Below are 144179 nucleotides of genomic sequence, written 5' to 3'. Positions count from 1 at the left end.
ATCACACCTACCTGCCACACAAATATCTGGGAGGAATAAAACATTTACTGTCTTGACAAACCAACTGTGCCTGATTCCCACCACTGCCAGAATTCTAGCAGTGCCTAAGAGCCCAGAGATGCCATCACTGCACTCCTGCTCACCTTGCTACCTTTGCAACCTGCTGGTACAGGCTTGATGAGACAACAAAAGGGGGTTTGAATCCACTTCTTTCCTCAAAAAAAAAAAATAAATTCTGAAAGCTGTATAAATAAACCAACTGTGAGGGAAGAAAACAGTTGCATAAGAGAGATTTTTCTCTGCTTAAAATTCAAAGCCTGCTCCTGCATGCCAGAGGCAGAGACAGCATGAGCAGCAGCAACCTCCCTGCTTTGCTCTCTGAGTGCCCTGGCACTGGCTGCAGGAGGAGATCCTGCCTCACTCACCCTGGAACCACTGCCTGCAGGGCATGGCTGGACTCTGCTCCTCATGGGCTCTCAGGCTGTCCAGAACTGAGCAGATTCAAGCCATGTTCCTGGCAGAAGCTATCATTTGTCCATATGCCAAGGCTGTGCCCTGCAAGACTATCACAGCCTCTCAAATAGTAGGTTTTTCCTCCTCTTCCCTTGTCCACAAAAAGGATACTTTCCTAAAATACAGATACTTTCCTAAAATACTCAGCTATAGTCCTGCCTGGCACAAACCAGCTCAGGCCACACAGTTAGATCTTGCTGAATTTAAAACAATCTGAGAGCAAGATCCAGTAAGTAGCAATCAAACAACCCTTAAAACAGAGCCACTGAGCAGCAAAATGAAATCAGGCAGTGCCTTTATACAGGCCAAGGCCAAACAAGAACCAAGGAAACGAAGCCAGCACGTGAGAGATTCCGTGTCCTACCTTGTCAGAGCTTAGAAGGAAAGCAGGGAGTTGGGGAGACCAAGAGTTGCCTTTGCAAGGAAAAAGGCTTCAGCACACGAAGCAAGGTGTGCTCAGAAATACAAGGTTTTCTCCCCGCTCCCAGCTAACAAAGGGCTACTGGTCAAGGAAAACAGGAGATCTATCCTAGCATTTCCCAACTGCACCTAGCGGGATAAGCATTCCTCACACCATGATTTTTTTGCCCATGCTCCATATTTCCAACTGACTGTGCTGTCTGGTATTGCTAGATGATGTCCAAGGGCTGCCCTGTAAAAGTGTTATCTTTAGGGACATAATGACATGAGAAGAGAGAAGGGGAGAAGCAGCAACACAAAAGACTGACTGGTAGGGCCCAGAACAAGTTTTCAGGTGTGGTATTTAGGAAAATTCTATTTCTGATGTAAAGTAAACTAGATCTAGAAATAGAAAAAAAAGGTAGGGAAGTCCTCAGCATCAATCTTTGAGGCTGGCTTTTCAACTAAACCAGCTTTTAGGGTCATGGACTCATCTGCCAGGTGGCACATCTATTTCAACTGAATCCTCACCACAGGCAGGCTTCTAGCTAGATTTGTTCGGAAAAAAAAACCCAAAACCACCAAACAAAACAAAAGAAAACCAACCCCCAAACCCACACATGCAGCCTTTTATGTGTACATAGGGGAAAAACTGTCACAAATGCAAAGGCTTGTCATTTCATATCTTCCATAAAACAGAGATTCTTTCATAACCCCACAAACATAAGGAATCAGGGAAATGATAGGTCTGTATTACAAAACAGACAAGATCATCAAGTCCAACCTTTGACTGAAAACAACCATGCCCATTAAACCATATTTTGAGGTGCCACGTCTACTCAGTTTTTGAACACTTCCAGGGATGGTGACTCCAACACTTCCCAGGGGAACCTGTTCCAATGCTCAGCAACTCTTTCAGTGATGAAATTTTTCCTAATATCCAAACTGAACCTCCCCTGGTACAACTTGAGGCCATTTCCCCTTGTCCTGTCACTAGGTGCCCGAGGGAAGAGGCCAATTTGTGTGAGTCAGAGTGGCTCCTGTACAGGCAAAGTATTTGCTTTTAAGTATCCTACATTCAAAGCATTAATGGCAACAGTAGGTCATCAAGAGCCATATTAGCTGTGATCATCCCAAATATTTACTGGAAGTTGTGTTTTTATTTACATTTTATTCCTTTTTAACATTTAACAAAATATTCTACTGCAAAAGCTAGAGGGGAAGAGAGACTGGCCACAGTCCCCTCCTCTCCAGGCTGTTCCGTCAGTCAGCAGGGAATTGCCACACTTACCCACGTCCTTATTTAACGCTTCAGTCATTCTTCACACTCCTGGGCAGGCGATGCCGGGGCTTTCAGACAGGTCTAGCAGCAGGTGCACCAGGACTCGAGCACACTGTGAAGGAATACAAACACCAGCTAATTAAATCCATTGTTAAAACAATTTGCTTCTTGCTGGGGCCGAGTTCATCTCACAGCGTTTAAACAAGACAGGTTTCATTTCTGAGGGCAGACTGCCATCTTCACTCAGGAGCTCCTCACCCCACTCATTTTAAAGTGCAGATCAGCAGCAGAGAAATAACAGAAAAATAAAAAACGCAAGGCCAAAACTCTGAACTCTTCTTAAAGAGGAGTAGAGTTCAGTGGGAATTTCCATGATTTAGCCAGGCAGCATAAGGAACAAACAACAGTGGCGAGCAATGAGATCCACAGCACACAAATCATAAAGGTCTATTTCCAAGGAACACCTGCCCCCAAGAGGGCACTGTGACATTATGTATTACTCTTGTCTTGGGCACTGTGATATTATATATACTTCATGCCTTATTATATGGATATTATATATATACACTTGGATATTATATATATATATGGATATTATATATACTTCACCCCACTGTCTGAGCAGTGAGGTGAAGGCGCACCATCCCTCCCTCCCAGCCCAGCTCCGTGCTCTGCAGCCACTGCCAGCACAGCGAGGGGAACACCTGGCTTCTGCCTTCCATGGATTCATTTCCCTTTTAGAGAAACATGCAAGCAGGAAAGCACCAAAAACTCCATTTGCTGGAAAGCAGAGCAGCAAATGGAAAGCAGGAGCTGCTGCTACTGGTGCGAGCAGGTCCATACTCGCTGCCCACCCAAACCACCCGTCCCTTCACAGCTGCATGTGATAAGCCTCAGTCTGCCTTGGTGGTTTTCCTCTCAGGGTCATGGCTATTTTCTTGCTTGATTTCTCAGGCAGTTTCAGCTTCAAATACCATAAAAGCCTGTGCAGGGAGGTATAGAATGGAGTAAACAGATGGAGTCTGTTCCGCAAACAGACCTGCAGACGCTGTCAGCTGCCTCCAGCCTTGTTCCAAAAGTGCCTGCCTGCCTCCCTTCCTCTTTGATATGCACACACCAACTATCTGGTCCAAGATTACCTCCTTCTGCCACTTAGAATGTACCTTTAGAATTTGTCCTTACTGTCTTCCAAACCTCAGTCTGAACTTTTTCATCAGACTTGACAGCTCTGAAGCTCTTTGGTTTGCACATCTAGCCTCTAACTCCAGTCCTCCCAGTCTCTCAGTACAAGACTGGCTCACCCAGGGCTAACCAGACCTGTGGGAGAAGCCACCTCAGGCTGAGCACCTTTAGAAAAGGTTTTGGAACGTGACTCCACAGCACCTCATGAAATCAGCCTCTGGTAACATCCATACCATTCAAAAGCATTTAAACACGTGCTTCGCAGCTATAACACTTTGCCATCAACTTTCCAACCCTCTCTACCATAGGCTGTCATATCCTAATTACAGACTTCTGCAGTCCTTAATTGGCCACAAATTAATTGCAACAAGTGCCAGACAGCTAAATTTCTTCCCAAATACAGAATGCTCTCCCCAGGAAGAAATTTAAGTATTGTTCATTTGGGATAGTTAACCACAAAAGGCTTACCTGCTTTTCTAAATTGTATTTGGATTTAACAGACATTATTTGATGTGGTAAGAAAAGCTTCTCACTTCCCAACTTTTCTCTCTACCCTCATCACAACCCATTTCCAATTCCAAGAGGCATTTGCTGTGGCTTTTGAAAGCTTTGCCTTGCATAAATCCTCACCTGAAGCCCTCTCCCTCCTGTCCGACAGCCAGCCATGATGGAACACCAGCTAGCTCTGCCTGGAGACAGACAGCAGGCACACAAACACAGATAAGCAAGTCACCAGCAGTGGCAGGCATATAATCTTTCAGCTATAGGAAGAGATTTGTGGATGCTGAAGCAACAAGGAGAGCAAAGAGATATTCCCTGCTTTCAGGAGATGTGCAGCATGGAGCCCCAGTTCCTACCCACACCCTCTTTACCAGCTGTCCAGCGCCAAGAAGGATCTCAGCAGCTCCCTGGACTTTCTCCCCAGCCTTGAGGAGGGGCAGGAAGAGCAAGCTTAAAGCTTCTCTCGACCCAGCAGCCTGTCAGTGCTGCTCAGCCCTTCCCTTTGGCTCGGGAGGATGTTTGGAGGATCTCCCTGGTAAGCACTCAGGAATCAGCCACTTGAAGGCCAAGCCAAGTGTCTGCAGCACGGGCCAAGGGAGAAATAGCTTCCCAGCTTTCGGAAGGGAGGTGGTGGGAAGGAGCCATCTGAACAAAGACACAGGGAGATCAACACATCCAGCCAGGAAAGGGTGTGGTGAGCTCTGAGACCAAGTCCTCCTCTCTGCTTCCCTCTCTCCCCAGCCATGCCTTCTCCTCTCAGCAGGCATTCCAGCACCAAAAAGTAAAGCTTGCTTCCCTACACAGCTGGGTTTCCTTAGCTCTGACAAGCCAGGCATGACTTTCCACTTACCACAAGGATGGAGACATATGATCTCACTTTGCTTCCTCTTTCCATAAGAATTTTGGTGCAAAGCTTCTCAAAGACAAATTTGCTTAAAGAGCCTTCCTAATCCTCCAGAAGCACACCAATGCCTGCTTAGCCCCTTTTGTCTCCTACTCCACTCTAGTTTATTGCCTTCAGGTTTGTGATTCCTGCCAGGTGCAGCCTGACGATGCCAGCTGCAAAATCCTGTTTGCAGACCAGCTCATTAGCCCTGCCATCTTTCATCTCATTTGGCACCTACAAGGCACTCACAAGGTGCTCCAAGAGTTGGTGGTATGGCCTATTGCCACATAAATATTCCCTCTGATGGCTTACAAACCCAGTTTATGTCCCTCACACAGTTTAAATTCTTGTTTACATGAAGAGAGGTTTCTGACACATGAGGCATGCCAGCCTCAGGTTTCTCTTTGGTGTCAGAACAATCTTGTTCAATCAAGTGAATATCCACAGAGCTTGATGATGTTCCTCTCATCCTGCTGAATTTCTAGGAGACTTTGTACCAGTCCCACGACCAGCTTCACTAGTTTATTCTGTTTGAAAAGAGGGTAAGGGCAAGATCTGACAGCAAGCAGCTGTAGGAATCACAGCTGCTTCTGAACACCAGGAATGTGAGGTCCCAAATCTCCTTATCTGCCAGAGGGATAAAAACCTTAACATAGCCCAAGTATTTTAAACAGACACCAATCCCTGGAACATGAGAGGAAAAAATGAAAAAGCAAAAGCAACACCTTACCATGCACAGCTTTCTGACCACCTGCAGCTTTGGTTTTCTCCCTTGCCTGTACTGCTGTTGCTGCCAGTCAGGAGCCACAAATTTAGGCTGCTGTTGCACACATGCACAGTGCTCACAAACAAAGCTTTCCAGTTAGGTTTATACCTTTGACTTCCCAGGTCTGTTCAACATCAGTGTCTAAAATAACCACACAGACAGCTTGGTTTTGCAGGAAAGGATCTAGGGCAATGTCAGCAATTCAGCTCCTGAGGTGGCATGGATTCGGTGGCTTTTCACGGGATCTGCCCCGTTTTCCAACAGCTCAGATATCACACAGGTCAGCGATCAATTACCTTTAAATAGCTCAGTGAAGAGTTCTTGGCAAGAAAGGGGCAAATAACATCTCTAGAAAAATGAGAGTACTTGCCAAGTGTCATTTTCTTTACCGGCTATGCCCTAGGTGATGAGTGCCCTAGCTGATGAGTACCCGTTACAAGTTAGCCTCACCTTGGCTTGTTTCCTTTGGTCCTGATACCTAGAGGGTGTAGTATAGCTACATGGGATTACAGAGTAATTCTCACCTGCAAAATTTTCACCAGCCTTATGCACCTGCAGCAACCAGATGGATGGAAAATAGTGCTGTGAGCAGCACACTTCTTTTCAGGCCAGCGTTCTCTGTGAAAGGAAAACAATCTTATTGTTTAAAGGTAATAAAATCAGCTACAGGATAAAACATAGAAACTTTTGTTTAAGGTTTTCTTTACCCATTGCTGGCCAAAAGATCTTGGTATCTTCAGCATCTGCTGGGAAAAACTGTGGTTGCCCTTTGTGCTATCCATAATGACTTAGTCAAGCAAAAATGTTAACATTATTTTTACTTCTTGTGCAGCAGTTTGCCCATTCCCACGTTCACAGGGTGCTAAGCAATAAGGTCTGGTCATGGACTGGCCACAAAGTGGGCACTTAGGAATTCGTTGACCAGTCTTGAACATTACAATCCTTGGGCAAAATATTTCTGCTTGTATGGAAACAGAGGTATTTAAAGAAATCTCAAGGGCTCTTTGCAAGTGCAGAGGTTGTTCTACACATTGTAACTTACAACCTCATGGCATAAGGTATAAAAATACATTTTGTTTTGGCTTCTAGGACATCTGCATTCACAGGAGTTATATTTTGGTACACTTGTGCCAGCAGGACCTATATTATGCTCAGCAGTGTCCGCTCACATGTGAAATCCCTGCCCCAGAGGTGTCAGTCTGTCATCAGATCAATGGCAGGCATCTGAGCCCATGTGGCTGCTCTGCCCTTCTGCCCCCCATGCCAGTGGGACTCACACAACCCTGCCCCGAGGGATTGGGCACAGGACAGAGGACCTTAGGGGTGATGGGTTCACAGAGGAGAGGGAGGAGCTCCCAAAGCATCTAATGGCTCTCTTGTTCACTCCCTCGTTGGCCATACTGCATTTCATCTGCTGTCTCAGTAATTGCACTGAGATTGCGTTGCCTTGCTGAGGTTCGTCAAGAGGGCAGCACCCCCAAAAGGGACTGCACAGGCATGCTTTTAGTGAAAAAAAATCTATGGGATGATGCAGAAAGAAAAAAAACCCTCCTCTGTTACATCTCATGGCTTGTGTGTTCTTCTCTGGTTGAAGGTAGCTGTACTCCATGCAGAGGGATAGAGACCTTGAGCTGCTTTAACTTCTCAGCAAGGCTGAGTTAACTTGAGGGAAAACCTTATAGTGTAATTGTAACACACCTAGGGCCCAAAGAGGGTTAACTCAGAGCTTCTCCTGTTTCTGATGCAAGATGCCCAACACACCATGGCATCTGGTGATCAGTCCCATCCTGGGCAATGCAGGACTCACCCAAATGAACTTACTCAGAGACTTATGCTGAGTTTGTAGTAGGTGAGTTGCTCTTGGGGCACCAGGTAGCTCCCTGGGTACAGCAGCCTGGATGGTCCTTCAGCAGCTATCCTCTTTGGCAGAGGGACTAACTGCATGCCAGACTGATGCACAACCATGCCAGTAGAGTCAGAAACATCCCTTAATGAAAACCCTGACAGTGAGCTCCCATTTATACCTCTGCTGACCAGCTCCTCCTGCTCACATACCACATATTTCAGTAATTGCTGCCTGACTTCTAATTGCTCTCATTAACAAGAGCAATGGAACAAATAAGTTCTACAAACACAGCTTTGATGCAAAAAACACACTAGAAAGAGCAGAAGCTCTTATATATAAGAGCATCCTCTTATATATGTTGGTACTGAGCACACTACTAAAGTATACTGGTGTGACCTAAATATTTATATCACAGTTAGCAGTGCTTGAGGTACAAGGACTGAAAGCAAAAGAGATTTTTTTGGTGCATTTTTATACCAACAAATGTTGAGCCAGCAGCCAAAAAGGCACAAATCTGTTTCTCTGAGATCTAAGTACAGCACAGAAAGCTGAGCTCAGCTGTCTTTCCTCCCCCTCGGCCTGACAGTTCCCTACCAAACCAAAATCTCTCATCCATGCCTCTTGCTGTCTCTCTTTGGAGCTGTTTGCATCAGTCCCAGGCCATTCTGTCAGCTCTGGGGCAGGAGCACAGTGCAAGCAGGGATGCTTGCAGCCAAGACAGCTCACAGAGCTTCAGCCAGGAGTGTACAGGAGGGGGAGCATTTGCTACAATAGCTGCTTCCTTCTTGGGAAACCAGGGCTTTCTTTCATGTCTCCTTCAAGCCCTTCAGCCACCAGGATGCTCCAGCTGCATCTAACTGCACAAGGCTTTTTCTGGGCTCAGAGAAGGGCTTGCTGAGACTGAAACTGCCCACCTCAGCCAAGCTTGCAGAAAACTTCCCAAAAGCGACCTGCTCCCTCAAGCAGATGGAGAATTACCAGAAGTGCAGAGTCCACAACATTACTCCTTACCATTGCAACCTGGTCTGCAGCTGCCACTTCAGTTTTGACACAGCAGTGTGGGCACTCCCTCTTCTGATTATGTTACTATAGGGTCTTCAAAGGGGTTTCCCACAAGCAAGGATTTACCTGTAAGCCTTGGGAACATGCCTTTAATGTGACTGCCCATTCCTATTTTAAAAGACATACTGAGCATCATCCAAGCCCCTATAGACATTTGCAAACACATCTTTCTATTCGCTGAAACATGCAATGGCATTTTCCAGAGGTGCTCTGATAGTGAGGAAGGGCCACCTGGTCTAAGCATTTTCCCTTGTAAAAATGCCCAGGTTGGTTTGGTTATGTTTAACCATCTCGAAGTTTCCAGCTCCTCCAAAAAGTCCAGCTCAGGCCTCTGCTGAAGTCACTGTGGTTATGACTCAAGGGCTAAATACGTCAGGAAATCATGCGTATCCAGCAAAATCCAGCTTTCTGCATCTGGCCTACTGATTGCTAGGTGGGACTGTTCTGTGTTTAAGTAACCACAGTTTCTGAACAGGAACTTCTGGAAATGGCTTCTTTCTGATCTGCTTCGGAAATAAGTAATCTGGGGGCATTTATGTGAAGGCCCAAACAGGCTCAACCTCCACAAAGACATCAGCCCCAGGCAAGGTCCTTGCTGTCAAATGGGCCCGTGCTCTCTTTGGGGGAGATAAGAATGGACTGAGAGTGTTCTTCAGTGGCTAGCATAGAGTCATAGAATAGTTTGGGTTGGAAGGGACAGTTAAAGGTCTCCAGTCCAACCCTCCTGCCATGAGCAGGGACACCTTCAACTGGATCAGGTTCCTCAGAGCCCTGTTCAGTCTTACCTGGAATGCTACCAGGCAGGGTAGCAGGGTAGCCCCTGCACAAGAGCAAATCCTCCATCATGTAATGTACATGCTGCTTGCCTGGCCTTCTGATGGCATGTCTGATGGTAGAGCCTGATGGTCCATGCCTGGTGGTACATGCCTGGCAACCACACTTCCACGGCATGTTGAATACCCATACTCCCAACTGGCTTGTATAAATAGCTTCTGAAGTGGGAAAGTGGTTTGGTTTGGACCCACAACTTCTAGGCAGGTAAAACTCGACATGATGGTTACATTACTTTCTCTTAGCATCAGAGCAAAGCACCCCCACAGCACACATAGGCCTGTGTTTGTGGCTTTTAGCTAATTTAATTTCCTCAAGTCACCTCAGAATACTGACAAGATGGACTTACAAGAAAGATTTTCTTCCATCTTCAGCTGATTACTATTCTTCTTTAAAAACAGCTTGAAAAGTGAAACATATATTCAAAAATTAAAAATATCATTTGGGTTGGTATATAGGAAGACAGAGGTTTTGTGGTCCTAGGCTTCTTTGTACAGCTGGAAAGGACATGAGCACTGCAGGAAAGACAGGATCCTCGAGCAGCTTAAAAAAAACAGCACAAACCAGAAACAACTATTTGTGAAAACCAACGATGCAGCACCTGTAGGAAGGAGTCAACACTGGCCTGAGATGCAGCATGTGATGGGAGGGATGCTTTTCTCTGGAGTGGATGTTGTAGCCCAGCCCAGCTGCCCTCTGCTCAATTTGACAGCCACCTTATGGCAAGTAAAACTGACTAAAAGCTTTTAAAATTTCCTTTTCTCTGTCTCAAAAATATAATTTTGATAAAAATAGATGGAGAGAAATTCCAAGTTCAAGAGACTGAACAGCTCTTTCTTCTGAAAGATGCATTTAAAGTTCCGCTGTCCACATCACACAAGGTCAGAAAGTCTACCTAGTAATAGCTCCATGCACCACCACCATAAATAAGTCAGTATTTATAGCCAGCCAAGGTAGTTTGCAGTTAGTGCCAGTAGAAGTCACTCCTTTTTACCACTCTGTGTAGTTTGGATTTTAATGTAACTAATAACCTGCAGAAAAATGGTACAGGTCCCCAGATGGGTCCCTCATCCCAGAAAACTAACAATTAAACTCTCTTCATCCACACAGCCCTATGTTTAGAACTCAAGTGAAGAGGCTGAAAGAGTAAAAACTCTGAAATATCTATCCCCAGCAGAGTTCTCCCCCAACATGTGTGTGGGCACCTCATGAGCAGAGGGGACCAAGCAGACGCTCATGTCACGTCTCAAAGGTGTTGCTGCACAACATTCCACCCCATCACAATGCCTGGGAGGGGCGTGGAACCCACAGAGGCATCCGTGGAACCAGTGGTTGCCATAGGCGAAGGTCGAGAGCTGCCATGCACCAGACATCACACCTTTCAAATTCTGGAGCAAGACATGAGCTCTGATCAAGCCCATCGCGATCACAAATCATGCCAAGAAACGATGGAGGAGAAAGGCTACTTAATGAGCTGGGCTATAGGCTGGGTCAAACATTAGGGGAGGGCAGCTTCTCCAAGGTGAAAGCAGCCACCTCCAGCAAACACAAGGGCCCCTTAGCCGTCAAGGTGGTGGATCGGTCACGAGCATCCCGAGCCGTCGTGTACAAGTTTCTGCCTCGGGAGCTCTCCATCGTGCGCAAGATCCAGCACCCCAACATTGTGCACGTCTTTGAGCTCATCGAGGTCTGCAACAGGAAGCTCTACATCGTGATGGAGGCCATGGACACTACCCTGCTGCAGCTGGTGGAGCACCTGGGAAAGCTGCCCTGTGTGCCCAAGGCTCGGGACATCTTTGTGCAGGTTGTGAGGGCTGTGCGCTACCTGCACGACCGCAACTTGGTGCACCGGGACCTCAAGTGTGAGAACGTGCTGCTCACCGCCGACGGCCGCCGCGCCAAGATCAGTGACTTTGGCTTTAGCAAGGAGATCCACGGCTACCCGGACCTGAGCACCACGTTCTGTGGGACAGCAGCCTTTGCTTCCCCAGAAGTGCTGATGGGCATCCCCTATGACGCCAAGAAGTACGACATGTGGAGCTTGGGGGTGATGCTCTACATGATGGTGGTCGGCCGTGTTCCCTTTGATGATACCAACATCCAGAGCATGCCTCAGCTGCAGAAGAAAGGGGTGCTGTACCCAGAGGGGCTGCCCCCATTGCCAGAGCCCTGCCAAGCCCTCATTGCCCAACTGCTCCAGTTCATCCCGGCTTCCCGACCCGGCGCAGGGCAGGTGGCCAAGAACCGCTGGCTGAATGGAGGCATCTGAAGGAGAGCCCTCCATGAAGGTTCTGGAGGAGCAGTAACACTTTGGTGCAATAAATGCTGTTGTGAAAAAGCATTTCTGCGGTCTATTGATTATTTTGAGGCACGGGGTGCCTGATTGAACTTCAAGCACTAGCAAGGCCATGTGCTCTCAGGAAGTGGTCAGATCCCTTCCCAAAACAGGTGTATGAGCCTGCTGCAGGCTAGGTTTCAAGACAGAACAGCCATGCTGAGCTGGTGGTCAGAGCAAACCATGGGGTGCTGACACCAGCAGTGGCTGCCTGACCACAGCAGGGGCCTGCACCCCCTGTCAGGCAGGTCAGGGCTCTCCCACAGAGAGCCACATTGCCACATTGCCAGGGCAGGTGGCAAGGTGCAGCAGTGCAGCCCATCATGGTGCCTGCCCTCTAATGCATGTAATGAATAGCAAGACTCTGGCAGAGCCTCCTAACACACATAATGAATAGCAAGACTCTGGCAGAGCCATCCCTCTCTCCTGCTCGCCACCCACTGCTGCCATGTGCACAGGGAGGAGAGCTGCTCTCACAGGGGTCTTGGCCTGTTCTCAGCCTTGTTCACCACCAAAATGGATTTGAGCAGGCAAGAGCAGAGAAGTAGTGGTCCTGCAAATCACTGCTGCAGAGAAAATGTCACATTTTTTGCATGCTACTGTTTCAGCCTCACAGTGATATTCACAGCCCAAATTCACACTAGCATCTTTGCAGGCAACTGGACAGCATTACCCAGACAAAAGTTTTGGTGTGGGTTTGAAGATCCACACCTTACATTGAACATCATTTCACATATTGATTCTTAGCAACATTTGAAATGTCTGCCAAAAGATATTTGATGAGAAATGCCACTGGCCATGGAGAACCTGCAATGGGAAAGTGATAAAGGTGTAAAGGAGAACCGCTTTGCTAACACCTGCTGTCCAGCTTCAACATTGAAATTTACCAATTACTCTTAATGCAAGTCCCAAAATCTACTATGGGTCCCTACTGGCAAGTCCCATTTTCAAAGGGTTAGTTACAAGTAGGAGGTGGCATCTGAAATGTGGTTTCATGAGACACTTCAAACCTCCTTTTAAACAATCTCCAATCTAGCTTCCCCTGGAACTGAAGTCAAAACAGGAAATATCCAGTTGGGTGGTTCGATGGTGTTCATGTTGCTGGTGCCTCGTGAGCTGACACAGCACAGCCCCGGCAGCAGGGGCTGTGGCAAGGCCATGTCTGACAGGAACATGTGCACATGGTTCTGCTGGAAGAGACAGAAACACCTTTTGCAAAGCAAACATCTTGGGCCTATCCAAAGCAGCAGTTTAAAGAGAACAAGCTATGGCACCAGAGCCAGCCCAAGGCTTTTCAGCACATGGACTACAGGGAATGTTGCCACCCTCAGAATGAAGATTTATTTTGTTCTTCTCCTTGCAGCTGCAAAATAAAACTTCATAGCAGCAGCAAAGTCCAAAGTAGACAGAGTAATGGGATATGAAGGGTATCTTGGGGCCATACATGGCTGGAGAAACAGGCTTAGGAAGGATCAGGAAGATGCTGGGGTTGGAAAAGAAGGGGAGAAGTCATAAGGATGTGGGGAGCAAGGAGGTGGATTTCAGGGTAGTAAAATTTTCAGCAAGGCTCAACTCTCCTTTTCCTATTTGCCTTCCAGCAACTCTGTCAGTCTCACCTCTCTCCAGAGCCACCAGCTTCCTTTGGAGAGCTCCCAATCCATGCCCTAGGACATCCAAGTACCTGTCCATCTCCATCTACTGCCTCACTCCAGTTCTTGCTTGCCTCCAAGTACCTCCTTACAACCTGGAAAGCACAAACCTGGTGCTACTGTATTGCCTTTCCTTTCCTTTCTTTTAATTTTCTATCATTAAAGACAAAGCTAACACAAAAGGAGTCATTCTAAAACCCAAACCCTATTAATCTTCCCCCAGCACCCGCATTCTCCTAAATGATTGCATCTGTTGAGGACACAAGCTGGGGCAGACGACTAATGTTTTGCAAGGATGTACCCCCTTGGGTGGCTCGGGAAAGCAGCTGGGGTTCAAGTGGTGAGTGCTTTGAAGGAACCCCGGGAGGCTCCTCAGGCTGCCCGGCAGCCCTCGCCCTCTCCAGGCAGATGGTAATCTCACAGGGCCAGCACTAACGACCTCGGAGCAGTCCCGAGGCTGTGAAAATAGTCCATTACAAGTCTAATTATGCAAATCAAAAATAAAAATCACAATTAAAGACGCTGAACCAATTCTTATCTAATTTGCACCAGTGGGATATCAGTTTGGGAGGAGGGCAGGACCAGAGGCGTTGAGCAGGATGAGGCAGAGGCTGTGCCGACAGCAGTGGGGCCAGGGGAGTGCTCTGCCAGCATACTTCCCCTCCCCTCCTCTCCCTGCACTGGAGGGACTCCCGAGGGCTCTGTATGTGCTAAGCCTGCTGCTCTCCCAGCTTTATTTCCTCCTCAGGAGACTAGAAATGCTTTTTAACCTTCCTGAGAGGTGCACAGTCGACAGAAGTGCCCCTTCCCCGACTCCTGGCAGATGAGCCCCATTATCCCACCCACGAAGCACAGTGCCCTGCATTTACGGGAGAGCCCTTGAACTTTGAACGAGCATGTGTCAGAGGCATAAACAGCCACAGTGGGCTATCAATATCCCGATCAGTCCCACCAGACTCATTCTACACTGTGGCTCTCTCCTCCCTAGGCTGTTCAGAACGTACTGGTGCAGTGTGATCCGAAAATGAAGGGTCCTGTCTGATACCAGTCCTGAATAAATAACTTTCAGCAGGGGACCTGATGATCATGCAAGTCACACAGTAACTATATTTTATTTAATCCTTCTCCAAGGATAAGAAGGTAATTGTTCAGGGTCTGTGGGAGGCAGCTGTGTGATGTGCCACCACCCAGCTCCTGTCAGCTCACCACAGGGCGCGAACATTACCCCATCCACAGCCCTCTTGTTGACTGTCATTGTGCCCTATGTCACCAACAGGCTCACTGGAAAACCTTCCATATTTTTAGATGTGTGTCTTAAAATCAGTCAGAGGGACTCTTAAAAGGATTTTCAGCAGAATAGAGTGGTAAGTATTTTCTTGAGATATTTTCTAAGCATCTTGAAGCAATTTTACCCTATTTAATTTCAGAAGGGTGTTAATAAATTCAAAGACATCTTCCAGACCTTTAGTATAGATTTCCTCCCACTGCTCCTATGTTCAAATTCTGCATCACTTTTCCTGAAATATAGCCTTTATTTTAGGCAAATGAAAGGTAGGGAGGTAATTCACTGCATGCTGACATTGAACCTCCCTTTTCAGCTAAGCAAAATTTGCTTTCAAGATTTTAGGTCATGGTTGATGTGTCTGATAAGCTTTAGGACTCAAGCTACTTAAAAGTCGACACGTTACAAAACTCTGGAGATAAGTATATTCATGAATTGTGGGAAAATACTGCTGGGTAATCAAACACCTCACGTGTTCCTGCACTAACTCTGGGGCTGGCTCTCCCAGGGCTCTCTGTCTGTGCCTCCAGCCAAGCCAGGCTACCCAGCTGGCAGCTAATGACCTGCTTCAATTACCCTCGGCCCAGCCAGCACCAGCAGGTTGGGCGAGAGACTTACCGGAGTGACCCTGCCCCACTGGGGAGGCAAAGCTTTCAACAGGCAATTTAGCAAATAAATATACCTCGCCCTGCTTGAATACATTACCCTTTCTATAATTGCAGCCTTCGGTGCTGGCAGCCTCTTACCCAGAGACCTGGAGTCCTCTTCCCTCTTTCCAGACCATGCTGCACCAAGTTATGGGTCTCCATGCTTTTGTGTGCATCTCAGCCCTTCTTCAGTCTGAGATCTCCTCATCTTCTCTTTTCATTGTCCCTCACTCTCCAAGTCTCTACACCTACTTGTCTGCTGAAGAAACAGGTTCTTTGTGATTTTCCCTGCAGACAATAAGCTTTCTGTGAATATTTTCATTTTCACAGCACCTAGGAAACATCAATCCTCCTGCTCATAACAAGGGGTAAATATTATTCTCCCCATGTTGCACTGAGGAGGCTAAGGGGCTTACCTCACCCGAAGGGGCTTTCATTTTACATTACAGTTCAAAACTTCCCTGGCTCCTCATCTTCTGGGTAGATCATGACTGTCTTGAAGCGATAATAAATTCAACAATACTTGATAGCCTGCAAAGACATGTGAATTCTCTCTCCCAAAACTGCTTCCAAATCAATTTCATTTTATCTCATAAATGGGTGAAAGGAAATAAACTACAAACATAGATGGCTGGAGCTTCTTTTCCATGCTTTGAATAAGGGATCCAAATTTCTTAACTGCATTTAACAGTCCTTTTCAACAGTCAAGGTGGCACTCACACCACAGGATTGTAAGGCAAGCCTAGTCTGCCCAGAGAAGCTGTGGCATCTCCATCCTTGATTTCCAAGGGGACAAAGTCCCAGGCAGCCTGGTCTGATCTCAGAGCTGACCCTGCCTTGAGCAGGATGTTGGGCTGGAGATCTTTGACATCCCACCCCCCACCAAATTGTCCCGTAATCCCACAAACACACAAATTTTTGTGCTACAAGGTGACAACTGTTCTTTCTCTCTCAGATACATGGACTTCTCCATGATTTTGACAGCAAGGATGATAAATAACTGTATTTTCTAGACCCACGAAAATGTGGGACAGCAAGCAATGCCTGCACCTGCCCATTATGTTTTGATTATTACTGGCTGCTCTTATGTGAGGCAACATGACATAAGGACCTAAAAAGACAGAGAATAGGAGTGAGCATGTTTGTTAGCTGTTTCTCTTTGAAGTTAAAGAGCTACACAAGGATGGGTGAGGTGTTTGTGCACCTTCATTCCTTCTCACATTATTATCAGCCACAGCAGCAAACACCAGATGCCTTGAAAGACATTCATGGTGTTATTTTTTCCTCTCAGTTGACAGATTTTCATTATATTCAGACAGCACCTAAACATCACAGGAGCCCTATTGGGATGGGCCCTGTGTACAGGTGTTATGGATCATCTCTGCCTCAGAAGGTCTCACCTCATAAGTGAGAGACACCTTGCACCCTCAAAGAGTGTATTTACAGAGGGGTCAGAAATCACCTGAGAGCTGAGAGCTCTCAAATCCTACTAAACTAGTCTAAAGTAAATAGTAGCTGAGAGACCTGAGCACCTCCAAGCCCTTAAGATCCCTGACTGTTCCTCCTCTATATGATCACTTTGCTTATTCTCCATGTACTGTACTGACCCACTGGAAGTGTACATGGCAGCATCATTTTTTCATAATACTCTGCACAGCACTGTCATTACATTCTTCAGAGAAATGCACCATTTCCATTAAAACCTTAATTAAAAATACATCTGGAGCATTTACTGCAGCTGACTTGGCTATAGCATTAACTCAGACATCAGCATCCCCCATCCAAAGGCTGGTAAGATGTTGTAGTTCCACCACCAGTACGTGGAAGGACCTGGTGGGTAGAGGCAAAAGGGAGTTTGAAAAGAGGAGAGGCAGGATTTGCACAGCACATGGGCTGCTACCTCCTCCAGGCAGAGCAACAACCAGCCCAGAGGACACCAACAGACCAGACAGCACTCTCATTAATTACAAGCAAAAAATCCCAAAATACACATTATTGTCTCAAAAATAATGATAATCCTTGGCTCCTTGTTTGCATGTTCATTAGCATGTTAATAGGATACCCATTATGGAAGATCTAAAACACACAGTCATGCACATATGCACCCAGTCATTTATTATAGCAACAGCTTCCTCTCTATTTGACATATTTCTCCCTCTCCAGAAAATGGTTCAAACTGTGCCATCCAGGGCAAGTTGTAATTGATGAATAAATCTTGAGGAAAGCAATTTTGCCTTGTGTGCATTAACAGACAATTATCTTTTTCAATAGTGAGACCTCTATTTATTTACCAGTGATAGAGCCAGGAGAATTGTTGGAGGAAGGGCCCATGAGGAGGATTGGACCTACTAGCAACCTTCACATAAAACACACCAGTCTTCAAATAAACACATTCTTACAAATACGGGGAGAAATGTCAAAAACAAGTCCCCCACAAACAACAGATCTACAAACCACTGTGTCAGAGTGGAAGGAAACTACTACTGGTGAAGGGAGCACCATCATGTAGACAAATGGCCCAGGCCAAGACAGACCTCCTGAGCTTCTCAGGCTCAGAGAAGGATGGAAAATGATGTGACACCTGGCAGGACAGCAGTGGTGGCACAGGGGGTGGCAGAGCTCAGCCAGCCTGGGTAAGCAGGACAGTCATTTAGGTGCATGTTGAGCTGATCCTGCAATAGTTTCTGGCTAACTATGAAGATGTGAGTGAAATGCATCATTCAGGGCAGGCAACTATCTAGGACAGTCCCTGGAGAAAATTCACAATAGTGACTGTAGCCTTTCCTGCAGCCACCATCTATTCCATTTCATCTTCATGGCAGAAAAAGCAACACCATTTTTTTGTCTTCTGTTAAACTATTTCAGGCAGTGCCTTTGTGGGAGACGTTCATGGAGAGAACTGTGCTGGTGGTTTTGGGACAGAGCACCAGTCTGTCAGCAGATTAAATCTATTGCAAATGCTATTCTCAACACATCATGCAGCATCTAAACTTCAGACCAACAGCTCAGTACGAACTTAATTTCATTATGAAACTGGAGCTTTTCATACTTTGGCTATAACACTCCTAAAACTTTTGTGTTTTTCATTGCACCCTTCTCTGTTTCTTTGGCTTTACTCTACCCCTAAATTTGCTGCAAGCCTCAGATTTTACCATGGGGAAGGAATAGCTGCACCCCAAATGCTTCACCAACAAGACTCCATAGCCCCACAGCAGTCAGAGAGGGCATCAGCTGGTGACCTTCCTGATAGCAGGGGAGCAGCAGAGGTTTGGATAAGCAGGTTGGTGGGTATGTGGAATTCCATATTGAGTAAAAAGAATCAGAGGAGACTTTGGCACATAGGATCATGACTTTACCCAAATCCACACAGTAAAATGCTGACTACCTCAGTTATGAACTCTGCTGGAAGTTCAAGTATTGCTGGTCTCCAGAATGAATGGTCAGATGAAACAAATCACTATATTGAGATGTGGTTAAAATCATCACCCACAAAAAGATCCACAATGCATCTCTTAAGCTGAGCCCAGGTTGGCAAGATCTTCCCCTAAATCTATTGGCAAGAAAATTTTAAGTAACTATACATCCCTGCAGATCTGCTATTTGTGCTAGAACGGGACAGGATCTGTAGCTCATTCCAGTATCAGAGAAATACAAAAACCAGCACACAGCTGGTTTGCCAACTAGCAAAGCACACACAGTCTCACTGTGGGCATGCTAAACACGTCATTACCCAGGGCTTTTATCATCTCTGCCACCAGATTTGCAATTCATTACTGCAGCATAAGCAGCTTGGATGAAATCTTCTCTCCTCACCACCAAAAAACACACTTCCACTCATTAAACTATGAAGTTCACAAGAGGGATCTGACCTCACCGAGCGCTCCTGGGACACTCACTGGCCTCGAGCCTTCTGCTTCAGGGACAACACAGAGAGCACTGGCACAGTGGCTGCCCCCTGGTTCCCCAAGCACTGAGGAAGGAAGCTCAGGATTGTGCACTGAAGTGCTGCAAGCGGACAACATGGGAAAGGAATCAATGATGGCATAGGCTAGGCAGGGTCAGGAGAAGACTGCTGCTGGTCAGGATGGTCTGTTGTGGTGAAGATCTCAGTGTTCAGTGTTCTTGTCAGCCACAATTCAGGAAAAATGTTCTACAAAAACAAACTTGCAACACCAGGGAGCAAACTATGAGGTTCTTGGAGTGCTGGAGATTGTTTTTCACGTCGGAGGCTGGGGATCAGTTCAGCTGGGGCTGGGGAGTCTGGAAGCGTGGCTGCTTGGAGCTGGTAGGAGGAGGAAGGGTCATAAGAAAAAAGCCCAGAGACCCACGGAAGGTTGGAGAACACACACACAAAAAAAGAGCACGTTGTGTCCAAAGAAAGTTCAACAACTTTCCCAGCTCATTGGATTGTGGGAACTTCGCTTTTCCAGGGAATTACTATGCTATTTTCAGCATTTTTATTATTCAATTTGTCACGGGCTGTCTCAGGAGACTATCAACAATCAGTTTCAAGCAGCATCTGACCACAAACACTTCTCCACATGTGATTTAGAACATCTGGAGAGAAGGAGTCAGCTTTCAAAGCATGCCAGCACTGCGCTGCCTCCCCACATTTCTTTTTCCTTCCATTTTCACGCCCATTGTCAGACTGTGTATAGAAACTGGGCTCGAGAAGCCAAGTTCGGAGGCCCTGACAGTGCACTGTCATTCTCTCTTTGCTGCAAGCACGAGGGGAGAGCGGGCACTGCCTGCTTTGAAGAGGAGCAGGGTTGGGGATTGCTGGTGGCACATTCCCTGCATTGCTGAGCTGCAGTGATTTAAACCTCACATTCCCTAAGGATGGGAGATGTGATCCTTGGCCTGGAGGCGGGCCAGCCTGAGGACTCCTGCCAAAGCTTGTACACTGGATATTGCATCTGTGGACCCCAAAAGGAGGTGTGTGCTTTGCTCCATGGCAGTTGTATGCACTAGCTCTCTGATTAGTGCAATAATTTCTTCGGTAACCCACAGAAACCTTTACACCAGAGCTATCTGGCAGGTAAATGGTAAATTCACAAAGCAGTTCTTCAGCAAGCCTGAGGATGGAATAGGAACATATGAAAAGGGAATCCAGTCAAATAGCAAAGGAAATGACATTATGATCCCAGCTGGAAGCTCTCTAATGAACTGCTTGGTGTCTGCACAGAACCCTGCATGAGAATGGGGAGAGGTTTTGGCCCCTGCAGAGCCGATGAGAATTTTTACCATCATCTGGGAGGGGGAAGGTTTCATACAGTCATTAATTTTGTGTTCATCTTTAATTTCCCTGAGTGACCCACACGGATGTGGTGCAATGACACAGTAGGCTGCATTCACACAGCCTGCTGCCTTGCACGTCTGGCTTCCCTGTGCGGCTGCCAAGAGCTGGGCTCATTAGCACATGTGCTGTGGTGCTCCCAGCACTCCCCAGCCCAGGCCTGGTAGAAACCTGGTCTGGTTTCTAACAACAAAGTCAGCACCAGGGCAGGGAGAAACTTTGAACTACACTTTGAGAAGAGACGGTGACATTGCAGCAGGATCTGTATCTGCTGCTTGTTCTCCTTTATATGTCTTCAAAGAACACCTGGAAAAATTCAGGGACATGTGTCTATTTTAAGTTAGAAAATCTGGGATTTTGACACACCGTGTCTTTTAAGAGAGCTTATGAAACCCCTGGAACCTGCTATGGCCACAGAAAGCACAACCACTATCCCAGCACAGGGCTGTGCATCACACCTGAGACAGAGTCACAGATCCACCTCCTCTCCCTCTGTCCTACCCCACAGGGCTGCACAGGAACCTGTGTGCCCTCAGGGAGCTCCTGTCACAGGGTTACTTCTCTGCCCTTCCATCCCCTGGCCCCAGCTCACCGCAGGGTCCAGGTGGCACGGCTGGAGCCGCGGGCAGGAAGGGCCAGACCATGCTGCTGCAGTGGCAGGGAGTGCCCCTGTTCAGCTCATGCTGAAATGTGAAACCACAGCCTCAGTTTTACTTTTCCGGCCATTTTAAGGAAAGAAATAGCTATAAATACAGGTCTCATTTCTAGTTGCTAGGATCCATTTTGTTTCTTTTTTTTTTCCAATACTGAGAACAGTTTTCAACTCCATTAGTAGTCAGTTCATTCTAAAAGAAAAAAAAATGTGTAAAATTACTTTTTTTTCCATGAGAAAAAAGATGCATCCTTAAAGCCACAGCAACCTTTATGTCATATTGCAAGTGCAACAATCCAAAAAAAAAAGAAGAACAAAAATACTCCACTTAAATTACGGTTTCCAAAAGGGCCCAGGCACAATCTTCAAGGAACAAGATGGAAAGATCCATTAGATAGTGAGAAGTTGCATCCAGGGGCTGTGCCAGGCTGAAGATGTTCACACACCGTGCCCATTTTCATTTCTTTGAAGCATGTACATTCACACACTCCAGTTGAGGACACCAAAAGCAGTTTCTCAGGCACTACAGGGAGAGTGTTTCCTCAGTGCTGCCCTGCCACCAAATGCATTTCCCACTGATTCAAGTTGTTGTTGGCATTGAACTGAGCAATGACACGTTCCAACAGCCACCCATCAAACCTCACAAGCTCCTTGTGAGGCACCAGTACGATGGTGCCATTCTGACCAATACTCGGGTTTTGGAGCCCAGGTCTTCAGGACCAAAGAGCCAAAGCAGCAAAACCCCAAGGCTGGTGGCTGCTGTTCAGCAGTCACTGACAAGCTCCTGATGCTTGGCAGCTCACATGCCTTTTCCAGATGCCTCTTACCCATATCCTGCTTTGGATTTGCTCTTCTTTCAGAAAGAATTTCCCCTGCCCCTTCTTACATCCCATTAGGTTCTAGAAAATACCTTGCAATGATCAAGACCTAGCAGAGACAGGCAGGGAGGTCTTGGGGAAAAGGGAGCTGTAGGGCACACGCTGGGGCAATGCAAGAGAAGGGAATATCTGGCAGTGCAAAACTCAGCATGAGGAGAAAGACATACCAAGGAAAGCCTCTAAATAACACCACAGATCAGGATTAGCACAGTAACCAAAGACAGATCAAATTTACAACAGATTTTGCTCCACCCTGGCAGGATGTAGCCCCCACCTGTGGCATCCCAGGGCAGCTGGAGAGGATGCTCTCCTCTTTTTGGAAAGGGTTTTCTCACCCCCTTTGTACAGAAAAGCCTGAAGATGGTCAGACTGGATGGGGCTCTGAGCAACCTGATGTAGCTGAAGATATCCCTGTTCATTGAAGGGAGGGTTGAAATAGAGACCTCTAATGGTCCCTTCCAACTCAAACTATTCTGTGATTCTATGGGACTGAAACTTAAAGCTTGGATCTGGCTCACAGTCCCCCTTCCTTATCCAGTTTGCTCTCTTGTAATTTTGTTTGTTTCACTGTGAAAAATCCTACTTCTACCTCAACAGAAGGAAGAAAATCACCCAGGTAAGATCAAATCTCACATCCCAGGAGCCAAGCATGTGCAGGACAGCAAGTCATATCAACACAACACTGCTTTCTAAACAGTGTTCAAATAAAGGGCTAGGGAGAACAATCTCTGTACCAGTAAAGGGCTGACTGTGAGCTGAAAACAATCCTACACTTATGTTACAATAGCTTTGCTGTTTGTTTAAAACAAACACCTTTTCCCTCTATCAGAAATAGCTGATTAAAAAAAAAAAAAATCATCCCCAGAAGAGTTCATGAAAACTCAGGAACCTCCCATCACAAGGCCACAATCGCCATATAATATTAATAAGTTTGAGATGAAATCAACATTTAGGATCTTCCACTGCAAGCTCAGTCACAACTTTTGGACTTTAACACCTAATTTTTAATAATAATCAATAGCTTATGGTGAACTTGATCACCATAACTTTGAACACCACCAATGTGAGTCTTCATGGTTAAACTTACACCAGGGTCCCTTTCCATAGCTGTAGCAGCACACGGGCAAGCAAAAGGATACATAAGTGTATTCACAGCTATTTAATGCTCCTTTGCATTAGTTAAAATGAGTTCCTTCTTTTTGGCATCACAGTTTGAAACTATCTATTTCATATTCTGATGGATTCATTTTTTTCAGGCTACAAGAAGCACACGCAGCAACCTTGAAGGCCTCATGCAGTGAACCAAGCCAGCACAGACTTCAGCACAACATCACTTTGAGTAGGTCTCTCTTCTAGCAGGAAGAGACAGAACACATAGCAACAGCAGCTTTTATATTTCAGGCTTCAAGTTTGCTTTTTGTCACAGTTTTGGGAAACACTACCATAGAGCTAGCAAGTTAACTCGGCACAAAGCATCTCTCATTAAAAACAGCTCTTGGTTAGAAGGGAAATAAAACATTTCCTGTATGTTCAGCTGAAACCAACGTGCCAAGATGCAGTGGTAGATAATGCAAGGAAATAGCCTAAGAGAATACATTGTTGCTGCACCCTGGAGACATAACACCTCCCTTTATCGCTGCAGGGAACATCCGAGGCAGGAGGGAATGGAGCCAGGAGGAAATCAGAACGTGATGTGAGCCAGAGTGGGAAACGTCACCCGGCATCTCTAAGACCACCCAGTATCCAGATACTGGTAGGGAAAGGATTTGTAAAGTTGAGAGGGGATTTTGCCAGGCCAGTAAAGATCACCATCACTGTGGCAAAACCCACCACCTCCCACTTTCAGAGAACAACCTAAAGGCATTTGATGTTTCAGTGGGTGAAGCTGAATGTGGGCAGTGAAGTGCCAGGATCCTACAACAGGGCTCCCTGTAGATCCCCAGCACTTTGCCATGTTTCCAGGAAAAAGATTCCAGGCTAGAAGAATGTTTTTATGGGTTTTTTAATAATTGGAGACCATAAACAGTAGAATGTTACATAGCAAAGAGATCCTTACCTTGGATTCTTACTGCTAAGTGAAGGATGCAGCCTTGGAAATCAGTTGAATTATTAAGAGATTCAGATTCTTCAGGTTTTCCTATCATTCATGTAAAAAAACTTTTGTGCTTTGTACTTCAAAATTTTTCCTAGTCAATTAACAGTAAGGTGCCAATGCCTTAAAGGTTTAGGATAAAGGAGAGAGGCAATCTGTTTCTTAACATTTTTAGGACTCAGTGTCATCAATTGCTTATAATCAAAGTTAACTGCAATGGCCTCGAACTGCTCTAACTCCCATTTTGAGTTAAAGCCTGAATACCCAAGTCATCTATGAGTGGAAGGGAACAGGAGCAGAACTGGCTCTAGCTGATAAAGAGATTAAGTTAATATCAGAATCCCAATTCTTTAAATAGCACTGGTTCACTGTAGACAAACACCGCCAGACATAAAATAGTGATGTGTTTCCTTAAAAACAACAAATTCCTAGGAGCACTTTTTCCCTCTTTGTATTCCAGCTAATTTTTAGAGACCGCCCAATGCAAAATCACCCCAACCTATGCAAATACAGATTTCTACAACAAAGCTGTAAATTCACCACAATCTTCCAACCTTTCTATACTCCACTTCAAAAGTGTGGAAGAAGCAAGAGATCCAGTGCTGCTGAGTGAGTACCCTGGGCAGAGTTATCCTGCAAGACAGAATGTAGCAGTTCCTTGCAGTGTCTGTACAGTCTGCACTTAAAGCAGCAACCACTTGGACTTAAAATGTTTCAGCAGAAGCAATGATATTTTTTTCCACATACTAAACCTCTCTTTACCTTTATCTCCAGGAAGAAACACTCCAGTGAGTCATAGCACAGAAAGTCTCAGTGTAACTGGGACTGACACATGAATGGTGTTGTCTCTGACCCACTTTAGTCTCCTGAAACTACTGAACAGATCACACAGCTGCAGACAGGCAGCTCTGAGGTGCAAATTAGCAACTACTGTGCTGGAATGGTTGCAAGGTTGTGCTACATGCCAACAACCCTTAGTTGTGTTGAAACTGGAAAGCTGTGGGACAGTGACATTAGCAATTAGTTTAAACCACTTGATTAAAAGCAGTATCCAGAGAATTTTGATCACTTTGAGGGGTTTTACAAACACTGGCAAACAATTGTGCCTCCCACTCACAGTCATATGTCCGTGTAAGCTACAAAATATTACAATAAGAATGGAAGCTAGATAGGAGGAGAATCAGAACTCATTTGTTAGTCATGCTAGAGATTCCTTCAAATCACACTGTTCTGTATTGTTATAAGTTGGCAGCATCCCCATAGTCCTCTCCAGTTCTGTCTTTGAAACATGTGTTTGTTGGGAAGTTCTAGTGTCCAAAGCAGCATAGACATGTGCATCTCCCTCCTGCCCATCACCATCCCACTACAGTGCAATCTTTTAAAAATAACCATGACCATTTCCTACAGAATATGGAAAATTTGTTGTTCTTCTAGATTAAGGATCTAAAAGATTAAGAATTAACAGTGAAATTTATGCAGACTGGGGAAACTTTTCTCATTTCATATAAAAATTCTGAACTAAGTCTTCAATTTTTTTTCGCCAGAACTGTAGAGAAAAAGGCTTTCATTTTGGCAAAGTAAACAAACCTGAAATAAAACTGAAGATGTTTTTTCTGATTTTACATTTTAGTTTCTTTCTTCCAAAATTTGTATGATGAACAAAAACATATATAAATCAGGATAGAGTTGTTAAGGATAAAAGGAGAGAAAGAGATCACAAAACAAAACGTGGAATATAATAGGTTTGTGGCACAAAGCCGTTTTTAAAAATCACATTTAACTGGCTGTAATACTGTTCTTAGGGAATCAGTCCAAACCCTCATGTTAGAGAAGTTGAGTTTGAAGAATTTTCAGTGAAAACTATGTCAAGGAAAGACTTACACTAAAGAACTGGACTGAAAAAGGATGACATGCTGCTTCTTAAGGAATCACAAACAAAATAAAAACTTCTCCAAGTCACACACCACTGTTGTGTATATTTAACCTAAAACCCAATCACCTGCTCTTTTTGCAGTAAGACAGATACAGATATAGAGAAAGCATAGGTCTAGGAACAGAATTTTATTTGATTCTAGAAAGCATCATGCAACAAATCTCATTTTTTTAATGATCCTTGCCCAGATTTGAGATGAAAGGTTAGCATTTACAAAGTAAAAGGATGCAAAAGTAAGGTTAGCACCATAGGAACAGTCTTCTCTTTACAACTCCATTGAATAGACAGTTATAAAAGAAAATAGAGGAAAAGAAAAAAAAAAAAGCTAGGTGACCGTGCATTATTTTTGACATCCTAGACACTTAAATCTAAACATCAAGACACTACGGCTCTCCTAGCATATCTAATAATTCATGTTCAGCAAAACTTGCTCTGTACATTGAGAAAGATTAAGAGTCAAAAGGTAATTGTCACAAAGTACCAGGTAATATGCAAGGTAAAAATTGTAGAGGTCCAGAAAAAGAAAGGAAACAAAAGAAATTAAAGTGAGGAATTTGTCCTTTTTCCAGTCTTTTGTAGATATGGCTACTATGACTGGCTGCAAAAATCAAAAAAACCAGAAAGGATGCATACTGGGTCTGGCTGGGATGGGTCAAATATCCTAATGTTATGCTGTAATACCCTAATTTCATGTGCCAATTATCCAGATGTTTTTAATCTAAACTCTCCCATTTCCTACCTGCAACAACTACAGGATTACATCAGATTTCAAATGTTTGTTTTCCTTACTTTTGTATTAATTTTCAAAATTTGCTCCTTGTGGTTCTTACTGTAAAGTTTTCGAGACAGTCAACAGTTTTACAAACCCTCCAATCTTTCCCAAGCAGAAATTCTAATACAGGATTTAGGAGTTTTGAATGCTGCATTATTATGTGCTGTCTTCTTAAGGCAATGGAATAATTCCTTTCAAGTATTAATTTTGCATTACAAATCGATTCTAAAATTTCCTTCGTAAGCATCTATAATTACAAAACATGTAAAATTATTTAAATTTTGTTAAACTATTAACCTGACTCAGTTATTAGAAGAAGAATTCTAACTACAATTATATTGAAGATGCAACTTTTTCTCAGAGTTTGGGAAATATAGCTTTTGAATTACTCCCACCTTTCAAGGTCGCACGCTTGGACTTTTAACAGAATCATTAAAGCAACCACTTAAAACAACTGTTTTGTATCCAAATCATAGGAAAACTGGTTAATCCCAAAGCAGAATGTGGTATTACCCAAACCAGCTGTATTTTTCAAACTGATGACCATTAGCACTTAAACATCTTTTGCAATAAATGACGTTTTAATGCAGAGAGCAAACAATAACATTGAACTACCCAGAGGAGCCTTCATGGCCATGAGCACTGTGTCACTTCACCACCAGGAGAGTAATGAGACTATGAACTTTTCTTCATCTTTCTTTTATTTATGCTTGGACTTCCAGCACTGCACATCAGATAGCCAGGGTCTTAACCTGTCCTATATCAGACTGCAAAAATACAATGTGCTTCCTCCACTGTCCTTGCATCAACAAATCAAACAGTTCACATCCAACAAACCCTTCACTTGAATAGTTACTTCTACCTAGAAAAGCATCTCTCCTCTTAAGGATTTCAACTAATGCTTCTGGCTTATAAAAGATTAAGTGCAATCAGTTACACTGAAGGTTGATAATGCGGCTCTTGATTGTATTTTCTGTGCACGCATTTACATCAGGCACACAAGTTATATAAAATAGTCTGGAGTACAAAAATATGGTTATAACACAGGAGTACCAAACAGCACAGAATTAGAACTGTTTTATTACCATAATACCTATTTATATACAGACCCTCAAATTAAGGATTTTTTTAAAGTATTCTTCCCAAATTGACAACTGTAGTGTACACTCTAAAAACTGCAAATTAACAACACAGATCTATTTTAACCCCTACACTGTCTATGCAGTCTGCACCAATCCTCTCTCTTCCACACAAAAGTGTATTATAAATAATTTTCACAAAATGTCACGTATGTTTTATTGCACATTGTACATGCCAATATTTAAAAGAAAGGCTCAAACCTTTCACTTGATAACTAACTGTTTAAATAACTAGCATTTACTTGTGTTATGCATTTTTCAGGCTCTAATCTTAAATGATAATTTAAAAGAAAAAAAGCAGAACAGAAACTATGCCTTGAACTGTATAGCTTTTGTGAAGGAAAAAAAAAGCACTTCTTAAATTTTGCTTATTTCTACTTCATAAAGTTGTTATAACCATCTGACCTAATTAAAAATGCTGTTTCAAAATTTCTGCATTTTTTACTACAAAATTACGCATATAGCTGTTTGTATAATCACATATTCCTTCTATTTTTGCAGAATTAGATGTCTCTGTGCTGCACTGATGGAAAGGTTGAGTTACGTAGGTCCTAGTGTGAGCTACAGGAGTCGTCGTATCAGCCTCTGTTCTGCCGGTTTCCACAGCAGTGGGAAGTGAGGAGCCTGTCAGAACACCTGAACAGGTCAGTATAAAAAGACACTGGGCACAGGTGGCCATCAAGCATCAAGGCCATGTTCCTGTTAAGCGGATCTCTAGACTAAGGAATACGAGTAATTTATCATTAATATGTGGGTTTATGATATGCTGCACTAAAATATGACCGCTAAACAAAGAGAACGATTCGTGTATGACAGATACGTGCCAGCTGGTAAAAATGCCTCGCCGGATAAAAATCTGCATTTCGAGGGTTAAAACGTGAACAAGAAGATTGAAAAGTCGATTGATCAAATGTTTTGCCAAGGGTTTCTAAAGCTATTAGCCATCAACAGCTCCAGAAAGGGATGAAAATAGCAAAACCAAACAACTAAAATTGCACTATTACAAAGAAACAAGTCCATGAAAGGAGAGTCACCAGCTGCAGTTAAGGGACAGCCACTTCAAGAAGCCGATTGTTTTTTCGCTTGCAAGTTGGGATGTTGCCGTTTTTCTGGCTGCCTTGTATGAACTTCACGCACACTTTGTCTTGTTTGAACTGGACCAGAAACCTGGGAGAGGGAATAATACAGAGTTTAGTTAAAGGTGGGGAAAAAAAAAAATAAACCACATATGAAGAGCAGAAGTCTCTTCCTGTTGGTTCCAAGCATCACTCCAAAGGATGTAATTTTTAGCTCTGTATTAATAATAAAGAGTTGGGGAATAAAAAAAAAAAAAATATAGGTTATGGTACAGCTTGAATCTCCTTCAGGTAGTATCTAATAATTATTGCCTTTTGCCTATAACTGTGGACTTTTTATAACAGTTAGCTTGCTATTCCTTTAGAAAAAAAAGCAGTTTAAAACAGAATTTCTAATGTACCAGAAATGCAGCAATGACTATTTCCAACTGCTTCACTGTCAGCCAAAGGAACTTCTGTTTCCATGGAAGGAAGCTAAATACTTCTATAGCAACATCAGGAGTGCTATTCCTCTGGTTTATGCTTAATTTACTACATCTGGTATTTTAGCAGCTCTCATATGTCTAATCCTTAGTTAGCCTTTATAGCCCCCCTGCTCGCCAACTGGAAGAATTCACTTCCTTCCCAGCAATTTCCAAATTTAGACATTTTCTGCAGTTCAGGGTAAATTAATCTGGTTTTGACTCTTCACTTTTTTACTGGAAGGGAAATTTCACTGAATGTGGAGAATTGCTTTGAAAAAAAACCACCCCCAGCAGGCTTCTGTGGAGCCTCAAACCTCTCACTGATCTGGGTAGTGAGATTAAAAGCAATAAACAGGGCAGTGCTGCCTTTTGGCTCACATGCAGTGGTTGCTGACCTAAAAAGTCCTTTGTAATACAGCCGATTTTCCCTTTTAGCATCCTTAAAAAGTCCTCCAGCGGAGGCCAAAAACTTCAAAGAATTTGCTCTGCAGCCGGAAACCACAAATCAAGCTGACGGCAGAGCTCAGGGGAGGAAGTGGCCTCTGCTGCGCTGAGCTGCCCTTCGGTCCCGCTTTCCTGCTGCACAGTCCAGACACTCAGGACTTGTTCAGCGCTCCCAGCCATGCAGGCAGGCAGCTGGAAAACATGAGCAGGCCTCAGCCAGCACTGCATGCCCAACGCTGCATTTTCCTAGACCCACTGTTCCAGTATTATACAAAGGGCGTGTCTCTTACTGAACACGCCCCTTCACCAACAGTATTTTTCTTATATCAGGTCCCTTCCCAAAAAGCAGTGTAGCGTAGCCAAAATAAGGCCACATTTTCTTCCCAATCTCTAGCTGTGCTTGTATCTAAACGTTCTCTTGCATGGAGAAGAGAGTTCTGCTTCACCATCAAACAGCTTAAAATTATTTAGTCTGGATATACTCTATACAAGCAATACGCACTTGAATGTTTTTAATCTGCAAGGCAAGAAACAAAAACATCCCAAAAAGCAAGACTCCCAGGAAGCAGGCTGTTTTCCAGACCTAAGGCAGGCAGGCAGTCCAGACTAGTGTAATGCATGCTTATACTTTGATTTAGTAGTTTATTCCTTTGTAGCCATCATTAAACTAGAAACTTATTGGGGATAGCCACACTCTTTTAGAGACTAAAAACACACACACCCTTGAGCAAATTAAATTACATCTGGCAACAAAGAACAAAGGAAAATGGCAGATGTCATTTTCAAGGAAAGAGCAAAATTAGCCTTTAAATAAATCCTTAAATCTGAACAGATACCAACTGTACTCACTACCATGACTCCAGAATACACACAGTGCGGTGCAGCCAAATAAAAGGTTCAGTTTTTGCCTACAGGAATTTTACTTCACTATTGTTAAAAGGCTCCAAATTTTCTTCTATATTCAAAATGAATAAACCCCCCAAATCAACACTACTGAAAAGAGGGGCCCTTCCACAGAACAAATGGAGTGCATGACAATGGTGGACTAAGTGAGGGACTCTTACTCAGCAAGCTTTAGGAATTCACACACACACACAAACACTTTTATTCCATGGCTATAAACACTGCAAGTGCAGTCCTTACTTAAGGCCAAAATATGAAACTGTACCAAGTAGAAAGAAATACTAATTTCAGATGTAAACTTTTTTATCAAAGGAAGCTTTTTAGCAACCAGGAAGCCCCAAACAACAATAGGTGGTTCAAACACCATCAGCAGGAATTTTAAGAATATGTTTTTAACCTTCAAAAAAGAAAAGGTAGAGCTTTAAAAACCTAAATTACTAGCGCCATCATTGAGTTGGGGAGGAGCTTTGCACTCTGTTTTGATTGTTTTCAGTAGAACTTGGCACCTAGTGTCCACTCTAATCTATAAATCTCATAGGAATTTGTGAACTTTTCACTCACACGCAAAACAGTTCTCTCAAATGCAGCATCTCTTAATTATTTCTACAGCAGCAATTCTGTTTCACAAGCCTATTTGAAACTTTAGGAAAAGCACATTTTCTCTAATGACTTTAAAGGAAATAAGAGACAAAATGAATACTAGAAATGAGTACACATTGAAAATTTGATCCTTCTTTACAAGTATTCTGTCAAGAGAAAAGAAGTATTAGCTACACAACAGTGTTTTGTTATTCTAACATTAGACACTTGACTTCTTAGCATGTTGCATTGGAGCAAATCCACTTTTAAGCAAACAAGAAACATACTCATCAGATATCTCAATGTTGAGCTTCTGTTTGGTTTGGCTGAGAGTAGTGCGGTAAAGTTTAGTGGCCATTTCAATAAGGTGATCGCTGCTGAGCAGGAAATCTCCTTTGGTAGCTGCTTCTGAACCCTGAAACAGGAAGGAAACTAGTTAGGACTACCAAAACCTGGAATATGACTAAATACCAGACAAGCAAGAAGTTCTACAAAGAGTCTTCTCTTCCCAGTTCAATGAAACAACAATCTTTTGTCTTGAAAGTTAAATAGGGAATGCAGTGCAGTGTAAATAGAATCAAAATGCAATTCACTATAAACCATCTGAGAAAGGTTAAAAAAAAATCCCTTCTGACACTAAAGGAGGGTCACCTTCATTTGTCCTACAAAACTCTAGTGTTTCCATGTCCACCTCCTGGATACACCACAGCAAGCTTCCAGTATTTGCAGAAATGAACAGAAGCAAATTACCAACACCAGTATGAGGATGAAGGCGGTGAGTATGAAAAGACACTGTATATAACAGTCTTCAAATCCATTTAAGCTAAAATATAAATGCCAACTTAATGATTTTAGCAGAGCAATGCTGACAGCGCAGTGAAGCAAATATAGCACTGAACTAAGCTCTTTAGAACTCAGTAACCAAATTAACTGCGCCTTAACGAGGATTTCTTGGCATCCCATAAAGAAGAGAGAAATATTCTACCAGTATATGTAAGGAAAACACTGCTACAGGGCACCTGAACCATATTACAAATGGAAAACTCTGATCCTGAAGAGGTTACAGTGAAATATGAAGTCTGATTTTCACGAGTAAAAAATTGTTCATAATGTAATAACTGTTCCCATTTGGTTTGAACAGTTTTAAATCAAAGCTTTTGCAAATATGACAAAGTTCAATAAAGTTCTAAACCTACAGGCTAACCACTATGATTTAGTGCTACAAGATATTTAACAAACGGGTTTTACATCACTGCATGTAAAATGGTCATATTCTTGTGCTATGAAGTTGTAACCAACCTCCTTGAGGTGCACTGCAAAGAAACCATCATTCTGGGAGCTCATGGACACTTTGGTAACATCTCCCAGTGGAACCTCTGACTTGATAGTTCCATTTTTTTGATCCGCAAGAAGAACGTTATTTTTGGTTAACAAGAAAATCCTGGATGTAGCCTGTGAAAATGCAAAAATGCAAATCATTATCTACACAAAGAGAGAAGTGGTCTTCACTGAGCACCTACTAAAGCCCCAAGGAGTTCATAGAGTTAAAAAGCTTGGCCCACATTAGCAAACATGAACATTTGATGCTCAGTAAAAGCTGCAGATCAGTTAAAATCAGGTCATATTTATTTATGTGTCTAATTATAGATTGAGAAGCTTAGCTCATTTTGGCACATATGCTTAGGTATAAACAGTTCCTGTAATTACTAGCTTACAGTTATAAAATTCAGAAAGTAAAACTCTGAAACTATGCAAATCAGGATAACCTCATTTCTCATGCTCTGTCAATCTCCAGGAAAACCAACACACTTTTTCAGTGATAGCTAATGCAGGACCAAGCCTCAATACTGACCATTATTCACCAAAACTGTGTTGCAGAACAACACAAATCACACAGGTATTTTCAGTGTTCTGTTTTGTCCTCCCTTTATCTATTGGCATAACTCTTCAGGAGGAAAAGCATTCATATTTTCAAATGACAAATATTTTTAAAGCATGAAATGTGTGTTCTTAAATTTGTCGCAGTAAGAAAGAGAAATGAGAACCTAATCTACATGCAGCTTTTTTTTTTCCTGTAAAATTTTAAATAATAAAATGTGGATTATAATGAAGACGTAGCTCTCCTAAGCACATGGAACCATAGCTCAATAATTTATTTTTTTTTTTAATCTTGAGAGCTGTAGCCTATGCAAGTACAGGAAAGATACTGTTTTCATTTAATTAGTTTCTTCTAAACTGGAAAATTAACTTGGCATCAACAACAGGCAACCTAATTTCACTCCTACAAATGCATAAATGACATCTACATCTGAAAAGTTGAGATCTACTACTTCTAATGTTTAGACAGACAGAGCGAAAGCAATTAAATTTACTAGAGTAGAATAATACTTCCTGTTTTAATAAGTATAATTTAAATGCAAAATGAGTTCTGTGTTGGCAGAATAAAAAAGTACCCACCATATTTAACAACTTTACTCAAATGATACAAGAAACTTGCCTCTTCATTCCAAAGAGCTCTTGATTTCAATCAGAAGACAGGCAAAGCCAGCAGAGTATGCCACTCATAATTTTAAGAGATAATAAAATGTGACAATCAGTAGCTTGAGTGACAGTGTGGATTTTGAAAGGTTAAGTTTTTTAAATACTTGAACAAGAATAATATTCTCTAAATGTTTATTTACTTCAGTTGGCAAACAGAAGATCTTAGCTGGGTACAGAGACTGCATTTAGTTGTGATACAATACAGTCTGTTGTCAGTTGATGAGATATACCATTTTTGTTTGAAAAAAAAAAACACTGAAAACTGCAAACCTAAACAAGATTTTAGTAATCTTTATCCAAATTTAAAACAGGTGTTTAAAACCACCAATCTACAGAAATCCAGCATTTCCAGTCTTGCCCTTAAAAATAGGCATTAAAAAAAAAAATCCTTAGACATGACAGAAATGAAGTCTCCCTCTCAATGTATTTATAACAAAAATTATCTACCCTTCTGGATAAAGCAATTCTGTTTTATTACCTTCCCATTGGCTCTGTTGATCTTATTCACAACTTCTGCAATAATGATCTTTTCATCCACGGCATCTTTAAGTTTTTTGTACTTGGGGTTCTCACTGATCTCCAAGTAAGCCCCTTGGAAGGGCTGTCCAACACTGCCCAACAGAAGGACAAAGGAGACATGAGTTAGATATGTTAACACCTCAGGGAAGATGCAAACCTCCTGACAACATCACAGGCTTCACAGAGCCAGGAGATGCACCAAATACCATTTTCAATGATTCTACACTGCCAGAAGCTTCCCTAGACTTTGACACACCCTCTCCCAGGAAAAGTGACTCGCTGCTTCATTTTTAGTCAGAGAATACTCTTAAGAAACCAGAAACCTCTGCTGACAATGTCTACCTTTTCTACCTGTTCACTCTGGTGTTGGCATTAATCTGTGCCACGCAGGCACAGTGTGTCAGCAGAAAATAACGTGGCAATTGCCACAAAGTAATGTGGATGTATCTCCCAGCATATTATCCCAGGGGAAAGCAGAAAGGAGGAGGGGTAAGAAATGGTAGGTGTATTAGACACAGAATCTTATATACATTAACAGCCCAGTGATGGTGAATAAAGAGAAAGTTATCACCAAAGACAGAAGAGGATGGTTTTTTTCCTTGCTCTGGAAACATTTTCCAATTAAATGAGCCAAATTGCTATGGATATCAGACACAAGTACATCCTTGCACATGCAATCAATTGTGATTTAAAATCTCCCAGTAACAGTCTCTGTGAAAATGGAAAATGAAACCTCAGTAGGACTGACACAGTATTAATACTGACAGGTAGACTTGAGTGAAGGACATGAACTTACCTTCAAGACCCGCAGTTGTTTGAAAAACAGGTAGCAGCTCTTTGTCAAGACCTGCTGTGCCTGCATATCCCCCCATCTTTATCCACCTCAGGGTGTTAAAGTAAGGGCTTCACTATAGGTTAAGAATTGGTGGATAGAGTCACTGCTTGCTTTGTTAGCAAGTCAATTTAACTGATCACTTTGATTAAATTACAGTCAAAGTACTAATGCAAAGCTTTGCCAAGACTAAAGCCCAAGAGAAACGAATATATTATGTGGAACAGCACTGCCTTTGCAATCTCTGGCACACAGGGAGATAAGATGGGAGAGAAAAGGAAGGGTACTGCAATTTTAGCATTCACAAAAAGTTCTTCTCTGTTCTTAAATAATTATATTATACTCAGAAAATTAGTGTCATCCTATGAATCATTATCATACTAACTAAACAGAAAGTTTATACAGTAATTTCCTCTACCCTTAGGTCAATTAAAAAAAAAAAAAAATCAACCCCCCAAAAAAACAACAAAACAACAGTAGGAGTTAATCAGCTCTGAATACCAGACAAAAAGAAATGGAAATAATTGTAAAAGAGTGCAGGGTGAGGAAGGCATTCCAAGTTTCTACCATGTTGGAGCTTTGGGGTTTTTTTTTGTTGTTGTTTTATTAATGAGCATTATGAAACCATAGTCACCAAAACAGTACATTCCTCGTGGACTTTGTCCCTAACCAAATGATGACAACTTACAATCTAAAACTGAAATGAATCAACAGTTACTCTCTATCACATATGCCACTTAAGAATGTCTTGGATGAAAATAACTCACATATATATATACTGCTTTATAATATTTCACTGTTCAGTGTTGGTGTAAAAAGTAACAAACTAGGGATATAAATAGAATTTCTTCCTTCCCAAAGAGCTCTACACCAATCAGATGCAGACTGACTAAAAGCAAAAAAAAACCTGCTTCCTCCTAGAAAAGTCCAAAGGCATCACCTTTCTCTTTTCCCAGCAGCGTTAAAAGGCATCCCAAAGCAAACAAGGAGCAAACCACAATCTAGCCTATACAGTCATTAAACAAGTGACCTACTGAAGAGAAAAAGAGAAACAAAACAGAAACATATATTGAGCCTATTACAGGAAAACGGGAAATGGCTCAATAAAAAAAATTACACAAACCAAAACCAATAAAACACACAAAAAACCAAGCAGAGCTTGTCCACACATGGAACTGCTCTCATCAGATTCCTGTTCCTCTGCTGAATCTTGCTTCTCACTCTACAAGTGCCTTGTTCCTACTGAGTTCAAACTATGGCTTCTAAGAGAGAACTCTCCTGAGATGGACAAGACCTTTGTTTCCAAGTAAAACACAAATTTCTAAGCTCATATTCACTCAAAAGTGTAAATCAACTTATTTCAAGGACATCAGATCTCTCTTCTGTCAGTTTCATTGTGTACATAAAAACCTGTATTCCTTAAATAAAATCAGATACTACTGCACTTTTTTGAGTAATGCTAGCTCTGTAGATAGCAATGACAAGAATTTGTCAGTTTTTAATAACTCAGTCATCTGACAAACAAAAAAAACGTATTTGCAGAGATTTCTCATTATTAAAGAAAAAAAAAGACTAAGATGGAAATAGCTTTTTTTTTTCTTTAAGTATCCTTTCAAAAACATATACTTTAATGTATGTAACTCTTACATTACCTAGTCTTCACCTTAGAGCATTATGGTGAATGTACCAAATTTGAACACAGGAGAGCTCCCTGGAGTGACACAGTCACGGCCTTTCAGCTCACTCTGCCTTTACTAGTTGCAGGAAACAGTGTGATGGAAACTAGGGGAAAGGGTGGGAGTTATTCCCTTCTGCAAGCTCTTCAAACTTTTACGATGTGAACGGGTCATGGGGAGTTAGAACAACAAATCATCATGGATTCTGGACATAAGTGCTTGGTACCACAGGATTAGTGGGCTGCAACAACGTCTAAGAAGCAAACTGAGGTCAATTTTCAGGACTGTAAAGTAAAATGATGGAGGGACACTGTCAAACAAGAAAAATGCACTTTCCTGCTTAAGATAAAAAGCAAAATCTTGCTTAGTTTCCTAAATCCATATAAGGACATTGAATTTATTGTACACTAAAAGCAGCAGAACCAGTCATTACCTGGCTGGATATAAAGCCTTCTTGTCCTTGAAAAGTTCACTTGCTTCCAGTTTTTCTTCATATATAAGCTTCTGCTGATCTGTGAACTGATCTCTGTACTTTTTACACTACAAAACAGGATATATTAAACAAACCATAAAATTATCTTTCCCAATCACAACAGCACCACAGACTAATGTTTGCTCATTGCTCAAGATGCACATTCTTTGTACGCTTCTGAAGTGACTCGGCTCCATCCTACATTGCCACTGTAACAAACAGCAGAGGTGTTTTTCTCCTCTAGATCCATTCTAGATGCTTTTGAATTACACCAAAAACAATATATAAAAGATCACTATTTTGGGATTAAAAGCACGTTGCACTTGAACATGAGCTTAATCTATCACATACAAGTCAATGGAAGACTGTGCTAAAAAGCTTCACAGAAACATACAGACAGTTCCACAACTGTGGAAGTTTATATGGACAGAGAGAAAATAAAAAAACACATCTGAGAGGATGAATTTTGCAGGCTCAGAAAGAAAAACTGTTCCTTGACAATTCACAGAAAACATACCCCCTCGAGGTCAGTAAAACGTCCCATCAGCACTTGTACAGATCTCACCATTCTCTCCATCCAAAGATCCAAAACAAATTTCAGCTAACCACAGCTCATAAGTAAAAAATTCCACCCAGCACTTCCAACGTTGGTCTAAGAGCTAGTCCCATTCCTAGCCATGGACACAAGTATTACAAGCTATTAATTAACAGACAACAGACATACTGCTTTACTGTTAATGTAAAAGCTGATGGCAGGAAGCAAACCTCTCTCCCCAGCCCCAGAAAGTTATATCCAGGATAGTTATATCCATTTCAGGCCAAAGATAATGATTGAAAACCATACGTCTTCCAAAGGAATAGAATTATCCTGGCTGGAATGGAAGGAAATACATCCTAAAAATAGGCCCTTCGTGAACTGTTGAAAATCACATGAAGAAGTTCTGTACAGACTGGATCAGAATGTGTCCTACCCTCCACAAATGGAAAATCCTCTTTAGTTCCTTGTGAGTTGAATCCAAGAAAAGGTAAGGCCTCGCTGGCCAGTTTTTATCTATTGGTGATAAAGAAGGCATCTTTTTCTTCATTTCCAGGAAGTATTTTTGCATCTGTGGTAAAATTGAAACAAGATGTTTTACTAATGTTCAAATATCAAGGTTATTGAAATATACAAAGAAAAGCAGATGCTCTGTTAATAAAAAGTACAGTTACCAAACTGCAACTCTCAGCTCTCAAAACCTGAATAGGGATTTAAAAAGCCAGGTATATTGAGAAATGCAGATTTATGTGTAAAATACTTATAGAAGTATGGCAAATACTTAGCACCATTTGTACACCTACAATACTATCACTATCCTTTCTTTACAATGTCAGAATATTAACTTGTCAGTTTTCCATATGGACATTTCCTTATGAAGACTATCAAGGCCATAACACAGCTGTTACATTTGATTGAAAATAAAAAAAAAACTTAAAACACAGAAAATGTACACGTGCTTTGTATGGATATATACATACAAGTCTCTGAAGGGTAAATTCATAAATTTTTCTTCCAGCATTGGCTCTGAAGAATTTCCTGTACTCTCTACGGACCTGGAAAGTTAAACAAACCCTCAAAGTGAGTACAAAGAACGGATTTGTTTGCACAGGTACTCTTTTATAAAGGTTTATGGCAGAAAATACTAAAACAAGCATAAATACATGCAAAAGGTTCTCTGAAATAGGAACATTACCTGGGTACACTTAAAATGTATGAAACAGACCATGGACCAAGAAGTCTGAAAGATATCTGGGCTGATCTGAGTTCAGCCATTTGCAAATGTAACAAGGAATCTGAAATACTTCCCTCCAAAAAGGCAAGTGATTCAAATATTGTTGAATTCACAGTATTAATCAATTTTCAATAGGCTTTTGCATAAAGTTGGACTGAAAAAAGTGAGGTACATTCAGTGATATAATTTTCTTGTGTCTGAAGTGATGCTGATTTGATGTTAATAACAGAGTTAACTGGTGAACTTTTCTGATTTTTCTCCTTTAAGATTCTTAATACACAGACTTTTCTAAAATAAAAAAGAGATTTTTTTTTTTAGAGCAGACTTCTGCATTAAAAAAGTTCTTTTCACACAAGCAGTCTTCATTCCAAGACAAAAATAAGATTTTGGTACTTGATAAGAGCAGAGAATTAACACAAAGGTTGCTTAATGTCAGCAAGCTTGATATTTGCTCCTAAAATTTATTTAAAAAAACAAAAATAAAAAAAGTGATCGGTGAGAATAATTTTTGCAGGTGATACTAATTTTTAGTATACACTTGGGAATGCAGGCTTCAGAGTACTTGTTTTGCCCCTTGTATTTCTATCAGTGCTGATTAGCACAGATCAAAATTCAGAAAAGGCAGTTTGAGAGAGCCTGACAGGTTTGCAGTTTTATGTGGCTCCCAGGTTCACATCAAGTCAACTGAAACATCCCCCAACTCTTTTTTTCATAGTTTGGCACAGTCTGCAACACCTATTATGAGTTTTGGGCAAAACCCAGAGAAAACATTGTGGCTTTGCATAATTCACCCCACAGCAGAATTTAGTGGTTTTAGCTAACTCCCTATGTGTTGATGGATTCTCTGTAACCAGAAAATAAAGGGAAACCCATAGAATAAAATCCCACATCAACTTATAGAAAAACAATTTCCTTGGCTTACCTTGGCACCCCTTCCACCTCATGATGACTGTCATGCATTTTAAAGTAAGTCAGCATTTGGAAAGCAAGAATCTGTCACCATTTTGGGATTAAAAACACCCCACAGGTAAACAGGTTTTGCTTGATTATGCATTAAGGTGCATCAACAAAACTGGCAGCATTCAGCTGTCATCATTCTATGCAAATTCAGCATAGAACTTTTTCCTCCTTTCCTTGTAAGAAAAATTATTAGAGTTCTTATTCACTCATTTTCTGTCAGGTTTAGTTCTCTGTAATTACTGTACACACTTTATTACTTATTCAGGGATGGAAATTAACACACTCAAAGTCACTCCAGCCACAATCATTCCAAATCTCACCATGTTCTCAGAGTCTCTCTTTAATGATCTTGCTTTATATTATTCTTTGTAAGCTGCAAGGTGTGCAAATTAATTTGGAACAAAGGGACTAATATACACCCACACATCCTATTGGTGCTGCAAGGAAGCTGCAAAGCAAGCACTGAGAAATGCAAGCTGCTCCAGAAAAGCCTAAATCTGCAAACTATCACAACGCTATTGAAATCTACTTATCATACAATTAAAAAAAAAACAAAAAAACCCCAAAAAAACAACAAACCAATAAACCCCTCAACAATTAATGGTTTGATCTCGATCATTTGTATCAGCTTTAAATCTTCAGCTTTATATGTCATGGGTGAAAATACTTTGCCATCAAATTACCTGTGCTAACAGTGATGTATTGGAATGACAGACTATGGCTGTATTCAGAAAAATCTGCGTATTTCAGGTGTGATAGAAATTGGAAATGCCACTTATATTATTTAAAAAATACATTGAAAACCACACCACAGACAGGCAGAAACATATTCCTGCTGTAATGCTCTGTAAATGTTTTGCATTCATCAGCTTTCATTTAAATGTTACTGCTTGATATAAAACGGCCTCTGAGTTCTCAGGAGGGACATATTCTTGTTTTAAAATCATAAAAACAGACCCACTTTGGCAGTAGTACCTGAAGTGTGAAAATGTGATTCTGATCTGCAGAATGACTTCTTAAAATGGCTCCTTTGTATTTTCCAGCTCTGGTTTCCATGTATGTATTGTAATGCCCTTTTTTTTTTTTTAAATACAAATTAACATGTATTATATACAATTCTATGTTTTCTAACTATTTTTCCCATTTCATCATTGTTTGGATGAATATAAGGATATGAGAGCTGAACTTTACTCTGTATTATCACATAAATTGTTCCTTTTATATTTCTGTAGTCTACAATGTCCCTATTAGCAGAAGGCACTCCCAGCCAAACAAAACTGATTCAGATTTCCGCAGCCCTTCAGGACTGCATCTGTAAAACTGTGTTATGTAAATCGTTTGGGCACAGACCTGAAACCTCTCAAGATGCCATTTTCATAGTCTATTTACAGAGCAGAACTACATTTTTCCAGATTACAGATGTGTTTTCTTTTGCCAACCAGTCCTTGAAAGCAATGGGTGGAAAACAGAAGACTTTTGTACATCTCAGTTTTTCTGGGAATTCATGGCTGTCACAAGGTATAGGTAACTGCATGCAATGCCACGCCCTAAAAAGGCTTCTGGATGCAACAGGACCTTTCATTAGCTTTACACTGTGCCCTCGACACCGGGGTCAGGGGTCTAATGTGAGCAGCAGTGAGAGTCAGACATCTCCAGTCCATTTCCCATTCAAACAAGCAGAGGTCACAATAAGAAAATACATCCTTGTAATCTTTACAGATAGGACCTTTGCCAATGTAGGTCAGGTTTTTTAAGTCAACAACTGTAATAGAGTCCTTTAATCTGACATTTGTCTTTCACTTGAAAACTGCAATTCCTGATATGGCCAAAAAACACCCGATGCCTAAATGTTGCTGTAAATGAGGCATTTTCAGCTTACGAATTTTTCAGCAAAGTCCATGACAAAATTAAACAACGGAATTCTCTGTAAAAAAAACATCCCTACTCGCGAGCCCACACAACTGCTTGAGTTAGTAAGATGCCACGCTTTATTGAGTTCACGTTGACAGATGGGAGTGTTTGAGAAAGTACCTTCAGTCCAAGCCAGTAAGCCCAAATGACTGCAACAGCATGCTTACGCCTAGCCTCCTCCTTCAAGCGTTTCAACTCCCTTCGAGCCTAAAAGGTTTAGATAGTGAACAAAAGAGACAGCCCGATGCAGGTAGCACATCAACCAGGAAACGGCCTCTCCCAAACAAAACAGCCAACTTAACAACCAAGGGATAAAAAGATGGAGGAAGAACAGCATTCAACCTTTAACACCCAAGGTGTCAGTGTGAATTGATGTGAAGCCACACAGAAGGTCAAAAAAGCTTCCGCTGCTGTTTAAGTGGCATGTACAGGTAAGAATTTTGTCTGACCTGTTACTATCAGCATTCCCCTCCTCCTCTTCTGTGCACAACTCCCTGTCAGTGGTAAGAATCCTGTAACTCGATTCTAATTGGAGAGCTTTGCCTGCAGTTTCATGATCAAAATGATGTGTATGCAAATCAAGACTTACCAAAATCTCACTACCTAGTCACTTCTTTCACTGGCAAGTGCCTGGGCAGAACAGAATCAGCTCTGAAACCACGTATGTCACGATGACTTTCCAGCATTGTAATGAGAGTTTTTATTCTGGAGGTTATTTTTTATATTGACCTTTATTTAAAAAAAATCTCCAGCCTGGTAAATGATGTCTAACTATGGAATTAAGGGGTAGAAGCCCCCAAACCTAGTGCATTCCTCATGCACAAAGAGGGAGGCACCTACCTACCTTTCATAAATAAATCATTCCATCTGAGGAAAGCAATGCGCAAAGTGTTCTAACCACAGAGGCATGTGTGGGCAACCTAACAGAATGCCACATTTTAGGAGATATCAGTACTATCTGATGACAATGTTCAAGTAAAAGAAAGAGTTCCAGCATTACAGGCTCAGTCATGGCAGCTCTCTCCATATATCTGCACTTGTCAAGTTACAAGTTATCAGACTTGTGCAGCACAGTTCCAGCCTGTGCCAGTCACGCTCCTCTGATGCAGCTGGAAAGGTTAATGTGTGTTAGATGTAGACTCTAAGATTACACTCATCTGCTGGGAAGGAAAGCTCCTACTACACAGCAATGTAAAAACAAGAACTATGCAAAGCTAAGTGTTTGCCTATCTTGTGAAAAGGAAGGGAACTTGAGTACTTGAGGCTCACTCTTGGGTTTTTTTGTTGGTTTTGGGGGTGGTTTTTTTGTAAAGCAAGTGATTTCTGACGATAACTTCTAGAAACTTTTGTTCCACATATTCCTCTGGAAAAAGATAAAGCATCACACCAATAAAAAGTCATCTCTCTTATCAGAGACTAATTGTTTTTCAAATATTAATTCAATTTAGATTATCATCCTTAGATATATATATATTATTATATTTCAACTATTTATATTTAAGGAATAAGGAGACAATTTTTCATTAAATTCCTGTGAGCCAATTGATAAAAATAATTACTAAAGCCATGTTAAAAATTGTCCAAATCTACTAAACATTTTTATGAGGAGTTTTAACAGAGTTAACACTATTGCATCCACTTTCTGGATGTATCTTTTAATTCTAAAGAACATCTTAAGCCTAGGAAAATAAATATCAATTCTGCAGTACTGAGTGATTTTTTGGTGAAAGGAACTCTGGTTAAAAATAAATTCTCAATGTATTGTGCTTAAACGAATGTAGAGGAAGCAGAGTGTCTGTCGAATTGTACAGCTACCTAAATATCAAACTAGAAGTGAAAAGTTCCAGAGGCTCTCTAGTATGAAGGAAATTTTGTACATGCTTGTTTGGATTCACAGGGCTGCCATTTCACTAGAAATCTAATAGATTTATATCAAAATAGCCAAGGTCAAACTCAGCATTATACTCCAGACGTAATTTGAGCACATTTCTCCTTCTAGTTGGCAAGGTGTTCTGACATCTGCCCCCTAACTTAAATAATAACTGAAAAATATTTTAAATTTAATACATTTACTGAATATGGTTTGCCACTAAATTAGGAATTTACTAATTGAAACCAATACATTTTTGACCTCTAGTGAGCAGCATTTCAAATGTTCACATAACCCACAACTACAGGCTGGGGATTAGCAAGAATCTTTCAGTGGGACTTTGCTTTTGAAAACAAACAGCTGATGCTGGAATTCCTGGGATTTTTCTAGGGCTGTAAGTTTAGAATTGCAAACTAACATCATTTTCTGCTAAAAGATCAGCTCATAAAATTGTGCTTTACTTGTACTTACTGAAATTTTCTTACTGGTTCAAATCACAGTCAGAGAATCAATTAAACCAATTAAAACTAAAATTTAAAAAAATAGCGTTGTTTTGAACTTGTAGATGAAGACTGTGCATGATGCAGATTATACAGCCTGGTGAAAATCTCAATTGGATCACTAACACAGTGTCACTGAAAGCATTTGTTGGGGGCTGGGGGGGAAGACACCAAAAAACCCCGACCTTCTCCCCCCACAAATCATGCTTTGCATATTCACATGTAGTTAAATGCATTCCCTAATTTGAGAATACTGTAGTCTAGTCATTTTTAATCTAGTCTAATGGCTTGTTAGTGCAAATCTTTACTTGGTTGCCATGCAAAAATTTCCTACTCTACAAAAAAAAAACAAACTGGCATACAGAATGCTATCAGATTTATTAAGGGTGGCATGAATGGAAATGGAAGGAATCGATGATCATGCTCTATTATTTAAGAGTGAATTGTATTAGTCGTTAATTCTCACTATTTAGTACTAATTAAATGTTGATATTGTTGGGTAATGAAGGGTGGCATGTGATTTGTGCATGAAGTACCTTATATCCAAGCCAGCAAGCCCAAATAACAGCAATAGCATGTTTATTTCTAGCCTCCTCTTTCAGTCGTCTCAGTTCCCCTCGTGCCTGTGATGCATTTGAAAATAGGATATAGAGAAGCTTAGGAAAGAAAAGGTTACTGCAAGTTCCCACTGGTGCAAGAAAGAAAGAAAGAAAACCAGTCACTACAAACAGCAAATATTAAAGCGTGTCCCAGCTTCCCAGGCTGCGGTAGCTAAAACGTGTTAGCAGCAAAGAGAAACCAAAAAAAAAAAACAGTATAAGCAGTAAGAGCAGTTTAAGCCACTGCAAATATTCACAGATAACCATCCTGAAGGGCCTTCTTCATTCCATACATTTAAAGGCACAGTTTATTGCCCTGTTCTCACCTGGGTACCATGCCAATAGGCAGCAATTATCGTGACAGCCTCGTTACAGCGCTTCAGATGCTTAAGTTCCCGAAGAAGTTTCCGAGCCTGCAGACAATTGAAAACATTATTTTACTAATTTTTATGATTCTAAACTAAGGCACTGCAACCTGTAAATCTAGGCAAAACCGAAAAACAACACCTCCAAATCCTCAAACAAATACTGTCACAAATGGCACACAGCATAACATCTGCTGTTCTAGGGAGGATTCTGTGCACGTGAGAAAGCTTGGGACTGGCATCTCAGGGCATCTTAATTCAATGTTTAGTTTTCTCCCAGATTTGCTGCATTATTTGAGATATCTATATGTCTGTTTGCACAATGGCAACAATACTTCTTCTCCACACCGCAAATGTCTTACCCATTTAGACTGCAATAAAGAATAAATCACAAGTAAATTGCCTGGCTTTAGGTCACACTAAAGGCTGCTGTCATACCAGGCTCTCATGCACAGTAATGCTTCTGCAAAAGAGCTTGTTCTCCGATGGCAAACAGAAAACCATAACTCAAGATGATGCTTTTAACCCAGTTTTCTTCAAATAACACTCATGGGAAAAGACAGCACATCAATAGAAAGACCGAAAGGATATTTTTAACTCATTTAAACAAAATAATAAAGACAAAGTAAAAATCAAGAAAAATAGCAAAATCAAATTACTCTAGCTTATTACTGGCAAACTTTAAAGCCTTCCAGGCAGGAGAGGGCTGTTTACACCAATAGCTAGAAACTGCAGCCCCTTCCCTGTCTGACAGGAAGGAAACTGGCTCCAGAACTAAAGGCAGTTCTCTATTCCTTAAATAGAGGGGACAGACACCTTTAGCAGGGTAGAGAAGAGTTAATAAGAAAACAGAGGAGCCCAAGGTCATTTTTTCTGAAGCTGGACAGCAACAGTTGCTTTGAGCACTGTGGCTGCTTTCATGTGAGCTGTTAACCTCATTTTTACCTCTTATTAAAGCATCACTCCTTAAATCTCTACAGTGACTGCAGAATTATCCCTTCACAAAGTACAAACCTCTCAGAGAAGAAGCAAAGTTATAGCAAATTGAAGCAGAGGACAAGCCAATAGCAAATAACTACTTGTTCAACATTTACACTCCTCTTCTTAGCAGACAGAGGAGAATTGAAGGCTTCATCCAAGTAACATACTGCCCAGACAATCCAAACTCTTTATTTTAAACCGGTTTTCAATTTTTTTTTATTCTCTGAGAATCCTGTTAACTGTAAAATAACTGTCAATCACAACTTATTTCTTACCAAATCATTCCAGTGCTACCATTTGCATAAGACCAGTGGCAGAGTCCCAGAGCATCCTGCTTTGGAGCTGCTGGGCTGCCTGATTAGCATGTACCTACGTGTGCTCTGATCACCAGACTCACTTATTCACACTCAAGCCCCTGTAAAGAGGCCTCCTCTCTCTAAATTCTTTGGCAGAAGATGCCTCAAGGATAACCCAGTAGATTAGTGTGGTCCCAGAATTCCACTTGCAGTGTTTGCAGGGATTTATAGCCCCGGAAGCAAATGCAGATGTCCCAAACTCACCTCTTCTACAGCAAACATGAGTGCTTAACAATGGCTACAGCACACCCACAGCTCCATGGATAGAAGGCACAAAAGGCAGGAGTCTCAGAGCATTTGGAATGTGTTTTCTGACCTGCTCCTTACCTCCTCACACAGAGACAGCTGCAGCAGTAACAGGAAACTCACCTTCCATCCTCTGATGTAGGACTGTACTATGATAGCTGAACTCTTTATCTTCTGATACCTTTTTTGTTGCTGTATTGGAAATAAATACGTGATGCTTAGAACAGAATATTGCAACTGTAAAATACTGCATAGTAAACATTTCATTACTAACATTTGACAATATGCTTCAGGATAAATGTAAAAAGTGAATGACTTTTGACCGAGCAGATCAGAGTGTAGATTGTGTGTCCAACTCGAGGGGAAACAAAGCACACCAACAATGCTGCATGGACAATGTCACTCTCTGTTTACAGAAACACTAAGTTCATGGTCAGCAGCACAAATGCAGATTAAATGCTAACAGTAACAGCTTTATTTGTCTTTCCCACCACCAGAGTAGCACACAAACTGTCACAAATGCTCAGGTTTGTTGGCTAAGCTTTTTACCACCTTTTCATAAGACTTACGCTGTTCCTGTTACCCGCAGACCCTTTATTATACCAAATGCTGATGATAACTTAGGAACAGGAAAAAACCAAAACTGTGGATTCCTGAATGAAATGCTGGAGTATTATTCAAGTACGCTAGTCTGAACAATAAATTCCCTGGACAGGTAAACATTTTCCTTCTAAAAAGCTCAGTTCCCCAGTAGTCCAGTGTTTAGTGTAATACTAAGTTTGACGCACTTCATAACAAGGCTTTTATACTTTTTATACTTTTATACGCTCAGTCCACTTGATGACAGTCAACTTCTCTGTGAGGAAGCTGGAGAGAATCTGCTCTAGGCCACATTCATGCCATGACTGACATCTGTCATGCCTTGCAAGGGGACAGACAGGCAAGTGTCTGCAGATCCTTGAGTCAAGCCTCCAGCACAAGGAGTTGTCAAAAAGCTTTTTTCATGCAAGGGATCAATTACAGAACCTTCCAGAGCACAGTGCCTAACAGTCATGTTGGGTTAGGAGAATGGTGCCTCCCATCTACATGAAGAGGCTGAGGAGATGTCTTTATCATCACCTGTAACTAATAAGACAATTGCTGCCATGTCTCACCAGTGACCCAATAAAGGTTTACAGTTAAAAAATCCACAGTGCTTGGTCATGTATTTATTTTCATTTCTTCATATTTAAAGCTGCACCAATCTAGCTGCAGTAACTCCATTTTAAATTGATTAAGATTTCATGAGATCATAATGAAGCCATATGGGCACAACGCAATTCTGTAGCGATGTGGTTTGCAGAAGTGGTGCATTCAATCACACAGCTTCAGAGAGAAGAGTTTTTACAATAAAAAAAGCATTTATTCATACTTTTTCCAAATTATCTATATTTCCCTTTAATTATCCAAGAGAAGTGAACCAAATACTAATGGCTTTCAAGATGACAAACAGAAGTGCTTGTCAACTGAAAAACAGATTGTCAACTCTGCAACATGTAGTTTAAGAAGAGTTTTTTCCATATTTTATCAAACTTTCTGATATGCTTGTGCTATTCTCTAACAATAACAAAATGCAGCTGAGATGTTTAAGAATGGGTTTCAAATTTAAAAACAAATAAATGTGTTTTATCATATAAGTCAATATTATTTAGTAACTGACAAAAAGACATGGAAGAGTCGTATAACAGGGCTGTTCAGTTCATGGAACAGAACATCCAGTCCACAGACAGATTTGAAACTGCTTTAGAACTGTATCAATAATGATACTGAATTACAAGTCTTAGGAGTTATAATTAAAATAAATCCCTGGGATCCTCCAAAGCAGCATTCTTGAGCCTCAAATGCAAAGGTTCCAAATAAGGCAAAAATACAAAAAGGCTTAGGAATGACTGAATTCCACAGAACTGCACATGTATACTACTGAACATTTTTTACACATTAACCATATGTTTTGAAAGCACTGTAAATGTCAGGCAGCACATCATCTTAGATGAATGAAAAAGACTGTTCCCAGCTGGGCCACAGAAATCAAAATCCTGATCTCCCAGAGTTAAAAGACTCTGGTGAGCTTTTTAATTCTTTAAGAGCAAGCGCAATGTAAACACTTAATAGTAGTCTATAGAAATTATCTTTAACTGTCTTTATTCACACTATTGGTACCCAAATATTAACATAAAATTGAATTCTTTAACACCTCTCCATATTTATCAAGGAAAAATATCCTATGAAAGTTAGATGTATTAAACTATGAAAAGAACCCCCCATATTTAGTAAGGATAGTATCTTACTGCATATCTCCTGGCCCAGGAAGCAATCACAACCTGGCTTTTTTTCATTAACAAGAAGCGAGTACGGCACTTCCAACCTCTATAAATCTTTTCAATCAGAGTAGCCAAGTCCTCCAGCCGCTGCTTTCTCAGATCTTCTAGTTTGAAGAGCTGGGAGGAGGGGGGGTAGGGTTTTGTTTGATATTGGAAGAAAAAGAGCAGGAAGGAAGAGACAAGGAAAAAAAAAACCCATAAGCACAGATACTGTAAGAGAAGTCTCTTATTTACTTAAGTCTCCTCTCAGACACATTTTATTTTATTTATCTCCAGAGCTATGAGCAGATACACCAAGATTTGTGGCAGATACATCGTCACAACTCAGTGCATAAAAGTTACAATAAATTAAGGCTGACAGCTGTTGTAGAGTCTTGATTCACACCAATTTTAAGGGGTCTTACATTAAAAAGCTCCTTTTTAAATGCTACATTCACAGAGATATATCAAAGCACTGTAGGCAGAAGAATCTGTAGGAACCAGGTAGTGAATGATGCAGCTCATAACAGGCTGTCCTCATGAGAGAGGGCTGGATTTGGCAGAAGGCATTTTTCACTTACTGTTCTTGGGTTGCGGATGAATATCTTTGATCTACCAAACGAAAATTCCTCTTCAGGGATTCCCAGTTCATCAAACAGCACCTCTACTCCAGCCCTAAGAAGGAGTAAATGAGCTTAACAAACATGACCCCCAGCGCTGAAACTTCTTAGTTTACATATTCACAGCTTAATTCATGGAAATTAAAGGAAAGCATATTTTAAACCCTTAAATAATGCTTGACATAAGAAGATTGAAAACTTAACTCATTTACTCACTGGTTATTTAGCTAAAGGCAAGAATAATCACTGCAAAGATTCAGAAAAATGTGATGAAATAAGAGCAATTTTTATTTTACAGCATCAGCAATGGCCTATTTTTTTCCTCTTACATCTATAATTATTTTACTTAAAAGGAAAAGAAAAGAAAAAGGAAGGGCTCTCACACTTATGTCAAAATGTGGAACACAGACTGACAAGTTTGACAAATGCTAGTGTTCCACACTTACCAAATGCATTTTATGAACATTAACAGAAAAGAGGAGAGAGGACTTTTGCAGATCTTTGCAATGATTATTACAATGCTATTGTTATCACTGCTGCACTTCCACCATTATCTTGGTAACCTAAAGATTTAAAAACCTAAAGATTTAAATTGCAGCTAAAGATGTTAATCTATTATGAAAGAAATTTAAATCATGCTATTGGTGGTCACATGCGAAAAGAATTATTAGAAGCTTATTTGCCTACCCCGGACATTATTTGCAAAAATACGCGTGAATACTATGCAATTTAAAAGTATATATTTAAAACAATTGATTTGCAAGAGGTATTATCTCCTAAGTGTTCCCCAATCACTACGTAAAATCATTCTTGAAAGGACAGAGGAAGACTGTATGGCTGTCTCCAAGGAAATGAGTGCTCCTACACTTTGAAAGTTGGTTATTAAAGGTAGAGTGCCCTCCTGATTGTTCCAGACTCTGAGTAATTTTGATTCCACTCCAGTACCTTTTGCTCTCTCTCTCACCTTTTCTTTCAGACCCAAATCAATAAAGGCTGCAATATATTCATTTTGCAACGTATGCAAAACATTTTAAAAAAAATCAGAACACGTGTAAGACAGCAATTTCACTCAGGGCATTTAAGAATACTGCTGTTTACCCACCTGGCTGGCCCTCTCCAGTGGGGCCATGTCTGCTTACAGAGCATTTTGTACCTCTCCAGGCAAGGCTCGTACGCCTGCCTGAACGCGTAACCCGCCCTTCTGACCCGGACGTTCTCCAGGAGACCGAGGTAGCGGATCTGGTGACACACCAGGGCATCATTGAAAATGTGTGCAGCCTTTTTGTCATTTGGCTTAATGCACCTGGAAAAGGAAAACGAAAAGGGACACTCCTTTGCAGCACTGTACACGTCAACAACTGCTCTTGTGAGTATAAGCCATAAATTTCAATAGTATAAGCAATAAATTTCTTGTGAGTATAAGCCATAAATTTCTTGATATCCTTGGATATCAAGACTTTCTTTAAGTTCACTAAAAAAAATTCACCAAAGCTTTGCCATAGGGTAATTTACCTGATATAGTTTGGATTTTTTGTCTGGAGATTTTTCATCAGGGTAGCAACTGAAGCCTTGAACTGTGAACCCGCTGTTGGTGGTCTCTTTAGATTGATCTTAGCAGGGTTACCTTCTGGGAACAATGCTTTGATGAGAGAGTGGTTGGCCTTCCACATGGCCTGGGAGAGGTCACGGTACAGAAGATCATTATTTTTATCAACAAATCCTTCCACCTGGTACATAACCTGAAAAATAGAGAAGAGTCTCATTAGAGCAGGTTTTGAACTATAACATAGGCCAGTTCAAAACTGACCCAAGAAATTAATTTCTCCCTCTTTCTCACTATCCAAAACAAACAAAAGACATTTCAGCTCTCTTTTTAAATCTGACATTTGGAAGACTTTTTGTTGGATAAAATTTCTGCGAACATGCTACCTGAGAAAGATGAATTTTCTCATACTGCTAACAGTTCCCTGGGCTGATCAATTCTGGTTTCTGAAAGGGGACAAACCCTTCTTACATGGTAACTGATATACCACCACCTGCCATACTCCAAACCAATCTCTTTTTTATGGCTGACAAAAGGTTTTCTCCCTCTCTTTCGACTCACAACAGCAAAAATACCTTTTCCTTTCAAATTACTAATGCTTACATTACTTGCCTAACTGAAACACAATATGAAATATCACCTCTTGCTATTGCAGCAGCAAGCAGCTCACTGTGCAATCCTCAGGGGACTGTTATTTTAAAGGACTTCTACCAGGAAAGCAGTCCAACAACAACAAGCACGAATACAAAGGTCTGACCTGCAGCTGGAGACCCAGGAGGCATCCAGGGGAACTTCACGCAGATCTCGGATTGCTACTGGCTTTTTTAATTTTTGAGGGTAGGAAACTTATTTGATTAATTGTGACAAGTCATCTGGCTGGTGATACAGACTCTTCAGCTTCGTGATTTCTCAGTTCTGCATAGATATGCACTATGTACACAGAATACCGAACAAAACTAGCACTGACATAGCCATATTTTACACAACAGCAAGTCAGTGGGAACTCAGGCAGCATTTTACTTCGGAGAACATGTTTCTGGTTCCGACAGGTGTAGTAAATGCCACTACTGAAAAAAACCTGTTCGTATGAACTTACTTATATTTCATAAAAGGAGGGTCAAACTTTTGTTGTCCAGTGACTAGATCAAAATGTTCTCAGACGAGGATGGAAAAACAACATTCCTCCCAAAATAGGAGGAATTCACTGGCTGCTCTGCTGAGTAAGAGAATGCCCGTAACAATCGAGGATCCTCAGTGTCTGCTAAGGCACAGTTTGTGTGCGGTCCTTCCCAAAGTACTGGGGTATTTTCAATTCAATTTGAATTTTGACAACCAAAAAAATACCTGTGTATTAATCCCTGCGAGATTATATGCAGTTACAAAATCTTCCTGGTAAATACATAATGTTAAGTTAATGAATGGTTGCCTCAAAGACTGAAAGTCTGATATTTCCAGAACTATTTTGACTGAGCAAATTGTTGAGCTATTCAAAATTGTAAGATTGAGAAAATATTAAAAAGTATTAAGCAGTCCAAGGGAAATGAAAAACTTTCCAAATAGTCTCTGCTCTGTGAAATTATCACTTCAGCAGATTCAGACAAGAGGTATAGTTGTAACCCTACATTTACTTTTGAATTTTTTTTTTAAAAATTGTCTTCACTCAACCAATTTAATTATTTTGATTTTCATTAATAAAAAGTCATAATGAACTACACATTGAAAGCTGTCAGACTCATATTTATTCATATCGCTTATTTTGTAAAAAGCAAATACTTTTGCAAGCCCTCTGTAGAGCTTTCTCTTCCATCTGCTTAAACACACAGAGTATCAAACTCAGTTCCTTCAAATGTACAAAACTCCACTTTCTCAACAACATGACTAAGGACTGCAGCTACTTCTGTGACAAAGAACATGTCCTCCAAAATATGTTGCCTTCAAATTTGCATGAATTTTTCTCATTGTAAACAATGTTTTCTTTCCAGAGAGAAGCAGCAGCACTAAAGCACATGATGAAAAGAGAGAACTGGCCCTGATTTTCAGCTAGGGCAGCAGGACTTTGTACAAGGGCACGTAGTGATAGGACAAAGGGTAATGGTTTTACACGGACAGAAGGCTGGTTTAGATCAGATATCAGGAGGAAAGTCTTTAGTGTGAGGGTGGTGAGACACTGGAGAGAGCTGCCCAGAGAAGCTGTGGATGCCCCAACCCCAGAATTGTTAAAGGTCAGGTTGGATGGAGCTCTCAGCAACCTGGTCTAGTGGAAGGTGTCCCTACCCATGGCAGGGGGGTTGGAACTGGATAATCTTTAAGATCCTTTCCAGCCCCAACCATTGTATGACTTCTGAAAACCTTCCAGCCCAAATCCTAAACCTTAGGCTTAAGACAGAAACGATTAAGACAGGTCTGGATTTTTTAATCAGCCACAGCAGCCCCCACACACCACGTACTCCCTGCTTCACCAGGTACCTTGCCAGCGTAATGCTGAATCCTGAAGCAGCTGTGGGGCAAGGAGGTGTCATTGAGGAACCGGGAGCACTTGCTCATCCTGCTCTCAAAATGCTGGTGAGTGGCACAGACTTGGTTCAGTTTTTCTAAAAAGGTGTCATCAGTAACAGTTCCTGGTCTCAGGCATTCTTCATCCAGCATGGCCAGGATTCCAGTTTGGTTCTGAAGTTTCAAGACAAGAGCTTTAGTACTTATTTCCATCACATTCCATCAAGGCATAAAAAGGAGACCGTTCTCCTGTTTGATCTCTGCTACCCAGAAAAACATTCTTCAAGCCACCTCAAAGCTTGGCTCTCTTCCTAATGACCATTTCCAACAGATTTTTAGCACCTGCATTTTTGAAAGACTGCTAATGAATCCTGAAATTCACATTGAAGTTTTGTGCCATTTACTCAGACTGCAGAAACTCCAATTTAACTGAAAGTAGCCAGTTTATGTGTAAAACCATCATATATTTCATGTTAATGGTTAAAAACTGTTCTTTTCTTGCTACATAGGAAGTCCTCTTATTAGTTACAAGTACCTTCTGTACCTCAAGCAATCAGTAACGTGTCATTGAGTTTCTAGTTTCCATACAAAAAGAAATGTTATTTACAATGTAGCATGTGATATCTGTTGTAAACAGCAGTAAATGCAAACATTTAAGAGTTGTTTGGTATTTTTTTCCATAGGTGATGCTGAATATTTCTAAAAAAGTAACTGTAGCTTTATAGAACACCTTTTTAGTAAAATAAACTTTTACCGTACAAAATAAGATGAATAATACAACAAATGTCTTGTTTCATAAAATTATAGTGTGTGAGGATGCATGCAGACTTAACAGATAAATTAAATCCATGCACTAATATTCAGAGATATTCTTGAATACAACTTACATTTTCTATTAGGTCACAAATTATAGCATTGTTGAAATATTCAATATTAGTCCATTCAATCCCCTATTAAAAAAAAAAAAATCAATATATGAATAGGAAAACAATCAAGGGAGCTCTTCCTCTAGGCAATTAAAATTATATTCCAGCTAACAAGGTTACTACTTTCAAACTTAATTCTGTGTGCTTACTAACAATTTTATTTTTTAAGAAATGTAATCATCTACTACTAACATTATCTGTGCAAAATGACTGTCCTTGAGTGGCTGCCAAACTTGTTCTCCATTCCTTTCCCCCACCCGTGTCAGCTTCCCATGCACTCCCCTGGCTCCAGGCCAGGCTCCTCCCACCCAGCACCACGCTGCCCACACTCCCACTGCTTAGAAGGAAATCATCCAGTTTCACTGCGAGCATCTGAGACCAAAATTTCAAAGTTCTTAGTTGTTGGTTTTTTTGTGTGTTTGTTTTTTTTTTCTGTTTTTTTTTGGTTTTTTTTTAAATGGGAGGAAGAAAGAGGGCTAAATTTAGATGAGACCATTAGAAAAATCCAGAGTCTGGCTGTTGTTCAGATATTTTTAATATCCTTTTTTCAAATATCAGCAATAAAATTTCCAGGATGAGATGCCAATGCATCACGAGGTAACACTCATAGGCCAAAGGACTGAAAGAAGGAAAATACTAATTTCATTCTCAATTTGCACTCTGTGGTACTTCTTACAGTTTGTTTTTTTCAGAGCATTTGAAATATCATTCAAGAACCAAATTGCAGTCATGATGGTTCACCACTGAATGCAAAAAGAAAAAAGACATGCTGAAATTTCACGTTATCCTCAGGATTATAAGGCAGGAACTTTATGTAATTTTTAAGCATGTTTATACAGCAAAATGGTATCCATCCAGTTTGAGTACAGGCAGCATATGCCAGTTTTTACAGCTGCAAGTTGGTATGTTGTCTGAGCTCTGTATATCACGTGGAATACTGCTAAAACCTATTAAAACTTCAGCTTGATGTTCACTCACAGAATAACATCAAACACAGAGTTCGGACCCCAAAGGACATCTTAAATGTACCCACAAAGCTCACACAGCTCCCTTCAACACTTAACTGAAAGAAAACCAGAACCAGAACTCTATTTGTAGTTTCTTTCATGTTGCATGCAATTGTTTTAGCCAGCCAATTCCCTTTGAAAAAGGACTGGCTGTGGCTGCTGTTGAGGTGCATCCCAGAAGTGTCTGGGTAATCCAAAACACAGACTGTAGGGTAATGGCACTAATACCAGAAAGTGATATTAGTCTTCTAATAAATTAATTAGTCCTTGCTCAGAACTGCCAGTCATTGTTGCCAATGCATGAATAAGAGTTGGGTCTGGTTTTTACCTGGAGGACTCATAATGTGCAACAAAGCCCAAACCAGCATTTTTTGCTTAATGGAACTAACCACACAGCCCTACACAAACATGCTCCATGCCAGTCCTTTGGTCAAAAAGTGACTCTGCTCCCTGAAAAGTGGTTCCAGCCTGCATGCCTGTTTGTCTTTACAGGGACAACAGAAAGAGGAGAGGATAAGGAAAGATCCATTCAAGTATTACCTCTCGGATGTACTCCTCCTGCTCTTCTTTGAGGGTAAGTTCAATGAAGATCTGTTGCAACTTCTCATTACAGTAGTTGATAATGAATTGCTCAAAGCTGTTGTCCTGTCAGATAAAACATGTTTGTGTTTGCTGTTTTGTAAACACCCTGGAACTCAGCTGGAGTAAGTTACCACAGCAGCTGCAAGTCAACAAGCTGCTGCATTAACTACTCCTTCCAGTTTTGTGATGTGATGGTTGGAGTAATATTTGATTGAGATCATGATTAGTTTGGAAATTCTAGACCAAATCCTTCCCTGAAGCTCCCTCCATTGGGAGGGACAAAATCCTCTGTAGGTTTTATTCATGATGTCTGCACATCGATTCCTTGGAATAAATCATAAGGGCACCTGTGGTGTCAGGGGATAAACAACAGAAATTTTGCCTGCACTGATCTGTCCCCACATGTAAAATGTAGTCCCCAGAGGGTCTGATAAATAAAATTATAATGATAGCATTAGCTCTTTTCCACTCAGTAGCCAATAGAGTATCCTATTTCACTACAGACTGAGGCTCAAACTGCTCTAGTTGCAGCTGAGCCTGGGTTAAGAGATTATTGGCTCTAAAGGTCAACCCACCTCCTCCCTGCCAACAAACCGCTCATGTAATTGCCCCTTGAAATGATGGGAAACAAATGAACTTCATCAACCAAAAATCCTCTAAAAGGCTAATGCATATAAAACTGGGTTAGGGAGCAAGCAGATGTGTGACCCTTTGCAGAAGGGACCAGGGACTGGAGCAGACCCCAGGAGAAAGGGTGGGCAGCGGGAATGCTGCTCAGTGACTGCTGCCCCAGCAGCCTGCCCCATATCCCAGGGCAGGGCTGCTGCAGGAGCAGGGCTGTGACACGACAGCAGCATGCTTCCACAGGGACACACGTCAGCAACAGAGACCATGGCCACACCAAGCCCTTCAATACCACAGGGAAAGCGCTCGCACGCTCAAGGCAGCTCAAGTTTTACTGCTATGTCCACCAGGGCCAGGACTGCAACACAAAAGCTGTGGTTCACCACTTTATTGCCATTATCTTAAATGAGTGCAGTTTGGAGGCCAGGTGCTCGTTCTGAGGACAAGGTCAAAATGCCTGTTTCAAAGAAAAAAGGAATCAGCACCTTCACTGGTTTTTTGAAAGAGTAATCAATATTGTAATAATTCCATATATATATATATATATATACACGCAGAAATAACTACACTCAAGAGTACTTTTGGATATCTGGTGCTGCTCTTCTTGACTTTGGGGTTTTGGGGTTACCTCCCTCCTGCCCTATATTTATTTTCTTTTCTTAATAACTAGTCGTCAAGAACACCCATTATTTAGGAAGACTGAAAATTTGCAGAATAAAAAACTATGCCTTTTTACACTACCAAATAATCTGTTTTACAATACCTGTGAAGCTCAACTTATGCTGGTAGAATTTTTATGACTGAAGGCAACTGCAATCATTTAAATGTTTAAATTATGGATCTGGCTGCTAAATGAGATTAAGAACACACAAGCAGATTAGAAAATATTGGGGTAGCACAGATTACTTTTGTCATTTTAGTTTTAGATGAAGCAAAATCATAGCTGATCACCAAACTTTTGCAGCCACATCAAACTGCCCCTCTCACCAGCTGCAATTATCACTCAGATTGCAAAACTTGCATAGCTCTAGATGAGAGTTAAAATTTGGCATGCAGCAAAATCAGCACTGCAAACAAGTCATACTTACTGCATTCTGTTGAAAAAGAAATTAAATAAACTGCAGTCAGTACTTATACTATTTCCATGACAATACAGAATACATCTATTACCATTTATTTAGTGCATTAAGTAGATCAATCTTTTTATCACTGAAAATGCAAAATACTACGTAAATGTTATGTATTACTCCTTCATAGATAAGCATATCTTTAGGTACTGTCCAAATATTATCAAATAAACCACGAGATTGAGACACATCAGAGTGTAACACAGAACAACATCCTTGCATTGTCCTGTCACTAAACCACCATGTACCTTTGGTCTCTAAAAGCCATATATATAACCTTGGGTATGCAGATCTCAGCAACAGGAGAGGAGAATGAGGAAGGGAAGAGAGAACAGTGGAGGAAGAATGAGTATAAGTTTATTTGACACATTCAGATAAGGCCATCGCTTCAGATATATTGAGTCTGAAGTAAAAGGACCCCAGCTGTCACATCACCTAGACAAAGAAAAAGGGTAAAATACACTCTGTGTCCTCCTGCCAGGAACGTGCCACTCAATGCAGAGAGACTGTTTCTCCACAGGACTATGTTATTCTGATTACAAGGGCTGCAGGACTTTTCACTCGTAAATTATACGGGCTTGGTCATCAAAAGAGGATGGAAACTGAACAGCAAATCCAGCTAAACCATCTAACTAAAAGGTCATTAACAATACATTAAAGTAATTGCTAGATGTTTTCCTGATTTGTTGTGTATCTGTGATATTTATGGTTTGCCAAAAAAAAGGCAAACCAAAATCCACAGAGTTCTTCACAAATTGCTCACTTTGAGCTATGAAATTCTATTTGACATTGCCAAGCCACTGAAAATTGCTGTTCCAGGAAAAAAAGTTATTGAAGAGCACCAGTAATATTATTCTTTATGAATGATACAGAGTAAAAGGCTAACAGTTAATTACAGCAAAGAAAATGAGGGAAAATGTTTGGAATTACTGAAATTCTCAAAATACTTAACTCTGAATTGACCAGAAGACATTTGGCAAATTAAATACACTCCAGAAAGAGACGTTTCCTTTTACAGGTTTTAAGAAACCCTGTATGAGAAACCAATCAGAGTGTTTATCTCTAGACAAATCTGAGTACAGCAACAGAGATTGTGCATTTACAGAATCACAGAATATGCTGAGTTGGAAGGGGCCCATAAGGATCATCGAGTCCAACCTTAGCCCTGCACAGGACCATCCCCAAGGGTCACATCATGTGCCCTAATGGGTATCTACAATTTTTAATTACACAAGGGCTTCACAAAGCATATATGAATGCTCACAAATGAATTGTCCCCCAATATTTTAATGAAGGCTTTTAGAAATCAATACAATAGAACCAGAAGGGAGCTAAAGGACTTCTGACATTGTTTTTCAGAAGGCAGTAGAGAATAACCAATATCAGCAACAGCACATCATTAAATCCGTTCAGGAGACACAGGCTGGAGGTACCCAGCCACCAGAGATGTACCTGTTCCTTAGGCTGACCACTCACATTAAGCAACAGAAAGTGTTTTGACCAACACAGAAGCAGCACAGTCAGACCCAAAATTTGGGCAGAGTTAGAGAATTCAAATACTAGGAGATGTTGGGGAAAAAAATAAGAGTATATCTTCTTTAAGTATCAGCCTCTCTTCCAGGCTGTAATTCTGCTACTTTAACATTGAGGGCATCACTTCCATTCCTGCATTTCTGTGTCAGCCTTTCCAAGTACGCCTTTGAAATCACCGTGGAATACAGAATAAAACCTTTGGGGAAGATAAAACCACTCTCTCAAATTAAATTAAAGGTGCTGGGAAACAGAATGTCACCTGAGATACGCTTAAAGTCATGTCAAATTTATAGATACAGTTCAACCAACCACCCTTAGCTTATCCTCTCAATCTTTTTATCAGATTCAACAATAAATTTAGACAAGTAGAAAAATTCACTGACAAAAATCAAAGCCTACTTCAACATGTTTCTCACTTCACAAACAATGGTGTCTTGTTCATACAGCTTTATTCCTTTCTAACCTTCAAATTACTGGGCATCAGGGTGGGTTATCATGAATAACAAGTTTTGAACTCTAAAAAAAATTCTTTTCCATGCAAAAATAAAGTGATTATATATACAAGTAGATAATGACATTCTACTCATTCAGGTTGTTAGAGTCAATCATGAAAAGCTACAAAGTTCTATTGTGAATCACTGCTACTATATGAATTACATACAGGTGCTTGAAAGTCTATGGAAAATATTCTTTGTTCCTTAATATTTTACCTAACTTCTTCTTTGAAACATTCCACTCGTGTATCATAAAATCATCTGAAAAAACATATATGAATGTTCCTGGCTTTATACATTTTTATACCAGCAAAATACTAATGGGAAACAGACAAAATAAAAATATTTTTGTCAAAAAAAAAAAAAAAAAAAAAGGTCTCTTACTGGTCTCGAGTAGAAAGGTCTCCATTAGATTTATGAAAAGAAAATATTTAAAACAGGGCATTTTACTATCCAATGCTAGATACCTTCTAAACTTCTCTCCCCGTACAGAATTCAAATTCACTTTTGAGTACCCATTTCCCAGGGATCTCCAAAGACAACAAAGCAACTACAATACCTGCTTAAAATTGAAACTCAGATACTTTTCCATACTAGTAGGCAGGAATAAATTCCTACCTTGCACCTGCCTAATAAAGTCCTAGATTAAGTGTTCCATTTTCTTGTGTCCTCTCCACTGTTTTCCCCAAATCAAGCAGATGTTGTTGATCTGAATCTGCAGACTCGGCTATATCATCACTATTACACCTCACAGGTGTTTCTCAATAGCTCTTCTTCCTTCTTAATCTTTCATCACACCAGTTTTTGTTGAGGGCCAATTCAAAAATCTACATATTGCTCAGTCTACAACCACACTGACAAAAAGGTATCCAGCAACACTTTTTCAAATACATTATATGAACACATACAACTAAAAAAATACATGAAAGCTATTTAAAGGAAAAGCATTGTGTGAAAGAAAAATTAGTTGAAATCAACAGGACTAATGCCATTAAAATGAACTTTACATCAATATGAGGAGGGAAAAAGACATACAGAGATACTTTTGCTCTATCACATATAGCCCCACAGAGTAATTTTTGCAGCTCCAGGCAACAGAAGTCTCTGACCTCCTCCTAATACAGGCAGGTGACCCCAAGTAGCTCCATCAGGCCCCTAGAGAAAAAGCCAGATGGCAAAAGTAATGATGATAAAAGACCAACATACTCGCTTCACTGAGATGAATAGTGGAATGAAGGATGAAACCAACCAGCAAATTCAATTTATATGCTACTGTGTTGTCTGGGGATAGGGATTTTTATGTATGACCACAGAAGCATATGAGTTTATGAGATGAAACTACAAAAGTGAAAATCAGCAAAATGGGAAAGTTGCACGTAAAGAAAGTGAAAAAAGATAATATTATAATCTCAGAAAGCAACGGCCCAGTTATAACGTGATTCAGTTATAACAATTTTTCAAATTTTTTTCAATGTTAGTGAAGGTATGTTATCAATATTTATCCTTTTTTTCTCTTTACATATACCAACATCTGAGTAATCAAACTTATCTCTGTAAATTAGGGTGCTCTGTGCTTTTATGTCAATATCTCTACAGGCAAAGAACCAGAGAAGCATATCATTTAACTATCTATATTCCACATATATATATATATAACTATCTATATTCCACATATTTGTAATCAAACCATATTTCAGTGTATCTAATGGAAGCAAGAAAGATACATGCCAAAGCTTCAGAGATTATCCATTTTCCACATTTGTGTAGCTCAACCAACTTCAGTCCTTACTGATGCTACTGTCACTGGTAGAAAACCTGGCACTCTGAAATCCATCTTGCTCTCAGCTGTGGTGTCCAGGCACACAGGTCTAAACCAAATTTGGACTTTAAAGGGCAAGAAACTACTGCGACTCCAGTGTACACAATGCACATGTGATTCATGGGAACACCCAGGTACAATCACTTCAACAAACTCAACCTGATAAATTACAGACCTGGGACAACAGGAATTACAAATAAGCAAGAAGCTACCATATAATCAGAGCCATTCCTCTACTAAGACAGAAATAGCTGCTGTAGGGCAAAACATTATTCTCACAACCTGAAGCAGAGCATTTGTGTATATTTGCTCCAGCATTTCAAGTATTTCCTCTGTAAACAGCCAGCCAATGGGATTTACTTCATAAACATGCCTTTTGCAAAATAAGCCTCTCTAAATACTTACATTATAATGTGATTAATTAAATGGTGATTAACTTCCTGGGATGTACCTCTGCTTCTGGTCATCCTAGTGCTTAAGGACATTATTGCTTTAACTGTATTTTTAAATCTCCATGGCACCTAGGAGTCCAAACCAAGGGTCCCTCTGTAAAGCTCCTCTCTTCCATAACACTTGCCAGCAGATATAATTGATCAATTATAGATTAAAAATTCACTTCTCCTCTTTCACACTAGACTGGCTTTGCCCTGGGGGATCAGATTGAATAGAGGGACGGGTACACACATTTTGGCACTGCCACTTGCCAGTTTATGATAAGCTGATGGGCATCAGCAAAGGGTTGAACAATTTCAAAAAGGAAATCTGTTGCAAGGTAGACAGGCTAGAAAAAAGCAGCTGGAAATTATTGTCTGGAGGATAAAGGCAACTACCAAAACAACAGATATCCATGGCTGAATTAGAGCCAAATTCAAGACATGAAGAAAGAGTTCCCAGAGTCTAAAGATAATTAAAAAAAAAAAAAAAAAAAAGGAAAAAAAATTAAGATAAAGAAAAATCCCGATGAGTCAATTTCCTTCTGTACTATTTTTTTTTTCTCTAATATGTCATCTTTCTAGCAAATAACTAGACCCTTCTCCTGTACAATAATCCTTCGGGGTGTTGGGGGAAGCCCCTGGGCCAGTGGCAATCTCTCAGAGCTCAGCATGCTCTGCAACTGTAATTTCCTTCATGTAATCAACAGGACAGAAAAAGACAAAGCAACCAGTCAGCAACCAGACCAAGCTGTTATACAGGTTTATGGAAAAGGGGGAAGTAACTCTCCGATTTTTTCATACCTTAAATATCTCAGAAAGATATTCTCAATGATTACCCCTCTTTATTTAGTTACCTCCCACTAAAAACACATAATTAGTACAACTATGAACTTATTAATATAATGAAACTGCATTCTTCATATTTCTAACAGATTCCTTCAGTAAGGCTATTGGCATTTTATCACTGTCCAAATGACACCTTGCACAGTACATGCAACATGACCAAGCTTCTTTCTGTCACTACAAGGGACTTCTACACACAAGAACCAAACTAATCACCATGAATAAAAAGAAGTGCTATCAAAATGCTTGTTTGGCTCTTTTTCTGGTGATATTTTTATTTGCTGCTGGGGTTTATGCAGAGTGTGATGAATACTGCTGTGTCTTTGCATGTTCTTGTTTACCTGGAGCAAAAGCAATTGGTCGGATGCTGTCACCAAAGACAAGGCATTCACATCACCTCAGGTCAACCCTCAGCAGACATCTGAGGGCCAAATGGAAACAGTCCCTCTCTTTCTGCAGCTCTGTCGCCAGCACATCCCAGTTTCTTGTCGGGCTAAAATATGTAGAAGTAACTGCTCTGCCAAGGGACTGAGCAGAAAGCATTCACACTCTCAAACTGTCTTCTTGGGGGCTGGCAAATTTCAACAATAAGCCTTGTTTGGCAGCCTTAACTTCCATAAAACTGCACTCCAAATCATTAACTTCATCATATGGACCAGCTACATAGTGGTATCTGAATATTCAGAAAAAAGCCTTTATGCCAACTAGCACAGATAGACATTTTTTATCTATGAGGCTAGGCAGGATGAAATATTGACAATTGCTCCATGACATTCATTTTTACATCCCCTAGCTCTTGCCTACACAGGAAATGTACACAACAGAAAACTAACGCCCAAACCAAACAGAGAGAGCCTTCTGCTCATCTCTGCTGAAACCTGCCAGGCCCTCAGTCACCTGCCTCCTACAGCCTTCATTTCTTCCTCATAAACCCCACCCTAACTCTACCCTGACATTTTGCAGAGATACAGAAACAGCTTCTGCCCAAAAATACATAATCAAATGTGGACCAGCCTCAAACCTACCCCAGGAAGTCTGGAATTGAGCTGGCTCTAAAATTCCTAGCGTCACCAGCCATCATCCCTACCCTGTCTCAAATCACAGTCTAGACTGCAGACTGACTACACATGTAGCCTCTCAAAAATACGGATAAACACACTTGGAGCAATTAGTGTCAGGCTTCAATCCATTGCTCAAGCTCCAGCAGCGTTACACAACCAACCTGGTCCTGCAGCCTACGTTTGCACACTAATCCTACTCCCTAAATTCCTGCCCATAGACAATTCACACAGAGTCACCCAAAATTTCAGTGTTTCGCTTTCCAAACATTGTCCCAGCATACAATTTACCACAAAGGGCACGGCAGGATTCAAAAATAAACACAGGTTTACAGCACCTATTCTGTGGATTGTTTAGCCAAGCTTGCTGATGACATCAGCCAAACCCACAGAGGCTGAGGATTATTGATAGTTTTAAGTTCCCTAATATGAATTTTTGGACAGCCAAGTCCTTATATCTGCTTTCTTGGATGGCCTTTGGGTTTGTCTGTAAAATGGAGTCTGTGTTTGATACATATACTAGCAGAAACCAAATCCCAAAGAGTATATGCCAGCATTTTCAATACTCCAGTTATTTTTCCTTTGTTAAATTTCAAGAAACCTCCAGATACTTTGTTAATTAACTTCAGCTTAAACTACAGAAAACTGTAGAAGTCACAGTGAATAGTAAATAATCACTCAAAACCAGATGAAACAAATCTCATTTATATAAGGTTCAATTTGTAAACAAGAGAACAAGACTGCTATTGTCCTCAAGAAGGTGAAGTGTAGGATCTCTTAGAATGGTAAATGTGGATTTCTTTACTCACTCTTCTTACAGGAGGAACTGCAGAATGATCAAAGGAATCACCCTAAACAGGAATAAGGCCCAAGAAATATTGTCTGCCCTGCCCATCATGAAATAAAACAAAACCCTCAAAAACCTCAGGCAAATTAATGTTTTGCAGTGGAAGTCAGACTACTCTATAATGTATTCCAATAACTTTTCAGTGAGAATCTCAGGAAAAATAGATAAACTAGAGTATCATTAGTTTATTCTTTCAGCAATCCTAGTGGGTAAGTGTAATACTGAAGGAAAAAAAAAAAACTAAAAATCACCCTTCAGTAAACACATATCTTGCTACTTATTTCACGGTATTAAGCTTCATGTGTAAATATTTTGTATGTATATAAAAATTTTATACACACAAGAACCAAACTAATCACCATAAATAAAAAGAAGTGCTATCAAAATGCTTGTTTGGCTCGTTTTCTGGTGATATTTTTATTTACTGGTTTTGGATAAATTGTGTTTCCAAGACACAAGGCCACTTAAGGTCAAAGAACACGCACTAATAAAAAAACCCACCTGCTTCCTGAGTAGAAACATGATTAACATAAGCCTTTTTACCATTAGCATGGTAAAGAGCTTACACATTTAAAATGCACAAGTTTATAGGTGAAGTCTTTTGAGTGCATTTTTGCCAACAAAAGTGCTTTGTAGAGTACAGTGTTAGTTCTAACTTTAAGGAATACACATGAAAACCAAAATCTGACTTAGGAAATTCTGTTTAAGAGGGAATTGCACAATATTAGTTATAAGTTTTAAGTAATTTATGATTAAATGGCTATAGTTACTGTCATTAACTACACTTCAGCTAATATTTCACATATTTAGCCTCTGTATATGCAAGTGTACCACACACCAAAACACTCCAAATTCCACTATACTTGTTATTCTATAAATCTTAAGAAATTATTAAATTTTTCCACAACACAGTGTTTTGCAGTGTTAAAATTTCATTCATTTATTGATTCTTTTAATATAATTAACTTCAAGCAATATATTTTCTGTGAAGTGGTTGCTTAAATTCTCAAAAATATAATTATTTTGTAATCATTTTTTCAAGATCTTTAATAATTTTTGTGGTATTCAGTAATTTGTTACAGAACTTCAAAATATTTGGCAGCATCCTCTTAATTGCCCTTACTGCATGACATTCATTCAGGCAACCACAGGACTAGTTACACTTTGCATATACAGTGCTCATTACAGAACTATTTTACTCAGTTTAGGAATTTTGACATAACTTCATCTTTTGTTCCAACCAGAGCGGCATAAAAAATGAATTTTGGGTTGCCTTGAAAGAATGTATTTGCTTTTGATTCAATTGAGAGTAAGTTGGCAGTTTCTGGTTATAAAACTAACCTGTCTGGGAACACAGGGATGGCTCAGTAGGTGGTACTGGAAGTACAGCTGATTCAGGATTTTCTAATGGACTGTTTTTCTATCATTCACCCTGAATTATAGTACTGCCACGTAGTCCCAACACCAGTAACTGTACTAGTCACCTCTAGAAACCTAAACCAATGAAATTTCTTTTTCAAACACCTTTAAATTAAAATATGGTGTAGTACCAGCTACACGTATGCTTCTGGCATACCACCCGACTCATTCTGAATGCTCAGAAATAAAATAATTCCATTATTTTTGTGATGCTGAACCAAGCTGCTTGGCTCGTGCTCTCACCATAGGTATTAACTCATGAGAGAGAGTCCCGCCTTGTATGAATGTGCTGATGAATTTGACCCTCAAGTCACAAGACAAAACTGCTACCACCTTGTCCACTAAAACCAATACACAGCATTTAAAGGAGTGAACAATAACTACCCATTATTTTAAAGCTTTTGAGTTTGTATGAATTGGGAAAGCTAATTCATTATGACAGGTAAGTGAAAAGAGCCTTGTTTTTTCATTTTTCTCCTGCACTCAACCACTTACTTGTGACCTTTCAAGGTGTTGAATTCCTACCAAAAAAAAGGAAAAATTACATGCGAGAAAAAAAACTTGTCTTTGGAACACCATCCCACAAACACAATTACTCAGTTGGCTTGTGTGCCAGTGCAAGCTCCTGTCTCCCACCTTATCACACATATCTATTCTAACCAAACACAAAAGAAGTAGTGAAAACAAGAGTCCTGCCCAAGGATGCCAGCAGTACCATTCCACTGTCCAGCTCTCTAAAAGGTATGCCAAGGACCAGCTCTAAAGAGATCTGGCACTGAGTTCTCCATTCAGCCACCTGGTCTCTCGCACTATATTTTCACAGCTATGCTCTTATGTTTAATTCAAACAGTACAACCTCGCTCAGTAAACCCTTGAAGCAAGTATCAGGTTTCTTCTTCCTCTCCATAGAGGTATTTTGATTTGCACATATTTGGATGTTGTGCTTCTGAAAGGAAACTTAAACCACTCTCACATGAACAATTACTCTTTTCTGGATTATTCTACACAGTTTAAACACATTCTCTGGATTTTCAAGAGGGATGTAGGGAAGTGGGTAAGGACTGCATGTTTTCTACTGATTTTTCTCCCTAGATGAGTTTCTAGTTTAAACACATACAGATTCCAATGAAGATCCGTATAAATCTCTTAAAAAAACCTGTCAGAACAAGATTTATGAAAATGCCCTGTCCTTGGTGCTCTCTAACCCAATTAAAAACTCCTGGTTGATTGTTTTGTTTCAAAATACCACAAGTCTAAAAATACTCTTGTAAACAAACAGCAGTGAGCCACAGATCATTAGCTAGGAATCAGTACAGAATATTTATCTATGTGAATTGAGATGAAATGAAATGTAATTCCTTGTTTAATTATGACAGGGGGAAAATATATAGTTATTGTTGTGCGTTTTTTTTGGGGGGGTGGTTTTTTTTTTTACAGGATCAAAGCTTGTTCAAAGACACCCACAAAATGCCTGAGGGCAGAAATTACAGTGCCAGAGTTTCTCCTATGCTCAGAATGTTTATCACAACAAAATATACTTAGTTTATCCATCATAAATATTTATTTTTCTATATGCAAAAAACATATAAATTTGTTTCAATTGCTAGAGATGCTAAGACATCTCTCTTTGGCTTACTTTTCTAGCGATTTTCTGTCAGGAATAACACAATTGATTCAAATTACATGTAGTCTGATTAAACATTCATGAACTACTCTATCAAGCTTTAAGAACAGCTCTCTCATTAAATGTTTACCATTATAAAGGTCTTACCTCAAAAATTTCAAAGCCATAGATGTCCAGCACCCCCATTACCTTCTTTCTGACTTTTGTTTGTGCCTTAAAAAAAAAATTAAAGATTGAGTCAGTCATCTGTACATTGCATACTTGAGAATCAAGAAAATTAATGTATCTCATAAATAGGCTGTCAAATTCTGTAAACTAAAATATTAGGTATGGTTTCCCAAAATACACCTAACGTGAATATTTTTATAAGCTTAAAAACAGAGCAGAGAGAAATTTGTTGAGCTGTGATACAATTATTCACATGTACAACCAGGAAAAACGAAACTGGTAAATACAATTTTACTGTCCACTTTAATTTAAAGGATTTCTATTGATTTTTTTTACAGGCACAAAATGACAATACCTTAATGCTCTCATTGATCCTGGTAACAAGCCAAGAGAACAGTCGACTGTATAAATTCTTAGCCAGAGCATCACGGGCATAATAAGCCTAAATAGAAAAAAGAAGGAAAAAATGTTATAAATGCTGGGCTAAACCAAACCTTTTTCTGTCACTGACATATCTTAAAGGTGCTGTGAACTGAGTAAGACCAGCACAGGCAGCAGTGGCTCTGCCTAAACAGGCACGGGAGACAGACAAGGGGTGCCAAGACACTTAGGCAGCATCAGTGTCTTGGTGGTGCACCCCTCTGCCTTCCTGGCCACAGGCTGGCTGGAACAGCAGTCACAACAACAGCACAAAAGCAGCACTTCAACTCCCTTCCTGCTCTTCCAGATACCCTCTAAAGACTCACATCCCCCACCCTAATCCTAAGCAAAGGGGACCTGATCAGCTGCAGTCAGAGAAACCACATTCCTGCCAGCCTGAGCTGATGAGACACAGGTGGCAATCACCCTGGCTCTGCAGCCATATAGGAAGAAAAATTCACACTGGCAGCAAAAGTTTCTCAGCAGCCCCAGGCATACAACTCACATGCAATTACAGCAGCTACCCTAAATGAAAACAGTCTGCCACAACACTTGCAGCATGTGCTTTTGTGCAGGTCTGTTTGTTTTTTCAATCTCTGCAACATTCTCCACAACATTCTCCTATCCCTCATCTTTTGGAGGTAATTCACACGTGAAAACAAAACATCCAGTATATCTGAACACTTAGAAGCTGCTGGAAAAAAAAAAAAGCACACTTACGCTTGTAATTTATTCAGTACAGTTGATTAGTTGTAGTTTTTATTTGGGCAGTAATGATTTAGTCACGTGGAATAAACTGCCACTTAAAATAATTCTTTCCTATAAAATCAGGACCTCTTTTTACCTGAGCCACATTTAGTGTTGTTGAAACTTTCTCTTGCTTGGCTTCAACCGTCCGGAAGCTGAAGGCTCTCTCCAAGACAGACTGGTCTATACCCGTCAACTCGCAGATTTCCTTGAGTTCTAGCATCAAAAAGCAAAGTGTAAATATAATGAATCCTTCCCAGCCATTGCTTGTTCTTCCCCAAAACTACTATCTTTTAAGTAGTGTAGCATTTTTCCAAAACAGGTGCTCTTTAACAGAAGTGTCACATTCTCTCCCCACTACGCTGACAAGCAAAGTTGTTAAAAATACGCACAGCACAACGAAAGAGAGTTATTGGTTTTGAAAGCACTTTCTATCCAGTTATTTTTGTGAAGAAACTTTCCCTACGTTTATCACAGATTACTTTTCACAATGAAAAAACTTTCAAATGAAAATAAATGGAGTTTCAAAACGTATCAACTGCAAAAATATCACCAAATGAATCTAACATTACAGGCAGAGATAATCACTGCAAAAGAACAAAAAGCCTCCACTGCAGAAAAACCAAGTGGCAGAAACAGAAACACACAGCACCATTTAACATTTCAGAAGTGCTAATAAAGTAGGAAAAAAAAAAGAAAATTATAATTTTTGGAATTTCAAACAGAGCAATCAAAATTGCACAGAATTTAACCCATATTTGCCTGAGGGTGACCTCTGGAAACAATTTAATTGTAAGGATATTGTATGTCTGCAGAAATGACAAAATTAATGACTTCAGACAAATTAGTGGTTTTCCTCTCATCACTAGTCTCATCTTACCATTTTTATCTTTGATTTTACTTTCATCCAGGCCATTTGCACGAGATTCAGGCTTAAATTCAATATTTCCCAATTTCAGAACGGCTGCCACTACTTCAAAAACCGACTGTGTTTCATGATCCATAAACCCAACAATCTGCATAGCATTCTGGAAAGGGGACAGATAAAATTATGAGATGAGAGTATCTACATTTAAACAGATCATACTAGAGAAATTTGCCATTTATCTGCATTAAGATAAATTAGAAATGTTTTATGAACTCTTTTGCTACTGAAAGTACATGGCATAATTCCTATGCTTAGATAAGTAAGTTTTTTAATACAAAAGACAGGCTAAAGAAGATGTGATAATGGAGCTGGCATTCAGTCCAGTCCACTTCTAGGGCTCATTCAGTATATGGGTTTCTAAAATGCAGTACTTTTTTTAGCCACTTAATTTAGTTTATAACCCATCCCAATATTTCACAGTCAAATGAACAGGTACTCCTGTCTTCTCAGACCAATAACTTTTAGAATCTAAATTTGCATACATTGGGTAACAAGGTCCTGTGGTCATCTTGTACAATCAAGCAAAAACAGAACAGTAAATTATCATGAGAATCATCCCAGCCTTGTTTTTATTTTGACTTGGTCGGCATCACCTGGGTCATGAAGCTCAGTCACTGCCACCATAAGCCACTACACAGTATAACTTTTCCCATGATCTGACCATGGGGTCTGGGCTTTTTTTTTCCTTCCTTTTTCCCTTCTATTTTGTTTCCTTTTTTTTTTTAATTTTATTTAAATTTTTTTGCTGTCCTTTTCGTATTCCCATAAGAATACTCCACAAACTTGGGCCTTCTTAGTTTCTCTCGGTAGCTAAGCTTCCCTGTGCAAACACATTCTGCCTGTGCATGAGGAGTGCCAGCACTGAGACAAGACAGCCCTCCCAGCCCAGCCCTGCATGAACCGACAGACCGAGGGGCGTAAGAACTCTGCACCAGTGTTGAGTGCTCAGCCAACCCCTGCTGCTTCTTACCCTGACTGTTCTGAAGTTTGAAGCATCATCCACTCCATTCACTTTGGCAGAATCAAGGCCCAGGTAGTTGTACCTGCTGAAGTCCCTCTCCAGTTTGAGTTTGCCTAATAAATCAAATAACAATATCATTAGGAACGGCATTCCTGCTAGTGGCAATTTTATCCAAGAACCAGTATTGCCAGGAACTGTTGTTATTATTGGATTAAATTTTCTTCAAGGATCTTTTAATTATAAGCCTTCTAAATAAGAACAGGCTTTCTTATTTGTTCATAATACACTGCAAAGCCAATTCTGATTCAGGTACCTGGATAATATCAAAGCATTTGTTGACTTCAGGTATTACTGTTGCCACTACCAACAAAAATTTCAAAAAATTAATCAATATCATATTTCCCACAAAAACAGCACATTAAATACAAAGAAATCTGAACATGGCAATACTTACAGAGAAACTCTTCCGATGCACCAGACAGTATCTGATAGAAAATGTGGAAGTTTCTTTCACCTCTTGGCTGCTTCACAACACGAGACTTCTCTAGTAGATCTAAACAAACAAACAAAATCTCACAGGTCAGGGACAGACTGTTGGAGCAAAACCCTTTAAAATTAATATAATCCCCCATCATTTTCTACTTCATTGCTTCATATCACCAGCAGCAGACTAGAAGATGATAAATGGGAGGTACAAACCTTATCATAGTATATCACATTTGTATATGTATCTCAAATATTTCTTTGAGCAAGTGGCAAGCCCAGTGAACTTGTAAATGCTGCAGTCTATGAGCTGCAAAGAGAACTCAGGTCAGGGAGGCAATGTGTTCGAAAAATGTCAACCAATTTACAATACCACCACAAAATTAAGATCTGGTGAGCATGACTGTATGGGTGAAGGTTTGAAAAGAAGCAAAATGTTAAGGCTAAGCACATGAAAGACGGGTAAATGAAAAGGAGAGAACAAATAAAGAAAGCATTTAACCTGAATAATCATGCAGCACCTTGTGATCCTCAGGTGCATCAGGCTATGAAATAATTCCCAGTGGGGCTGACAGAAGCTCCATCCTAATATACTTAAAGGGAAATGGAAAAGCAGCACTTTGAAAAGTGTCACTGCACTGATGGAGCAGCTTGACAAGAAGACTGCTCCGTCCACTGTCCTTAGTGACAGGCACATTTCTAAACCTTCCGTAAGACTAGGAATCCAGGCAGGCAGCATAAGTAGACTGACTTGTAACACACTGCAACCATTTCAGAGTTAACATCATATTTACCATGGAGGTGGCAATTCAAAGTCTGTTCAGCCTGTACTGCACTGGAAGGCTGTGGTTCACAGCACACCAGGAGAGGGAAGAGGGATGCGATAAGAGAACCTCTGGGCAGGTTCAATGTCACTCTCTCTTTTTGTACAAAAGGTATGCTTTTTCTTCTTTTCTCACTGGCACACAAGGGCTTAACATCATTTTTCCAGATAGCAAACACCCAGTTCCCAGAGTACAGTTTTTCTCTTAAGCTACATGTATCCAGTGACATGGAGACAAGGACATTCAATGCCTCATTCCAAGCACACAGCAAAGGCATTCCCCCATGCACCTACCATGACTGGGGGTTAAATTCTCTCTAAGCTGTGCCCACACTAGAAGAAAGCCCCCAAAGGGAACTGTCCCATCTCAAATGCCACTCCTCAGAAGAGCATCCACAAAGTGAGATGGGGTTTCACAGAAGTAAGACACAGGGAACACCAAGTCCATTAAGGATATGTGCAGCTGTTAAACACTTCCCCTGCTGGGCTACTATGACATCTGATGTGTATTCTACTATACCTTTCCTCAGATTTCCATTTCTGCTGAAACTGCACCTGTTTAGTCTCAGCAATCTGGGAAGTTAGAGGTAGCACTCTGGTCAGCAGCATCTGTGCTGCAAACCCCCTACCCCAGCTAGGGTGCCCCTGGCACAGCAGGGCTTAGCCTGAGGGGGAGCATCTGCCCTGGGGTTCTCTCCATAAACAGAGTGCAATAGAGCATATTCCTATTTTTGATAGCTACAGGCAGGGTGTGGTGCTTATGTTGCCCACTGTAATTACCTAAGCTTACACCCCTTCTCACAGAATAGGAACTAAAGACCAGACTTCAAACCACACACTTACACAAGTCTTCAGAGTCCCTCCTCCACATAAACTAGAGTAAGTCAGGTTCAAAAATTACTTTCTGCTCTAATAATTAGCCAGTGACAACAATGACAAAACTCAGACAGTATTACTAATCTTCTGACTGGCTTACAGTAGGACAAGTTTCAAATATTTTACAGACCAGCTGAACTATGTTATTCCCTAAACATGCGATTGCCTGGAGAGGAACTGCAACCAGCGCAGCAGATGACAGTGAATGGAGCTCCTAAATGACCAGAGCATCTGACTGTATGAGGAGAAATACCTCTTCCCCATCTAATGCATTGTGTGACCACGTCAGAACTTTTAGCTTTGTTTGAATAGACATTTGTTTTTATGACTTAGCAACCCTACAGTCTCTTTCCTTCCAAATATGGCCTGGTTCAGCACCTGGAAGTTTTGCACTGCACATCAAGATGAAAAAGCACTCCCAAGATATACACAAACAAGTGACTCTCACATATTACCAGCAGCTCATCTTTAGAGGGGTAGGTTAAAGACTCCCACTTTTGCCCTTTCCATTTATCGGCTTTTTTTTTTTTAAATGCAGCTGACTAATTTCCAATGGTTGATGCTATGTTGGAAAGGCAAGATCAGAAGTCATGTTCTCAGCAGCAGCCTACTGTGCAACCTCTCTACTTCTGACTTCACCTAAGGCCAGGGTTCACCTTCTTGAGCCGTGGTTCTAACTCAGTCATCCTAGTTAGTTAGCATAACTATCAGATACATAATCCTCTCTAGTTTTTAATTCGTAACTGAAAGGGAGAGGCTGAACCCCCATCCAAGTGTGAATACTTGGGCTGGGAAAGGCAAGGTGAGTGGCAAGCAGTTCAGAGTTGTGCTGGCTGTGAAGGTTCTCCAGTCAAGTGTTGGAACAGATCACAGCCAAATTTAATCTCAAAAAATAAACAACTTCAGCTCCCGCAGTGGCTACACACACTTCAGGAAATGGCTGTATTCTCAAGGGATATTGAAGCAGTGCGGTTTGGTTTATTTGGGTTTAAAAATATTCTGCCTATAAATTTACTCAAACTCTGTCATAAAAGCTCAGCTACGCATTCTGGTAAAATATTGTATTTAAGCCTTCTAATTACATGCACGCCTTCAGTAGATTTAACAAACAGGTTCTTGAAGGTATGTGAAATTAGTTATTTTAGAAGGATAACTGTCTTGGTTTTTTTCACCACAGCTTATCTTATCTATATATTTTTAGAAGCAACAAAGTTAACTAATTAACAGTCAGCTTTCTAAAGTCCTAACATTCCATATTCTGTCAGTTTTCATAATTGAGGAAAAAAGCTCCACAAAGCAGTTACTGACAGAAAATCAGGTATTTTCCTTAAAAAAGCAGCTGCTGCCAGTTCTTTTTAAGGCTGCATTCATTGTTTTTTTCCTTTTCTTTCTGTTCACATGCAGACTGAAATCAGACTTACGGGACAGATCCAGACCATCTGCCCTACTCTTCAGAAAACTTCTTCCCTTTGTTTGCACTGATTAGCATTTCAATAAATCAACCAAATATATTTTCCTTAAAGCAATCGCTGCACTACCAGTAACTTTTGTGTTGAGTCTCACGTGAGTACAAATTCTGTGGATCAAAACACTCAAAAGAGAGAACACAAAGATTCACATCAGACTGCTGCACGTGGCTGCCTGGTAATTCTGTTGACAGTGGCATGTGTGGACAGATGGTGCTTAACTATATGAAAATCCACAGAACAAAAAACCCTAAACTCTCTCTAGATTACATTTCGTTACATAGTCTATATGAATTATGTATAGGGACTATACAGAACTATCAGGAGAGAACATTCAGGTATTCTTTCTGCATTATCTAGTAGTGCTTCTGCTTGAATGGAAACTTTTAATGTGTATCAAAGCAGCCGTAAAAATTAAATTGCTTTGGAAAAGTTCAACCTTGGGAACTCTTCTGAAATCATACTGTCTGAATATCCATCGATTCAGGTGACTCAAAATCCAGCTACCTGCCTTAGGTTCTGAAGACTATTTGTTATTCCTTAATAACACTGGTTTAAATGCAAGGGATCTGCGTAAGCACCCTGCTAAACCATTCAACTGAACATGAAAGGAAAAAAAAAGAGATGCTGAATACTTCTGCAAACTCTAATGTACAATTTTACACAAATTCTTTTTGCATACTTGACCCATGAACTTGACTGATGCAGAAAAATGTAGGATATTTGTATTTCTCTAAATATACTAGAAATTGAATCAACATTCAAGAAAGGAATAAGTAAACACCAGAACCAAAAAAAAATGACACTACCTTGGTACATTCTAAATAATCCAAGAAAAGTTTATTTCAGTCATAGTCTCTTCAGCTGGCCATGACCAAGGACCCTCTCAACAATTCAGCCAAAGTTACAGAACATGTTCTAGTCATGGAAGCTTATCTCTACAGCCATATTATGTTAAATTATGCTTTCTGTTTTCCTACCTTGATTGTACAGCTGTCATCCAAAAAAGCTACAGATGAAAAAGAAAATACAGATTTCTTGGGAAATTTCCCTATTATTGCCACCAAGCTTATAATCATGTTCTCTCAAATTAATTGATCCATAACTGTGTCAAACAAAAACTACTGTCTGGGTAGTGTGTGCAGTGACAATGACTGCACAATTTAGAGAGTGTTAAATCCTCATTGCTCAAGGGATAAATGATGTTTAAAAATAAGATAAACAAAATGTTTAATTTAGTTTGTTGTTTGTTTTAAAATCTTCCTAGTTTAGGCAAAACAATTGTCTAAACGGTGGCAACCACGCTAGCAAGAACACCAAGGGAGATGTTGAAACATAAAATAAAAAAAAAATCAAAAAGAAAATCACCGAGAATGGGTATCTCTTCTCATAATGTCTAACTGTCAAATTTGTGCAATATTTTCCTAAGCAAAGGAACTTACTAACAGCAATCACATAACTTAAATCAACAGCCTGAGCTGTTGATTTCTCAGTAAGTGGGTAATTACTTCTGACTGTTAAAATGAACAAACAAGTCATAAGAAGAAAAAGTTGCAAAGTTATCACTTTGCTAACTTTAAAAAAAGTTGCTTAGATAAACATCATAGGTTTCTTTCATGTTGCTGTTGAAAAAGATGGCAAAACAGGGCCCTTTCTTAACCACTTGTTATCTGGACTCTGAGGACACTGTACTGGTTAAAAATGGCTTTTCAGAAGCAGGCATTGCATATACTGTACTTCATAACATGCAGCACTGTTGTCTTCTAGTTAATCATTAAATCACTGAAGGGCTTAGGCAGATGAGGAAAGATCACCCTGTACTAAAAGCTAGATATCTTTCAGCAGGAAATTACAGGTGAAACATAAAAATTTAAGACTTACAAAAATTATGGGAAAGATATTGTAAGATCCATACCTTTCCAAAGGTTTAAACAACTCTAAGTGTGAAACATTTTGGACTGTACTATGCAAAGCCACTTCAACCATAAAATTTACTGTACACAAAAGCAGTCACAAAACTAACAAACCAAGTGTGCACACAAACACTGCCTTAAGTACGAACCAGATGCAGCATCTGTGGACAGTCATATCTTAGAGCTGAACAAGCTACTGCAATTAGCACCTATTACTTCAAAACCAAATGTACCTATTTTTACATAAAATACAGATTATTCTGTAATTACAGCTGGAAAAGAAACTACTGTTCTCCTTTCTTCTCCTCTCATCTTCACTCACTGAGTAGTTATAATAAATAGAAAACTAAGAATAGTATTGATGTTTTCCGTAATTTATTTCCACGATATTACACCCAGCTGAAAGCAACACTCCAACTGCTTTCCCTCACAGGTGCTCCGGGAAAAAAACAAACCTCTGAGCACATAAGTGCTGACATGACTGTCCACTGCAACAACCGTAAACACCCCACAGGAGGGCAGAAGGAGCAGATACACCTCATACCCAATTCAGTGAGAGAAAATGTAAATGCTATTTACCTGTCTGTAGGTGCCTTTTAAAGCAGCAGCATACCTTCAAGCGGGGGCTGGAGTTTGTAACTAAACAGTGATGGGATGCCCACAGTCCCAGGTGGCAACACAGCAAGGGTTTGGTGTTTAGCAACTCCCACAACAGTAATTTGGACTTCCTAACCCCACACACAAGAAACAGGTCACCCTTGAATGGATGGGCTGGCTGTTAGCTAGCACCAGGACCTCACCTTACACGAACTCCAGCACCTCCCACCCACTAGGAAAACAAGCTGGGACCTTCACAGAAAACTAACAAAAAGGGAGAAGTCTAACAACTCAGGCTTACAACATTCTTCACTCAGCCCTCTTCACCCTTCTGCTCACCCCACACCTGCTGATGTAGGATCAAACGAGTACAACACACACTACCTGAAATCAGTTTTATTTTATAGTCTAAGGGGAAAAAATTCCTGATTGAAGTCAAATACTTTAAGCTTGCATAAATCATGTTAATCTCCAGTTTTCCATTCCCAGTTTCTTTTCATGACTGTACACCATGGTATAACAATATGACAATTTCCTTGGAAACCAGCGCAGTTGGAAGCTCTGAGCAGCCCTGTAACGTACATGAAATGAGGCTGCACATATTTTACGCTGTTCAAACATAAAATTATCTTCACTCTGGGCACATACCAGTTCTGACTTTATAGCTGTCACAAATCCTCTCCATTTTATTATTTCCATTCTAATTTTACTCAGAAGATTTACCTTCCATTTGTAGCATATTAAACGTTTTGGTACTATCAGCTCCTGCTAAAGCCAGTGGACATTTCCATTGACTGCAAACTGGATAGAACAGAAATGATAATTTTACCCTGTAGGTTAGCCCCTCTCATTAAGATGTAAGAGCTCATTGAAGGGCATCAGGAGAATGGCCCAAGGGAAGGTCACAGGAGTATCACACACTGCATGAAGGGTCATGGGCAGATTCACCAGCCTTTCACAGAGCTTCACAGCATTCCAGAGTAGGACAGAACAGACCATTTCAAACAAGACCTTTCAGCCTAATGGGTCTCAGTTTATCCTTACCAGTCTGATAAATTTAGCAGCTTCCCATCATTACCATTCCTGCCACTACAATAAGCTAGATGTTCACCATGTCTGCTTCAAGTCACTCAGAGTATGAAATATAGCTTGGTGACATAGGCTGTGCCCCAAAAAAGCCCACTAACTTAATTGATGTTTGGAAATCAAGCTCATCAGAAACAACAATTAAAGTTTAATCAAAACATTATGATGTCATCTTCACATCATATTAACACCAAACCAACACATGGTCAGAAATTAAAGAAAATTTACAGATGTTTTCATAATAATACTTTCCCTTTTAGGGATAAGAAACTTCAGCACTACTTGACTTCATGCTTGATGAATTAGGAAGGCAAATCCTGATTTTGACTTACATCAGAGTAAGTTCTAAGTGGTGTAAAAGAATTTAGGCCCCCAAATATCTTCAGAATGGTGATGCCTCACAGGAACAGAAGCATTTGTGTTGCAATGCAACGCTGCAGATGTGTGGAAAAATCTAAGGCAGGACAACCAAATTGCTTTGAAATGGTAGAGAATTTAAACTCTCTTTCAAAAAGAGATGGATGGACTATCAAATTTTGCAAACATTAAATCAAAGATGAGATGTATTAACACGCAGCTGCAGGAACTCAGTATTTACCACTGACATACCCTGCCAAGCATGGGGTGTTTCATAGTTCAACAAGTAACATCTTTTCCACAACAGAGCTTACACATCAGGTCTTTATTTTTAAATTGAAATTCACTGGCTTGCTATGAGAAATTTATTAAATGGGATAAGACAGAAAGAATGCCTAAAATAGGCATCTTTTAGAAAGATCTAAAAATATGTCTGCCCTTTGTTACATATGTCATCACATCATTACAATTAATGTAATGTTATAATTACACCACGCAAAGATTTATAGAGCAGATAAACTACAGAGCAACTATCTGGATCTCCTTTTGGTATGACACAATATTTTAACTAGATGACTCAATACGGTACTTTCAAAGACAAACTGTTGAATGTCCACTCTTACAAAGGAAGGTTCATTTTTATGTGTCTATTTTGAATGCAAAATAAAAAGAAACAAATTACACAGCCTCTTAGAACCTTTTTGTTCGCATTTAATTATTGATGAATACACTGAGTGTGTTTGGCCTCTAATTTTGTTGACTGCCAAATGTCAAAGGTAATAGACAGCCATAAACATTTAAATAGTGACTGCTTTGAGTTTCAAGATCTACTCTGTCAGAAAAAGTATGCTCTTTCAGGCACAGTTCCAAAAGCTGACCTGGTCAAGAAAAAATGTTTGCCCTCTGAAAAAAGCCAAAACCTGTATTTATGTGTAAAATTCTTCACAGTGTTTTTAAAATGTTTATGTTATATGTGGAGAGGACAGTTCACCTTGGGCAAGTCTCATTATTTCACAACCAGTAAAATGCCGATGGAGTCAAAAGTCACATCTTTAGAAAAAGCAATGAATTTGGCTGAGTGAAAAGAGGGGTCGAGGCTAGGTCAGTGACACCTAGTATAGTCACTCACTGCCCTCTTCCATCCCCTTTTAAAAATAAGAAAACCAAACAAATATAGCTTTATATAGCACAGAGGAGCAATTTCCTTTAAAAGCTGCATTTAAACTCTCAAAAGAAAAGCAAGTGAAAGCATTCTGGGCTGCCATTCAGTTCCCAGCCTCTTTCTTCCCCAACAGAGAGCGGGGTAAATTTTCTGAGTTGTTACAGGTTTCACAGAACAACCTCCAAGGCCACCTTTGCCTCCCTAAACTCAAGAGCTGTTCATCCTCTCTCGTTATAAGCCTTTTCCTACACTTTGAGGTGTATAAATTAGTACGAAAGGCTTTGGTTCCAAATAAACCCACCCATCTCATGGTGATCTCCAGCACACTTTGTAACACCCTTACAAATCACAAAGCAGCGTATCTCAGACATCATCTACCAAAAATACCTGACCCATCAAACCCAGAAGCACAACTGATCCCAGGGATTCAAGCACAAAAGATGCTCAGATACCCATATCCATCTGCCACCAGCTTCAGAGATAATATACAAACCCGTGCACTTCACTCAGTATGTTTGAACAATACAGTAAATTCAATATTCATGCTTACTTCTTTAAGTCTATTTTCACTTACTCTAAGGTACATTATTCAGCACCAAAACAGCAACAAAATTCAAAAGTAGAATGGAGAGAGATGCTATTACAGAAACACAGATGATCTCTTCAATAATTGAACCATATTCCTTTTAAAACAAAACATTTTAAGCTGTTAATATGCTGATACCAGAAGTAATACTCACAGTTGCTTATAACTCCTCCAAGTGGGTCACCCTTGAAATCAAACTCAATATCCATGTATTTTCCCTGTGAAAGCAACATATTTTAAGACTATAAGTTCTGTTTAAGAAAAAATGCTCAAGACATTTTTTAGTTAGTTGGTTGTTTTTAAAGGTTAAAAGAGTTAAAAAATCTGACATCTCCTGTACACTCCATCAGAATTCTGAAGAACAGAAAATTATTCAAATCTTCTAAGGTATTATCACAACCAGAGATTTTTATGAGAACACCTTTAATCAGTTCTGTAAAGCAACCTGAGCAATTTGCTCAGTTTCTAAGGTAACATGAAGAAAATACACAGTATACAAACTTCCACCAGAATGCCAAGAACACCAAACAATACCTGTAGCCATTTAGGCATTACCATGCTTATTAACAGAAGAATGCAGGAAGAAATTATCTTCCACACAGACTTATTTTCTCAATGGGAAATTTTACTGGAGCACAAATCAAGGCAGCTAAAGGATAGCCACTCAAGTTTGGCCTGGAGGACTGGCTGGCAATCATGGGATGTCTGTCCTTAAGCGTGTGCCTGCCTTGTAAAAGTGATGGATTTTTCCCACGGAACTCTTTCCCTCGTAACTCAGGAGACCAGAGGCAACAATTAACAGACTGTCACCGCAAAAGTGATTTCAATTTTAGCTGCACTGGTGCAGTGTGTTTCCTTGACTTCTGTTTGACTTTTCCACATCACAGAAAATTGCTCTGGTCTTTGCATCATTTTAATTTATTTGACAAGTGTTTAATGTAGTAACAGCTACATTTAACAGTGACAAAATGGACTGTTTTCCTCCCATACTGTGTAGAAAAGGTAAAAGCAGAGCAGCTCACACTGGCGAGGAAGCTTAGAAAGATAACTGCTAGTAGGAATTCAACTAAATTCCACCCTTTGGCACATACTTAACAGAGGACACTGTTCAGTAGGAGGGTGGTGAGGTGCTAGAACAGGCTGCCCACAGAAGATGTGGATGCCCCATCCCTGGAAGTGTTCCAAGGCAAGGCTGGATGGGGATTTGAGCAACCTGGTCTAGCAGAAGGTGTCTCTGACCACAGTGGGGAGGCTGGAACTGGATGATCTTTATGGTCACTTTCGGCCCAAACCATTCTACGACAAAAAGTGCATATTGAAAAGCCTTGTGTTTATACTTCCTTATTCGCTGCATTTAGAAAGAGATTACGTTTTGTTTGTTTTTCTATTTTGCTTTTAATTACAGAACATAAAAACAGGCACTTTACATTGACCCAAATATACTTTCTAATTTACTGGGTATTTTGTCAAGATCAGTTTGAATATACTTAAATTCTATTCTCCTTGCTGGCAGCTGAGGCAGGCTAGAGAGGACAGTACTTGTACTGTCTTGTTCGAAGTTAATTCTGAGCCGGTTCAAATTTCAGAGATAAAAACTTATATCTGATAATTAAATTTTCATTTCCCAAGGACTGGGCCAGCTGGGTGTTTCCAGAAGTATTTTTAGCTTTGTGTTTATAAGCAAGGACTTGAAAGGCAAAATAGTAGCTCATTGCACTTTGTCCTAGAAAGACTTCTGTTTGCAAACGGCACCTCTTCTTTTGGCTGCCTCCTCCTCCTTTATGTAGTACATCCTCTCTGATAACTGCATTGTTTCTACCCTTTCTACCAAAAAACAAAATCTCTAGGGGTGCCTCAAATTTTGGCCCTAACCTTGTGATGAAGATCCTTTTCTCTGTTCACAAGCAGAGGCAATAACAGCGGCAGAAGGACCATTCATGGACGTAGAGCATGGAGAGAAGTCCCCCACGTGGGGAAAAAAAAAAAAAAAAAGCTGCCCTCCAGTCTCACAATATCCCACAATTTTATTCAGTTGCTTTTACTCACAATGCACCATTTTTTCCAGTGTATTGATTCGCCCTCTGTTGTCTACTTCACACATCTCACAGTATTACTCTTCTGCACACAAGTGAGCAAATGAGAGAGCTGCATTCAGTCTCCTGATTTCAGCAGGAGAAACTATGATGAGTACTCTCACTTCTGAATCTCCCAAGTCTGGCTTCAACTTTTTTTTTTCTCCAATCCCAATCATCTCACATTCAGTTTCATGCTAAAAAAGCCTGAATTCAACCACTTGATTGAATAAAGAATTTAAGCAAAAAAGTAAAGTTATAAATGTTTATATTAAAACCAAAGTTGTAAACAAATTTGGAAACATTACAGAAAGCAAATGAGAACCTAAAGTAGCAATTTTAACCAAAAAATTATATACATATGAATGGAAAACAAGATCACATGAAAAGATTGACTTGCTAAGCAGACCAGTTGCTAGACACATGGTCGTTGACATTAAAGCCACCAGTGCCAGAAAATTAAAGAATCCAGCTGCATTTTAATTACGTTTTCATCTGGTCCCAGACTGCCACATCCTAATTTTTGTCTTTCTTTTTTAGCCTCTACTTGGATTTTCAATAGATCTCTATGCCCACACCAGAAACCAACAATATTTCTGACAAAGAGGTGAAACATTTTATAAAGAGGGTTGACTGATAATAATACTCTACTAACACACTGGGAAAGGAGAACACATTCAAATGTACAAAATGAAATTCTGCTTGTTGCTAAAGGTGTTTGCCTTCTTCAAACACCACAGTCCTCAGACAACTACAGGAAAGCTCTCTCTCCAAATTATTCATTCCCTCCTTACAGATGCCTTGATGGCTGATACGAGGCAAAACAGAAAAAGCCAACAGCATAACATGCCCCCCTAAAAGAATTTCAAATTCAGCCTTGAAGAAAATACTTACAAATCTAGAGGAGTTGTCATTCCTCACAGTTTTGGCATTTCCAAAAGCTGGAGAACGAGAAAAACAAATATGACAACCAAATATATCAGTAAAAAAATATTTAAATGCTAAAATATCTGTATCTGCTTATATATTTAAAGGAATTACAGACTTCTGAGAAACAATACCCCATTCATTGTATAGGCATCAGTCACTGGAGACAAAGTGTGACAGACATGACACATGAGAAAACACCTATGGAAGTGCAAAGAAGTTTTGTCTCAACACTTCCTTTGTTTAAAAAAGTGAAAGGAAAACATACAAGGGGAAATGGTTCCAAAACAAGAATGCACCCAGATTAAGGGTATATCCTTGGTGTTTGAATCAACAAATTTAAAATTTTATTACCCAAGTAACGTTAAATATAGAAATACTTCTTTCTCTTCAATTTGGAGAAAGAAACAAATCTTAGTTCCCACAACAGAATATGTTAAAAGGTAGAGGTCAGAACTGGGAAAATTACAGAATTACTCTTAAAAATTGTTTGCATGGGACAGTTGAATCAGTGCTTGGAAACTGATTTATTTATGCTATTCCAACACATTTATCCTACCTTAAGCTGAATATTAATCAGTTGAAATAAGTAAGATTTACAATGAGAGTTTGTCTTCGGCTTGGCCTAAACTATCTTTCTGAATAGTTTGGTTTGAATTTCTTTAGGTCAAGTTTTATGATGGGCATTCTACACTCAGATGGGCAGTCATCAGCTTAGAACAGGGGCAGGACAAGAACTCAGATTGGAGGGCAATTCAAGCTCTAAACATCACACATTGTCTGAGCACACTGAGTCAAACAGGAGTGTCCCCTACATCAAGTATAACACTCATATTCCAACAGGAGACTTTATTTATCCCAGTATTTATTTACATAGCATATATATTTTCAAAGATCAAGTAAAGTCAATGTTTTTTGGACAGAAATAAATACATGCCTTTAGGCTTCTATAAACTTGCATGAGTAGACTCATTCTTGACCAAAGAACTAGAGCCAAAATGAAAAGTTGGTTCCTCCTGAAGGCCAGGATAAGTGAAAGAATTGTTTTTAAAATCTTTATGCCCTGCAATAAATCATCTTTTCAACAACCAAATCTCTGAGCTGCATTTTCTTAAACACAGTGCTGAACAGTAGAGTCATTTATAACTGCACAGAGTCAAGCACAAACGTTCCATTATAAAGAAGGAGACGCATTCCTTGGTTTTCCCTTAAGTTCATTGTTTCTAAAAGTTAATTTACAGTAGCAACTGTAGTTTTAAAAAAATAATCCCAAAAGACAAATTATGCATATGTAACATTTATGTCACTTTCTTGCACCGCAGCTCGACTGAAACAGAACTACATAACCAAAGAAAAATAAATCTGACCACAAATGCTTAATTTCTGTCTAAAACATATATAAGCAGCCCAGCTCGCTCAGCTTTTATTCCTTGTGGAATAATCCAGTGTCCTACCTTCCAAAAGACTAAACAGGCAGTTACTAGTACGTCAAGTGGAACAAATAATCCTTTAAAACAATAAAGCAATCTTCTGTAAGCTCAGTCTATTTCTCTAGCATTAAAACAAAGATTCATAAACCAACAAGAAATCAAATACATTTGGCAGTCCCTGGGGAAAAATCTAGCTTTGGCAAGAAAAGCCTTCATACCTCCCATGCTATTTCTGCCTATATCTGAAATGTGCTTCCAGAACGATGATAAAAGCAACACAGCTCTTCTCTGTGAATCCAAAACAATGGAAGGTTGCAATCCCCCCATTCAGCTTTAAGTGGAACGCAGCTGATCATCAGAGAAAGGCTTATCCAGCACTTCTATTATTCTTAAATGTTAACATTTCATCCTTTCTTTGCAAGTCTTTGTTTACAATTTTTGTTTTGTGTACAGTCAAAGACCATGTTATAACCACCCAGTTCCCCACTGCTCTCTGCCCACTTTTTCATTCCCTTTCCTTCTTTTTTTTCACTTTTCCCCCTGTTCTCACTTGCAGAGTGCTTGTCTCCTGTAGACTCCAAATCATCCTATAGCAGTCTGGATAGCCAGGCAATAAATGTAACACTGACACTCAACAGTCTTACAAACACCACATATCATCTGGCCACAACACAAAATTATTGCAGAGCAGTCCTGAGACTTTGCCTCAGCACTGCAATAGCTTTGAGAATTTTGGGAAAGACTGAGCCAGGAATTGACACAATAGACCTAAATAAGTCAACGCTAACCAAGGCACTTCTGAAGGGAATTATTAGACAATGGGACAAATCTGCAAGCTTTGAGGATTATATATGCTATCTCCAGGAAAAATGAAGATCCTGTTTCTGGCAGCCAACACCTTTAAATTAAAATTACTAATTAAAAAAAAAAAAAAGTCTTTCATGGGAGAGCAGGAAAGGCAGTTGTCAGGAAGACAGGCCAACAGAGTCACTAGACCCAGGGAACAATAAGTCTAAGGGAACAACAGGCATGCATATGGATTGGCTTAGTTTTTTCTAAGACCCATTTCTTCACCCTTTTTTTTTTCCCAAAAGAAAAATAATGTCTTACAGAGCTTGTTTGTTTACTAGAGACTACAATAATATGATTTGGAAGGAAATGAATCAGAGGGACTGAAGTCAAGTCTTTTGATACAGCCAAGCATCATCAAGGCAGGGTTAAGAAAGGGTAAGCCCTCAGAGAGCAGCAGGAGAAGTCTGGGAAGTATGACCTAACTTCTTAATCTTTCCCTTTATGAGGGAAACCATTTTCTTCTCAAGAAAACCTACCCGTAACTGAATAAAATCTTGCAGCTGTATTCACAGAAAGCACCTCCTATGGTTTTGGACACCAGATAACAATGAAACAACAACAGGTACAGTTTTCCAAACCAGCTCAGCAGGAACACTGATACGCACGGAGGTAATACACTTGTACATACTCTATGAGATTCTTACCTTCAAGAACTGGATTTGACTGCAGAAGTTGTTCTTTTACTTGATTAACCTCTGCCCCTTTTCCACACACAGCAGCTACATATGACATGACAAGTTTGCTCGCCTCTGTGGGGGGAGAGCCAAATAAAACAGTGATAAGTATTGGCAAAAAGGCCATAAAATTGTTTGCAGACTAAATCTCCATCACATTTTCTCAACGCCAGACAGGAACTGTAAGTACATTTAATTTCACTTTTCTTCTACACTGTTGTACCATCTGGAAACGCAGGAGGAGCATATCCTGCTATGAGACCCATGCCATTACATCAGCAATCCTCTTGATTTAAATACCTAGAGCCTGCCCAAACTAAAGAAGCCACCACTGGCACATTGCCTGTTACTTTTTCATTTAGCCTCAATAAGAGGCATTCTTTAAAGAAAGAACATTATCCTTTGCTGACATGCTGGAAATGTTTTAATCTAGCCTGAAAAAAAACGGGCTCAAGCAGTATCAAGACACAAAATTCAATCGGTTTATATCAGCAGATACACAGCAAGTACAAACATACAACACTTCTACAGGTGTAATTACAACTCTACAGTACTCTACAAACAACTAACTGCAACATCACATAATGTGCTGCATTCTGTTTGAAAGTATAACCAATAGAGAAAGTGAAGCATTCATTCAAACAGTGAAATGAATTTGAAGGTACAAACGTATAACAAAGTCTGGAACAAGTTTTGGACTCTCAAAGCTGGGTTCATATACAGACAGAAACAAATATTAAATAATCCATCCAATCCTTATATTTTTGCTGGTCAGGACAAAGATCAACTGAAAAAGGATTCTATCTACAAAGAGAGTCTGTGATGGTATGATGCAAGATAGTGAAATTTGAGGCAATATCGGCTGATATACAATGTAATTACTAACAGCTGGAAACCCTATCAACTCATGACTGTGGCCATAAAAAAAATCATTACATTATATTTGTAACAGATCTTCAGAGATCTGTTACAAATTTAAGGGTCTCGTTTCAGGAAAGAACTGACAGACGAGAAGTTATACCTTGGATTTTGATTTTTTCCTATTTAATCAAATTTATTTGTTAGTATTATATTACTGCCCCATATTGCAGAGAAAACTGAGAAAACCTGCAAACAGGAAGCAAATGAGGAGCAAGAATTATAGGTGTGTCCAGAAGGCCTCCCATCTCCTTTAACCACACCTCGAACCCAGCTCTCATTTTTAAGAATCTGTTCCCTTCAGAGCTTGGAATTATTAAATTATTTAATTTGAAATATTTCCTAAAACGCTCAACTTCTTCAAGTAGAGCTACCCAGTCACTGAGAGAAGTGTCCACTGAAGCAGCAAATAGGCTATTATAATAGTATACACACAATGACTGCAAGATAGGCTTTGAACACCAGTGAAAGAAAATAAAGTTCCTTTCCTTTAATAGGAACTCTGTTTGGTCCAAGAAAGACATCAGGAAGGGAATCATCACCTTAATATCTCAAAATGTTTAAACAGACCACTTGTTCTTGCGATGTATCATCTTTTCTTGCCCAATGTTACTATCGACTAACAATATAAACAAGCAGTGAAACAAAAAACAAAATCAGAAGTAAATAAAAAGATCCAACTGATGATGGTTGAGTTTCAGTTCTTTCAATGCAAAAATGCCAGATGCTCTGGCTACCAAAAATTTAAAACAGTTACATAGTATCTGTACTAAGAAGTTTGTTTCCTCAGCTCCAGGAACTTTCTCTGTACCCTCTTCGCCCTCCTTTCCTTTTTTTTAAATGAAAACTTGACCTCTCAGCTAATGGTCTCATTTCAGCAACATTAGTTACATCAAACTTTAGAGAATACCACAGACTCCAACTTGATTACTGACCTGAATTTCAGACTTTATATTATTATCTACTTACCTTTATAAAGAAGGAACAATTCATATTATGTCCCATACGGCTACGAAAATTACAGAACAGTCAAAATCTCTATACAAATCAAAATCTACCATTAACAAATGAATAAATGAATAAAATGTATCTCAGTTTATGAGGTGCTTGATAATTCACAGTTCCTGAGGAAATCAAGACATTGAAAAATACCAATATAGAACTCCTTTCTAAAGTCTGAACTTTTAGACAGAATATCAGAATCATTTTAATAAGAACTTGATTATTTTAATACACATTTTTACTGAACACACATGTTTTACAAAACACTAAACTGTAAATAAGGATTATATTACAAGGCTTCAGGATCTCTCAATTGGATGCCACTGATCAAAGAAAACAGAAGATGAAGCCTACACTTTATATTTTCACAAAAGGCTTGGAAAGCGACTTCTTGTTACCCACTTTAAATCTTGCTCAGAATAACACACAAAGCTCCACATATTCTCAGAGTCAAAGGAAAAATCTCTCAAATTACTTGGAAACAGATGTATGCCTTCCTACCCGCTGCCTCTTTTGCAAGTCACCTCTGTTTTAAATTGCTACTTCAGAAAATAACCGGCTTCTTTCTTTTTTAGGGTCTACCTAAAATGTACTGCAGTTATGCAATCCTCATTTGATTTCTAACATTCCAGTTTAAAAACCAACAGTCATTTTCAAGGAAATTTCAGCTTTGCCTGAGAAACAGAGTGTTCTGGAACACAGGCCTATCTTAGAACTGCAGCTGAGCACAGTGTGCAAAAGGCTGATAAAATTTCCAAAGTAATCAGCTACTATGATTTCTTTTCCTTAGACAAAGAACATAATCCAGTTTGAATGGATCTATTTATTGAGAGACAAGTAGAAGCATCAAGTCTAGAAAACCAAGAGCATTCCGTTTTCTATGTCTTCCTGTTTCCCACCAGCAGAGCCTAAGTGTTTTGTGGCCCTTACAATACTCTGTCAAAAAACAGCACTACTTTGGTATGACTCTGCATACTGATGAGGACACTGTATTAACATGGGGTAGGACTTCATCCTGGTGACAATGTGAAAAAACACTAGTTTATGTGAGTTCACACCTACAGCAACCAGCATGACAGCACTCATTTTCTGCAATGGCCAGACACAAAAAGATACTGATATCTCTCAACTCTTACAGACTCTAGCATCACTTTGAAAGACTCTGAATAACTCTGAATGGTTTTTCAATAAGATCCAGACTGCTCCTTACCTGTTTTTCCAGCTCCACTCTCTCCTGTGATAAGGATACACTGGTCTTTGTCCTGGTCCCTTAAAGATCTGTAAGCCTCATCAGACAGAGCAAAGCTGCAAGGAAAGAAAAAGTCAATTGAGAACTGGAAGAAAAAAAAAAACAAAAACAAAACACAAATATCAACAATAATTACAATCTGTCCTTCGCATATCCAGGTAGGGGGGAAAAAAACCCAACAAAACAAACTCCTTCAAGTGCTAATGTTCCATAAGTGGTGAGGCATTCACTTTTCAGAACATAAAGCCCCACAGAAGCAAAATGGATACTTTTTCTCAGAGGCTTACTCAGACTTTCTCCAGGAGCATGCAAGCATAATCTCTAAGTTTTTCTTAAGGTAGTCAAAACAAAATAACAGAACTTTAGGGAAATGTAGCAAGCTTTCTTCATTAAACAAAATGTCATATTCTTCATTGAAAAAATGTCAATGCATCAGCAGGACGTGTTCTGTCTGAAGACATCTAAGGAAAAGGAAACAGGAGAATCCTGAGCACTAACAATACAGTAAGCTGCAATTTCAACTCAGTATGAAGAAATCTCACAACCTTATAAAGCATTTTAAGCCTTTGGATATAGCTGGATTTTTGAAGAATACGCAGAATTATTTCCCAATAACTGTGTTCTTAACTCAGTAAATGTGATGTCATGTAGTGAACCTAAAGTATATAATAAGAACAAACATCTTTCCTGTACCAAAGGTGTCTTTTCCTGGAGCTCAGAACATCATGACCCTGAAATTCCTGGGCTGCAATTTGAATCCAGATGTACTCTGCTGCCATGCAGCAACATATATTTTGCAGACATGCACATGCCTTCTTATATTTAGTTTTATTTAGCAGTAATTTTGAGACAGAGAAAGAGTAAAGATTTTCTTTCCAATGCATTTTTCAATTCATGGAATAAAGGACTCCAGAAACTAAGCACTAGAACACCTTGGAAAGAAGGACATAAAAGCAAAATCCAAATAGAAAGGCACATGGGCATTACACAATTGAAGAAAAAAATCTCATAGTCAAGCATGGTGTATTTTTACATGAAATAAACATATTTTCAACAGATCAAGGGTTTTGTTACATTACCACCATCTAATAAAATATTTACTCTTTGTATGTACTTAAAAGTGTTGTTTATTATTTACAGCAAACAAGCCATGTATGAAAAACAGAAATGAACTCTTAGGTCAACATAAAATGCATAATCGTTGCAGGTTCAACACACTTTTTAGAAACCTGATTCTTTATTCTACAACAGTTCAGGAGCTTTGCATTCAGCTGATAACTGCAAACAGATCAAGTATTTGTTTTGAACAACTAGTCATGCAGTGTTTTCACAGGCAACCACAGCCCCTTTACAGAAAAGCAAGCTCTTTGTCATGACACCAGTTAAGGGAAGCACGAACAACACAATGCAAGCAGTGAGAGCCTTTTCTAGAGGCTCCTACTGCTGCAGTTTGAAAGCTTTAAATATTAAACCTACATATACTAATATTTATTGCTACCACTGTCCCTTAGCTCCAGGCTTCTCTCCCCAAAAAGTTTATGAAGAGCATGTCATGCTGTCCCCAGTTTATCATCACATGCATGTGCAACACCATTTCTATTTCCTCATCCCTCACCAGTACTAGACTCATATTTGCCTAGCTGGGGTTTTGGTTTTGCTTGCATGTTTGTTTTTATGGTCTCATCATGTTACCAGCTCAACCACCCTGCAAGAGACCAGTGTACCAAGTGAGGGGTATTCTGAAAAGTTTGGAAAATGGGTAAATAAAATACCTTACAGCTCCTTTGCCACTAAACAGTAAGATTTTCCCCTCCCTCCCTAGTACCTGCCAAGGATGCTTATGTCTTTGATTCCCCCCTCTTTATGTCCCACTCCTTTCTTCTCTCCTGCAGCACATCTGCCTGCCTAGTTACACGAGGTGGGTCTTCGTCTCTCTCACTGCTTTTCTCACCAACTTACTTTTGTCCAAGGCACTAAATCACAATTCTTCTCTCTGCACAGATGGTTGGGCCATTCACTTAACACCCACGATCAAAGGTCATTAACTCCTTTCGGTGCATATACCATTGAACCCAGGAGAAAGACTGATTTCCCAAACCTTAATACTGCTATGGTGACTGAAGCATTTAAACTCAGTAGTTCAACTGGAGGTGAAAATCTGTTTACGAGAAAGTAGCAGGCTGTAATGTTTTTAGCATTACAACAAAGTTGGATTGTGAAGTGGCCAACATGCTGGAGAACTAGCTAAAAAAATAATATTCTGCTGCTGCTGCGAGACCATGACACAATTTCTGGCATCCATTTTACTGCCCGGAATCCAAACTACAGTAGCAATAACGCTTTACCAGACTCTCTTACAGGATATGTTTAGGAAATTAATAATATTTGTTGAACACTGCTGCAGATACACTTGTAAATTGAAGAGTACAAGGCGCAGCACTCAGAAAAGCTTATTCCAGCACACATTACCTTTTTGCAAGGAAAAAATAAAAAGCAACAGGATGAAGATGAAAGGAATAAACTGTGCTGAGCATTCATGGGCCATGTGAGACAACTTTAACACTAATGCCGTGATTTCCACAGGTCTGACCAAGAAAACTGACTTTCAGCAAGAAGATAAGACTCTGAGATGCATTTCTTAGAGACTAGATGGCTCATTCTGTGCCTGCTGTCCCTCAAACAATCTCAGCCATCAACTAGACTTTCACTATTGAAACAACTTTCTTGGCAGTAGTTTCACACCAGAAAATGAAGTCGGCATCAAGCACAGAGAAAGTATTCTCTTTGTTGATATATTGAGTTATGAGTTAATCAGCTTAGTACCCATTCATCTTTTCTAATACACTGAATTTAAGTTTCTCAACAGCTCCTGTCAAAATATATTTTACTGCTTGATGTATTTATTAACTCTGCCTGCACTGCATAGTTAAAAACTCCAAATGATACTTTTTCTCCTTCTTCCACAGAGAAACCGAGAGTCTAATACTGCAATGAGGCCTCTGAAGTTGGAGAAGAGAGGAGGATTTCATCCAGTTCTGGTTTAATCCAGTCAGAGGTGCTTGGCATACAATTTACACAATCCACCAAAGCCTAATACTCCACCAGTATATCAAATATTACCTACTATAGACAAAAGAAAAAGTAGGTATCAAAAGTTACCTAGTAGAAGTGTTCTAAAATCTAGCAGTGATGTTTCAACCAGTGTTCCAACAATTCAATTGGAGGAGGAATAACCAAGAGTCTATTTAAACAACTAAGATTTCCTTGTCTTTCTGGCACTGAAGAAACAGCATAAGCACATTTATGTCAGAGTCTGAACAAAGATCTTTATCTAAAAGAAAAAGATCTATTCAAGTATCCTGTTGACTTTCATGGCACACCGTTATGCCTTACAGTCCTTCCTATCTATTATTGCCTTCCATATTTACAATAAAAAAAACTAAACAAAAACAAACTTTGAGTCTTTTAGTTCAAACTCCACGTGATAAAAAAAAAAATGCAATTTTACGCTGTTCCCTATTTGTTAAAAAAAAATTTCATTCAACGTTATTTTAGTTTAACACATTTCAGTGATCTATAGACCACAAGGAATCCCACTCTTCTTTTTAGCAACATTAAGAGACATGGCTTTGTAAAGTCAACATTTGCAACTATAGTTTTAAACCACATACCACTCTTCGAGCCACCTCACAATTACAGAGCCTAAGTAAAATTTTAGAATAGTTTGTAGTTTAAAAAGCAGTTATAAACCATGTGTTTCGAATTAGCTGGTGAGTGTGTCAGCAGCGACAGTTACCATACCTTATAATAAGCTCTCCTTTGATTTTTAGGTTTTCATAAAAGAAGATGACATTCTCCTACCACAACAAACACAGAAATATTTACTGGAGTTCTCTTTTAGCTAAGACTTAAGTATAGAAGCAATTTGAAATCGAAACGCCACCCACACCTAGCTCAGTAAGAAGGCTCTGCTTTTTTATAGCAAGGCTTTTTCAGCCACGAGCTCCAGATGGCCAGATCTGTCACAAAGTCCTAACCCAAAAATTCTAACAAAGGGAAACAGCATAGGCCTCCAAGGGGAATTTCCACAGGGCTCTGGCAATTTTCAGCATCTCTATGCTAAAACATAAACTCGGGGTCAGGAAGAGACAGGAGCAAGGTTCCCATGCACTCACGCTGAAACAAGCACCAAGTGCTAGGGCTGCATTTGAACCCTCCAGATAACACTCACAATTACACCAGGGGTATGAAACCCTTGCTCGTATTGTCAGAAATTCAGCTCACAGGAGTAGCTTTTCTACCATCTTTTTCCTTTAAGCAAAAAATCACAAGAATCAGTATTTGCCAGCCTTTGGTTCTTCTTTCTGCTATCACTTTCATTCTTTCTCTCATTTTCCTTAGCATTCTCAATTAACAGTAATTAGTTAGCACTACTTTAAATTCCCTCCAATTGCTCTTCTCATGCACTAATGGAGTCAATTCACTTCATCCCATCTTCACCAGCTGTTGCTTTGATTCAGAGATTCTAGGTCCCCATTTTAGAACATCTATTGCTTAATCTTGGCTGGCAACTGACACCCCATTTGCTACTTTCAAAGGAAATTAGAAAAATCTCTCTTCTTGACCATTCCAATTCCACGTGGAGCAGAGCTCTGGTACCAGGGTTCATTTCTGCTCAGCTGTGTCTAAACACACTGGCAGGATACTAAAAGTCAGTGCTTATCAAAGACTGTATACCATGCTAGACTAAAAAGAACAGCAGTAAAATGTAAATTGTAGATACACCTTTAACATAAATTTTACATAAAATATAATTTAATTATTTCAAGTTTAATTAAGAGCATAATTTGATTTCCTTCCTTCTCTTTCTGAATGCACAGAAGTGTTCAGTAATAGGGTAACAGCAAAGTAATTATTTCCTTCTCTCATACTATGCAGTGGGAAAACATCAGAATCAGAGTTTGTTTGAGTATAAAAACAAACCTGAGTTGGAAAGCGTAGAAGGAAATTTTATAAGGTACTTAGAGGCTTTACATTGTAAATCATCACTATATATGTTCCCCTGCGCATTGAAACTCAGTGGAAAATTCACCATTCAGGGAAAACAACTGTAAGATATTATTTATAGTATTAGCTCATAGTGCAGAATCATTTAATCTAATTGCCCTAAGGATAAAAAGTGTACTCCCATTTTCCATAATTACAAACTCTCTCATGTTCAGCACTTTGACACACTTGAAAAGAAAAGGTTGATTAGCTTGCCACTGGAGTGAATAAAGTAACAGCTGAATTGATGGAGCATCAGCTAGGATAGACCTTCACAGGCAAGCAGCTGCTCTTTCAATAATGCCAATCAGGAAAAAAAAACCAAGAAAACCCAAAAAAACACCACCAAATTTAAACACGAGGATAAAGAGGTGTGCTAAGACAGATGGAAAACCTTTTCTCCTATTCATATTCTCCATTTTTATTTTCCTGGTGAGCACAGAAACCTGTTTGATCAACAATACTACATGGCTAATACAGCAGAAGGGTACCTCCTGCGTAGACCTTCCTGCTTTGTTATTCACATTAGCAACTGTGACGTTATTAGATGCAGAATAAAGCCCAAAGCCGTGTAAATCAGCCTATTTGATTTGTAAGAAGCAGCAGTAATTTACAGAAGGGAAGGGACAGCGAAAAAGGGAGGGGGAAAAGGACAAAGCCACTCTTGATTTTCAAGAGTAAAACACTTCAGTACACAGGCTAATATTAAGCCAGAGAGATTTATTTTCTGTTCTGGTAGACTGGGAATATAATATACCCTCCGATGCCCACACATACACCGCAGGTTTAGAAGACTTGTTTCAGGCCAATAGTCTGAGGTCTGGACAAAAAGAAAAAAAATGTTTTTGCTGAAAATCTCATCTTTCTCAGACTGAGGCAAATTTTAGACATGTTCAATGGACTTCAACTCAAAAACCTCCCCACAGAGAGGTTCAGCCAATGCTTCTTCCCCAACTACTGTGCCTGCACAACCTTGCAGCTCATCACAGCCTGATCCTTTTCCCTCTCACAGGATGTCACCTATTTCCATTTCAAGGCAGACTTTATCAGTTTTGATCACTTCCTTTTACTGTAAGTAAAAAAAATTACTATTTTTTTAAACCAACAATGATCTTTCCCCAGCACTGTACACAAGAGCCAAAAATGCAGCCATTGATTTTCTGCTTATTTCAACAACATCTGAGGAATCTTGTTAGAGCTGCACATTAGTATGATGGAAAACAAGATGCCTGCCTTTTACCAGGAGCCTATGACACAGCTGTTGCCTTATTTTCCTTCAACTGGTGCAAAACAGGATCTCTGTAGCTGAGGATGATCACACCACCTTCCAATCCAGACTACAATCCATCTAAGTTTTAGCAAACCTGGTAAGAGTGTCCACATCCCATTCAACAGCTCAGTGCTGTCAGTTGGTAGGGAAATACACCCAGTAGACCATCAGGAGACTGACTTGGGCACAGGCCCAAGGTTGGGTCCTCCAAAGTAATGTAAGATAGTGGCAGAGGGGAGCAGTAGGCAGAGCCTTGGTGATGCAGCCAGCAAGTCCATCCCCTGTCCTGGCAACACATTAACCATGGAACACCAGGCTGATTTTGGTACTCCAGGGCATACCAAACCAAACTAACATGGACCAATACCAGCTGTACACACCACAAACACCTGTAGTTGCACACAAACAACAGGTGTAACTTTAGTTTGCCTAAAGAAGGGAAGTAACTCATGACTTAATTTGCCTCAAGAAGGGAATTAAAACAGCAAACTCCTATTGGGAGCAGGTTCTTGTCAGCTAAAGTGAAGATACACATAAATCAAGGCTGGGAAGCAAATACCACCTTGCTTTTCAGAAAAGCAGCTTGGCTTGGACGCCCCCTTGATTAGTCCCATTTTCCTTGAAATTACATCAGCCAGCTGGATGGCACATAACTATCACCTCCCCACCCATACTAGCATCAACTGGTAAATCCCAATTCCACAGCATTTACCAGTGAGTTTGTAACCAAAACAATTTCACTCCAAATACTGGGCTGCATTATGCAAGGCAGCCAACCAGCTCCTGTATGGTCACACGGGAGGACACAGACAGGCCTCCCACAGACCTATACCAAAGCAGTCTGCTGTAACATACACTGCAAGGATTTCAAATTTCTTGGGCATTTCTGTTTACAAAACCAATCATTTTACTGTCCCCTTGAAGGGAAGTACAGGAAGTGTTTTCCACTGTTTTATCAAAAACTGTATTTAATTAGCTGTTTATTTGCTAAGATAAATCAGCAATTGCATGCTTGATTTAATGACTGTCTAAACCGGCCAACTCCTTACGCTGAGTGTTTTTACTGCCAAACTATATGCTGAAGCCATATTCATAGCCATATTCTGCACCAGAAGTTCCAGGTTTTTCCCTGCACTGCCAACCCAACTGCATTACATGAGCCTGTGGCCACTGGCAGGGAAAGCAGTTTCATGGCACACCAGAAGTGCTGGTGTGCAAGCTATCTGTGTTTCAACATGGACCTTCTGAAGCTTTGCTGTCCCTGAGGCTGGGCTTGTAAAAATTAGGATTTATTCCACTTCCCCAGTTCAAATGGAGTAGCAAGGTCAGACAGCTGAACAGTAAGGGAAGAGAGGTGCAACCTGATTTGCCATGCTTGGCTTCTGTCAGAGTTTAACCAGAGGGCACAAAATTATTTAAAATCCCAGTTTACTATTTCAACTATGCAGTAGTATATTTGAATTGAGCTCTTGCATATATATGAAAATGAAGGGCTGGTGGGACAGCGAGGACATGGGGGAGGAGGAGAAAACAGTCGTTCCCTTTCTGCACTGAAATATCCAGACTCTCAATATTTTTACAGAAAATTGAATTAGTTTCTGTACCTAATACAGGGTGTGTCTGAAACACAGGGAAGTTCACTGGTCAAACACACGTGTTTAGTTCATGTCAGCTTTGACCAAATTTTACATAAAAGAAATATTTTTCCACAGAACAAGAAATGCTTTGAGTATGCTGCTGCACCATGAGAACAGCATGCTATAAGAGGACTCCCCTAATAACACTATAATTCATCTTCCACCTCAATGGAACACTGCAAAACAATTATTCCTCATTTTTAAAACACGGACTGTGGTTAAACATGGGTCCTTACAATCATCCATAGTTATTTCAGAAAAAACAGGCCCAGGGTACAGGTTAAGTGAGATACTCAGAAGACAAGACTCTATAACCCCATTAGAGGAACAATGATCAATATAACTTGGTTCTTCCTGTACAGATGGGAATATACTATTAGTCACTTTTCTCCTTTCCTTTTTTAATTTATTATTTAAATAGGATGTTTTTGGGGGACTGTCCCAGTGAGTGGCAGAGCACTGATTTGCTCCATTAAAAATGCCAGTGACTTCCTGGTCTCACATGTCCTCCCGCAACAGGGCTGTACTGGTTGCAGGGGTTTCCTGGGGCAGAGAAGGGGAGAGTGCTGCTCTTATGATTTCACATGGAAAAATGTTTAGCACATAGTGTTTTATGTCTCTGCCTCAGAAAACACACTCCTGCTCAGCAAATGGAAAATCTTGCTTTTTTTTTGCAGCCTTAAGAAGCATCACCCTGAAGTCAAAAGGTAGGAATAAGTAATTTCCTCCCAGTGCAGTAACAGCAGAGATATGGCAAGTCAAGTTTTGACTTCCACAATATGTGTTTATTGTTACCACATGCTCATGCAGGGACTTCTCTCACTGCAAATAATTTTATTGCAGATGTATCAGTGCCTTCCAAATAAGCTTGTTCTACTTTGCTAACTGGAGAGTGAAAAATAAATTTATTCCTTTATTCTAAAGTAAAGAAACATGTTCCAGCACTCAGGGGGAGAAAAACAGTGAAGGAGGGTGTGCAGTTTCACATACTCACTTCATAGAAAGGGACATGCTTTAAAAGGTCTCACCTCACAGGACAACAGCGTAACCTTGCACAACTAAACTCCAGAATGCAGCACAAACCCAAGAGCTACGACATCTCACATAAAAAGATACATCTTGGAGTGATAAGACAGGTAAAGAGATGTCAGCCATACACTGCAGTGGAAGGCAACAGATTGCCAGAGGAAAAAATCCCAAGCACTCCACCAAATTCATATCACAGTACCATAGAAATAGAATGATAGGATGGCTTGCGTTGGAAGGGACCTTAAAGATCATTTAGGTTCAACCCCTCCACCATGCACAGGGACAGCTTCTTCTAGAGCAGGTTGCTCCACACCCCATCCAACCTGGCCTTGAACACTTCCAGGGATGGGGCATCCACAGCTTCTCTGGGCAACCTGTTACAGTGCCTCACCACCCTCACAGAAGAGAATTTTTTCCTAATATCTAATCTAAACCTACTCTCTTTCAGTTTGAAGCCATTCCCCCATTCCCCCCTCATCCTGTCACTACATGCTCTTGTCAACAGTCGCTCTCCATGTTTCTTATGGGTTCCCTTCAGGTACTGGAAGGCTGCAATTCGGTCACCCCAAAGCCTTTTCTTCTCCAGATCAAACAATCCCAGTTCTCTTAGCCTTTACTCACAGGAGAGATGCTCCATCCCTCTAATCATGTGGACTCGTTCCAACATGTCAGTGTCCTTCCTGTCAGCTGCATCCAGCTGAGTACTCCAGAGCTGGATGAAGCACTGCAGGTGGGGCTCATCAGAGCAGAGTAGAGGGGCAGTAGGAGTTTTCTCACATCCTCATAGCTATTTGTAAGCTGAAGTTAAGTTGCTAATCATCAGATTTGAAATCTAGGCTCTGTAACAAAAGCTAGAAGGCAGTGGGCCTACAAGTTTATCAGAGACAACAGTGACTGAACTGCAAATAAAATTATTTCAGTTATCTGGAAAATATCTGAAAGGCAATGTCAACACTATGTAATTACATAGTTATGCTGCTACTCTACTCAGAAGGAGTTACTGAATCTTTTTTAATTTTGCAAGTAACTCTTAAGTTCTCTTAACAAACCAAGTAGTTTGTTAAGAAGCTAAGAAGGCTTACGCAACTTAATTTCTGCCTCCCAGCTCTCTTTTCCAAACAAAATACCTGTCATGAACCCCCAGGCAAAGTAGGCACTGAAGCTTATCTGAGCTTCTGAGAGCTTGTTAGCTCAGGTACAACACTGAGCTAATGTGTGTATTCAGTGTATTAAATAGCATTTGCCAAGTTTGTGAATGAGACTTGTGGATATACGTCCAAAATTATCTTTCTATGAATGGTCAAAGCAGGAAATGAAAGCCTTCTTCAGACTGCTCAAATACGAGGCTTCAGTTCAGCCCACGTGGACTATTTCCAGGGACAATGTAATGCACCTACATCCTTGGCTGGAATGCTGATGCTCAAGGAGGATGTCAACAGCACATGGGTTTTTTCATCCTGTGGATACATTCTCACTAAAAGTCATCTTGGAGTAATTATGATCAGTTGCAGCTTGAACTCCACAAGGTTAAGCAACTAAAAATCATTTCTTTAATATGTAAAACAGAAAGTGTGTATACAAAAAAAAATGCAGATTTGAACTAATTTACTGAAATAACCACAATTAAACTGTCTTTGTAGTTCGGACCTTTGTTTGTAAACCCCAATCCCAGCTCTCTTATCTGTTCAAAACATAAGTAAAAGATTATTCAGTGTGCTAGACAGTAAATATTAAGACTGTGTATTTCCTGATTCCTAACATGAAAAAGTTTATCTTTAATAACCCAAACTATATTAACTATAATGTACCCAGAGCTGAAAAAAGCAGCCTTTTGCATAATGTTGCCCATAAAAAGAGATGGAATGGAAAACGATCTGACGCTAAAGGTGGTACAATATCTGAAATTTTACTGAAGTTTCTTTAAGGTTTTAAACATTAGCCTTGTTTGTGCTGTATGTAAAATCACGACAAAGGCTCCTCGCAGAGCAGATGGGCATTTCCTGGTGTGCTCTAAATTGTTCAAGAAAAGAAAAGAAGAAGAAAAAAAGACAACCATTAAACACAACGGGACACTTCCAATGAAAGGACAACAGCTGTTCTTAACTGCAATCTGAAATCCCAGATCTTAAGAGAGTACCACGCTGTCAGTGCAGGAAGGGCATAATGAAAATTCTGGTCCATGAACACGCAACGCATAAAACGGGATTTGTCTCATTTTTGACAGGGCCTCTACCTGCCCTCACTTTTCAGAGGCATTTAGAAAGCGAAATATAGCAGTGTCTCCTTTATAAGTACAAGTCATCCTTTTCAGTGAGTAAAAAAAGCCCCAAAATTCCAATGAAAAGAAAAATGAAGCTATTGGAACATTTTACTTTACGTGACAATGTGAATTAATTTTAAAAAAACACCCTCAGCATTTTATATCCTAAAAATACCAGTGGCATAATATGAATGCTAGACAGAACAATCCAGTTCCAGGAAAATGAGAGAAATAGGATCTGGCAAAATGTTACCGTTAATGTAGACTACTGAAGCCTTTACACACATCTCCAACATATATTAAGGTTTTGGGGTTTTTTTGCTTTTTTTCCCCAATTATCATTGGTCTAATAATCTAGCCAAACCCCAAACTTTTTTGTGCTTACAAATAAACACAGACTATAACAAATACACTCATATGCAAAAAAAAGAAGAGAGAAAGAGATCACCATAGATAACTAAAAACATTTGACTCTCGATCCCCAACATGACTGAAGTCAAATGTGAAGTATGCTGTGTACAGAGGTATGAGTAAATATTTGAAAACAGTTCTGAAAATGAAGTTATTTTGTGGAGGCTCTAAGCCAGCAGTTAATTCATGAAGGGTGCTTCAAGATTATTTTCCTTTGTACGCCATGACAACAATTATAGAGTTACAGAAGCATCTGGAACAGATCTCGAGTTAAGTGTTTTCCTTACCAACTCACTACATTTTAAAGGTACCCAAAGCCTTACGTTTTTGCAAGTTTCCTCAAGAAGCCCACTGGACACAGGAATGTTGGCTAGGACCACACCCAGCTCTTCCAAAGGAAAAACTGATGGATGAGCAGGCTCTAGCAGACCCAGGTGGGCCCTGCCCAGAGAGGAGACAGAACTGGCAGCGGGACCTCAGGAGCTGTGGCTGACAGCACTGCCAACTGGCATAGCTGTGGACACTTCAGTGGTTTGTAAGCCAGTGGATCTGGTGCTTTTGAATAATTTTGTCATGGCAGAATATGCTTCTGTATCTTCTAAAAGACAGAGAGATGCAGAAGATCGAGACCAGCAGCAGCCAGTACTCTCCATCCCCTGGGGTATTTTGGGAGACAGTGTTGTCTTGATGCTTTTTATATCTCCTATAGTCTCTATATATACTCCTTCTTAGCCTAGGAAGTGTTTAAATGCCACAAGAGCATAGAAATCCACCCTGACTCCACATAGCCTGTGTGCAAGCAGCTCTGGCAGCTCCACCCCACCTGTGCGACAGCTCTGCTGCTACAATATGGCATTGTACATTCTCATCTTGGACATCCCATGTCCCAGACACTCACAGAAGAATGACAGCACCAGTGCCATAGAAAAAGGATTTAAAGGGCCTTTTCATTCCTTAATTTAGACAGCGCTACTTAGAGGCCTGAAGGAAAGGCTCATTCCACCAAACTTTGGAATCCAGTCTGAATGTCACTCCAGACCATTCTAAAAATTAAAATAAAGTACAACATTCATCTATACACTGCTTTTTCAGTCTGTGTATACTTCTTGGATGTTGGGTGCATTTTTGGAGCCTCCTTACAGCCACACATCCTGCTATAAATCATTTCCTGTATTATTCTGTGTTATTATAAATTTTCATGCAATCTAATACCAGCAGCAAACAAGCAACTACTGTTCTTGTCAATAAGACTACATCCACCTCTGGAGCACTGGGGTGAGATGGTTGCATTATGTGCTGTCCAAACCCACTAAAACAGCCCTGCTCAAATTTCAGGGAAAAGCTAAATTTATTGTCGTATGCAAGAGAAATCTTGCTTCATACCCTAAGCATTCAAGTCAGCAAATCACTTCCAAAATGCTCTTCAGAGAATGAGACGGCCATTTCAATACAGCCACATGATAACTGCCCTCCTCAAAACTCTTATTTTCTCAAAAGGACTTCTGAGGTCTCCTACCAAGTGTAAAATACAGGAAACTGTGAATCCCATGGGTGGTGTGAGAGCAGACTGCAACAGAAGAGGCTCTTCTCAGGCACAAAGTCTTTTGACTCTTGAAGCAAGTGTGATGCTTCATCCTCTTTTCATCTCTATGCTTGAGGGACTTACATTCAGGGATACACCATATCCAGTGCTGCCTCGCTAGAGAGGTTAAGAGAGCAATAATCCTGACCCCTGCCAAAATAAGACTTCAATGTTCTCTGTAGGTTTTTTTTTTTCATCCCCTTTCTCTTTCAACTAATTCCTAGCATGGGTTTAACAATTAGGTACTGACAGGCCTCCCTAATTGCTATTTATGATCTCTATCAGTCACAGATTTTGCCAACCAACCTCTGAAGCGATCATTTTCCCTCAACTATATATCTCTTCTGAAAGCAGCACTCAGCTGAGCCACATGAACAAGTCCAAAGACTGAGTCTCTGGAAACGTAAAGAATTATTAGGAATAAGAACAGAGTGTCTCTAAAAAGAAGACATTGCAAGATGAGCAATATCATGGAGCGGGTGGTTAAAAAAAAAAAACAAACAAAAAAAACAAAGGCAAATGAAGATTAGGAAAGTACAAACTGAAACGGAAATGTTAAAATAAACATACTGGGGCAATGAAGGACACTTAAGCATATCACAGGCTCTCACCCCACCACCCCCTTCCTCAACAAATAAAGACAGCTACTATGTATCTTACAACTCTGCTATCTATGGGGAAAAGCTTAGTTTTACATATAGTTAAAAACTATCGTTCACAGCTGAGGCTTTATCATACACTTCAGACAAAAATATTTGCTTTACATCACAGAAGAAAAAAGAGTTACTGTAATCTTGGTGTTTCCAAAGCATGCAATCCTGGAACACCAGCAAAAAAAAAAAAGAAAAAGATAGAAGCAAAAATATAACTTCTATATTCACCACTTACTTCAGCTCAAAACTTGAAAAGGAAACAGTAAACACTATCTATTGTCAGAGTAATTGCAGATATCCACAAGTTAATGATTTGTCCCAATAATTATCTATGTGACAATCCTTGAAATGGGGAACATGAATAAGTTCCTCATTCTTACATTTTAACAAATATATCTGTGCTTGTATTCCATTTAAGGCAAGTTGGATTTCTGGAGTTGCCTGTAAAAGTTTAAGTTTCTCTAAATTTGAAAGCTTTACATGCAAACTATTGTTTCTTCAGGAATGTCTGATTTAAAAGAACTAATAACAAGTAAATAAAATATACAGCAAAACTGCCCAAGTGGAATTCAATAGACGTCTGATAAAAGCCTTCTCCAGATTTTTACTGTGCTCCTAGTTACTCACCATAAAAACTTCAGTGCATAGCTAAAACAAATGCATGTTGACCAAACCCTCATTTGCTTGTATCTTGCCATTAGCAATACAGCTGCCACTTTTATTTTGTGCCTCAAAATAACCTGTGATTCTTCTAGAGCGAGCAGGTCAGGCATCTCAGAACACAAAGGGGAGCAAAAAGCCACATGCCACCCCACCTCCCAGGGACAGAGAGCTGCTAGTAGCCAGGAACCGATGTTAAGATAGGAAATGCATGAAAGCACCTATTCTGCAATCCCTTAAAGCAAATCTGTTACTGGTAGGAAAGTGATACAGCATTATGGTTACAAATATGTGGTACGATAATCTACTTGATTTCCCATTGCATTCACTTCAAAGACACCAGCAGCTGCCTTTGTCACCGGTGAAAATCAATGTGAAACAGCAAGATAGACAGCTTGGCTTGCTCTCATGACCAGTCTACCCACAAGGTAAGCAAAGCAGCAATTACATCAACTGAAAGAGTAATTACATTAACTGAGAGAGCAGAACAGAAATGAGAGGACTGCACAAACCAAGCAGCAAACTGTTTGAACACTGAAATGTCATACTCTGCCCTATCAAGTCAGAGACAAGTTTGATCCTGCCTTGCAGATAAAGACAAAACCAGCAAGATTAACAAAACATCAAAAAAACCCAACAACCCAACAATTAAAAAGCTTGGTAAACTTCCTATTACAACTATGCAAATAGCCACAGACTATGAAAAACAAGCATTCCAGAAGACCTAGAAAAGTAACACTTTATTATATGGTGCCACAACAACAGTGTATTTAGAGAGGAACAAACTACTAAAATAAAATCTCTTTAATCAAATTTTACCAGGTGTAACTCTATCCAAAATCACCTGATCAGAAATTTTCTCCCAGAAATTCAGCTTGGCTACCCATTCAAACTGTGGCCATGGCCTTACTCTAGTTTCCAAAGATCATTAAAAAAAAAAAACAAATAAAAGAAAAAAACCCAAACAAAACAAAACACCAAAACAACCCTGTCCAAACCCTGCAATTAAGTGTTAACTGGCGTCACTGAAAGAGTCAGTCACTCTCACAGACACTCTTGAGGAAACACAGAGCAGATGATTAGGTGTTCCCTCCCTCCGTCCCTCCTCTTTGAGATTAGGGCTAAGAAAACACGTGAACAGGTTTTTCACTCCCATGTTTCCTTCAATGACCATATATGGAAAAAAACTCCAGGTATGGATTTCCTTCATGGCATTATATACTTCTCTCTTTCCTTCTGTTTTCGTTTGCTCACCAAGCCTGCTATTTAAATGGGATGGGTGGCATTCTGAAGAACACCCTCCCTGTATGAATCCATCACACTGGAACACACGCATGTAATTTTATTTCTAGACACACTTTTTAGGTTGTATGCATTAGTTTCCCTATAAAAAGTCTAGAGTTTTACTTTGCTCGGGATTACACAACAGGAACGAAAAGTCTGTCCCCAAAGCACACTTAAATGGTGCAGTGGGCTCACCCACAATCAATACTTCTGAAGAGGCCATGGCTCAATGGAGATTTACACATCAAAGAAAAGTAGGTATGTACATTTCCACAAATCAATGTAGGGTTTCTGACCCTCATGGCAGAAAAAAATACCACAAATTGCAATTTGTCTCACAGCATCTCTTCATTAAAGTTCCTGAGCAGCTAAAAAAAACCACCTTGAAGATTGCAAGGTCCCTGTGGAAGTGCAGCAGCCTCCCCAGACATGTCTGAACCCTGCTTTTAGCAGTGGCTTGCTGCTGCCAGAGCAGTCAACCCTAGAATTAGCTGCAAGCTCCAAGGATGGGATGATGCCAGCTCTGTCCCAAACCCCACTCCTGGTCTGTACTGACCAGTTTGGCAGGCAAGCACCCCACTGGTGAACAGCCTAGGCTTGGCTCCAGCAGGACTGTAGGGCCACCCTGTGCACTCACCTCATGGTCTGTTAACCAGCATTCAAGGACCAGCTCCATGCTCACACAGTGAACAACTGGACTGGCATGAATCCTTAGGTACAGCACAGTGCACTACATATTAAAGGGGATAAAAAGTTGTTCAGGCTTGTCAGAGATGGCATAAGGCAGCCTACATAGCACTTATTTTATACACCTACAATACTTTCCAAATATCTTTTAAAGATGGTGAGAAGTTTACCAATTTTAGCAGAGACTAAAGTGACTCTCTTGATTCTGCAATTCCTATAAGCATCTACAGGCAGATGGAAAGGGAAGCAAGGTCACCATAAAGTAAGACCATTTTATATTTTTACAGTTTGAAAATACCATATCGGTAAAAGAAACAATAACAAAGATTATTTCCTAATCTTCTATTTTTAAAGATATTTTGTCTACTTAGCAGGTGTCAGAAGACAAAATTTTCATACAGGAGACATAACAAATAAAGAAAATTTGTGGAGAGATGGTATATGTCCAAGACAAATTAGGCTTATATTTTTCTTGATTTGGGATTCTATCCAAACTTGCAAGGAAAGTCTACTGCTATAGTGCAGTCAAGATCTCCTGACATAAAAGTCAACATTTTCTCACTTCAATCTCCTGCTCTTGGGCTCTATCTCAAAGAAGTTCTTGCTGTGAGATAGCAGCCTGACCATACAATTATTGTCATTAGTGATGAATGATGTTTATGTAACATATTTCTGTCAAGTTAAAACAAGTTAATACACACAAGAATGATTGTTGACCACTTTTGTTATGGAAAATCATCTCTCAACAGAGGTGGAAAAATGTCAAGATCAATATGATACTATGTACTTCATTCAAGGTGTAACCAAGTACATAGTACTGTCTTTCAGAATATCAGACAAACTTTAACTCTCAGATTTTACTTTTAAAATATTCCATCATTTGACAGTAAATTTTATGCATCTGAACAGAATTAGCAGAGCAGAAAGTTCTTTTAGCAAGGAACTGTGTCAATTTAGCAAGCAACTGTGCTTGCTAAACAAAACTGTGAAGAAAGAAAACCTGAATATAGCCAGAGTTCAGATCCAAGAGGTCCAAGAACTACCAGAAGCTTATTTGATCTGATTAACACACTATCTGCATTTCAGCCCAACACATGTGGAAATGTTACAGATGAAGTCTTAAGGCAAAAATCAGAACAAAATAATTTCCAGAACTATTTCCACACATAATTTCCTTTTAACCTAAAAGCTAACACTGAAGGAAGATGAAAAATATCTGACAAGATAAAATGATCACTGCAACATACAGACCTTGAAGCCCAGGTACCTCATTTTCAGCCATAGTATCCACATCTGCAATCAACATTTTGTCCTATTATGCACAGGGCTTAACCACGTTCCTTTACTCTCAATAGCTCTGACCAATAATTCTGCTATATATTTTAGCCTTAAAATTTGCATTGCATATTTATGGTGAGCTCATTTCAACCCAGCACAGAGAAGAGAAGATCAAGCTTTTTTTTTTTCCTACAGTTACCATTCAGACACATCCAATATGTTTCTACATTCATCATGAGGGTTTTTTATTTTTTGAGGGGTTTTTTGGGTGTTTTTTTTTTGCATTGCACAAAGATAAATTAAGAGTTTCAGATATCAAAAGTAACACTATATGAGTCAGACATATTTAACATCTAGAGGTTTCCACAAGGCAGTCTGGACTTCGAAAGGAAGAGATTTCCTTGAAAACACACTGCTTACTTTCCCATGCAGTAATAATGGCTACTTTTAATAATTAGGGGAAGATGTTCTGAAATGCACATACCAGAACCTAAGTGCATGAAAGAGTATCTCATTCTGCCTTCATTTTAGAATATAGATGAACTAACAAAAATTCATTTTGTGGGAGTGGTGGTGTGATTTTCATTTTGCTTGCTTTAATCAACACAGCTTTTGAGAAGGGAGACAGCTGGTACCATCTGTTCCAGGACAGAATGAAAACTAAAACTTCTTCGCTGTACTTACATGTGAGGACTGAGTTCATAAAAGTTTCGGTTTCTGTATTCCTCCACTTTCTCTGGAGTATAAATGGGTAGAGATCTGTAGGGGTTTATTGATATCACCACGCTGCCAATGTATGTCTGTTGAAGGAAAAAAAAGTTATCGTGAATTTTTCTCTTTAACATACTTTTGCTGCTTATATGTTGTTTGCCCATTTAATGCTTCTGAAAAAAAACCAAAAATGAAACCAAAAAACCACCCCAAAAAACCCTGAACAAACAAACAAACAAACAAAAAAGCACCTAACTGTAGCAATAAATAAATATGTGCACACACTCAGAAATGTCTTTTAAATCTTTCTCAAAAACCACCGTTGGGGTACCAAGAAGCTATTTCTACATAACTGAAAGCCTCTTATGAACATTTTTTAAAAGAAAGCCCAATAGTACTATATTTCTGTGACTAATTCAGTTGGGGGAGGGAAAGGAAAAAGGACACAGATGCTCACGAAGAACTCACTCCATCTGCATGGCAAATGTCACACGAGTTTTGCTGCAGCCCTTGGGCACTCACACAAAACCACGTAAGGCAATGCCGGAGTTGGACTGTGCTCCCCTTCCCAAGGAGGAACTTTATGACACTTCGCCAAAGCCTTGAGCACAGAACAGCTTCACAGATAAGAAACCTGAAGGTTAATAGCCTCTGACAGGTCTCCATCAAAGGAGAGATTTACTGTCAGGGTTCAAGTCTGACAAAGTCCTACCATGACGCGAAGCATAAATTTTGTGTCCAGATTCTAAACATACTCACCATTACCAGTGGAAAGCAGAGGGAGCTTTTTGTTTTACTCTGTTAGATCCCATCTGCTACTGAGCTGAATGAAGACCAGTTCTGTGCACCACAACTACCATGCCTGCACATGACACAATTAACTTGTCTTTGTTGAGCCTACTGCTGGGTGTCCCACAGCTCTCTAGGCCTCCCTCCAGCTGCAAAGGCTGCACCCAAATACACCAGAGGGGCAAAAAATGCCAAAACCCCATTCCATCCTGCCTGCAGATACTGACCAAAGATTAATAAAACCTCAGATGTTTGGTATCTCTTTCCACAACCATGAAATAAATAATTAACACCTGATGAAACACAATTTTCCGATAACCTGGGAGATGTAAAGCCGTGCACAAAAAGCCACAGGTTCCCACTACTTGGATTACATTTACACTAATGACAGGGAAAAAAAAATAGTTTTTACAATGATCTAGGATTTTAAATTACTTCTGTGCAGTGATATTTTAGTACCTCGCAATCACTATGTGGATTTCACCCCTCAACATTTCTTAGAGGAAAGTGCTGTAATTTGCACATGTAAACAGGAGGAGAGGCATGAGGAGCCCAAGTTTCTGAGCAACAGGTTCAGTAGAGCACCAAACTACTGCCAGAGCTGAAGTCACAAATCAAAAATATTAATTGCTGCAACCCTTCCCTATCTAACTTTCAAGCCTAAAGCAATTTCATGCTAAATGCTAACTAAATTTGGTCCTAAGCAGAAAGCAAGGAGAGCAATATTTCCTATTTTCCATAGCATGTATATGGGCAGGCAAGCCATATGAGCTCACGTGGCATTTTCTGTCCCAAACTGAGTGGAACAAACTAGACCCCAGTGATAAAACAAGTGGTATGAGGTCTCCAAAGACTCTCGTAGTTCATCCTTGTAATGTTTACCATTCACAGGATGAATCAGAAGCAGCCACTGCTGACAACTCGTTGTACCATGCTGCTACCATGAAACACAGCACTTCACCCACTGGGCTCAAGCCTCACCATTTCCAAACACCTCCTCTCCCTTTAACTGGACAGCACCTTCTGCAAAGCATTTCCTGACATGAATTCAAGCCCAGAACAGAGCCAATACCCTAGGACAGGCTGGTTTCACCCCAAAGGCCCGTGCTGAGTGCCGTGAGGGGGAGCAAGCGTGGAGCTGCCTCGCACCTCGGCAGCCAGGCTGCAACCCAACAGAGGGACAGCTCCAATCTGCCTCACACCACAACTCGGGAGGGTAGCACCCTCAAAGGCATTCAGATACAGACAGTTGAGATCAACTCCAAAATAATTAAGATTTTTGCTTGTCTTAAACACAAACCGCAGCGTGTGCTTATGTATACGTTCTTCAAACAAAGAAAAAATTGTTCTAGTTTTGTGGTCATCCTCCCCCTACGGAGGAAAGCGCTTTCCAACTATGTCTAATCTCTTTGGCTGAACAAGATGAAAATGCAGAAATTGCCTTTCTACAGTGTTTACTTTGCTCTCTCTGCACACATGCGGCCTTGGCAATTTGCAAGTCTACAGATTCTTGGCATGGGTAACAGATACCCAAAGCGTAAGAAGCTTTCTAGTCTTCCCAAGTGCATGGGTACCCCAATTAGGACTCTTTCCTGATAAAACATTAATATGTTAACTTGTTTCCTCCTAAATCTTAGGAATTTGTGAATTCAGCCTGTTGTGAAATCCGTTTTGGAAAGTATCAGCAGAAGAGAGATGAAGGCCAAATCCTGAAGATTGCATTTTGAAACATTAATTCTTCAGAACTCAAAGATTTGCCCCTATTTTGCTACCTTAATAGCATACAATTTAATTGCTAAGTTCCATGAAGTACCTTGAAATGTTAAGGTAAAGAACGATGAGTGAAAGTGAAAACTTTGATTTTTAATTTTAAATACAGGCATTCAAATGAGATTTATTTAGAACCATCTCTTCATAGCTAACTGTTGCTTAGACAATGTATTTTGGGAATTCAAGTCAGCTCTTTATTGTCAGATATGAACAAATACAGACCATTTCCTAAAATACCAATATTTCAAAAGGTTAAATGACCATATGGAATCAAAGACATACTCCTGTCCATCTTAAACACCAAGCCAAAGCATGCCAAGAAATCACTGGTTTTGCTGCAAAGCTGCTTACATCTCCTCTTCTAGAAATGCCAATCTCTCAAAGCTGATGCCTAATAGCTACTTGCTAATGGTGGTCTGAGAGATTCCACATAACAGGGATAAACAGATCCGGAAAATAGCTTTCCCACATAACATCTGTCTTCCCACCAGAACTCTATTATAAACAAACAAAATAAATGGCTTAAATCCTTGAGCAAGCGACAAGCACAGAAACATTCCATTGCTGAAAGCAGAACACCCAAGAGTAGTGGGAGACCATACCACAGTACCCCAGGGACAAAAGAGATTCTTTATTTTCCCTGTTTAAGGACAAAAATGAAACCCCAGAGGAGTGGTCTCATGATGATGAACGCACAGAATACAGTCAGGAGATTTGATTTCTTTCTTGATCTTGACATGGTCTCATTATGCAAGACTGGACAAGATCTGCTGTCTCCTCAAGTTTCGCTAACTAGACTTTTGATAATATTCCCTCCTTCTTTCCAGTTTCTACTTTATTGCAATAACTCGCAAAGGCAACTTTTGTCTCCTCGCTGTGTTTGTCCAGAACCCAAAGCAAAAGGGCCTCTCACTCGGCATTTATCAGTGCATCTGTCATGTCACATGGAGACATTGTGATGGGCTAACATTTCATCTGCAGAAAAGAGCATTCAAATTTTTATCATCTTAAATGACAATGCATTCTGCATTCCCCACCAAACAACGCATACCACTCGTTCCTATACCCCAAGCAGGAAGAAAATTCCAAATCCCAATTCAACTGGAAAAGCTGTTGATATTTGTTACACGTCATTTCTAAGTACTGTTGGAGATGCAACGACCAAGACACTTTGATGCCCCATTTTCTTCCCCTGGGACTGGAAGCCAATGTAATCACCTGGGGCAAGACACTAGGGCTACTTCAAGCTTAGAGGCACCTTGCAAGGCCTTCTGCATCTTTCTAACCCAAGCCAACCCTGACTCAAGAAGAGGCCTGAAACAGCAAGACAATACAAAGCTCTTATTGCTAATATACAGGCAGCAGCCTCTTCCCAGCCAAGGGCTGAGGAAAGTTCTTGCTAGAAACTGGACATTTTCAGCTGAGAGGTCGCAAAAACCTTACAGTGAGCCCAGTGTAAGGTCCCCAGAGACCTCCACAGCCAGGATGCACAAGCACTGCGGTGAAATCTCATACACGGGGAAGAGGCAGCACAGGCCAATCCAAGAAGAGGAGCTGTTGGAAGACCACTAGTACAGGTTATGGGAGAATATTTCACAACCTGGGATACAGTATAGTAAAAAAAGCTATTTTTTCTCCTGTCAAAGTTAGACTTGCAATGCCCCAAGGGCCCAGAAGAGACAAGATTACATGTGCAGAAGCCAGGGAACACTACTGACACTAGTTGAGGCTGCAGCACAGAAGCTGCACAGCTGGGGCTCTCGTAAAAGCCTGCTCTGTATCTTTAAAAGCTTTTCTGGATCTCTGGTACTCTCTGCAAAGCAACCTTATGCAGAGTTTAAAATCGTTAAGCATCTACACAGATTTGCTGCAAACCTTCTAGAACTGTACTCTACATCCCTTTTGTCAGTTCTGTTAAAGACAAACCCATGCTTCTAATCCTATGGTAGCGTGTAACAATCTAGAGAAACTGTTGCTGCACACAACTCAGTCCTGCTGTAATATGCCCATCTGCTAATGTACCCTTCAAGTGCACTAAATTCCCAAGAGACAATAAGGTTGCTTTATTTAATTATTTAAACACTGGAGCATGGAAATAGAAAACAAAGAAATTCTAGTAAAATAAGATTATTTAGGAAAATACTGATTCTTCCACTTATGCAGACCAATTTTAGTACTCCAGATATGTATAATGCACATTTCTTTAGCAATGATTATGTGGGTTCCTTTGACTTTGAATGGTTTCAGATCATGCTGCTAAAACAATTCATTGAAAAGAAAGACAATAAAGAACAAAGAGAAATGTGATTAGATTTTATTGGAATGAATCCAGAACCAAGGCTTACATAGCATTGTTTTCACTGGGGGGAGAGTGCTCTGTTTTGCTTTTGTGGGGTTTCTTAATGTGACATATGCAAAATTATATCTCTAACATAATACTCATTTTTCTTTGTATTTGCCTGAATTACTGCAGTTCTGGATCCAGCCAACTCATAAGCAGGTGTGCCGCTGCATGTCCAGAACAGCTGAGGCCAAGGAGATGGTAGAGTAAGCCTGTGCTTACATGTTCTAAGTTTTCTGAACAGTCTCAATCTCAAACAGAACCTGGCAAATTTAACACTGCCACTTTACTCCACAATGAAGTTTCCCACTTTAATAAACATTAGCAACTAGGTCAGTACTTTATTAAAATATCATCTATTATTTGAACAATCATGTTGTGTGCTCATATTTGTTTTACATTGTGGTTGGCCACAATAAAACAGCTAAATGCACTGTGTTTCTGGTTCATTGTGTTTTTCTTCATGTTGGAAACAGAAAGCTGCAAGAGATAATAGTTGAAAAGAGTAAGGAAAAGAGTAACATAAAGACTAAAAGCAAAACCATCTGAGCCCTTTACTATTTCTGGGGCTTTGATTTACTATATTCCTGTGTATGACAGTCTAGGTGTTTGTATTGCTTGGCAGAGAGGGAGGGGCTGGGTACTTGAAAAAGACAAACAAACAAACAAGAATTTCATCCTGTAACACTCCAGGGTTTGCCTGCACTGCTTCGTGACAGCACATACAAAAACTCTACCAGTGATTCAAGCCAAGAGCTGCACTTCCCCTTGAGCCAGTGCTGGGCTAATGCTCCTTGTGCTTCAGTGAGCCCGGAGCATGAGCAGGGCCTCCAGGTACCCTCTGCAAGAGACTTCACAGGCACAACACAACCCCAGCATCCCAAAGAGCAACAGTCAAATGGAAATAACAGGAACTAAAAGCTATTCTTCAGTAAACTACAAATACAAACTAGACTCTCATATGTAGTCTTTCTTTCTCTCTCTCTCTCTCTGTGTATATATATATATATACACACACATGTACATATATACATGGAAAAACCTCTCCTTCTCCTTGATACTGTTTTTCATCTTAGTTTGGATGTAGTCCTTCATAATTTTGTGTGTATAACTAAAGAAATATATAATTGGATTTCTGAATAGACACAGTCTATTCTCCATGATGATGAAAACTCTCTTGCTCAAGACCACCTTCCCAGAAAGAGCATTTTAGTCCCAGAAACACAGTGGACAAAGTCTGTTATGTTGTAATACCAAAAAAACCAATCCTGGTAAGCTAATACGTGCTTAATGCTGTTATTAACCACGACATGCAGCCTTGTAAAACCTGCATGGGAGAGCAAAGACTGTAAAAAAAACTACCTAGAAATAAGAAACTGAAGCAACAGTATCCGTAGTTCAAGCAAAACCACCTTACTGCTTGAGGAGACAAAATAACAGCCCTGTACCAAATACGTTAATGCCTGATATCATGACCCAAGAAACAAAGCTCACACAAGTCACACAAAGGCAGCAGCTACATCTATATCCCAAAGCAAACAATCACAACACAGGCAACCTATGTCAAAGAGGACAACACCACCACTAAAATACTCTCCAATATGGGCTTGATCCTGTAAGTCACTGTGCAAACAGCAGCAGTCTGAACAAGCTGTGGCCAACCCACACTGGCCAGGATCAAGCCCTGAATCACACTGCAACGTGTTTGAGATCCGAGCCCTGAAGTGAAGAGCAGATCATCTGCCAGAGAAAGACACCCACATGGCAAGTCGAAGCGAGTACTTGAAGTGGATGCATGAGCGCAGATTGTTGGGTTTCTCTTCTGAGTTTCTTCAGGGCACAGAAATCTCTTCCCTGCTCAGTGAATATTACTGCTAACCTCAAGATCATTATGACAGACTCTAGTGTTATTATTAATGAAGCAGACTAACCATCTCTGCTGGTCACCTCTCCGACTAAGTTGGGATGTTTTTATACAAACAAACAGAATTCCTACACAGGATGCAACTACAGGCAAACCTGTAAAGTAAGTGATGAGGAAGTCAACCCAAAGGTAACATGAGGAATTTTTCAAGACAGCATGTAAATACCCCTCAATACCAGTGCTTGCACACTTTTCAAAAGATAAAGACTTGTTTTCATAAGCAAGAAGTAGCTGGAGGTGGGACAGTGTCTGTGCCAAGAAACCACTGGTGAAAACATTAGTGAGAACACTCATTCTAAAATGTTTCATTATTTCTGTATGAATGAAATGGGGGTGGGGGGCTGATATACACCTCCTGTCATGTTGCAGGAGGTATAGGAGGCTAGAGGCTAACTTATAGTCTTCAGGGTGAAAATCATGTTTTTACAGCACTTGGACACTTTTGCTTTTATTTCTGTCATTTGTCAATCTTTCATTAATCTTTCTTTTGTGTTTTTGTTTCATATAATGTGCACTGAAACCACTAGGAAATGCCCCAAATGTTGTCATCACCTTAGTGAAGAAATACACAGTATTTCGAGACAGAGCCAACACTATAACAATCCCTGGGGCCCTACTGGAGGCATTTCCCACACCACCTCACTTTTTTTTAAAGGTTTCACATCAGAGGCAAAACAAAAAAAGAGTGTGTAGGGAAGGAGAAGATCCCTATACACAACCCACCAAATGCATACAATTTTCTGTGATCCTTAATAATGTTTTATTACCCCCTCTATGCAGACACTGCATGTGGCCCTACAAACCAGTGCCTCAAACACTGGGCTCAGCATCGTGGGAGCTGTACAAAAAGGAAACAAAGCACTGCCTTAAGATAAGTAATTCTCCTCCCACAGAGCACTTCAAGGCAAAAAGCAGCCAACCTGCTGCCTGTGAAAATCTGTACTCCTGACTCTGGGCAAGTTATAAAGTTTGTTTTACCAGAGCAGGCTGATTTGAAGGGCCAGAGGACCCACAGGATTTCTATCTAGGTAACAGGCAAAGCAAGATTTGCAGGGAGGTAGAATACTTCTTAGGCCACAAGCTATCACAGGAAAAGATGAGCCTTGGGCACACAAGCCCTTTTTCACATCTGAAGGAGAAGCAGCAGGCTTCAAGTTCCTAGCCTATGGCAGCTGCAACAATATTATTACTACAACTCAGTAGCTTCCCTCAAAGGGCAAAACTGTTGAAGCACTGATGGGAAAATTGCTCAAACTGACACAGGCATTCCCCAAGGGAGGAAGAGAAGGAGATGGGAGGAAACTCAGGTCCCCTGGGCTCCCATCACAGGCGGATGGATGGCTGCTCTGCTCCAGCTCTCAAACCATCCTGCCTTTAAGAAACTATTCAGTCACCACACCTGCCACTCCTCAAACTCCCAAAGGAAGACCAGCAGCCCAGGCTGGACTTGTTGGATAAACACAAGTAAAAACATGAAAGTACAAGAGAGCAGGGTCAGATCTGGCAGGAGGAAAGACTCTTCTGCATGTTGCTGCAGGAGCAGCAAAGCACAGAGCAGCTACCAACCAACACACACACAACTAGGACGTACCAAAACCACAGGGGACAACAACCCTCATCAAAACCCAACAAAGGACTCCACCTGGCCTCAACAACAGCATACTAGAGACATACATGACCATGCTGACACCAGAAGGTAATGAAATTGAGAAGAAAATTGAACTTCAACAATCACTCGGTCACTATTACCACAAAGATTTTCTCAGCAAGTTGCATTTGTGTTTCCCAATACCACAACACTGTTCTTACAGCAGCAATGGACTTATATGGAGAGATGATCACACAAGGTTGATGCAGACCAGGACAACTGGTCTCATTCACATAATTCTGTTCCCTACTCTATTCTTTCATAATGCAGCATCTGGAACAGTAGGTATGAGTGCAGCAGGAACAAAGTGACTATGCTTGACAGCAACTCAGTAAAGTCCTAAATACTGTAAGGTAGCTGAAAAAGGGATGAATCAATAATACAGACAGACACAGGGGAGTAAAGGCAAGTCAGAAACAAAAAGGCTGCCCCTAAAATATTAAAATAGAGATCAACAGGAAGTAGCTAAGTCTATGAAACAAGCACACCAGAAGAGCCATGCCAGCAGAAGGTGGCCACAAGGATGGTACCTCAAACAGATAAAACTGAGTTACTACACTGGAATGCCAAATATTTAATGTTTCAGTGATAAAACAACAAATGTTCAGTAACATAAGGCTGTTCCTGCTCAAAGCAGCCCACAAACTCCACGCACCAGAAAATACAAATTAAACGCTGACATCAGAGAAAGATTCTGTTCTGTTGTAAGAACAAAAAGCAAACAAACATTTTCTTGTAAGGAACAAAATGTTGACCTCTGCAAATTTGGGAAGACTTCAAGAATCAACATAACTGTGGGGAAAAATGTGCAGGGCAGCAGAATAAAGCTGTATCTGACCTCTAAAGGCTGACTCCCGTGAGCCTACGCAGCTCCACTCCCCTCCAGACTCCTCACACCTCCCTTGACACTTCCACACGCCTCACAAAGCAATAAAACCAGTACAAAAATAAGTTTCAGACTAACACATACACTACATTTTATCCCAAACCTCTACCATTCATAAGTCACTGCAAACGCACATATAGACAGATGCCCCTCTCCCATTTGTCTGCATCCCAAAATACAAAGGAAAAATTATTGCTGAGCTGGATTTAATGAGCATATTTCAGCCAATTTAGAAAAAAAATAATAAAAAAAAAGTTAAGGGAGGGAGTTCAACACAAGTAAAAAATTCATCACAAACTGAATTTTACAAATGTATTTAAAGTTTTCCATGAGGTCTGTAGGTCACACATTTTAACTGCACAAACTGCTCCCTGGAACCTTCAAATAATCAACATTGTGGGATTTTTTTTCTCCTTGCTAACTGCACTGCCCATGAGCCACTTTTTACTTTGTAAAGCTAACGAAAAACTCTCACGGGTTTTTGTCACCAACAGTTACAGAAAAGACCTTTTGTGGAACAGCGATGTAAATTTTATCAATGAAAAGTTTAGGAGTTGCTAACACAATATAATAAACAATTACAGCTTTCTAATGAGACTTTTCTTGGTCAGACATACCTCAGACATTTCCAGACATGACTAAACTCCAAGATTCCCATTTCCAATTAACACATGCTCCTTAACCAACGAGCCCTCCCCCCCCCAAGCCACTCAGCATGAGATTACTGCAGAATGTGATGGTCTTTAGTAGAATATTTGGCCAAACTCCAGCTCCACCAGCCTTCATGCTTATTTTTATAGGCACAGCCTCCAGCTTTGCACTCTGGTATGTAACACAACACCCAAGTCTATTAAACTTTCCATCAAATACACATAAAATTGAACAACAGGTAATCAAGCCACAGTCTGTTCCCTAATAGTTAGGAATACACTTATTATCCTGTTTGCACCACGGCATGAAACTTAGCTAAGCTTCTAAAACAGCTTACAGTGAACGTGCCCAGGATGATACAAAGGGACCACCAGAGGATCCAGATCTGAATGCATTTGCAAGGGGAGCTCTTACAGAGTAGAATTTCAAAGAGATAAATGGAGCTGGCACTAAGATCTCCAACATCAAACATTCAGCATCAAACATAACTGTGAAAGAGACTCGAAAAAACAAAAACTCTTCTAGTGGAATGAGCCCAACTATCTTGTCATCTTTGGCTATGGGGAGAGATTTGGCATTGTTCACTGATGGCTTGATCTGACTCACATTTCTTAGAATCACAGAATAGTTTGGGTTGGACGGGATATTTAAAGGTCTCTAGAGTTCAACCCCCCTGCAATTAGCAGGGACATCAAGCAGAGCCCAGCCCCAAGCTGACTTCGAATGTTTCTGGGGATGGGGCACCTACCACCATACTGGGCAACCTGTTCCAGCGTTTCACCACCCTCACTATAAAAAAAATTTCTTCCTTATTATCTAGTCTAAATCTACCCTCTTTTAGTTTGAAACCAATATCCTTCATCCTATTGCAATAGGCTTTACTAAAAGGTTTGTCCCCATCCCTCTTATAAGTCCCCTTTATTGTTTTACCTACCAAGACTGGCTAACACAATCATGCAACATCTGGTCAACCAAAGCATTTTCAATGCTATCCATGTTACAGGTCTCATTCCTCACAAGAAACCCTTTTGAAGGTTATAACTGCAACTCCATTTTAAAACTAACATATGTAGCACAGATACACCCTTCAGTCTGCAGGAAACTGCTTAGAAACCGACATTGAGTAAGCCTGGTTTACTGCTGAGAAACATTTCAATCTGTTCACATGGCTTCAATTTGACTTTGTTCTTTAAACCTGGATACAACTTCTGGTAATACCTAGAATGAAGCACTGACATGAGGACTGAATTTAAGCCCACAGCTGAGCCATTAAAGGACAAATCCATTCCTACTGCCCTCTGAATGGATCCTGAGAGGTCAACTCCTGTATGTAGCTTGCTGGAGCTGCAGAAATCTGCAGTATGAGTTACTTAAGCACCAACCATAGCTCTTTAACAGTGCAATCGGCTTTCCCTGGGATAGCATGCAAACGACAGATTTTACAAAGTAAAACAAGCACTACTTCCAGGTGTAACAGAGGCTTCATTGTCCTCACCAGAGTCTAAAATTAGAAACACAAAGTGTAGTTGTCATGACTGAAACTGCGGAGAAGACAGTTGGTGGAAATCCGAAGAAGGTAGAGGAGAGTTTGTACTTGAAAATTAATGTGGCTGGTACAGTGAGCACCATTCCAAGTGTTACTATTTTACAAGTTTTCTAAAATATGCAACAGTGGCATGAAATTTGCAGGGCAGCAGAACTCAACTGATATGGAAAGGAGATAATATTCCTCAAGTGATTTGGTAAATAAAACCACGCAGCATCCCAAACCAAGTAACCTGCATACTTAGTAGCAGCATGAGGCACAGGCATAAACATCAATTCTTTCCACCATTGATGTAGTGAGTGTTTTAATACTTGTAAAGATCTGTAACATTTCGCCTTCATATTGGGCATTCACAAAAAATACTTGTAAGACCTTAAAAAAAATAAATAACATGATCAAACAAATCAGAAAGATTTAAGAAAAAGGGTAAACGGTAGAGCAACAAACTACAAGGGAATGATTCAAAAAAAAGTTTTGGTTTTGGCAGCAGTTCACACTTCTTAACAGAGCACAGTTAAGTACCAGGCTTTCCCACCTGCTAGGCAAAGGATCCTACATTGCAAGAGAAAAGTGATACCTCTGTCGCCTACCCAAGCACATAATACAGCTAATAACATTGCATGTCAGTGCCAGGCCCAGCCAAATCAGAAACTGGGGGAAATGCTTCACTGTCACCGTCTCAAAGAACTGTGTTTGAATACAGTTGTCAGCCAGCTCATAATAGCAGATAAAAATAAAACAGAATACCCATTTGTCATTCAAACAAATGTATTTCAAGGAAAATCTATCCAGTCTGAATTAAGCAGAAACTTGTAATTAAATACTTTGCAATCCATAGTAGTTTACAGTAAAAAAAACAACCTCAGAAATCCATATAACTTATAGCATTTTTGTATCCTTAATGCTTTAAGTAAAACTTTCAAATATGACCCAAAGAGTGGGCAGGGTGGTACTGTCTTCTTCAATCCCTAGGCAAATAGCTCCCTTCTCTTTTCCCTCATATTATCTTGAGCTAAAGTAGAACGAGATGATTCATTATCACCCACTTTTACTGTAGGCATCAGGAATATAGCATTAACCCTAAAACTGATGGGGAACATGTTAATTATACAAGCCACTAACTGAAAGAAAAAAAAGCCTCTGAGTCCCAGAAGGGGCAGCCACTGCAGCTGTTGAATATGGAGGACTTGCCAAAAGCAGGATGAAAGAGCGCAAAAGAGAAGTCTGATATCTATCTGCCTGTATCAACATCGAAGGGTTATCAATAAGGAACAGAACACATCTTTAAGGAACAAGGAAAATTTGACACAAAGTTTTACAAATGTAACTCTCAAAAGCATCATGAAGATTTTTTTTTTTTTTTAAAGCATTGTGGAAGAAATCTTTCCACAAATACACATTGTTGTGGTTTCTTCTCCAAGGTTTTAATGGATACTGAGAGTCCTTATTTTAATTTTCTGTTTAATTTATTTGTCAGTCTAAACTGAAGGAGCAAATCAGTGGAGGTGAGTGGAGGAGCAGTTGGGTGTAACTGTGTATTACCAACCTAACCTACAGAAAGGGAATACGTGTGGCTGAGCAGAAAAATTATTTGGGAAGAAAGATGTGACAGACAATGAATAGCAGAGATACAAAAGCACAGACTATAAGGGATAGAAGAAGCAAACAAAAACAGCACAGACCCTCTCATACTGGAGGATGGAAAGGAGAAGGTATAATGAGACCACGAAGGTTCAAATGCTTAGCAAGAAGGAAAAGCATAATCACACTAAAAATTAAAACTGCGTAAGGGCTAAATTATAATTAAGTACAGGACACATCTATTTGATTATAATGAGCTGTAGACACAATTGCTTACAGATCATAGCTATACTTTGGCTTAAATATTTCAGCTTTTACTCTTAAAAGACTTATCTTTCACCAGCAGCCTTGGAATGTTTCTACACATCATTAAGTTCACACAGCTGAAGCAGTATAACAGATACAATACTGTGCACATTTTAGCAAAAATGGAACAAAGATGAAACAGGAATTGAAAGGCTTAACTGGAATCACAATTTGCCACTTTGTTCCCTGCCTGTGCTTCAATTGACAGTTCACAACATCTCTCCTGTTGATCATCACTCAGAGATTAATATCCCTGAAGATTTTGATTACTTCCACATATATCCAAGCTCATTGTATCTAGTTTAAAATACAACCACTCTAATAAACATAACCCTTTTGCAAATCAAAGATAGCAGGCAACATTTAAGTTAGCCTTAGCATATTCCAAGCATGAATTGTTTCTACTTCAACCTGCTCTAACATCCTGGAAGTGTCTTCACTGTTAAGTGAATTATTTATAACTGCAATGTCCTCTGACAACAGCAGTATCAAAGTTATTGTCAGCAGCAGGTCTGGAACTGTTCTTTACGAAAATCAGAGGTCTCCCATGTTGCACAAAGGGAAAAAGAAAAAGGAAAAATATCCCAGACGGGAGAGATCAAATGCAAACAATGCAGTACAGGAAAGACTACAGCAGAAGTAAGGTTTAAAACATCCCTAATACAATAGACAATGTTCAGGCATTCAGTCTATGTGTATGCTTATAAATAAACACATATCTTAAGAATGACAACATAGCTCCCCATAGGATGTAATTTCTTAACATATACTCACATAAACTTCATTGTGATCAAAGCGCTTTTTCAGATTGTTGATGAACGAATCTTCATTAAGTGGCTCTAAAAGAACCATATCTCCCACCCCTATCATGTCATCTAAAAGTGACGTCTTGACCTCCATTTTGGCCATTTCCTCCTGGAAAATAAAGAAACAAGAATAAAACAAAGAGCAAAGTTAGCTCAAAGTTATTCTAATTATTCACAGGCATTATCTAGTAACACTACTCAAGGAATAAAAGTTAAAAGCCCATCGAATGACACTACTTTAAAATTATTTTTCCAAGGAATGCTCTCAAAGACATTGCTTCTACCCAGGTAGTCCACACAATTCCAAAAATTTAACTTCCAATCGTCAACAATGCCTTCTGGCCCACTGTACGTTAAATGTGAAACTGCAAGAAACAGGAATGGTTATTCCAGTGGGCACCACAACCAGATTTTTTGGACAATTTCAACACAGTGTTCGAGTGTACGCAAACCCAAGTTTTATCAACAGCTTCACCAAGATCTCCAAACTAGGGTTTAAATTTGTCAATACCCTAATCTGAATTTCTTTCTCGCCCTTACTTGCATTTCTCCAACTGCATCAACTTTGAAATGGAAACCAACTAAGTGAACCCACCCTGAGACAAAAACCACACCACATTATTTGATCTTAAGTCATGAATCCTGTACTCTAGAGTGCCTATATTCTAGTACAGTACTGGTCTTGGTTACCTGAAGCTACCAAATTACTTCATTTCCTAATCAGATTCAATTAAGTTACAGATTTCTTTGTAACTTTATTGCTTAAGAGAGCACTTTCATGGGGCAGCAACAATCCAGCTGACAAATGGAGACTCTGCATCTATATAACTGGAGTGGTAAAAGTCAGAAGTTGGGCTTAAACAGAGGACCAGGATCAAACAAAGAAACCAAGTCTGATAAAGGAAGTAATTTAGACAAAGAAGTCAAGGTCGGGCCAAAACTTGACACTTGTTTGATCCTCCCAGCCTTTTATCCTTCCAATCCAAATGCTACAGAAGATTACTGAGTTCCTCAAGAACTCCAGGCACACAGTTACTGCTTTAAGCTTTCGTGATGAGACTGAAAAATGAACGGATTCACAGCGGCAGGGGGCAAACAAGGAACCAGAGGTGAGAGAACAACTCTGTTGACCATGCAAACCAAGAACCAGCTACTGCACAGGTACACAAAACAACAGCTGAACTTCACCACTCAGTCGTAACCCCCCAGCCATGAACTGCCATCAGGCTTTCCTTGTTTCCCCTCTCACTGTAGCACATTTCAATTCCATGTACTTTTTTTTGTTTTCCAAAATGTTGCTGAGCAGGTATTACCTTATACGATCAGCGTTACCTTGTCATAGCAGCTCTCCATCAGAAAACTAATTTAAAATAAGCAAAGTCTTTTATCTCTTCCTTCTGCCCACAGCCACTAAGTTACTACAAGTGATTTGATGTTTTTCAGCAGTGAGTGACATTTGAGGGATATTAGATCAAAATAGTCGTGCTTGATGTTTTTCCAAATTCAACGAAGAGAAGCACAGCTCCACAGGCAGCTGACGGAAGTGATACAACAAGACCCCCAAAAACCTGAAACAAGCCTGGGAATTACTAGAAATTCACATGGAAATTCAGAAACAGTGCTGAACTATGGTAACCAACCAAAGCTGAGTCAACTCTGCTAAACAAACAAAAGAGCATTTATTTTAAACAAAAACACTGAACAAATATTTTTGTAGAGAGAGAGATACTTTTATTCTTAAAAGTTCACCTCTCCGAATCACCAAAAAAATTTTAAACATTTACAGAATCTTTTCAGAGGTATCACTTCAACTTCTGCATCCCATTAAGACAAATTCTTTAAACTACCAGTCTTGTTTCAGAGACCTAATTACTTCCCATACATCAACTAATGCTCAAATAATTTTTGAAGGCTGAAAAAATAAAACCCTTCTCAAGTATGGAACTTATTAAATATTGGGTTTGTGGCCAAATATATAAAAAAAAGCCAACACAAAAATCCTAATAAGGGCAATTCCAACCTAAAATTTAGGTTCTAAGTAGCATACCTCATCTACCATTGTGAAATTACATACCACCTACCACACTTCACGCATCATTGCTCAGGAATTTCAGGACCAAGAGCAGCCAAACCCATCAAGAATATTCATGTATTCCCAAGCTCAGTGGCACGTTTTGCAGAAGAGGTGCACAAAGACACTGTATCTACTACTAAGTTGGATGAAAAAGTTGTATACAAATATTAATTTACCAATATATTTGAAAGGTTCAGTTTTATGGTCAAAGTTTAATTTTCAGCTTGTTTTTCCACAATAATTTACAGCATACTATGGCTAAAATATTCCCATTAACATGCGAGTTAGAAAATAATACATACATAAATGATAAAAAAATTGGACAATATGTGAAACATTTTGTTCAACACTGACTGCTCAAAATCACCTGCAATTGCTTCACCTTTGAAAAAAATTCATTGAAGATTCTCCCATACACTTATGTATGATTCAAGAGTATTCTGCCATACCAGTGTTGTTAGCCTCCATTTCGGTGGAATCCAATCATAATCCCTGCTCTGGTTTAGGTAACAACAAAGGATAATTTGGTTGCCTATCTAAGGTAACAAATGGGGGAAAAAGCACTCTTAAGAAAAGCCAACATTATACATTATACAATGAGATAGAATTAATAACTTAATTTTATCTACTAGAATTCAGTAGAAGATCAGTATATACAGCACCTTCAAAATACCAAATACCCATTTTTAGAGCAGCTTTTTACAAAAACATCAAAAATTGGTACATTACACAGGAAATAATCAAACCCTTGCAACATTACATGGCTAAACTTCAGAAAAAGCTCAGAAACTCAATCCAAATTCATGTCCAAGTATTTGTATTTGTCATATACTCAGAGATGCCTTGCAGCTGGAATTCTTTTCCCATCAGCACTGGTGACAGCATGCGCACCACAGTCTGGAGAGCAGTACAAAAAAGTAGGTGGCTTTTGCCTGTGCCTGTATTCATGCACCTCTAAAAAGATGAATGCTTCTCAAGACTAATTTTCAAGAGCCAAACCTGTGAGAGGAACAGGACCAAAACCTGCTCCCAGTGCCTGAGAGAGCAGGAGTGACCAAAGCCACAGCTGTGCTGGTGAGAGAGCAAACTCCAGGAAACAGGAAACTGGGTTTGAGGAAAGAACCATAACAGGTCATGTCCTATCAAACAACAACACTTTTAGTGTTTTTCAAATGAAGACTTGAATGGTGGAAGGTGGACAGAGATACTGCTGTGAGGCTCTATTTGAACTGTGCTGTAATTTCAAACTGGAAATTCAATAAAAAATAACCTAAAAGTGTAAGCGGTACTCCCTCAATTTACCTAATGCCTTGCTATCGTGACTGTAACATCTCATTTTGTTGGCAGCAAGAAAAAAAAGTGTATAAAGATTACAGCTGCGAGTTATTAATACAGCAACAAATTAGCTCAGGAAAAAAAAAAAAAAAAGAAAAACCCAACTAAAATTTTAATGCTTGTAGTCTGCAAATTAGATTATTCCTTCAACATTCCCTGATCTCTTCCACACCGGCTTACCACTTGAGGCTTCTCCCAAATTTACCTTTCTTATCCCTGAAACCAAGACTGGTAACTTCAGAATATCTCCCTTCTCTCTAGGCAACTGTCAAATCTGTTCTTCCTCCCTCTGGTCTCTCTCCAGGCCTTAATTCAATGGAGTGAGAACATTCTCAACACATTTCTATTCTCAAAAAAATAAAAAGAGAGATTATTCAGTAATCCTTCACAGTTTGATCTATTTCATGTTGGACAACATGCTCAGGAGGAGAAGTGCTGGGCAGACTATGTCTTTAAAATGCTTTTATCCACACACTCCCACACTACAAAGAGCCTTTTAAAACAGACTGTTGTATCTACTGCTTGCAGTGCCAGGGATTACCATCCAGCTAGGCCAGTTCAATCTATAACCTTATTGCCCCTCTTGGCCACAAGGATAGCAAATTAAAAAATCACACTATCCCACAGCCACAGCAGCCATTCTGAAACAACAGCTAATGAGAACTACAAATAGAAGATGATACAGAAAATAGGTAAAGCCCCCAAAGCCTCATACAATAAAATGCACATATTCTCTGTGGGGGAAATGAAGTAATACCCTGTTATTGGCATACAGTATATTATGGAATTGGTCGAGGTTTTCCACATCACCCTCGAGCAGAACAGCAACAATTGTCAGCAGCTTCCCACAGCTGTGCCGTCTGTAGCACACACTTACTATTTGCTCCACAGGAACTATCACTGGCTGCAGAGGTGGTTTGTTTCATTTCTTTCCTGGCATTGTAGTAAAAGAACAATTTCCTTACCATCAAAACTGACACAGATGTACTCACATATGCTTCAAGCTCGGTCTATTTAAAAACAAAAAAAAACCCCAAGCCTTTGGTTTCACTGTGACCAACTCACTGAAGAAAATAACCCCCTTTTTTATAAGTCTTAACAGAGACAATGTGCAACATCAGTAATTCAGTAGCAGAGTTCACACTGATTTCATGTTCCAGGTCCAATCCCGAGTTGCTGTCAGGTTGTAATTATGTTTGCTAACTTGTTCCCTGCTTTCTCTGTCAGGGAGCAATCAGCCCACACAGCGTGGGGACACTGACAGGCCACTGCTGGAAAAAGCAGCCACACACATAGTGCCATTACCTGTACAAAACAAAACCAAAAGGGGCTGCAACCATCATCTCAAACTGCTCATGAAAAGCCTACGTACCAATTTAGCAGGAGGCAGGATTTAAACTTACCCTGTTCTGCTGTCCAGCACATTCCAAATCTCACCAGCCTCTGACTGCTGCCCAGAAAGCACAAGTTCATTGGCAACACCTTGTGCTGGTTCACCAGGTAAACTGAGGCAGACTCTGCAGCTGAACTATTACAATGCCCTTTTCACTCAGAGCTAAATTTCCTGACATCAGTATGTGTGAAAAAACATTGATATCATCCTAAGGAAATCCTTGCTTTCTTTCCCCACCCCCTAACTTTTTAGTCCCTGGATGCTTCAGGTGAGCAATGCACCCAGCATCTCCTGCCTGTTGTCTGCCTGTGGTCAGCCAGGGACACCTGCACCCTCCTGCCCAGCTGTGACTGCTCACAGATGTTGCTCTGACACTATCAATGTGCTGAAGAAAAGAGTACGCAGAAAACACCATGATGTTGCAGCCCTCGATTTCTTCCTGCAAGAAAATGGATTTGAGAAATCTGACAGACAAATTGCAGGAAGGAATGTTAATAGATATCACAACAGCAGTAAAAGCACTCTAAGAACTAAAATGCTTCCTCTGACTCTCCATCTTCACTTTTGGTTTTGCCAATGTCTGAATAGCTTCTGAATTCCCTTTTTTTTCCTCACAGTCCTACTGAACAAATCAATGTTTTCCAAACTGAAAAAGTTCATACTTTGGAGCTTTTGAATCAGCTACTGCTTCTCACATCTTACCTACCAAGCAAGAGCTATTATCTGAAGCCTTGTGCAACTTCTCTTTAACTTCTGTGGGCATTGAAAATTACGCATGTGTACCGGATTCCTTGAGTACTTAACAACAAACAGCTCTGGTGAATTACAAAAGTAAAATGCGGCATTACTGGGTATATTTGTATTAGGACCACAGGAATGTTTGCATTCAGCATCAGCTAAATGGGAGCAGCCCTTTAGCAACATCAGATTAGGACAGAGTTTCGCACCAGTGACTGCAATTTAGATGACAGAAGATTTGATCAGAGAATTCCACAGGAGAAACGAATGCTCCACTGGCCTCTGCTACCAAACATTTATCTAAAGATTGGGTAATTTTCAAGAAAGAATCAGGCCATTTAAGGTACTGTTGAACAAACAGTTGCAACCAGGTGAAGCAATATCATCTTTTAAATAGTTTGTCAACGAAGACTTAACTGCAGTTTAGAAAAACTGGTAGTGTGATAATTAGACTTCATTAAGACATACACGAAATGTTTGCTGGGACATTATCTCCTCCTGACAAACAGTGACTGAAAGTTTCTTCATTAACAGGACTCAAATCCTTTATATATGCAAAGGGGAGAGGTTTGATTGTTTCTGTAGTTCTTTAGGGGTTGGAAAGGGTGGGTACTGGGGTTTTTTGTTTTGTTGTGGGGTTCTTTTGTTTTTACATCAGCTTGGTTACAACCCACATTAAGCAGTAATTAGTTGTTGTTAGTCCCCTAAAAGTCAGAGAGATGCCTCTGTTCTGCCTCTGTTCACGTCATGATGAGGCTGTGGACAACTCTGGTTTCACCTAAGAGGTGCACAGTACCTCACCACAAAACCGAAATCACATGAGCCATGTATGCAGAAGATACAGCTTTGCCCTCCTTCTCTTCCTTAAAAAAAAGATTAATTCATGAGCCTGGGGGAAGGAATGAGGGGCTGTGCTTGCATTTCTTTAAGGCTATTTTCCTGTTATTTTTTCATACCGGTTTGAATAACATTAGCATGGATATTACCTTTTCTAAGAGACCGTGGGGTATATCTATTCTGCTATTTCTACTTTATAGTCCCAGCAGTGCATGTCTTCAAATTACTTCTAATAATTATTTTGCAACCACAACACAATAACTGCCACCAGTAATCGCACTCAGAGGTTGATATATTTCCTAAGTCGACTTGCTGCCTTGCTTTAACTCATCTGTGTCAGTCATACAGTCATACTAGGTTTTGGGAAAAACATTTTGGATTATATTGACAGGCTTCAAAGAATATAGGTGTGGAGTAGCTTTTTCTGTAAATGGTTATTTTGGAGTCTGGGTGGGTTTTTTTCTTTTTTTTTTTTTTTAATTACTTCAGTTTAATGAGGAAAACACCTTGGGCACTTTCAAGGCATCTGAAAATAGATCTTCACTAACCAGGCTGTTTGCAGGCCAAATTCTGGTTGAATTCCCACTGACTTCAGCAGAAACAGGATCCATGGTGGTTTCTTATATTTAGGTTTTTCTTAGTCATTGCCGAACCACAGAGCTTTATAATCATTCCAGGTCCACATCTACAGAAAGGGATACTCAGGGACAAAGGGGATCTCTTTTTGGCACATACCTTCTTGTTAAAATCTCCTGGAATCTTTTTCAAAATAAGGAGTAAAACATGACTGCAAAGCCAAAGCTGTCAAAGGTCCTACCTTCTTCCCCTAAACCAAAGACTAGATTTCAGACTGACAGTGTTCTTGGGACACTGTGACTTTTTAAAAGTTGCTAGTACAGAATATGAACACATAGAAAAACCCTCATTCTTTAAAAAATAATTTTTAAAAAATAATAAAAAACCCAACAAAACAAACAAAAACAAGCAATCAAACAAACAAAATCAAACAAACAAACAAAACCAAAACCCACAAAAATTATCTTGTACTACTGGAAAGCTAAACTCCACCAAGTGGTGGGTGCCCTTTTAGACTGATTATCTTAATCTTTCAAGTTGCCGCTTAAAGTTTTCTGCCAATTTGGGGGAATCTGCCCAATCCAAAGGTTACGTTTGCATAGCTGTTGCAGAACAGGGGCACAAAAACCAATGTAGCATTTATTTATTCTGGGGGATCATCTTTGTTTGTTGTGTGTCACACACCAGTAGCTTGCTACCACACCAGAGCTTGCATTCAAAAAATCTCCCAGTAGCAGATCCTCACAAAATACTACTTAAAAACAACCAGCCCTCACGAAGTCAAATCATTTCTTTCAACTGAGATTTCACTCCTTTGGGAGCAATCCAGCAATCAGCTGTAATCAAGGTCTTTCATTTATACTTTTATTGTAATAGGCTTTCTACTTTCCATTCCACACAAGCACGTGGGCAGAAAGCGAGCCTGGCTGCAGAAGAACTGTTCATGGTGGAGCAACTGCAGTGAACATCAATTTACATTATGGGTACTGAGAGATGTCTCAATACTACAGGGTTAAAATACCAGAGTACACGATAATCTTCTCCTCAAATGCTTCGTGGGTTGCCTGTTAAGCAGTCGGTGATAAGCCCTTAAGATATGCAGAATATGAAATAGCAGGCCAGGTAACACAACAGCTTCACTCCACTGCCAAGAGCAGAAGGAAAAGCTGCCCCAGAAAGTCATCACAACAGTCACTGAACCAGATTTAAAACTGGGCATGGACGAACACAAAACTAATCAGGAGTTTCGGGAAATCCAGATCCCAGGAGTGGCATTGGTGCCCCTGCCTACCCACCATCAAGTCACCGATGACAGCTGAGCATACCCATAGTTCCTGGAGCAGCTGGCACACACCATTTCACTCACAGATTTACCCACAGAGCAAGGTCTAACTTTCCATGCACCCATATTCTCTTCCAAGCAGTAAAAGTCTGGGTAAAGCCAAAATTTGAATGGCTGAAAGCACCATGTGTTTCCACACCATCCCCTATTCTTTTCTATTTAAAACAGGAGGAAAAGAAGTCATCCCAGGGATCTTATTCTTAACCACTGCAGTTTTCCCTCCTGGAAATCTCACTGTCAGGGTCTCTTAATATTAGTAAATAAAGTTTGGAATGTTTTCAGCCTAGTATTTCATAGAAGTAAGGCAAATTAGGCCAGCTGTACATCTCTTGGTCTATACATCTACTCTCTCACACATGCCTAATGTTGAATTTCATTCAAAAGAACAGAGAGGAGTAAAGGACAACTGAATAGCTGATTTTCCACGTCTGTAAAAGCAAGAGAGATCAGAGCACAGGCATCCCATCAGAGACACGGGTTGCAAGGAGAACAAACCCGTTATTAAGTACCACAGAGCCATTGCAGAAAAATTTCTCCACAATTTCCCCAGCTGTAGAAAAACTTCAAATGGAAATTATTACTTCTTCTCAAGTCAATCCATCACAAGAGAAAAACCTGCAGGAAGCCAGACTCAATTAGTTCCATTTCTCCCAGGACTAGCTGCCAAGGTAAAACAGTAGTGCAAGGTCTCACTCTGCCACTTGCCATCACTGTATATTCTGCAAATCAATTTTTGTCCAGAAAAAAAACTGCCATTTTTTAATGAAGACAGGGATTAAAAGAACTTGGATGCTAGTGTTGCATGAAAAGGGAGCATTATTTGCCCAAACGAAAGCTAAAAACCCACCTATTCAGGGGAAGAGGAGGCTTAGGTAGATAAATTACATGAACTGTTTAGATATGACTGTTTAGACAAACTATATCCACAGTTTTGTCATTTTCATTCTCAACAGTCACTTTCAGTTGGACACCTGAAATTAGAGAATAAAAGTCACCAATTTCTAAATCAAGGCATCTTCAGCTATTCCCGTGTATCAAGACATATTTCAGACAATGGGAGCAGTTCATGAAGCTGCATTTCAACACACAGTTATCGCTCTTCTCCAGACGTCCATGAAGTTAGACGCCAGCAGACAGTGTGTTTTTATCAACAACTAGCATGATAAACAGAGATTTTCCAAACGAAATATAACACTTCACAGATTTATAGTGGGGGACACCCTCCTAAAACATCAATAGAAAGCACCTCCCTCCCTCCCACAGAAGGAAAACAGCCAGCCTCATGCCAAACAAACTCGCAGCTACTGAGTTTTCCCTCACTTTGTTTCTGCAAGAACTATCATCTGGCAGTATTTGGGATGCAAAAAGATCTATTCACATGAGATACAGGCAAGCTTCCCCTGTTCCAGAAATCTGTTACAAGGTACAAGTAGCTCCAGCTCTACTCTTGCTTGCCAAAAGATTTTCCAGGGTTTCTCCTGGAGTGAACTTTGCTTTGACACAGCCCTGCACTCTTTGATCACTGAAGGTAATCTCCAGAGCCCTTTTAACTCTGCAGCCTGACAGCCTGTGCGCTGAACAATGGCCAAAGTAGCTGTATCTGTTCTGCATGTCCCAGACCAGTGCCAAAACCACTGTATCCTACAATCATGACTACTATACTGTACTACTCTAGAGTGTGATTTTTCAGCCTTCTTCTGTTTTACAAGAAATAGTTCTTACAGTGTGCCTAATTTCTAGACTAAATTTATTCATGATCAGCTAATATCCACTTCTTCTTGCTTTTGCTAATGCTACTGGGGTTTGGTTTGTTTTTCAAATCTAAACGTGTATTTCCTCACCACAACCAGGAATATTCCTTCATAGAGAGAGGGATTCATTTTCACCCCTTCCACAACAGCTTTTCCTTCTCCAAAATTTCACTAGGAATTAGCACTTCCCTAGCTTACCCTGCACAAGAAAGCTCGACTGCTCCATCAGCCACAGACCTACTGTCATACATAAAAGCTAGGAAGTGTCTCCAGACACACAAGTAACCAACTGGTTACCTGTTTAGCCTGTAGATTTAACTATTCCCAGAAATAATCTGCGTTTCAAACTCTACCACCATTCTGCTGACCTCTCTCCAAGCTGGTATTTCTGCTGCAAGTTAGACATCCAAGGTATTCTTTCTTTCACATTGGATAAGCATGAGCTCTGTTAGGAAAAGCTTTTTTCTCCACCCACAAACACGAAGCTCTAGCAAAGCTATTCAGTGGGCAGTGAACTGGTCCCAAGAATCCCAGAAGAAATGGCACCTCTTCACCTCATCACCAGTGCCTCTATATTAACACGCTTATTTTCTTCCACAGAGGAACAATGGAGAGGACTAATTCCACCTTCTCTCCCTTCAACAGCTCTCCTAAAAGCAAGCTAACTTCTCACTACAACTCAAGCCAAAGAGGCCTTATGCAATAAGGATTTCGAGGATATCTCTTTGATCTAAAAGGACAGCCTTAACTGTGCTTCAAGTTGTTTTTACACAAAGCCATTAAAATACAGAGAGTAAGCATAACTTCCTTTGCTTGTGCTTTCCCAAGATACAGAATTCAACACTTCATGACCCAGCAGTTTCCTCGCTTCGCTTCTGAGGCCCAGGTTCTCAAAGGTTAGAGGCAATGATTAAAGCACAGTCCAAGGACACAGCATATGCTCCGTTGTGCACACAAACTGCTTACCTTAAGACCAAGTTCTTACAAAACACCAGTGCTCTCCTGTAGACACGAGGAGAACAGACTCCATAAAGAAAACACATGTAAAAGAGTAGAAACATTTCAGGATGTCACAGTTCTCTACCTGTCTTTCTTTCTAGTGTAGTAAATCCCATAGTTTAATTATTCTTATAATTCAAAATACCCCCAGTAGCACTTTAGAGCATACAAACTATGAAAACCATGGAAAATTACACAAAAAGAAACAAAAAGCAAGAGAGTTCACATACAGAGCATACTTGTGGGCCTAGGAAACTTGTACCAGTGCTGACCAGGCTGTGGTCACCGACTTTTAAAAACTACTTTTGCTGACAGTAGGGAAAAATGAGTCTTTCCTTGTTGGCTGTATTTAGAAAATAAAGAGTCATAGAATCACAGAATATGCTGAGTTGGAAGAGACCCATAAGGATCATTGAGTCCAACCCTTAGCCCCACACAGGACCATCCCCAAGAGTCACAAAAGTCTACAGCAAGTAACTGATAGCACAGCACCCACCAATCCTTCTGTTGCTCAGCATCTACTCTTTGTAATTATCTCCTCTTTTTCTCCTTGATATATGCTTTTACTTTCTTCCTGGTATATTTTCCTTTCCTGGTCCTCTTGCCCAACAGTATAAGGATTTCTGCTACTGTAAGACCCTTGTGAGGACTGCTGCCTCTACAAGACACAGGGAGACCAAGGAAAAGTTTACTAGTACACCCACACCAAAGCAATTCCGAGGCAACACTGCACAGAGCCAGGGACAAGGCAATTACCTAAACCCTAAGATACACCCACTGCCCACTCCTGCAAAGGAGAAAATCTTTGTGACAATAAATGTTTCTCGCTCTCACTCCTTGGGACTCTGGATATTTGGATTCCTTACCTTGAGCCTTCAGCTTGTTTGCTGAAATATTAAATCTGATCACTTAGGCTAGAGGCCACATCTCCATTGTTTTCATTTCAAACGCTGGAGCATTAGTGTGTTTTCCACTGGAGAGAAAAGATACTGCTCTTGCCCCTGGCGTCCATTATTCCTGCTATGCTGTCTACATAGGATTACCAAAACATTTTGCATCTGAAAAGGGGATTTGATAGTTCTTCTTTGCCTCTGAAACTGTATTGTGAAACTCCAGTCTTTCCCACTTAAACACCTTCATCACCACAGTGACTTTGCTATCAGACTTAAAATATACCAAGAAACGGATACAACTTTATTTGGTGATAACAAATGGGAAATTTCCCAGTAAAAAGGTGCTGGGAGAGACAAAAAGATTAACTTTCCGTGTAGTTTTCTCTAAAAGCTATGCCACTAACAGGAGGAGAGAGAAAAAAAATTTTAAAAAAAGAGGTTTCCACACTGTTTTAACACCAAAATCTGGATCCATGCACATGAAAAGACCAAAGCTTTAACAAACCACAAGCAAACTGGGGCGCAACTGCAAAGGATGAATGTCTGGAGACTAGTGCTCAAACCCACCAGGAAAGATTCACAAAAAGAACCTTGTTGCACTTCCAGTATCCTCTTTAACAGCTACTTCACAGCATATCACAAAGAGCTGTCGAACTTTCCACTATCCCATCAGCATAAAATTGAAATGTTTAACTTTTGGGGGGGGGTTGTGGGTTTTAGTTTTTTTCATTCTAGGAACTGCAAAACAAAAGAAAATTAATGTTATTCTTTACTAGTTCTTTATGACAAAGCATGCCTTGATGTTGGTTTATACATCAGAAATTAAGCTCTGTTTTCCTTCTTTTTGGAGGATATGAATGGAGAGGTTACATAAGGGTGTAATAAGAGCTGTTACTTCCTTTCCCGGTTGAAGAGAAAAAGCTGTGGATCAGATTACAGACTCGAGGGCTGGTCATCACAACTGCAGCCTTCCTAAAATTTTTGCCAGTAGTCCCCCAACAAACAGGAGAGGCTACTTAGAAGGCTCTGAGAATTTAAAAGACTAGGTACATAGCTATAAGGGAGGAAAATGTCTTTATTTTTGTTTTTCATCAAACTCAGGAAATTCCCCGAGTTTGATGCATACAGTCACTCAAGTCACCGCTTTCTATTAAGTTTGTTTTTCATTAGTACAGTGAAATGGATGAATGAAACATAGGGTAAGATTTATAGGATGGTCTGATAAATGAGCTGTGCTAAATAAGCTTAGCAGTCTGACAGAGCACTGAACTTTAGTGGGTATGTCAGTGTTTGTCCCAGCTCTGACCACACAGGGCAAGAGAAAGGAGGAAAAGCAGTGTCCAGTTTGGCCTACACAAGAACTAAGCTGTTCTCTGTCCCACTAGCACTTTCTTCACCTTCCTCTCCAATTCCCAAGCCACTCCTATTACTGCTGCCGAAGGAAGATGAGATCAGACTCCAACATGAGGAATTTCTGTTCCCACAGAGCTCAGGGAAACCAGATGATCTCAGAGGATCGTGTGAAGCAAGTCCATGACACTTCCATGAGGCAGAGCATCTACTGTATATTGCCAGCAGTTTCTTAAGAGTACACAGTGGGAAAAATTAATAGCTTTGCTTATGTTTCCAATTTCTCTCTCCCACTTCCTCCTCTCGTTTGCCAGAATTTTTTTCCCTTCCCTCAGAAGCACTAGTAGGCTTGCAAAGTACGCTTGCCCTTCTAAAAGCAATGAAACCAAGTCTTGCACAATGCTTGAAAGGGCTAACACAGAGCTAAACTACGGCCCCTGGCATCATTTTCTCACAGAGTTCCTCCCCACAGGTGTGATTGAACAAAATGTCTTACAAAAAAAAAAAAAAAAGGAAATTAAAAAAGCAAGCTTCTATGATTTAAGATGCTTTCATGAGTCCTTTCACCTTCACCCTGCTGAGCACTCAATCTATCTGTGGTGCCCATAAGGAAACAAGCTTTTTAGATGTCCAACACCACATAAGTGTTTCAGAAACATCTTCTTTCCAAAAGACATGGGGGAACTTGTGGCAACCTAACATCAGTAAGTGCTACATGACAGCATGAGCATGGACCACTTATGTTACTTTGGGAATAACAGGAACGGTCCAACCATTACGTCTTCACCACTTTGCATTAGGCACTAAATTGAAGATATTCTTAAACTCGGGCCTAGGACAACTGGAAATAAAAGCACATAATGAGAAAAGTGTCATTACCTTTAATAAGTTTGAAAGTGGCCAAGCACTGAACTGTACTTTAACAGATGGGTTGGACTACTTCTGTTCTCTAACACTGCACACTTTTGGGGAAAGCCTTGTTTTTTACAGAGGGCTTGACAAAGTGATGATTCATCCAGGGAAGCACGGGCAGCTTGTTGCCAGCCTTAATTCACAATTAACAATAGGACAGACGGATATAGAAGGCTCATGATTCGACACAAAAATTGCAAAGTCAGCTATTTTACCTGACCTTTACGTTTTCCAGTGGTAACTTTTTATCTAGCTATATTTTAAATAGTTTCTCTAACAGAAATTTTAAGAGTAGTTACCTTTTATTTCGTAACTGTTACATCTGTCCTTTAGAATAGTGGTCCTGATTAAATACATAGCAACGGACCTAATGACATGGTCTGAAATTCCAAAGCTTTAAATTACTCAAAAAAGCGTGAGCACATGGGTACCACCGGCAAGACGAGTGAGCAATGGACCTCTGCACTTCGCGACTGGACCGCCAGCCCCACTCCCTGTGGCTCTGCTAGGAAGGCCATTGTTTTCCACCGGGGAGTCTGGCCACTCCGAGGAACAAAGGGATGCCCATCCCAAAACACACAGCGGCAGCAGATGTCCCATACCGCATCCCAACAGCTTCCACGGGCGCAGACAGACGGTCTTGGTTGGGAGGCTACACCAACCCGTCCCCTCAGGGAAGTTCTCCGGGACAATGACCCTGCCCTGTAAAGCCCTTCCTCAAGCCTCTTCTCCAAATGTTACCCGACAGCAAAATCCCTCATCCTGTTCCAAGTTACCAGCACACTTCCCACGGTCCCCTCGAGCCCTACACCCGAGCCCGCTCTTTTGAATTCGGCAAAGCCGCGCACACACGGTAATTATTTTAGACAAGAAGAAACAGATGCCACGGTCTCTTCCCAGAAAGAGCACGCACACACACACACACACACACACAGGGGGTGAGATGAGAGCCCCGGACGGTCTCTGCGTGTGCGCGCACCAGCGTTCGTGCCTAAGTGAAGCTGCCCGAAGCCCGCAGCCACCCACCACATGGTAAGGAAAGACACAGCGCCCGCAAAGCGTCCCGAAGCCGCGGCTCTACCAGGGGATGGGACGCCCAGGAGGCGCCGGGGTTCCCGGACCCGGCACCGAGCCCCAACACCACCACCCCAAGCCGCTGCAGCGCCGACCTCATCCATCCCCATCGCGCCGGGCTGCCGGAGCGCCCCGGTCCCGCAGAACAAAGGGAGCCGTGCGGTGTCCCGGGGGGAGCTGTACCTGTGCCGCGAAAGGGCTGCCGCCGTTCCCGCGACCGCCCGACGCCTCCCGCCCCGAGCCGGCGGCGGACGCTGCCCAGCCCACCCAGCCCTGCCCTGCCCTGCCGAGGAGCCGGCGGAGCGGAGCGGAGCGAGGAGCGGGGCTCAGCCCCGCCCCCCTCCCCGCCGCCCGGGGGGCGGAGGCGCCCGCCGGCCCGGCCCGCCCCAGCGCCGCCCGGCGGGGGGTCCGGCGCGGCCCCCGCGCTCGCCCCGCCCGGGACCCGACCCTCCCAGCCCGACCCTCCTCACCTGCCCGCCCGCGCCCCGCCCGCTCTGCGGCTCTCGGTCACACCCCGGCGCTCGTCTTTCACCCCTGCGCAGCTCACCTTAAGCCTTTGAAAACTAACCAGCAAAAAAGAGAAACTGACTCACAGTTAACTGTGGTGAATTATTCGCAATTAACTGCTTTAGCATGAAACCCAGCAACACCTCCCACTCGATTTCTGCAATAATGTTTTTCGGCACCTCCTGGACTGAATCTAAGTATTTACAGCAAGCTTTGCATAACATATCTTATCTATCCAATCCTGCCCCGATAAGCACATGAGCCATCAACAATGGAAGGCGACTACTCCATTGTGTGAAAAGACAGGGAAATAAAGAAAAAGCCCTAAAGGGCTGTGCTCATACCAGGACTGAGCGCAAGGAACAAATGTTTGTCCCCACACCCCCTTGAAAACTCCCCATCGCACAGATCTGTAGGTCTACATATTACACCGACACACTTCCTGGAGAAATACGCCGTGTGAAAAGTTTCAGTGCTTGTGCTTTTTCTTAAAAATCAATTACCACATTTTCTTACTTTCTCATATTTGCAAGGGGGCTTTTTCCAAGCTGGGTTGTTTTTAAACAGCTATAAGCTTCCATTCAGCCACAAGCTAAACCTACACTGGGTAGATAGCTGTGAGAGGAGGACCTGAACTGCAGATACACAACTAAACTCTTCAGAATGTGGAAGAAATCCGGTTTATATCACCGGATTCAATATGATCAGAACCACACAGTAAAGATGCAAAATGCATTCTAAAAGCCTTTCTCATTAAAACAGCAGAATCCCTCATCCTGTTCCAAGTTACCAGCACACTTCCCACGGTCTCCCCAAGCCCCACACCAGAGCCTGCTCTTCTGAGATAGATATCTATATCAACTTCAGATATTTCAAAGTAAATGCTACACGTGAGATATTCCTTGGTAGTCTTGTTTATAGAAAGAGATTGTGTTCTCACACAGTTTTTCAAATCTGTAACTATGCAAGTGTTAGAGACCACCTTCGGATGAATCCCGGGAATTAGAGCCCTGCAGCCCCGCTGATTCATAGACTCATCACTATTTTATTATCTGCAGATTTTCAGCACAGATGCTTAGCTCCTAAGATTTGTCTTACCCTTACTTTTTTATATCTGTAAAATTAATGACAGGTTTCATTAGAAGTGGTCAAAAACTACTTCAACAAAATATTTTTCCTGCTGAAAAATGGAAGGCTTGGTCAAAATTCAGTTCTAGGGAAACAGTGACAGTCTGATGTAGGTATTCTAAGCAGAATAATTTAGGTTTGGGGTGGTTTGAAAGAGACACGAGCAAGAACCATTCCTGAGCAGCACCATGACCCCATCCTTTCACCCCATTCTGCATTCAGGTGAGTGCTTTGCTCATGACTCAGCTTACTTTCTGGGAAATAGTTATTGCATTCTTTCCCAAATAATGAAAGGGGGAAAAAAAAAGAAAGTAATTTCCTTCTATTCCAAATCTAAATGAAAATTAAATTCAAGTTTCAGTAAGGAAAGCAATTACTGTGCAGTCAACACTATTTATCAACAACACAGCCAGAACAGTAAGCAACATCACAAGACACTGACTGCAAATATTTCACTGAGAAAGTATCTATTTCAACTTTACATATTAAAATTATCATAAGTCGCATGGCATGAATTATCATCACATTGGCATGAAAATACAAAATTTTTTACCTCAGAGATTAAAATTCTCCATTTGATCCAAAGAGAAGCATCACACAGGAAAAAAAGGTGGTGCAGCTTTCCTTCAGTGGTCTTACCCCTGTGCTTCAAAAGGGGTAATGGTGGCTACTTCTCAGGTGCACTCTTCACGCCCATTTGATGCTTCGATTCCTGTAAATAAGAATGTGCATCTGTAAAAGATGGTGATATTTGGTAGCATTTATAATACAGATAATATTTAGCATCTTCGTGAAACTGACTTGTCCTCCAGGAAACAAAACAAAAATATCCAGAGTTTTCCCCTAGCCTTCCAGCACTTCCTTTCACCCTGGTTTTCAGGTCTGTGCAAAAAAAGATATCTCATTATGCATCCTTATTCTGGGGAAATTTTCTGTTTTTACTATAAAATGTGAATTAGCAGCCTATCACTATGTAATACATTCTTTGCTTTGTGGGGTAAGAAAAGAAGGAAACATTAGTCCTGAAGCATGTGTTCTTTCCCTACAGCAAGTCAGTACAACACAAAGGGTATCCAACTCAATCTAGAATATTTTTTTCTTTTTACTGCATCTACTGGACTACCTTAATTATCACTGATATAATCTGCAGTGAATGAAAAAAAAAATCTAAAATAAACTAAAAGATATGCCTGGTCCCAGATGAGCAGGCAGACATCGAGAATTATTTTCTTTAAGATATTGCTCATTTCTTAAAGCCAAATAGTATATACAGGGCCATATAAGAGATCAGGGATAATCAGTATTCAACACACATTTAGGTCTCTCTCTAACATTAGATATTACCTGGAGAACATTTAAGGGGAATTTCTAACTACTGAATCATTAAATATGCTTTCTTTAGCACACAGATGTCATTTTGAAGGGGCACAGGCAGAGGCTTTGTTCAGCAACAGCCTACAGCCATTTGAGAGAGAAAACGGGAATGTGGCTGCATCCATGTTTTGCAGCTCCCACATCTCACCAGAAGCTGTGGCAGACATCCATGTACATAAGAGCAGTTTAACAGCTGCTTATTTACAGACAACCTTTTTTTTTCCCTTTCCTTTTCTTTTTCTGGGTGTTTCCACCAGATGGATTACAGTCTCTTGATTACAGCCTAAAGGCCTACAGAGCTTCACAAGCCAAGCAAGTCAGATACAAAACCCACTGTAACACTGGCTGTTCTTGAAACTTCAGGGTCCTGTTTAGTCTGACAAACCATGAGTCAAACACACAACAGCCCTTGGACTGGCCTGTGACAGTCCCTGGCTATTAGAAGAGCACTAGTCAATGGCTAGAAGTACCTCCTAAGCCAGCCTTGCTGAGACGAGAGGCAAAGAACAACTGAGCCAGCCACTTCAGAGGACAAAACCCAAACTACTGTGAACCATAATTTGCACTGCCTGTCAAGATTTGCAGCAAGGCAGGAGCGTAATCCAGTCTCAGTTGTGTTCATGGCTCTAGGATGAGGATAGCTCACTAGAAATACAGAAACATTTGATGGTATTAGTTAGAATTGGATGGGTAGAAGTGCTCTCAAATATGTTTCATTCGTTGAACCATGCATTTAAATACTATAATTAATGAATCAATACTTAAGACAGGTATTATTATTTACAACTTAAAATTAGCTTTCAATAGTTAAAAACATAAAAAGGATAATCAATCCTTGTTTTTCTTAATCTTTCTTTCAGACACTATGATAGTTACTGATTGACATGATTTATTATTTCAGATTTCTCTGGATATACACTTCTCATATGTAGAGAGATTAAATATATGAGATTTTTCCCATTCAAAAATGAAGAAATTGAGTCAGCAAGAATAACTCAAGCAAAAAAAATAAGTATAGCGTTTCCTCAACAGAGAAGAAAACACAGTTTAAATGCTCATGTTTCTAATCTCATGCTTAGGCACAAGACCAAGCTTGGCCATTTTTCCTATGTTCAGTGAGAAAATTCTGCACATTCATAAAACACAGCATCTATACCTCTGTTCAGTGGGACTGAGTGCATACCAGGAGTTCTGGGAATACACTCTACAGTAGTTAGAATACTTTTCTACTTCAGACAAAAAAAACCCCAAGCGAGTACTCATAAGACAGCGACAGGAAATCTTACTGTAAGGCTGAGCAGGGGATTTAACAATAACAGTCTCTGGCTTCTTTGTCATGAAAAACGGCCACAGGTTTGAGCTCTGTCTGTACACAGATGAATGATTCAAAAAGCAAGCTGCTTTTTTGGTCCAGAGAATTCTAGTTTTGTGGCTGGAAAACCAGAAAGCAAAGACTGTACATGAACACAGCTCATCCTTCCCCCATCTGTGTCAAATTAAACTGCATACAAGTCAGAACTAACAAGCAGTGGCTCCGTACAGCCACTCGCTGGAATGCTCCTCAGGTGCTTTGGAAAACATAGGTTAATTCAGTGCTGAGGTAGATCATCTGCCTTCTCCAACTGTGGATCTTATACGGGATTTGTATTCCCACCTGTTAAAACACTGCCAGCTTTCCATTTTGCCATAATGTCTCCTCATTTGCAAAGGACTTTATCTTTTTGTCCAGAGATAGCAACATGCCTTCAATTAGTGTGGTATTTTTCTCCTTTGCAGCACAGACCTGCATAAGACAGCCTGAAGGTCTAGACCTAGAATTCAAGAGAAGAGTTCACCCCAGGAGAGATTTCACCCTGTGTGGTGGGAGTAAGCACTGGACAGGATCTGAGTAGCAGCACTCACTTTTTTTTCTGGTTAATTCAGTCTTGAAATCAGTTTGGTGCTTGATGCAAGCTACCAAAGTCCACCAGCCTAACCTGCACATTTCATTCTAACAGTCTTGTGACAGCCAAGGAGCCCCTGGTATGGAGGTGGCTCATCCCACCTCCTGCCATCACACACCAGCCTCTATCAAACAGCCAAGTGCTCCCCGAGATATCAACACGTTCGAGCCTCTCAAAAGGCACATTTGGAAAAGTCTCCCCATCACTGCTAACGCTGGTGAGATCTCTACCTAAGCACAAACAAATTACAACAGCAACATGGGTGTCCTCCTCAGCAGCCAGCAGCGAGGAAGGATGGAAGAACTCATGGGGAATTCAACACTGGCAGGCACTGCAGTTCTGTGCCCATCGTACAAAGGTGCATCCTCAGTTTGATTCAGGGATCTCAGTAACCCAATCCAGTAGCCACAGTGCAGAATAAACCTTAGTGTGGTTTATCTGCTCTGAAGGGCCGAGCATCTCCCTCTGACATATTTGGGTGATTATTTTCTGGTTTCTCTCTGTAAGTATCTGGATGGAGTGCACAGAAAAAGGGACTCCCCAGGGAATCAGATACTGCATGTCAAAAGGACTCACTAGCTGCTGGATCAGCACACTGAGTCATGAAACCAGGAGTCCCCAACATGTTTTCTTTTCTTATTGTTTTTTAAACAAACCACATACAACTTTCCCTACTAACCTACCTTAGTAATTCTGCTTTTCAGTTCAAGAGTAAGTACACCCATTAAAATTAAGGAAAACACCCACCAAAAAAAAATTCAAATATGAGAGTTGCAAGAACCTTCTAAACTGCCATCTCACTACTTCTGCAATTTTGGAACATATTTCAAGAGCTCCAGGAAGAGTTTGATCAGAGGTAAGGCTTGAAATTTCAGAGTTCCTAAATAATATTCCCCTGCTTACCCAAAGGACTTTACTATTGATGTCACAGAACAGGAGAAGGTCCTATTTTTCCTAGTAGAACAAATCAATCTCTCCTCCCTCTGCATCCCTTCACAAGCACCCCCTCAAGCAAGTCATAAAACCTTTAATTAGGAGAGGGGAAGGCCCAGTGTCCTGTGAGATTCAGAGAATCATGTCAGATCATTGCACACATTAAGTGGCAAGAGAAAAATCTTCAGTTTGAATCCAGGTAGCACTAGGGAAAAGTTTCTTTTTGCAG

The 144179-nt window shown here is 40.3% G+C and overlaps 2 protein-coding genes across 7 annotated transcripts; one reads left to right on the top strand and one right to left on the bottom strand.

The window, feature by feature from the left end:
* Window positions 1-10594: 10594 nt before the first annotated feature.
* TSSK6 (testis specific serine kinase 6) lies at window positions 10595-11602 on the top strand. The gene has a single exon (XM_008929005.2). The coding sequence runs from the start codon at window positions 10704-10706 to the stop codon at window positions 11535-11537; it is 834 nt and encodes a 277-aa protein (XP_008927253.2). The 5' UTR covers window positions 10595-10703; the 3' UTR covers window positions 11538-11602.
* Window positions 11603-26140: 14538 nt separating this feature from the next.
* MYO1B (myosin IB) lies at window positions 26141-122897 on the bottom strand. 6 transcript variants are annotated; one of them, XM_029959519.1, is made up of 31 exons: window positions 122760-122897; window positions 108517-108632; window positions 89997-90091; window positions 86837-86941; window positions 83878-83924; window positions 81066-81129; window positions 72017-72115; window positions 71572-71675; window positions 70554-70701; window positions 69771-69889; window positions 68862-68948; window positions 68486-68551; window positions 63457-63462; window positions 56475-56579; window positions 54889-54951; window positions 53975-54175; window positions 51478-51704; window positions 51068-51268; window positions 49927-50020; window positions 49334-49483; window positions 47130-47198; window positions 45385-45471; window positions 44996-45082; window positions 42210-42296; window positions 38965-39039; window positions 38421-38555; window positions 37411-37517; window positions 34429-34561; window positions 32709-32861; window positions 31697-31824; window positions 26141-29110 (listed from the first exon to the last, which is right to left on the bottom strand). In XM_029959519.1, the coding sequence occupies exons 1-31, from the start codon at window positions 122892-122894 to the stop codon at window positions 28987-28989; spliced, it is 3417 nt and encodes a 1138-aa protein (XP_029815379.1). In that variant the 5' UTR covers window positions 122895-122897; the 3' UTR covers window positions 26141-28986. The 6 variants fall into 6 exon arrangements, with proteins under 6 accessions (XP_029815379.1, XP_029815382.1, XP_029815380.1 ...); XM_029959522.1 differs by lacking the exon at window positions 44996-45082; XM_029959520.1 differs by lacking the exon at window positions 63457-63462.
* Between the last annotated feature and the right edge of the window lie 21282 nt (window positions 122898-144179).

The sequence above is a fragment of the Manacus vitellinus genome, unplaced genomic scaffold, assembly GCF_001715985.3.
Source record: "Manacus vitellinus isolate BGI_N305 unplaced genomic scaffold, ASM171598v3 scaffold_20_pilon, whole genome shotgun sequence".
Classification (NCBI taxonomy): domain Eukaryota; kingdom Metazoa; phylum Chordata; class Aves; order Passeriformes; family Pipridae; genus Manacus; species Manacus vitellinus.
This window is presented reverse-complemented; position numbering and strand designations above follow the sequence as displayed.

Coding starts and splice junctions, on each gene's coding strand:
- TSSK6 (XM_008929005.2), top strand. CDS start 10,704: ATGCCAAGAAACGATGGAGGAGAAAGGCTACTTAATGAGCTGGGCTAT.
- MYO1B (XM_029959519.1), bottom strand. CDS start 122,894: ATGGCCAAAATGGAGGTCAAGACGTCACTTTTAGATGACATGATAGGG. Junction 68,552..68,861: donor GGATCAATGAGAGCATTAAG/GTATTGTCATTT, acceptor TTTTTTTTTAAG/GCACAAACAAAAGTCAGAAA. Junction 51,705..53,974: donor TTCAGCATTACGCTGGCAAG/GTACCTGGTGAA, acceptor TCTATTTTTCAG/GTTATGTACCAGGTGGAAGG.